The following is a 144179-nucleotide window of genomic DNA, read 5'->3' on the forward strand; positions in this document are numbered from 1 at the left end:
GACCATTAGCTTGTGCATAATAGGGTGTGGAATTAACAAGGCTAATTCCAAATTCTGCCACAAAAGCCTTCACCATTTTCCCATCAAACACAGTTCCATTATCAACTGTTATGGTTTGCGGGATGCCAAATCTATGGATCAAGTCTTTAATAAAACCAATAACTTCTGTTTGGTCTACAGCCTTGTATGGCTTAGCTTCGACCCATTTAGTGAAGTAGTCAGTGGCCACTAGAATGAAACAATGATGCTTCGAAGAAGGTGGGTGTATTTTTCCCATCATATCCATGGCCCACCCTCTAAATGGCCAAGGCTTCACTATTGCATGTAGGTCAGTTATGGGCACGTGCCTTATTGTGCCATGCTTTTGACATGCCTGACACCCCTTTGCATATTCTATGCAGTCTTTAAGGATAGTTGGCCAATAATAGGAATGCCTTCGAAGCAACCATCTCATTTTTACACCAGGCTGATGAGCACCGCAGATGCCTTCATGAACCTCAGCCATGGCTGTTAATGCTTCTTTCGGGCCTAGACATTCTAATAATAAGCCATCTCCCCCCCTTTTGTAGAGAGCATTACCATATATCATATATTGCATAGACTGCAATTTAACTTTTCTACTGGCCTTCGAAGATGGACCAGCCAAGTACTGCATTATTAGATGCCTCCAATCTTGTTCTTGTAAATCATTATGATTGACTTCCAAGATCACATTCCTTTTACTCAAAGGTTGAATTAATTTCTGATATGTTGTTTGGCTTATGTCCCGTTGGGTATTATCCCTTCTCTTGAAGTTCGAAGCCTTTTGAGCCACATCATTGGCTCTATTGTTCAAGAATCTTGGAACATGGGTTACATTTGCTATTTGAAACTGAGAAAGCAAATGTAATGCAACAACATAATATGGTAGGATACTTATGCTTTGACACTTGAAAATTCCTTTCACTTGGTTAACCACCAATTGAGAATCTCCAAATATGTCAACTGCATGTACTTGTAATCCAATAAGAATCTCTAGTCCCACAATTAAGGCTTCATATTCAGCCTGGTTATTGGAACAGGTAGCTTCATCCACTCTAAAACCATGGGTAGTTTCTGTCCCCTGTGGAGACTTGATTACAATACCAATTCCAATTAACCCATTTGCTTTCGACCCATCGAACCACATTTGCCATGGCTCAACACTGGTCATACCAAGTTCCATTATCTCCTGGCTCTCTGTTTGAGATGGATGATCTGCCAAGAAGTTGGCTAAAACCTGCCCTTTTACTGCCCTTTGAGGGACATATTCTAGATGAAATTCTGATAAGGCAAGTATCCATTTGCCAATTCTTCCCCTCAACATTGGTCTAGATAACATATATTTAACCAAATCTGTGGTTGCAATTACCAAGACAGTTGTAGGCAAAAGATAATATCTTAATTTTATTGCAGCAAAATACAAAGCAAGACACAGCTTTTCAACAGCTGAATATTTACATTCACAAGAATTTAAAAACCTACTAAGGTAATAAATAGCTTGCTCCTTTCCTTCTTCATTGTCTTGGGCTAAGAAAGCTCCCAATGAATCCTCTGCTGCAGCTATGTACAACTTCAAGGGCTTGTTCCCCTTTGGTGGCATCAGCACTGGAGGATTAGCCAAGTAGGCCTTGATACCTTCGAAAGCAATTTGATGCTCTGCTGTCCACACAAATTCCTCTTCATCTTTCAGCCTTAACAAGGAAGAAAATACTTTAGTTTTCCCTGCAGTGTTAGAAATGAACCTTCGAAGAAAGTTAACCTGCCCAAGGAACCTTTGTAATTCTTTCTTACTTGATGGGGGTTTGGCTTCAATGATTGCTTTGGCTTTATTCTGATCAATCTGTATTCCTTTCTTGTGAACAACATAGCCCAAGAAATTTCCAGATGATACACCAAAAGCACATTTAAGAGGATTAAGTTTTAACTTGAACTTCCTCATCCTTTCAAAAGCTGCTTCTAAGTGAAACAGGTGCTCTTCCATGGATTGGGATTTAACCACAATGTCATCAATATAACATTCCAGATATCCTCCAATAAGATCATGAAAGATAGTGTTCATGGCTCTTTGATATGTAGCTCCAGCATTCTTTAGACCAAATGGCATTTTAACCCATTCAAAGGTGCCAATATTCCCAGGACATCTGAATGCTGTCTTGTGGATATCTTCCTCTGCAATGCAGATTTGGTTATAGCCGGAATGCCCATCCATCATTGACAAGACTTGGTGACCCGCTGAACTGTCCACCAGCAAATCCACTATAGGCATAGGGTACTCATCTTTGGGAGTTGCCAGATTTAAATTTCTGAAATCGACACATACCCTCATTTTGCCATTCTTCTTGACTACAGGCACAATATTAGATAGCCACTCGACATACCTGGCTGTTCTAATAAAACCTGCCTTGAGGAGTCTAAGGATCTCTTCCTTGACCTTCTGAATTACTTCTGGACTCATCCTTCTTGGTTTCTGCTTATATGGCCTGAAATTAGGCTTCATAGGAAGCCTATGTTCCACTAATGACCTGTCCAATCCTGGTAGTTCATTATAAGACCATGCAAAGCAATCTTTGTATTTCTTCAGAACAACCAAAAGCTGGTTTCTGTCCAGAGCATTCAAACAAGCACTTACATAAGTGGGCTGTTGTACAGAACCTTCCCCTAGATTTACTTCTTCTAAAGGGTCTTGTGCATGAGAACTCCCTCTGGTTTCTGCTACCTTTGAAGTGATCTTCAAGCTTGGTTCTGCCCCCAGGTTCTTCAATTCAATATCTCTGTCCTCCTCCTCATAGACAAAGTCTGTCCACAAGGCTTCCTCTTCCTGTATCTCCTGGACTTTTGTTTCAATGTCCAATGCACAGTACTTACCAAGAGTCAAGACTCCAGCCTGTTGCTTCTGCTGTTTGCAGCCAATTATCATGGCCTCTCTCTCTTGCTCCTGAACTTTCTGGACTATTGCTTTTATGTCCAATGCTGAAAATTTAATCAAAGCCAAGGACTTGGCTTCTTGCGGTTCCTCTCTTTGCCTATAACCAGGCATCATTGTCATCTCTAAGGACAACCTCTTCATCAGCACCTTTTTGGACTAAGTGCTTCAGGTGTGTCACCTCCTCATCAGCCGTCACTTCGGCTGAGCTGTCATCTTTCATCAGTATACTGAGAGGTGTCACTCCCTCAATATACAATTTAGCCTCCGCAAAGTCTGCACAGGCTATGAAGGGTTGAGGATCTGCATCGATTTCCTCTGTCTCTCCATTGCCTAAAGCCATCATGATTTTCTGATGTAAAGAAGAAGGCACACATTTGTTAGTGTGGATCCAATCCCTTCCAAGCAAAGCATTGTATTTAGCATTACTGTCGATTACGACGAATGCTGCCATACAATCCCTGGTTCCCACACTTAAATTAATGGGTAGAATCCCCTGAGCCATTTGCTTATCTCCAGCAAAACCAGCAATGGTTGTGCTGGTTGGTATCAACCTGGGATTCTTTTTCCCTAGTTTCTTCAAAGAAGATTTCGGGAGTAGGTTTACTGCTGCCCCATTATCTATCAGGACTCGGTTCAGCTGTATTCCATCAAAGAAAGCCTTGATGTACAAAGGCCTGACGTGCTGCGTCATCGAATCTGAGGGGTACTCGAATGGATACGATAGATTGATGCTAACCACTTCCTCGCTTTCATATTCATCTTCCATCGGGGTACCCATTTCGAAATTATCGTGCACCATACTTGCTTGTGAGTCCTCACTAGAGATCTGGACTGGATCAGCTTCCTGCCCCTCTTGATTTTCATCTCCAGCTTGGAATTCCTGTGGTAGTATGTGTACCATGTTCACTGAGACTGGGGGAAACGAGCCAAATTGGATGGCTGGCTGTACTTGTTCCCCCTCTTGGTTACTTTGGTTGACTCCCTCAGAAACATCTTGCATGATGCATTCTGGTATTTCATTGCTAATTGATCCATTCGAAGGATCTTTCTCAACTGGTTCTTTAGTCAGAAACGTTTGCTCAGCCATGAAGGCTTCGAACATCTCTTCCTCCACGACCTCTTTCTTCTGGCTTACGCTACTCTCTTCTTCGGTCTCGCTATCTGTCTCCATCAGAGTCTTCTCCAATCCAACAAGACTAGACTTCTCTCTGGCTATTAGTTCGGCATGAACCTTAGCCAATTGTTCTCGGCTGCAGACCACTTTGCTCTGTGGAACCAGCTTTGGAGCATGGTCTGACTTTGGGTTCTTCCTTCCTTTCGTTTTGACTGGTGAAGAATTTTCTTCACTTTCCTTCAAATCTTTCTGGTACTGGGTGTACCTGCGCTGAATTTTTCTCCTCTGTGATCTTGAGATGACTGGGACCATGTCTGGCTCCCTTGTCTTTGGGTGTTTAAGCAGCACCCAGTTATTCGGAGCCACCATAGGAGGCCTGATCATCCTGCCTTGGTTTACAACATCTCCTCGAACAGGCAATTCTCTAGGTTTGTTTTGCATTACAAACCAGTCTGGGACTCCAGGTACCCATGAACTTGCTGATTCAGACGCTGAACTGCCCTTTTCCACCTTCGAAGCCATCTTCGAAACTGGCCGTGAAGGTAAGTGCTTGGTTTTGTCCTCATGTTTTGAATCTGATTCAGACCTTCGATAGGGGTAACCATTTTCTGTCCTGCGTGAAACTGGCCTAGGGGGCCAATCTCTGGCTCTGATGCCATGAACTGAACCTCTCTCCAGTTTTCTTTCGGAATGGCTACTCTCCATTCTATAATAGTTATGTGGCCTGGATTCATGCAAGAGCTTCTTGCCTTTGTCATGCATTCTGTTCACCACAGGCTCAACCACTGGTGGTCTCTGCCTATCACTAGCCGGATACGGCCTTTTGTTGTAAGCATTGGTTGACTTAGGACGTCTCTGAACATCCCTGTAGTATTGCTTCCCATCAGTTGGGAGCCCCTTCAACCACTTGTAACTGAGTCTGCACCTGGGGCACATTCTCTGCATCACCGCTGCTTCTAAAGAATCATCATCCAGTGATTCTTCATCAGAGTGTTCCTTCTGGTGCGAGAAACCTTGTTCAATAACTGGTGGACCTCTAGCATTCTTCTTGATGTTGGTTTGATTAGCAACATGCATCTGCACATTGACTTCCTCCAATTCTGTCAAGGACAAGTTCTGAAAGTCTGATGTGATGACATTGGCTGCTGCCTCTCCAACTTCTGGAAAGGGATCACTGTCAATTCCCATGGCTTTTTCTGTTTTAGCTGAGAACTTCAAACTTCCCTTTCGAATCTGTTCTTGGATCCTGTCTCGAAAAACAATGCAGTTTTTAGTCGAGTGAGACCAAGAATTATGCCATTTACAGTATACTTTTCCTTTCAGTTCATCTGGAGATGGTAGTTTTACTCCTTTAGGTAACTTAAGGAAATTAGCCGCGAGCAAATGATCAAAGATGTCATCTGCTTTTGTTAAATCGAAAGAGTATTTTCTGTGAAAGTCTTTCTTTTTAAACTGCTGGTCTATAATTGTATCCTTATGAATTAATGCTTCACAGATTACAGGTTCTTTGCCTACAATCTCTGCTGCATCTATTTCATAATTAGGATCTCTATAATATGTCTTATATAATGCATTATTTCGATCTTGTTCCTCTTCTAATAATACTTCATATCGAGACACCTTATAGGTCAGTTCGACCAAATCTCTGAATTCAGTTGAATCAAACTTCTTTCAAAGCCTGAATTCCAAACCATTTTGAGCCAATCTGACGAATTCTGGCTCTGGCAGGATAAATCTACATTTATTTCGAGCCCTTTTAAATCTGGCAATAAACTGAGTAGCCTTTTCTTCAGGCCTTTGACTCAATTTAGCCAAATCTGCCATAGATACTTCTGGCTCTGATTGGAAGAATTGGGCATGAAATGCCTCTTCCATTTGTTGCCAATTTTGAATGGAGCCAGGTGTAAGGTTGATGTACCATACAAATGCTCCCCCTGTTAGGGAATTTGGAAATAATCTCAGTTTCATATAGTCATGGTTAGTAAACTCACCGCATTGAGCAGCAAACCTAGCAATATGTTCTATCGTTGATTGATTTCCAATCCCGTAAAAAAGGGTAAAATCTGGTATCCTGAATCCCCTCGGGTATTCATGTACCCTATCCACCCATTCTGGGTATGGTTTTCTGTATATAGGAGTCTGGACCCCCCGAGCCATTGGTCCACATATCTCCCTAACAATATCAGCAATCTGGTCTCTAGGGACCATATTTTGTGCCTGCTGAACCACTACTGGAGGGGCAAACACAGGATTTGGTGGACAAACTTGTGCTTGTGGTCCTCTTGGTCCATAAGGCGGTAAATTTGGGGCTGGTTGTCCTTGCAGTGCAGGTTGCTGTTGAGGGTATGGGTAACCTCTTTGAGCATGACCCACGAAAGGACCTGCAAAAGGTGCTGGAACAGGTGTTGTGTCTCTGCCATTTGTGGGAAAACCCTCCAACCCCCCGGGTGTAAATTCGAATAAGGGATTAGTGTACCCCCTCGTGCCAGGTATGGCTTCGAACATGGGATTTGTAACCACTCTTATGCCAGTTTCTTGTGCTTGGCCAGATCCACCAACTTGTGTGGCTTCATTATTAAGTACTGAGGCATTTTGGCCTGCTATAGGCCTTGAAATGGGTTCATACCAAGACTGAGGCGATGGTCTTTCAAAGTTTTGGGTACTAGTTTGACCATTAGCATGTCCATTAACTTGCATAGGCTGTTTTTCTCTAGCCAATCTTTGTTGGGGGACATTTACGACTTCCTCCGTGTGTCTTGTGTTTGTTGGTTGGTGGTTATTCATTCGATCCAAAAAGGATGTTGCTCACCTTTCCATTGTGTTCATTAATTGTTGTCTCATGGCATTTACTAAACCATCCCATGGATTTGTTGGTTGAATAAATGGCACAGTGGACGGTCCAATTCCTTGGTTTTGTCCAATAATATGAACATATGGTTCTTGTCCAGAAGTACTGGTCTGTTCGACCATAGGTTCTGACAATATAGGAGTTTCCACAGGATGTGTTACCACATTATCCTCTGGATTTGGTATTTCTACCTCTCCTTCCACGCCTTCTTCGAAGCGTTCATTTTCTCCTTGTTGTCTTCTTCTAGCCATTTTTAATTAGGTCCCACTGGGCGTGCCAAAAATATATGTTGGCTTTTTGGCTTTTCGAATGGTATTTTTGTGAATGTGAGCGTGCCAGCAAGGATCAATCAGTCCTTACAGAAGTTGTGAATGCCAACCAATTATCAGACGATTGTGTTTTAGTTCTTTTCAGCCTCAATGAAGAGGACTTTTACTGGTGGCTTGATTTAGGAGAAGTTAATAGAAAATAACAGTAATATGAAGAACAATTGAAGTATTTCATAAAAATGAACACTTACAATGGTCCGAACTCAGCCTCAGAGAGGTTTACAACAGCAATCTACTTGAATCTACTTGAAGCTACTCCCATGAATCGAAGTGCAGTGCTGGTATTTAAAATGCAGGTATTTAAAGAACAGGTATTTAAAGACTGGAAATGTAAATGACTGGAAAAGAAAATATATGAAGTAAATGACTAGTTTGTATGATCTGAGTCCGTCCTTCTTTCTGGGGGCTGCCCTGCTATTTATACTCGTCAGTGATGACCTTCGAACTGCACTTCGAACCGTCGAACTGCTCCTCCATGATCGCTGATCATGCTTCCTTACAAGTAGCTCCATTACGCCATTACTGGCAGTTGAGCTTCCCTCTTGTACTTGGATTTGAATATGAGTAACCGTTGAAGACACGTCATCTTGCATCCCGTTATTTGATCTAGTGTTACTCAGATCATGTGAGGACGAATATTTATTGCCACGTGTACGATCAGGATTAAAGGCTTGAATAACCTTCCCTTATTACCCTTACTATGCCACGTGTCGGACTGCAACTGGCTTTTACAAAATATGTAGCCAACAGGTACGCAAAAATATACTTTAATTAGGAATGATATACCCCTTCTGCACTGGGTTGATTAGTGCTCATTCCCCAAGATACAGTGACTTTCAAGTTCACTCGTGTGCAGCGAAGTAGAACTCACGAATCATGAATTGCCCAACACTCAAATATGTAAAATAACAAGAACGTATATATTATGTATATATTGAATATAAAAGTGGGTTATGTTTCTCTCATATTCACATCTCAACATTAGAAAACTTGAGGGACTTGTGCAGCCCAGCATAAGTCTCATTTCGATGATTTGAACCATTCAATTTTTAGGATTCATTGAATAGAATATTCATGCAAAAAATCAAGATGATCGAATATCGAGAATTATGTATTTGAATAAACTTTTTATGGATGGTTATTCTTGAAATTATATTTGTCATATTTTTCTTTAAAATTAATATAGTGTTTCTGGTTTAGACCTTACCCATTGTACGTTTCGGATCCGGTTTCATTGTCTTATACAGTTGTTCATGTCTTGTTCTTCATTTTATCTCTTTGAGTTTGGCTTTTGAGTTGTGTTGGTTCTGTTTGGAATAGGTTGGTGGCTTGTATTTCAAACAGTTGTTGCCCAGAATTTTGTTCCTTCGCTCGAGCGACACTTTTTGTGCTCGAGCTTACTTTGTGAACCTCCAATACTTTTGCAAGTCTGCAAAAATATTGGGAGTTTGTTTTCTTCACTTGAGCGAAGCTTCTTACGCTTGAGAGATGGTCTTTAATCTGTAAAACTACTAAGAGTTCATATTATGTGCTCAAGCTAGGTTTCTTGTGCTGGAACAATGCAACTTATTGTATCTAGTCGCTCAAGCAGCACATCTTGCGCTCAAGTGAACTATGCGTATATCAGTTTGTAAAATCACTTTTCTAAGTCACTTTTTCATCTCTCTCTCTCTCTAAACATTTCAAAACGCTATTTTCTCTCACACTCTCTCTAAAACTCACATATTTCCCTCAAAATACATCTAGAACCATTGATCTTTTCGCCAGTGTGCCTTTGTTAAAAAAATAGAGCTCGATGAGGGTTTTGTTCTAATCGGAGCAAAGTTGGTTTTGGCATCTTTGGGTTTTCCTCACTCTCTCTCTCTCTAGTGCTCTAGCTTGAAGTAGGGATACTTTCCACACTTTTTATGAGTTTTAACTTAATTATTTGTTATTTCTAAACAATATTAAGATTTTGGAAGATTTGGAACAATTTGGGGGTTTGGTAAAAATCAAAAAGAGGAGTTTTTCAAATGGATCCTTGAAAATGATTTTGGTAGGGAAGAAAATGTTGAGTTGGGAACAAATAGTTGATTTTGGTATTTAGGATGGATTTTGGAAAGGAAATGGATTTTGCCCTAAATGTCTCAAATGTTGATTTAATATATAAATTATGAGATTGATGTCGAAATTGTGAAATTGGATTGATGTTGATAAGGAAGGTGGAGTTAGATATGCATTATCACTCAACTCTTGAAATTTGGAGAATTTATCTTTTTTGATAATTGTTTATTTGTTTAGAAATATCTGTTTTGAGCTATCGGTGGAGGATAGCTATGAGTATTATATAAATTGCATGTGAATTAGGAAAATTGAAACTATTTTTCTTATTCATTTACATTGAGCATTCCCTTATGATTTTACATTGGAAGTGTTACCGTTTTGAGAAAATGGGTGAACCTAGGAAGGAGTTGTTATTACATCAAATAAGTTGGCATGTGTGTCTAGGGTGAAAGTCCTGAACACCGTGTGTATACATGGGTGCCGATCTCGTGGCCGAAATTTTCGTGAAATGGCAATAGTAGTGCTTGTATAGCCTACGCTTACATAAGTTTCAATTTACGTTTTCTTCCAGACTAAATTTCTGGGAAAGATTATATTGTTTTGAAATTCCCAGAGTGTAATTCACTACACTATTTTCTATTGTAAAGGAAATGTGTTATGAACTATGAAATTAACGTGGCTTTGTATGGTTTTGAAAAGAGACATAAAATGTTTTAGCACCAGCATGTTGGAACAATTCATCTTGAATTCTTCAGTTGGTGGTCTTTGGGTCTTCAAAACTTGGCGATGATCTTGTCTATGTAGAATAGAAATTTGGTGCTTCAAGTTACGTTACTTAGTCGCTTTCCTAAAGACAATATTTGCACCTACCAAAAGGTGTGTAGGGGGTTACAACAAATTCGCCTCTAGGATACAACAAAGCCTGATCTAAAGATCAAGTTTACCAGCGTCTGCATAGACGATAGTAGATCAGAATACTCTTGATATAATCAAGAAAATCAAGACACTAATAATCAAGTCTATAGAATCTGATTACCAATAAGAAAAGTAGAAACTTACTTAAGAAACTCTTGACCAAAAACTCTAAATCAAGAGGGAGAGAGAGAGTGAGAGAGAGAATTGCAGGAATGCTTTCTAAATTTTTGAATGGATTAAAATTGCTGATTTCGTGGCCTATTTATAGGCCATGATGCATCTGATCAAATGGTCATGTCCTTTGATCTCATCTAATTAGCTCTAACCGTTGGATCAACGATCTATGGTATAGATCATTCTCACACCAAATAGATGCCTTGACTAATCATACTTGATCACGATAAAGTGTCATCTCATCCGTACGATCGCGTGTATCTCCAATCAACAGATATGATCAAATTGATCCAGATCAAGCACGTAACCCTTCGATCGGTTGGTTGACTCATCGCCAACGAACGCCACATCACTGCCATGCGGAGCTAACTGTATTCCACGTCACCCATGCCACCTTTGATCCATGTCATTGCTCCAACTTGCCCGATGCAAATAGGAAAGCACCATTGTGGTGCCTTGCGCCGATGCATCTGTGCTAAGTGCAAAGTGCGTCATCAAACGCCACACAACCCACTGCCCACGCCAAGCGCACACGCGCGCGTGCGTGTATACACATGTACGGATGGTGCGAAACACCATCTTTACAGTGTAAGTGCATGCACACTAGCTTGAACCTCATAATTCCATATTCAAAGGAATATTTCATGTAACACTTTATTAAGTACTTTATATTTTGCTCTCTTTCCAATGTGGGACGAAGTCCCCAAAGCTTATTTCAAGCTTTCCAAAGAAAAACAAGGAAGGTTTTTAAAACTCCCAAAAACTAAACAATAACTTTTGAAAACCTATTTTGAAATTCCCTAACATTCCCCCACCATTTTCAAAATATCAGATGATGATTCTTGGTTCACTTGGCAGCCTTATGCATAGGTGAAAATATCTTATGATTTGAATCATTCATTTAATGAAAACACCTCACAGTTTGTCAAGATGGCGTAGTAGACTTGTCTTTGAACTAGCGATCTTATACGACTAACCGGATATGTCTCACACACAGTACATGTTACCTCAAGTATTCAAACAAATCGACACGTGAATTGGCCTTGTGTCTATATCCTATTTCATGAGCGCTATAGAGTCAAGCCTTTGGTCTCATAGCAAGTGGCACCACCTCCTACACTCACGTAGGTAAGCTTACTGAGAGTACCCCTATAAATTATAGTACCCTAACAACCTAATTGTGAGCTTATTAAGAGTTTGCTAACTCGTCCTCTTCTTTTCACATTACAGGTACCAAGCACTTCAACCTTGGGATGAAAATGAAATAAAACTAAGTGCTTGCAGTCACACCATATGGTGTACTTAGGCTTATTGAACACAAGACTTGATGTTTCTTCAAGCATTTAGTCGAGTTTCCACCAGGAGTGATTATGTTAAGTGGACTTAAGACCCATCTCCTTTGATGTTTTCCACACCAAATCACTTGCAAGTCCCTTTGTTAAGGGGTCAGCCAAGTTTTTACTTGACTTTACATAACTAATGGTAATCACGCCTTCTGTGATTAACTGCCTGACACAACTATGTCTTAGTCCTATATGCCTGGACTTTCCATCATAGACATGGCTATAGATTTATGATAGAGTTGTTTTACTATCACAATGCAAAGATATTGGTGGCATAGGTTTTAGCCTATCTTAATCTCTAATAAGAGATTCCTTAGCCATTCTGTCTCTTTGCTACAAGAAGCCAATGCTACAAACTCTGACGTCATGGTTGAGTCTGTTATGCATGTTCACTTCTTAGAACCCCAAGAGATAGCTCCTCCTCCAAGAGTAAAAATACAACCATTCGTGGATGAGTGATCTTCACAATCAGTTATCTAACTTGCATTCGTGAAAATATTGGATAGCTATTATGACTATTCCATAGTCTATTGTTTTCCTCAAGTACCTAAGTATTCAGTTAACAGCATGCCAATGCACACTAGTGGGATTACTAGTGTATCTACTAAGTTTTCCCACTGCAAATGCAATATCAGGTCTAGTACAAGTCATGGCATACATCAAGTTACCTATCACTCTTGAGTATTCTAGCTGATCAAAGCTCTTCTAGTATTAGGACACAATTTCAAATTTGAATCAAAAGGTATAGACATGGGTTTACAATTATATTGATTAAATTTCTTAATAATTTTCTCAATATAGTGCGACTGGGTAAGAATTAAATTATTGTGCTCTCGTTTGATCTTAACACCTAGAATTATATCAGCCAAGCCCATGTCTTTCATGCTAAATCTAGACGACAAGAAAATTTTAATACTTTCAATGACATCACTATCAGTACCAAAAATAAGCATGTCCTCTACATATAGACATATGATTACACCTCTATTGTCAGTAAACTTACTGTACATACACTTATCAGAATCATGTATCCTAAAACCATTTGACACTATTACTTTGTCAAATTTCTCATGCCACTGATTTGGAGCTTGTTTTAGTCCATATAGTGACTTCACGAGTTTACACACTTTGTGTTCTTGACCCTATACAGCAAATCCTTCCAGTTGTTGCATGTAGATTTCCTCATCTAACTCTCCATTTAGGAAAGTGATCTTAATATCCATTTGATGGATTTCAAACTTGTAGATTGAGGCTAAGGCGACCAACACTCGAATGGTGGCAATTTTGGCCACCGGAGCATATGTATCAAAATAATCAATACTCTCTTTTTGAGTAAAACCCTTAGCAACTAATCTTGCTTTGAACTTGTCAATTGTGCCATCAACTTTAATTTTTCTTTTGAAAATCCATTTACAACCAATTGGTTTAGGTCCAGGTGGCAAATCAACAAGTATCCAAGTATTGTTACCCATGATAGAATTCATCTACCATTATACGTATTACACTTTGGTTAGCAGATCCGCAATATTACTCCGCTAGCACAAGTTTTGATCAACAAGGAATATTCTCAAGAAAATGGCAAAGCCATTCAATTACTTTAGTAGCTTTTTCTGAAGCACTGAACTCTGACTCCATCGTTGATCTCGTGATACACATCTGTTTGGAAGATTTCCAAGACACAATTGCACCTCCAATAGTGAAAACAAATCCACTAATGGATTTGTAGTCTATATATCAGATATCCAGGTGATGTCACTGTACCCTTCTAGTACAACCAAATATCTGGGATAATGCAACCCAATCCTAGCGTCATTGTAAGTACCTTAGTCCTCCACAATCACCTTCTAAAAATAGGCATTGGGATTACTCGTGTATCTACTTAGCTTGCAAACTGAGTAGGCTATTATTGGCCTTATACAACTCATCAGATACTTTAAAATTCCAACGACTCGAGAATATTCTATTTGAATTACACTCTCACTATTATTCTCTGCCAAATGTGGACTCAAGTCTACCGGTATCCTTAACACACTTGTATCTGATTTACTAAATTTCTCAAGTATTTTATCAACACAATGAGACTAAGAAAGTATAATAATGCCAGATGTTCTAGTAATCTTAATACCCAGAATCACATCTGCAAGGCTCATATCTTTCATGTCAAATATAGAGTTTTAGCAATTTCTTGGTAGTTCTAAACATCTCATCATTACTACCAACAATGAGTATGCCATCAACGTATACATACAAAATGACATAACCTTCGTCATTGTCTTTGACATATACAAACATGATGTCTGCTTGGTATTTTTGTTGAAAAAATGCTTCAAAAAAGTAGAGGACTTGAACTGCAATTATTTTTTCATGGCCTTAAACTAGCATAAACTTGTAATTAAGGAGCTTCCGCCAAATCTTCCTAAAGTTTTTTTTTTCTCTCCAAAATATCGGAATCGTACTCTCTTTTTTTTTTAAATAAAATGAGTAACATATTTAAAAAACACACACACACACACAAATAAAATAAAATAGTAACCGTTAAATAAGTGAATGGCTCGAGGTAAATTTTAACCCCAAACAACCCCTAAAATTTTTAAAAATTAAAAATTAAAAATATCCAAAACATACTAGTGTTTTCCATTTTATATTTTAGCAAAAAAACTAAAGTCACTTTTTGGAAAGTGCTAAAAAAGTCCATTTATTGAGTTATTAGGTTATTTGAGCCACCTCACCGGAAAATTATTCAATATTTTTAGAGTATTGCACATCTTTTCATATGGCTTCTCTCAAGTTCATAATCGGACTAAAGAGATGATGTTCAGCCTAATGAGCCCACTTTTGAGTCTTGTTTCGATAATCTGAATCGTTCATATTTTAAAATTTATCAAATACTTCATTCTTGAAAAATATAAAGTTGATCAGATAATGGTAACATGTTCAAATCAATTTCATATGAACTGTTTATTTTCTCATTGTTCATTTTTTTTTTCCATACAAAACTAATCTAAGTGCTTGGTTTTCGTCATCCGATCGACTTGATTTTTTTGCAGGAATGACATACTCGATGAATCCTAAAATATGAACGATTTGAATCATCAAAACGGGGTCAAAGTAAAAATTGTAATTTTTTTAATAATTCTCAAAAAGAACTTTAAAAAATTATTAAAATAACATATTTTGAAAACAATCTTAAAACATTTAAGATTTTTCTAATCAATTCCTATATTTTAATTTTAAGAATTAGGCCTCATTTGGTAATATCATTTTCTAATTTAAAAATTAAAAAGTTACTAAAAACACAAAAGAGCCAACAACTACTTTTTCTCTTCACTTTTTATACATATTTTCAACAAAAATCATAAAGTCATCTTAGCCTCCGTTTGGGAAGTGGGTTGGCTTTTTGGCTTTTTGGCTTTTTTGGCTATTTTAGCCTGGGCTTAAAAGTTTGGTTTGGGAAGGACTTTTTGGCTTTTTGACTTTTTTGAGTTTTTTTGTGAGAAAAGAATGTAATGATTATGGGTTGGATGTAATGTTTTGTTTGTTATGGCTAAAATAGCCTATTTTGTTTTTTGTGGCTAAAATAGCCAAAAAAACCTGCAAACTCACTTGCCAAACACAGGCTATACACATTAGTTTTTTTTTTTTTTTTAACTAAAAAACTAAAAAGACTATTCCTAAACGAGGCCTTAGACCTCGTTTGGGAACATGCTATTTTATTAATTTTTTGACTTTTGATTAAAATATGAAATAAAAAATTATATATTTGGAATGATTTTTTGATTTTTTATAAAAAGATTTGTAAAAAGTAAACAGAAAAAGAAATATTTAATTTTTTAATATAAATTATAAATTATTTGATTTTTTTTAATAAATTTTTAATTTTTAAACTAAAATTATTACTTTCTAAATGAGGCCTTAATTGCTCTTTAATCTTAGGGGTTGTTTGAGGTGTCCTATATAAGTGCACTTTTTATCTTTTTGGACTAAAAAGTTGAGAAAAAAATGATGTTTGGATTAACTTTTTGACTTTTTATGGAAAAATATGTATTAAAAAATTGTATAAAGAAGTGTGTAGGAGAAGATTGGAGAGGTGTGGGCCACAGCCGTACAATCTGCACAAGTGAAATGGGAGTAAGAAATTATTGGTTACTTTTCAGGCATTGCACTGGACGGTTTTGTTCGGCCCGTGACGGTCATCACAGGTCCCATTTTGACAATCTGAATCGTTCAATGTGTAGAACTCGTCGAGTACTATATGTCTATAAAAAATCACGTTGATCGGATATCGATAGTTATCTGATCAGATTTGTTTTTTTTCAATCGTTAATTATAACACCATCCATTTGTTGTACATAACTGATTTGATCATGCAGTTATCGATATCCAATCAATATGATTTTTTACAGACATATAATACTCGACGAGTTCTACACATTAAACGGTTCAAATTATCAAAACGGGACCTATAATGGCCCCCACGGGCCAAACAACAACCATCTAAAATTACACCCAATCATTTCATTTTTGTCAACAAACATAGCACAGCTTCTGCACATAGATGATATAAAAGTTGTACTTTTATTTAGAAATTTTGTTTTTCATTTTTTTTTGATAAATAATAATAACTTTTTAATTTTTTACCTCTTTAAAATTATGCCAAACCAGCCCTTAGTTTGGCAATTTAAGAAGAGAATATATTAGCATTACCCTTTTTTTGTGTAGTACCAGTATATGTTACAGTGCTCCACTGGGCTACTGCTGCGCTGCGAAGTAGAGTACAGCTAATGCAATCGATACTGACTTCACACCAACCTCCTATTAATCCCCTACTCCACCGCCCCATATATACTCCTCTACTTGTCCACTCTCTTCCATCTCTTCATTTCCACCCCCCCCCCTCTCTCTCTCTCTCTCTCTCTCTCTCTATAAACACACAGTCACAGTACTACTACCACTACTCTCTCTCTCTCTCTCTCTCTCTCTGAACACACAGTCACAGTACTACTACCACTACTCTCTCTCTCTCTCCCCGTTTGTATTTCATAATAACAAACAATGGACTACGGCAGGCTCGGAAAGACCGAGCCTGGATCCGAACCACTTCCGAAGCAACAGTCTGACCCCACGTCGAATCCCCCACTGACGAAAAGCCTAAGGCCGAAGCTCCTTTTGGTCTTCGCAGCCGCCTTTCTTGTCGCCTCGGGCGTGTCGGTAGCAATCATCATCGGGATCCGGGCCCGAGCCTCAAGCGGGTCCGGAGCCACAGTCCACAGCAGGAAGCCAAGCCTGGCCATATCACGAACCTGCAGCAAAACTCGGTACCCGGATCTCTGTGTCAACTCGCTCCTCGACTTCCCGGGCGCCGTCTCGGCCAGCGAGCGCGACCTCGTCCACATTTCGGTCAACCTGACGCTCCAGCGATTCGGCCGAGCCCTCTACGCCTCCTCCGAGATCAACAACCTCGCCATGGACACTCACGTACGGTCCGCCTACGTGGACTGCCTCGAGCTCCTCGACGACTCGGTCGATCAACTCACTCGCTCACTCACCTCTGTTTCTATTTCTCCCGACGGCAATGTACGGCCGGTGGAGTCCACTCCCGACGTGCTGACTTGGCTGAGCGCCGCTTTAACCAATCAGGACACGTGTACGGAGGGATTGGGGGATGTGAGTGGATACGTGAAGGATCAGATGGATGAGAAGCTTAAGGACTTGTCGGAGTTGGTGAGTAATTGTCTGGCAATTTACTCGGCGGCGAACGGGAACGATGATTTCGTCGGAATTCCGATTCAGAATCGCCGGAGACTGATGGAATCCGATGATCGCCGGGATGAATTGCCGGAGTGGTTGAGCAGGAGGGAGAGATTGCTGCTGGAATTGCCTGTGGCGGCGATGCAGGCAGATATGGTGGTGTCAAAAGACGGTAGTAACGGAACTTATAAGACCATTTGGGAAGCGATCAAGAATGCGCCGGAGAAGAGTAATCGGCGAATCATAATCTACATCAGGGCAGGAAGGTAACTTCCTTTGTCAATTATAGCGAAAAAGTGAAACTTTTCTTTCTTTTTTTTTAAAAAGATATATTTTTAGTACGTGAAATGACGAAAATAGGATGGATCATTTTCTATTCTCGTAATTCAGTCATATTCGTATTCATATCCATATCCATATCATATCCTTTTTTCAATTGAATTGATATCCATATCCATATCATATCCTTTTTTCAATTGAATTGATTTAGTTGTTGACTTCAACGTCCATCATCATCATGCAAACTCGATTTTTATTCACGTTAATTAACAATATTTTTACTTTCTTTTTGGAAACAATAAAATAAAGGCTGAGGATTCCTTCTAATTCCTTGATCATTTTATTCATAATTATTTGTTTAAAAATCTTTTATAGTTATGTGATTGTGAGAGACTAAGACAATAACATATAAAACTTTTAGGATAGAGAATTGATGACTTAAAATGGAATACTATATCATATTTTTGGTATTGATTTTCTTGATATTTTTTTACCACATTAAACGGTTTTTTTGGGAATATTTTTGTATCACCTTTACCTAAAATATTTGTTTTTAATTCTTTTTTTTTTAAATAATTATAGAGATTAATAATCTGTCATGTACCCGGTAATATATTACAATACTTAGAAATATCAGAACAAGTTGTAAGGTAATTTTGTAATAACGACAGCAATCAAATGGAAAAAAAGCAAAAAAGAAAAAAAAGAAAAAAGAAGAAGATGGAACTAAGAACCAAATTCATTAGATGTGTTTTTGTTTGGTTGGTTTGTTTGTTTGTTTGTTTGTTTGTTAAATAAGGTACGAAGAAGACAATTTGAAAGTGGGGAGGAAGAAGACGAATCTGATGTTTATAGGGGATGGTAAGGGCAATACCATAATTTCTGGTGGTAAAAGCGTGGCCGATAAGTTAACGACATTCCACACTGCATCGTTCGGTAAAAATTCGTTTTCTCACTTTCTCTTGTTTATTCATTTTTAAAGTTTCTCCTTTTGTGTGATCTCCTTTTTGTTTCCTTTATTTTTACATTGATTAGAATTGTTAAAAGAATATAAAAATGCCCTCATAAAAAATGATGTGACGTGGCACTAATATTTTTATCTTATAATTATTAGAAAATCCTTGATTTTAAGAAAGGTTAGAAAAGACTTGTTTATAATATTTTTCCTCCTCTCTCTTTCTTTGTCTCTCTCAAGCACATAAATCCTCTGCCTTATCTTCAATCATGTAGGTCCCAAATAGTTTGGTAAACAAATTTATATAAAGAGAATCAACAGAGCATTATTGCAACTGGGTCCTCCTGGGTATCTCATAGTTATTCCCATTAACTAACAGCATGCTTCATTACATAATTGAAAGTAATCGATCATTTTCTTTTTAATCCAATTGACTGATTGGTTTTGATTATGTGCTCACACTCAACACTGTATCTTCCTCTTTCTTAACAGAGGAAATCTAGCATATGAGATAAAAATGAGACTATCTGTGTTTTATTTTGTTAAAATTGTATGTGTTCTTAATATAACCGTTCATAATAATTATCTAACTTTATTTTTTTTGTTTAGCGGCCACTGGCAGTGGTTTCATTGCCCGGGACATGACATTCGAGAACTGGGCCGGACCCAGCAAGCACCAAGCTGTGGCTCTCCGCGTTGGAGCCGACCACGCGGTGGTCTACCGGTGCAGCATCCTTGGCTACCAAGACACACTCTACGTTCATTCGCAACGCCAATTCTACCGCGAATGCGACGTCTATGGAACGGTTGACTTCATATTTGGCAACGCAGCAGTAGTTTTGCAAAATTGCAGCATTTACGCAAGAAAGCCCATGGCTCAACAAAAAAACACCATCACCGCCCAAAACCGCAAAGACCCAAACCAAAACACTGGTATTTCAATCCACGCCTGCAAAATCCTTGCCACGTCAGAACTTGAGGCGTCGAAAGGAAGCTTTCCAACCTACTTAGGCCGGCCTTGGAAAATGTACTCGCGGACTGTGTACATGTTATCGTACATGGGTGATCATCTACACCCTAATGGTTGGCTGGAATGGAATGGAAATTTCGCACTTGACACCTTGTTTTATGGAGAGTACATGAACTATGGGCCTGGGGCCGCCGTAGGCCAACGTGTCAAGTGGCCAGGGTACCACGTAATCACATCAACGGCTGAGGCTAGTAAGTTCACGGTGGCTCAGTTTATTTATGGATCGTCCTGGTTGCCCTCAACCGGAGTGGCATTCTTGGCCGGGCTATCAATATAAATCAGTGGTACAGTCATACTATCGGTTCCAATAGCAAATCAATATTCCAGCGAATATCAGTATAAATCGTTTCGACACGATTAATATTGAAAACCCTGATTACAATGTGGTATATAGACGTATACTGATACTCCAAAGTCCAAGTCGAATCTAGATATGTATGGTACACTCTTATGGTACACTCTTTCTTCTTCTTCTTCTTTTTTTTTTTTTTTTTTTTTCCTTTTTTATTTATTTGTTATTATCTAAATTTATATGATGTAATAATTAGTATGGGCATTGGGGCCTTCCGTTGGTAGATTTAATTGGAAATACTTATAGATAGTGAAGTCGAATAATGTCGATGGTTAATTTATTTATAGAAAATATTTGAGATTCTTAATAAATCTTTTCATAATTTTATTTATAATAAATGTTAATTTTTGATTTGTTATATATTTAATTATGAATAATGTTAGGAATTATGAAAAAAAATATTATGAAATGTATTATGAAGATTTTTCATCATTTGATTAATATGTAGTGTTTTATTGTATGTATAATTTAAAAATAGAGAATCTTTTATGATTATTTTTATAATATTTTTTTTATAATCCCTAATATTACTCTTTAATTATATAAGATTTTATTTTCTTATCATAATATTGTAAGTGTATTTACAAATATTAAATGTGAGTGTCTGGCATTATTCTTTATTTATTTAGTTTCCTAAATGTAAATGTAAATGTATATAGAACACTATCTCTCTCCCTCTGATAGTGAATAGCGCGCGCGCGCGAGAGAGAGAGAGGATAGCTTAATGATAATTTGACTTCTATCCATGATGTCCCTAGTGGAGATTGTTACGTATGTGCTGCTTCTTTTTGTTTATTTTTAAAAGTGAGGTTTAGGTTAATCTTTATGTATTTGTGTCGGTGGCTTAAAATAAGTCACTTTTTAATTATTTTAGTTTTAAAAAAAAAAAACAATTAATGTGTTTGGTTTGAATTTTTTGGATTAAGTTTTTTAAAAACTCAGTTTTTTAGTTTTCGTTTTTTTTTTTTGTTTTCAATGAATATTTTTAAAATTTTAAACATTTTTTTTACCTCTTTAGATGCACTTTACTTAGATGTATCTAAAAAATAAAAAAATTGTAAAAAAATATTTTAAAATTTTAATAAATATATAAAAATACAAAGAATGTACTGAATTCTCGTATTTTTTTTGTATTTTTGGTATTTAGTGAATTTTTAAAAGTTTTTTTTACAAATTTTTTACTTTTTAAGTATATTTATGTTAGGTATGTCTAAAAAGTAAAAAAAAATGCTTAAAATATTTAAAAAATTCAATAAAAACAAAAAAATACAAAAAATAAAAAAATAGAATTTTCTAAAAAATGTTTTTAGAAAAACACAACCAAGCAATAGTACTTAGCAATGACTTATTTTGATGGAAAAAAAGAAAAAGTAAAAGTAAACTTTAACTAAATTTTATTACTAAAGAAAAAAAAACTTTTTTTAATATTTATTCATTAAATTTTCTAATTATTAGTTTTCCCTAAAGAACTTGAAAAGTTATTTTATTTATTTATTTTTCCTTCCAAAACCCAATAACCACGGCAGAATTGTGCTAGGAGCCCGGACGGCCCCTTCAGAATTTTTTTTTTCTTTTTTAATTTATTATTATTATTATTAATTTTATATTTATAAATATTTATAAAATATATAACGAGATGATTGTTAATTTTATAAAAGTACTTCACTAACTTTTTATTTCATTAATATTTCACAATGTATAATAAAAATGATCTCTAATTAGTTAATGTTTTAAATAATAGCATCAATTAGTTAACTTTTTATAGATATACACTGATACTCGGAAGTCCAAGTCGAATCTAGATATGTATGTACACTCTTTCCTCCTCTTCTTTTTTTTTTTTTTTTTCTCTTTTTTTATTTATTTGTTATTATCTAAATTTATATGATGTAATAATTAGTGTGTGAGTGATTCTCTGATCACGCTGCCCGTTTAGTAATCAGCTAGAGAGCACCGACAGAATAAATGGCTTCAGCTAATCTGTAACAGAAAGAGAAGCCTCCGGCGGTGGTTCTTCCACCCGGAGGCACTCCGACGATCAAGTCAATATATCTCTCAAAGATAATCAAGTGCTAAACTTACTACTCAAAGCATAAATTGCGTACCTTAAACCCACGGGGTGCCTCTTTTTTATAGTTACCTCCATCCAAATCCCATTTAGAAGCCTGACTTCTATGGATTCCTATTCAGTACTTACTTTGGACTCCTCAAGAGATAAAGATAAACTCTCTAAGAGTTTTATCCTCATCTTGACTAAGTCTTCTCTTCATTCTAGGACTCTTGTCCCTTATCCGTTTATCTCGGATTCTGATATCTTCGTAGATAACCTCGGCATAATGACCAGGACACGTGGCACCTCGACTGACACATCGGCGTCACCTTGCCACATATTGGTACTCAGAAAATATATCCCCACAACTGCCCCCTAGGTTCTATTATCTCGGTATTCTGAGGTGATGGAACCTATGTCATTTCGTTTTCTCAGTACGTCGGTCTTCAGTATCTCAGCCGAGATCATTATTTCAGCCGACATGTCTTTGCTGAAGAACAAGAGCTTCATGAATCCTTTCACGCGTATGAGCTGTCATACACCATAATTCAACCCTTTTTAGCCACGCGTTTCTTTTTTACTAGTTCGTACCTATGACGCGCCTGTAAGCCGTCTCTCTCACATGTGCCGTCTGACGCATACGTTCTTCTAGGCGTATTGATTACTTTTTGCCGCCGTTTTCATTTTTAACAAAACATTTTCTTCGATTTCTCCCTTTCACCTTATTCTTGTTTCTGGAAAACTTTTTCTCTCTCTAACTTTCTCTTCTCGAGTCCGTCATTGTTCAAGCCTCCTTACTCTGAAACTTATTCCGTTCACCCTTTCCGATATGTTTTGCACCATTTCGTTGCTTCCACGACCGTTGTCTGACTTCGGCGATCTTTACACCGGCTTCATATTTTCTGGTAAGCAACTATTTTCTTTTTATTTCAGTTCTTGATCTTTTCTGGAATTTCTTGTTATTACTGTCTTGCTCAAACATTTAATTTGTGAATCATACATCTGAATGCGTTGATTTTACTTTTTGCTTATGCCTTAAATACATGTATTGTTCATAGTTTTCTTGCACGTCTTGCCACTGTTCTTGGCCTTCAACCATTTGTATTCTTCATGTTCTTGATAGTCCATCTCTGTTCTTGATTCTGAAACTCCGCTTTTGTTTTCTGTTTTTTGTGTCTTTTCCAGATCTGTGCCTTTGATCTTCATCTCCATAGTTTTAGGTTTGGGATTTGTTTGTAGAACCCATATTTTAGGAAAAATTGAAACATCCCTTACAAATTTCTGTACCAGTTCAAACTTAGGTTTTTTGCCGAGGCCTTATTAATCCTCTTAAAACATTTTTTCTCTAAAATCCAACCCCTCTAATTCAGGCCGATATCATGGGTATGTAGAGACATAGGGTAGATACCCCAACCAAACTCGAGTACTTTAGACAAGAGTTCCCTGCCGATGTCTATCTGAGGCTGGCTGGAGATAACGACTCTATCATGCCCACAGATGATTCAATGCCCTTTCCCATTGTAGCTTTCACTGAGTGTGGACTCCGGCTCCCACTCAACATCCTTTTTCGTGAGATTCTTCACTATTATAAGTTGAACCCCATGCAACTGGTAATCAATTCCTTCCGAGTGATCAATGGCATCATAGCCTTAGCTAAATAGGAAAATGCTAGGATCACCCTAGCCGATATCCAGTACTGATATACCATGTGTGCCCTTAATTTGAAAGAAAAAGGCTACATTTATTACCTTAAGTTGAGGTCTACAGAATTTAAAATCGTAGCTGACCTCCAAAACTCCAACAAGGGGGCTGGAGATGACTATTTCATTACCTCGGGAAATTGAGAGTTTGCTCCAGACGAGGACATCCATCTTTACCCTCTTCCTCGATCAGTTTTAGAAGGCAAGGGTGAGAGCCCAGTATTCAGCTTTGCCTACTTTCTTTCAAAGTCTTAAATACTTTGTCTGTTTTTGACGTCTGTTCTTCTTGCAGCTGTTCGTAAGCCACTGAAAAATTTTCGCCAATCCTTTGTTCCCAACAAAGATTTGAAGAAACTTCTGGACTTGCCAGTCCATAAAAGGAAAGCGCCTGTACTTCTCAATTTTATTCCAACATATAAGTCAACTTTGCCTGACGTTCCCAAAAGGAAGAAGAAAAGCCTTTCTCCACCCTCTGCTGCAACTCTATTGACTGCATCCACATCACGAACAGATCAAGGATCAACATCCGATCCAGCTGATCAGCCATCAACTTCGGCTCCATACCTGGTCCCAATATCAGAACGAAAACGTCGGCGACGACTTGTCCTTACTGCCGAGATGGGCCGCCCAAAACCAGTTGCAAAAGACCTCTTAGCCAGCATTTCATCATCTGTTGATGATCAACCAGCACAAACTCAACCTCCACCGAAGCCGAAAAGAATAAAGAAAGCTCAACCAAAGGCTAAGATAGCTCAGGTTGAATCTGAAGACACCTTGCCGATCTCAAAGTTGGTTGAGAGTGATAAATCTCAACCTTCTGCTGGGAAGAGGCACTCTGAGTCTCAACCACCAGAATCCCAAAACCCAAAAAAGCCGAGGTCTTCTTCTGCAACAACCTTGGGATCAAAAAAACCTGATGCCCCCTGGGCCCCCTCAATTACTCTAGAAGACAAGCCTGTTATGGCAAGTGACAGTGTCGAGGATATTAATGTCGGTGTTGCGCTCAGTACTGCTCTGTTGTTACCAGGCGATTTGGAGCGAAACGCCCAGTACAGTGAGTATGAGAATTACGCTCTAATGCTTTAGCACTCCGTTCAGGTAGATGTCTTCTATTTGGTAATTTTTTTTTCTTTTTATTTCATACTTTGAATATTCGCTAATACTTCTGTTTTCTTTCAGGCCATCCAGCATGACCACTCTTTTTCAATGCAGTCTTTTGAGAATCGAGAGAGGCTTGTCGAGATGAAGAAGGAGTTCTCTTCCCTCCAAAAGACCAACAGAGGTCTTCAATCAAAGATGAAAAAACTAGAGGACCAAGCCGAGGCTACAATCAAGGCTCAGACCAATGCCGAAGAGAAAGCTGAGGCTGCTGAGGCTATCAGGAAAGTGGCTGAGTCTCAGAAGAGAGAAGCCGAGAAAAAATGGTCCAAGCCGAAAAGGAGCTTTAGAAGGCACTGGCCACCAAAGAAGCCGAAATAAAAGACGCCGACGAGAAGGCGTATGCCCAAGGCATGGCCGACGTTACAGATGCCTACGAACAACAAGTGAATGAGGCATGCAACAAGGGTTTCACCCTTGGTTGGATGTCCCTTCTAAAGAAACTTAATGTCCCAGAGGACTCACCACTGAGGAAAGCTGATGCCATTTCTCTTTCATTCCCTCCAGCTCAACCTCCAAGTCAAGATGTCGGCGAATCGGAGTCTGAGGATGGTGATGAGGAAGAGGATGAGGCTTTGGTAAGAAAATCCAAAGATGTTGGTGGGGCCAAGTCCCCTCTTCAGAATGAGCAAGTCCTAGACTTGACTCAGGATGAAGAAGGCGATGAGGTTAACAAAGATGCTGCTTATGTGAAGGAATCAGCCGATGCCTCCCTTGCTGATCAGAACCTTGATGACACTCTTGCAGAAATTGACGCTGAGATCGCGGCGGATAAGGCTGCTAAGATGTCTTCTCAACAAACATCTGATCTTCAAATTCAACCAACTAGTGGAGAGGAGTCTTAGCTTCATGTTTTTCTTTTGCTTACTTGTATTTTGTTTCTTATTTATCTTTTTGGAACAATGTAAGCCTTTGTATGGCCGATGTGCCCTTTTCTTGGTGAATGCTAATGCAACTTTTCTTTTTCTAAGTGCTTGCACTTTTGTCTTCTCTTCATTGCTTCTGCATGATTCTATACTTAGAATATTCTGCATGTCTTTCACACACTTTTCCTTCTTTGTACAATCTTCTCGGGGTGACACACCTCGGATAGACAAACTTCTTATAAACTTTTAACAAGTGTTGAACATCATACTGGTTTAACTTAACTTGTAAATTGTCCACAAATTTCAACAAGTATTGAATAATGACTTCAGCTTGACTTTAACTTGTAAATTGTCCACAAATTTCAACAAGTGTTAAGCAATAATTTCGGCTTAGCTTCAACTTGTAAATTGCTACAAATTTCAACAAGCGTTAAGCATTACTTCGGTTTAACTTCAACTTGTAAATTGCTACAAACTTCAACAAGATAAACAATAACCTCGGCTTAACTTCAACTTGTAAATTGCTACAAATTTCAATAAGCGTTAAGCATTACTTCGGTTTAACTTCAACTTGTAAATTGCTATAAATTTCAACAAGTGAAGATAAATAATAATCTCGGCTTAACTTTAACTTGTAAATTGCTACAAATTTCAACAAGCGTTAAGCATTACATCGGTTTAACATCAACTTGTAAATTGCTACAAATTTCAATAAGTGAAGATAAACAATAATCTCGACTTAACTTCAACTTGTAAATTGCTACAAATTTCAACAAGCGTTAAGCATTACTTCGATTTAACTTTAACTTATAAATTGCTACAAATTTCAACAAGTGAAGATAAACAATTTTGTCTTCTCTCTGCCCCCAATGTGAACCTGAGTTCTACTTGGGTTCTCATTATTTAGAAACAACATTATGCATCTTTTGTCAATTCACAAGTCTTGAAGAATTCTGTTAAGATTTTATTGATGACGTCGGCAAAAAATAACAAGGAACATCTAATGTTAGAAAAATTTCAAATTATAAATGTTTCAGGGTCTTGGCAATGCTTTGCCCTCATTATCTTCAAGCCGGTATGCTCCACTGCCCAATACCTGATGTAATTCTGTAGGGTCCTTCCCAGTTTGGGTCAAGCTTGCCCTCTCTGGGATCCTTCTTGTTGCCAATAACTTTTCTTAGGACTAGGTCGCCGACCTAAAAATCCCTTGGATTGACCTTCTTATTGTAAGCTCTAGCAAGCTGCTGCTGGTATGCTGCGAGCTGAATTGCAGCTTTGTCTCTTCTTTCTTCTAAGAGATCTAGATCTCGGGCTAGAAGTATGCCATTAGTCCCATTCTCTACTCTCTGGGTTCTGACCCCTGGGATTCCGATCTCCAGTGGGATGACTGCTTCTGTGTCGTAAGCCATGACAAAGGGGGTTTCCCCTGTTGATTTTCTCGGTGTAGCCCGATATGCCCAGAGTACATTGGGCAACTCGTTTATCCACTTTCCTTTTGCTGTCTGCAGCCTCTTCTTTATCCCATCCAAAATTACTTTGTTGGATGCTTCTGCTTGCCCATTGCTTTGGGAAAAACTTGGTGTTGAAAAGTAATTTTTTATCTTGAATTTCGCACAAAAGTTCTTGATGAGTTTGCTGTCAAACTGCGTTCCGTTGTCGGCAACTATTGCTCTTGGAATGCCAAATCTGGTGATAATGTTTCTCTATATGAAGTTCTTGACGTCCACATCTTAGATTTTGGCAAGAGGTTCTGCTTCTATCCACTTCATAAAGTAATCTGTTGCTACCAGCAAGTACTTCCTTTGCCCAGTTGCTTGGGGCAACTACCCAATGAGATCCATGCCTCATTGGGCAAATGGCCATGGACTGGATACAAGATTCAGGTCAGCAGCTGGCTGGTGTATCAAAGGTGCGAACCTTTGGCATTGTTCACACTTCTTCACGTAGGCTTCTACATCTTTTTGCATGTAGGGCCACCAATACCCTTGAGTAATGGCCCTGTGAGCTAGTGATCTGCTCCCAGCGTGGCTTCCACAAATCCCTTCATGAATTTCATATAAAAAATCTTCAACCTGCAAAGGGTGTACGCACCTTAAAAGGGGTCCAGTGAAGGACCTTCTGTAGAGATGTCCGTCCGCTGTCAAATTGAATCTTGCCGACTTCAATCTGACCTTGTGTGTTTCCTTATGGTCTTCTGGCAACTTTTCCTCTTTTAGGAATGCAACAATTGCATCAATCCAGCTTAGTCCCAAGTCCACACACATTGCTTCTTGTTCTGTGATCGGTGGTTCTATGCTCGGGCCTGACAAATAGTCAATCATTATTGTCCTTGTTTTTCCAGTTTGTATTGAACTTGCCAAGTTGGCCAATGCGTCGGTGTGACTGTTATCATCTCGGCTAACTTGAAGAAGTCGGTAGTTGCGAAACAAGGCTGCCAGCCTGATGACTTCCTTTGCGTATGCCGACATTCTCTCATCTCGGGTTGCAAACTCTCCTATTGTCTGATTCACTATAAGTTGTGAATCACAAAAAATTATTATCTCATCTGCTTCTACTGCCATTGCCAGCTTTAGTCCTGCAATCAATGCTTCGTATTCTGCCTCATTGTTCGAGGCCTTGAACCCTAATCGAATGGACTGTTCCAATATCTCCCCATCAGGAGATATTAACACTACTCCTGTCCCTGCTCCTTGCTGGTTTGAGCTCCCATCGACAAACAGGTGAAAGTAGTCACCGATGTAAATGCTGCAGGGTCTGAGTTTTTCCTTTCTTTGTTCTTTTGCTTTTGGCCGGGCTTCTCCTTGTTTGCTTGGACATCGTTCATCTTGGCTCAACGGAGCCCGATGTTCGATGGATTCTAACGTGAATTCGGCCACAAAGTTGGCCAAAACTTGGCCCTTAATTGCTGTTCTCGGCCTGAACTCCAGGTCGTACTGGCCCAAGGCCACTGCCCATCTTCCTATTCTTCCAGTTAAGTCTCCTTGTTGTAACAAGGACTTCAGTGGGTGCTCTGTTAGCACTATAATCTTGTGCGCATGAAAGTAATGGTTTAGCTTCTTTGAAGCCATTACTAAGGCCAGCATTAATTTCTCTAGTGGTAGGTACCTTGTTTCTGCATCGGCCAAGCTTTTGCTTACATAATAAACAGCCTTTTGCTCCCCTTTTTCCTCTCGGATCAGCACTGCACTTACTGCGTGTTCTGAAACTACTAAATACAAAAACAGTTCTTTCCCAGGTTCAGGTGTTGGGAGGACTGGAGCCGTGGTCAGATATTTCTTTAGGTCGGCCAAAGCGGCCACACATTCCTCAATCCATAGGAAGTCCGTGGCCTTCTTCACCAGGTTGAAGAAAGGTTTACATTTGTCTGAGTTTTGGCTTATGAACCTGTTTAGGGCTGCGGCCCTTCCAGTAAGCATCTGAACCTGTTTTGCCGATGTCGGGCTTTTTAGCTCTAGGATGGCCTTGATTTGATCTGGGCTAGCCTTAATGCCCTTTCTTGTTACCAGGTACCCCAAAAACTTACCTGATCCAACTCCAAACGCGCACTTCGATGCGTTGAGTCGGAGCCGGTATGTTTTGAGTATATCAAAGATCTCTTTTAGGTCGGCAAGATGACCCTTAGGTTCCCTGGTCTTCACGACCATGTCATCGATGTAGACCTCCACTGTTTGGCCAATCAGGCGTTTGAACATCTTGGTTACCAACCTTTGGTAAGTTGCTCCTGAGTTTTTCAACCTAAAAGGCATTACCTTGTAACAATACAGCCCTTTCGGGGTGATAAACGTTGTCTTCTCCTCATCTGGGGGATACATGGCTATCTGGTAGTATCCCCTGTAAGCATCTAGGAAGCTCATCCTTCCATGTCCAGATGTGGCGTCTACCAACTGGTCAATCTTGGGTAGAGGAAATCTGTCTTTGGGACAAGCTCTGTTCAGGCTTGTAAAATCTACGCAGACCCTCTATTTACCATTCTTTTTCTTTACTACCACAGTGTTTGATAGCCATGTCGGATAATTGACTTCTCTGATGGCCCTGGCCTCCAGAAGTCTGTCTACTTCCTCATCCACTGCTTCGACGTGTATCAACGTCGGTCTTCTGGCTCGTTGTATTACTGGTTTGGCTGTCCTGTCAACGTTCAATTTGTGGCATGTGACCTCGGGATCAATGCCAGGCATTTCATAAGGCGTCCAAGCGAACACCTCTATGTTTACTTTCAGAAAAGTTTCCAGTTCTCTTTCTTCTTCTTCGGCTAAGCCCGAGCCGACAAGAAAGAAACGTTCTTCATCATCCTCCTGGACGAGGACTTTCTTCAGTGCTTCTTCAATCTTCGTGGCTGGCTCCTTGCCGACATCCTCTAGGACCTTCATGTCCTCATCTTCAATCTCTGCCTTCTCCGGTTCTCGAATGTTACAGGTGGATTTCATTGCTGCCATGGAGCAATTCTTTGCCTACAGTTGATCTCCTCTGACTTCTTCAATCCCATGCTCTGTTGGGAACCGTAGTAGTTGATGCAACGTTGAGGGAACTGCCCCTATTGCATGCAACCATGGCCTTCCCAAGATGATGTTGTATGGCGAGGGCGTGTCAATCACCATGAATTCTGTCTTGATCTTCTTAGTGCCGGCTTGTACTTCCAAGCTTGTTGCGCCCAGTGGCCAGGTCGGCGTTCCATTGAAGCCGACCATCGGGCCATTAGATTGCTCCAAGTCATCAGGATGAAGGCCCAGGTCCTTGTAACATCTAACATACATGATGTCGTAAGAGCTGCCTTGATCAATCAGGATGCGTTTCACTTGGCACTTCCCAACCTGGAGGGATACTACCAAGGCATCATTATGTGGATGTTGGACCATCTCTAGGTCGGCTTCAGTAAAGACTATCGTCGGTCCCTAGCATACTTCAGGCCGAGGTCTTTTATGTCCGACCTGGCTCACGTGCTGTAGGTGTTTTACCTTCTGGGTCTCCCCTCGTATGTCGTTTTCGTTCACCTTTGAGTGAATTACATTAACCACCCGTGGTCCTCCTGCCTGTGGTTGTTGTGCTGAGGAAGGAGGAGCTACTGGTGCTTGAGGCAATCTTGCCTGTTCTTCCCTTGTCCTGGCCTCATCGACAAGGTCCCTCAGATGGCCTTGCCTCACCAAGTCTTCTAAGTGTGCTTTTAGGGCTTTGCAACCTTGAGTTGGGTGCCCTTCTTCATTGTGGTAAGCACAACGCCTACCGATGTTTCTTCCCATAAATTTCCCTAGTATTCTTGTTGGTGCTCTGAAATAGGGTTGGTTTCGTATTTAATCCAGGACTTTGTGGACCGGGATTCGAAACATAGTCGTCACTGCCTGTTTAGCCCTCAATTTCGTTTCTTGTTTGATCGATCCATTGTTTCCTCAGCTTCGCTTCGGCGAGCCGTTTCTTTTCTCCTGCTTTGTCTCTTTGTTTCCCGACGTATCCTCCTCGGCTCTGGCACATTTTTCGATTCTCCCCATGAGTTCTTCCATGCTATTTGGCAATGTCTTTGCCAAAGACTTCCGTAGTGGGCAGTCATCTTTCAGGCCGTTCTTGAAAGACACGACCGCCACCTCTTGGTTACATTCGGGTATTCGATTGAACACCTCGTAGTACCTTTTTACGTAGGCCCTAAGGCCTTCATCCTTTGTGATTTTTAAAGCCATCAGTGTGTCGACCCTCAAGGGCTGTAGTTTGTTCGTCACAAACCTGGCGACAAACATCTCGGCCAGGCCTTCCCAAGTCTTTACGCTTTCCTTCGGTAGTTTATGGAACCAATATGATGCAATCTCCCCGAAGGATGAGGGGAATACTTTGCAGAACAACGGCTCGTTCCCATTATATAATGCCATTGAATTCAGGTATAGTCCAACGTGAAAATTGGGATCTGACTTACCATCATATATTTGGAACCTCGGCATACTGAATCTCTTTGGTGTTTCAAATTTGTCCAGTTCCACCGAGAATGGTGTCCTCGGCTTCAGCATTCTGTTGCTTCCTTTTGAGGTAATCTCTCAAGTCTTCTTTACACCTCCCTGGAGCTCGGTTATCTTTGGACTTCAATCTTTTCGGCACACTACTTTCGGCCCCGTGGTGGGCCCGTTTTGATCTTTCACCATGGGTTGTGTCAAAGCAGAACGCCTGCCCTTGAACATGCTGATGTTCTTTGGGCTCTAGGTCCTTCGTGTGATACGTCCTTCGGGGCTCCTCTCATCTTGGCTCCTCTCGTCCGACTTCCCTGGAAGGTCGGAGAGAGTGCCTTCTGCTTCTGGTGTGCTGAGGGGCTTCGAGGATTGTTTTCCTTCCTCCTTTCTGGGTATTAGTTGCTGGAATCGACGTGTCGTGCAGCGGGTACGGTGGCTGCATGACATTGTTTTGCATCATGAAGTTGACAACCGACTGCAAGTCTGCCAACTTGTTTGCCAATTCTTTTACTTCTTCATCCCTCCGCAGGCACCTATCCCTCCATACCTGGAGGTTATCTTCGTTATAGTACTTGCTTTGGTCTGTCTTCTTTGAAGTGTCACCCTCTTGGACGGCGTCTTTCTCTCCGTGGCCCTGGTCACGGGTTTCTGCATTGTGGTTGTCTCCTTCAATATCAAGGTCGATTGGTCTGCCACTCCCAGCAGGAGTGTCATCCCCAATCTTTTCCTTCTGTCCATTACTGGTCATCTATTCTTCTAAGTTCTCTTAGACGACGCCAAATTGTGTGAGTGATTTTTTGATCACACTGCCCGTTTAGTAATCAGTTAGAGAGCACCTGCAGAATAGATGGCTTCAACTAACTTGTAACAGAAAAAGAAGGCTCCGGCGGTAGTTCTTCCACCCGGGGGCACTCCGACGATCAAGTCAGTATATCTTTCAAAGATAATCAAGTGCTAAACTTACTACTCAAAGCATAAATTGCGTACTTTAGACCCACGGGGGTGCCTTTTTTTTATAGTTACCTCCATCCAAATCCCATTTAGAAGCCTGACTTCTATGGATTCCTATTCAGTACTTACTTTGGACTCCTCAAGAGATAAAGATAAACTCTCTAACAGTTTTATCTTCATCTTGACTAAGTCTCCTCTTCATTCTAGGACTCTTGTCCCTTATCCATTTATCTCGGATTTCGATATCTTCGGAGATAACCTCGGCATAATGACCAGGATACGTGACACCTCGACTGACACATCGGCGTCACCTTGCCACGTATTGGTACTCAGAAAATATATCCTCACAATTAGTATAGGCATTGGGGCCTTGCTTTGGCAGATTTAATTGGAAATACTTATAGATAGTGAAGTCGAATAATGTCGATGGTTAATTTATTTATAGAAAATCTTTGAGATTCTTAATAAATCTTTTCTTAATTTTATTTATAATAAGGTCAAGTTTGGCAACATCAAAATAATCTATCTTTTTATTTTTTTTCCATCACATCATCTCCCTACTTTTCTGCACATCTTTTCGTAAAAAGATAAAAAGTGCACTTATTTAGGTCATCCCAAACAACCCCTAAATGTTAACTCTTGATTTGTCATATATTTAATTATGAATAATGGTAGAGATTATGAAAAAAATATTATGAAATATATTATGAAGATTTTTCATCTTTTAATTAGTATGTAGTGTTTTATTATAGGTATAATTTAAAGATAAAGAATCTTTATAATATTTTTTTTATAATCTCTAATATTATTATTTAATTATATAAGATTTCACTTTTTTACCGCATCATTGTAAGTGTATTTACAAATATTAAATGTGAGTGTGCCATTATTCTTTATTTATTTAGTTCCCTAAATGTAAATGTATATAGAATACTCTCTCTCTCTCTCTCTCTCTATATATATATATATATATATATATATATATATATATATATATATATATATAGAATAGCTTAATGATAATTTGACTCTCTATCAATGATGTGATGTCCCTAGTGGAGATTTACGTATGTGCTGCTTCCTTTTGTTTTTATTTTTTTTTAAAGTGAGGTTTAGGTTAATCTTTATGTATTTGTGTCGGTGGCTTAAAATAAGTCACTTTTTAATTATTTTAGTTTTAAAAAAAAAAAGAATAGTACTAAGCAATGACTTATTTTGCTGGAAAAAAGAAAAAGACAAAGGAAACTTTAACTAAATTTTATTACTAAAGAAAAAACTACTTTTTTTAATATTTATTCATTAAACATATAAGATTTTCTAATTATTAGTTTTCCCTAAAGAACTTGTAAAGTTAATTTTTTTTTTTTTCTCCTAAACCTCAATAACCACGGCAGAATTGTGTAGGAGCCCGGACGGCCCCTTCAGATTTTTTTCTTTTAATTTATTATTATTATTATTAATTTTATATTTATAAATATTTATAAAATATATAATGAGCTGATTTGTTAATTTTATAAAAATTACTTCACTAATTTTTTATTTCATTAATATTTCGCAATGTGTAATAAAAATGATCTCTAATTACTTAATGTTTTAAATAATAGCATCAATTTTGTCAAGCTAATTTTATTAATATAAGAGGTATATATCACTAATTTTTTTAATCTTACAAATAAAATAGTATGTACACTTTTTTTTATGACTAATGTTAGAAAACTTAAAATTTCAAACTAAATTTATTTACAATGATATAGCAGTAGTTGTGTTTTAATTGATTAATTTCTAAACAAATCAATTAACATGTAAAAGCATCTTCAATATATATGTCAAATTAAATTAAAGGTAAGAAATTGACATATGCTAATTTGATATTAAGCTCTCCAGTCAAATTTTATTATTTTATTATTAAAAGATGAATTAAAAATTATTTTATTTCTAAAAAAGTGTTATAATTATTTTTTATATGAGCTAAAATGCTTTCAACTTTTGCCCAATCCATGTCGTATTTGACAAATGGGGTGGAGTAAAAATTTGGAATCAAATTTGATTGCTTATGTGCCATGTATGATTTGACATATAGGTTGAAGATGCCATTAATGAGTGTAAAGAGTCATGTTTTAGGAGTCTTGAACATATTTTACTTTTTATTTATTAGATTATTTAAATTAATATAATATCTTAAAATAATAGTTTAACCGACTCACATCTAATAGGTCAAAACTTTCAAAATTAAAAAAATTTATTTGTTAGATTATTTAAATACTTCTTTTACAATGCTTATATAAGAAATTATGTTTTAATAATATATCAAACCTAACTTAGTATTTTTTATGCATGTGTATTCGTCTTCCAGACACAATTCCTAGTTCAACCCCGTGAATAAACATTATGTTGGGATTCAATTAACTCTCTATACCATATATTTTCCAATTTTTAAATTAATAACGAAAGATAGCCTTTTATAGCTATAGGTGGAGATAGTGCACTACATCATGGATCAAGATAGGAGTGATAAACCAATGGAACGAGTCGAACAGTTAACTATTTAAGTTTTGATTTGATAATTTTAATAAGTCTTTAAAACTTACTTAAGTTTGATTCGTTAAACTTTCAAACCGATCTCAAACGAATTTTTATCGAGCCAAGTTTAAGTAATTTGATATTTTATATTATTTTAGGCTTATTGAATTGAGGCAAACAAACAATTGACTGTTCAAGTTTGATTTCAAAATCTTAACGAGTTTTAAATTTGTTTAAATTTGACTTGTTTATTTAACGAACCTATCTTGAACAAATTTTCAACAAACCAAACACGAGTCACTGGAGCTATTAAATTCATTTATCACCCCTAATCAATATTGTTGGGCAAAGCCCGATCTGTTAGGATCAAACACACCCAGAATAATATCTCACACACATAGAGAACACAATATTTACGTGGTTCGGCCCAATGCCTACATCCACGGACAGAAATGAGAATTTTCACTAAAATGGAGCAAAATACAAAATACAGAGGAGGAGATGAAACTCACTCAACTCACAGCTCTTTACTCTCTAATTTCTGATATCTCTCATCCTCTCCCTCCCATCTCTATTTATACACAAAAGGAGTAGGTGGGAGAGCCTTCATTCTTGACTTGGGTAGCCTCCATTCTTGACCTTTGCTATGGTTGGTGGCTGCCAAGCTTGACTTGGTTGGTTGCCTTCCCATGTTTTTCATGCATGTGGGTTGGAACAACAATTCTCCCCCTCCATACCCAGATGCATGACTGACTTCTCACTTGAAGTCCATCCCGGCAATGTCTCTGCAAATTTCGAGTTTGTCTCTCGAGACCACCTTTGTAAGCATGTCAGCTGGATTCTTATCTGTGTGAATCTTGGTCAGTTCCAATAACTGCTTGTCCATCACTTCGCGTATCCAATGATACCGAACATCAATGTGCTTTGTGCGAGAATGGTACATTGAATTCTTGCTCAGGTCTATGGCACTCTGACTATCACAATGTACCGTGAACTTTTCTTGCTTTAATCCCAATTCTTGGAGAAACCGTTTCAACCACAACATTTCTTTCCCGGCTTCCGCTGCGGCAATATACTCTGCCTCAGTTGTGGATAAAGCAACACACTTTTGCAGCTTGGACTGCCAAGACACAGCTCCCCCTGCGAAAGTGAACAGCAATCCTGATGTAGATTTCCTACCATCAAGATCGCCTGCCATATCTGAATCAGTATAGCCTTCCAAGACTGGTTTAGCATCTCTAAAGCACAAACACATTTTTGCTGTACCCTTGAGGTACCTCAGAATCCACTTGACTGCTTCCCAATGCTCTTTTCCTGGATTGGAAAGGAATCTGCTTACAACTCCAACCGCATGAGCAATATCTGGTCGAGTGGACACCATTGCATACATCAAACTCCCTATAGCGGATGAGTAGGGAATCGCCTCCATCTCTTGTCTTTCCTTCGTAGATGAGGGACAAGAATTCTTGCTCAGCTTGAAATGATTAGCCAGCGGAGTACTGACTGGCTTGGCATCTTTCATGTTGAACTTCTCAATTACTCGTTCAATGTACTTCTCCTGTGACAGCCACAACTTCTTGGCTTTCCTGTCACGCACAATATTCATGCCCAAAATTTGCTGTGCAGGGCCTAGGTCCTTCATGTCAAAGGACTGTAATAACTCCTTCTTCAGTGATCTGATTGTTGTGGCATCTTGTCCAACGATCAACATGTCATCAACATAGAGTAGAAGTATGATAAAGTTTCCACCGGGAAATGTCCTGACATAAACACACTGGTCTGCAACAGTTCTCTTGTACTCATGACCTACCATGAATGAGTCAAACTTCTTGTACCACTGTCTCGGCGCTTGTTTGAGGCCGTAGAGACTCTTCTTCAATCTGCAGACTAAGTTTTCTTTCCCTTTGACTTCAAAACCTTCTGGTTGCTCCATGTAAATTTCTTCCTTCAGATCACCATGGAGAAATGCTGTCTTCACATCCATTTGTTCAAGTTCCAAATTCAAACTAGCTGCTAGTCCCAAAACTACTCGAATGGATGTCATTTTCACAACTGGCGAGAAGATTTCATCAAAATCAATACCTTTCTTCTGCCCAAAACCTTTGACAACCAATCGAGCCTTATACTTGACTAGCTTTCCGCTGCCATCTTTCTTCAACTTGAACACCCATTTGTTCTGCAATGCTTTTCGACCCTGGGGAAGTTTCACCAAATCATAAGTCTGATTCTTCTGCAAGGATTGCATCTCTTCTTGCATAGATTGCTGCCAGCTACTCTTCTCCTTATGATTTTGAGCTTCTTGAAAACTTTCTGGCTCCCCCTCATCGGTAAGCAAAATATACTCAGAAGCAGGGTATTTGGTTGACGGCTTAAATTCTCTTGTTGATCTTCGTAACTGTGGACCAACAGTCTCTGGTAGAGGGGGTTGTGGCTCTCCCTGCTCAACACCCTCTGCTTCTGGATCTTCTTCTTCTAGAAATCCATCCTGCAACTCTACATTATTGACTGCATGCTGCGGTAACTCTTCTTCATCAGTGGCATGCTGTGATGGTGCAGGGTTTGGAATAATTTCTGAAACATCATCAACTTTGGGTTTGGCTGGTTGCCCAAAGTCTTCAAAGGTCTGGCCTTCTTGAAACACCACATCTCGGCTTCGAATGACCTTTTTGTGTTTCGGATCCCACAATCTGTATCCAAATTCTTCATCTCCATAGCCAATAAAGATGCATGGAGTGGCTTTGTCATCCAGCTTCTGTCTGTGCTCCTTGGATACATGTGCAAATGCTTTGCACCCAAACACTCTCAAGTGAGAGTAAAAGATCTCCCTTCCAGACCATACTTCTTCTGGAATCTGAAAATTCAGTGGAACTGATGGCGATCTGTTGATCAAATAGCAAGCAACACGAACAGCTTCTCCCCAAAATGGCTTTGGTAGCTTTGCCATTTTGAGCATACATCTGACCTTCTCCACAATGGTTCGGTTCATTCTCTCGGCTATACCATTGTGTTGTGGGGTTCCAGGAACAGTCTTCTCATGCCGGATGCCGTGAGTAGCACAGTAGGCTTTAAATTCCTTTGATGTGTACTCGCCTCCATTGTCTGTTCGGAGACATTTCAGCTTCTTTTCAGTCTCCCTTTCCACCATAGCATGGAATGACTGAAAATGCTGGAACACCTCAGCTTTGGTCTTTAAGACATAAACCCATACCTTCCGTGATGCATCATCAATGAACGTCAGAAAGTATTTTCTACCACCCAACGATTCCACTTCAATGGGACCGCAAACATCAGAGTATACTCTGCTCAACAACTCTGATTGTCTTCTGGATGATGAATGGAAAGCTACTCTATGATGCTTCCCAAACAAGCAGTTGTCACAAGGATTTAATTTTGCATCTTTGGCAAAGGGAATAAGTGACCTCTTTGCCAAAATCTGTAACCCTTTCTCACTCATGTGACCCAGCCTTTTGTGCCACAAATTTGGTGACGTCTCATCTTCTGCTGCGTTGAGACTATTTGAATTCACCTCCACATGAGTCTTGTATAGTGTGCCAATTGCCTGTCCTTTGGCTACCACGAGAGATCCCTTTTTCAACTTCCATATGCCTTTGCCAAAGTAGTTCTCATAGCCTTGTCGATCTAAGGCTATCCCTGAAATAAGATTCAGGCGTAAATCGGGAACATGCCTGACATCTTTCAACACCATCGTGCACCCAACTTTGGTTTGGATATGAACATCACCAATTCCCACAATTTTTGAAAAACTGGAGTTACCCATTTTCACTGTACCAAAATCTCCAGCTTGGTACGTACTGAAGAACTCCTTCTGGGATGTAGCGTGGTAGGAAGCTGCTGTATCTACCACCCACTCGGTGTCGTTGTCTGACATATGGAGGCATTCTTCTTCTTCAACAGAGAATAATGCAATATCCTCTGAGACAGAAACTGCAGTGGTCCCATCTTCGGTCTTTGGCTGTCTATTGCCTTGTTGTTGTTCTCCCTTCAAGGCATAGCAATACTTCTTTATGTGACCCTCCTGGCCACAATGGTAACATTTGAACCTTGGCCGGCTCGTTCCTTCTTTGAATTTCCCTCTGTCTTGAGATCTTCCTCTGCTGCGTCCTCTACTTTTGCTTCTTCCCCTGCCTCTGCCTCTGCTTTTATTTTCTGTGACGAGGGCATGGGATTGATCTCCACCCATTTCTTTCTTTCTTGCCTCTTCACTAAATAAGGCATCTGTAACCATGCTCATGGTCAGTTTCCCTTCTGGGGCAGAGTTGCTGAGAGACACCACCAATGTCTCCCAACTGTCTGGCAAAGAACTGAGCAGCAATAGGGCCTGCATCTCATCATCTAACTCCATTTTGACAGTTGTTAGTTGGTTCACCAAATTTTGAAACTCACTGGTATGTTCAGCAACAGAGATACCGCCTTTCAACTTCAAATTCACAAGTCTCCTCATCAGGAGGGCTTTGTTCCGAGCAGTCTTTGACTGGTACATGCCTTCTAACTTTATCCAGAGAGCATAGGCATCAGTCTCCTGGGCGACATGGTGGAAGACGACTGAGGGAACAGCGCGTGCCCTACACGCGCCATCAGCACGCGCGCGCCAAGCCGAGCCGAAGCCGAGTTGACCAAGCCGCTGACCAAGCCGCTGACCAAGCCGCTGACTGAGCCGCTGACGTCAGCAGAACCGGAGGAATAATCTGGTGCTTCGCAGGCGCACCAGATTCTGCCCATCTGAACCATTCAATCTGTTTTGGCTTGATCTAAGCCATTCAATCTGCTCTGATACCACTTGTTGGGATCTGGGATCCCGCCCAAGACCTTATAGAAATCATTGCAAGCAGAAAAACACACCCACACACAAGGAGACACAATATTTTACGTGGTTCGGCCCAATGCCTACGTCCACGGGAGAGTAACCGGTTATCACTATACCAATGAGGAGATTACAGAAAGATTACAATAGAGGAGGAGCTCACACTCTCCTCACTCAGCCACTCACCCGTCTCCCTCGCTCACACCGAGGGAGACGGTCTCTCCGCCTCACATCTCTCGCACTCTTTGGTTCACGGTTTTCTTCCTCACTTACTCCACTTTGGCCTCTCCTCTCAACCTCCATTTATAGGTGAGGGAGTAGGTGGGAGAGCCTTTGGGCAGCCTCCATCCTTGACTCTTCAAGATGGTTGGTGGCCTTCCATTGTTGACCAAGGTGTGTTCCCATGGAAGAGCATCACCTTCTTCACATGGGGTGAATTCAACACGATCCAGGACGCGGGAAGCTTAACAACGAGGTAATCACGAGATCCTTTATTTGTGTTGATAAATATATATATATATATATAATTCAGTGTGTGTTTTTTAAAAAAAGAATCAGAAGAATATTAAACTTTAAATTTTTAATAAATCTATAATTATTTCTCAAAATAAATAAATAATTAATTAACTAAAAAAATGATACAATTTGCAGACATCCAATCTAGTAATTCCAACTATTTTTTTGAACTGTAAAATATCAAAAAAAATTATTGAACTATTGCTAAGGTAGCTTTTGATTTTTTATTTATTTTTTTTTTTTCCCAAGAAAAGAGTCTCAATTTATAACTGGACAATTTGACAAAGACAACATGTGTTTTTGGTGGACCGTCGTTAGCTTTTGATTTTTGCCAAGAAAAAAAAGTCTCATATATATTTTTTTAAACGCCCTCAAAATCAAACATACAATTGAATTTAAGGGGTAATTTTGTCTTTTCACAATGCGGTGGTAGTTTGTTGCGGCTATAAATGAGAATTTGGCAGGAATCGCCATGTTCTGAAAGGGTAGAACAAGGAACATGCCAGCTGTGGGGATGGGTGGTCCTTGTTCACAAAAGTCTCCTTGTTCTCTGTGTCCACCAACATGTCTGAAAAATTATTTAGTGCACTTGAGGCGAACGGAAGTAGTGTCTTAATTTAATTCTTATTACTTAACATAGTAATAAATTTTTATTTTTTATCTAATTTTAAAACACAATTGAACAAGTGTCCCACTATAAATGGAGTGGACCAAATGGCCTGTATTTTCGTTCATTTGCCATGCAAAAATTGGTCCACTTGACTCGAGTTTGATTCTTTCTTCTTTTTTTTTACAATTTTTGGTTTTGTTTTTATTCTTTTTTATATTGAAAGTGAAGAGAGGAGTCGAATTTATAAGAGCATCTCCAATCCATCCTCTATATCTTCAAATATGGAGGATCCTCTCCTAAAAATAACTCCAACCCATCTTCTATATCCTGATGAATTGATCCTCCAAATATAGAGGGAGGATGAAAAAATAGAGGAGACTCTAAAATACTATTCATTCTATATTTCTTAATTATATTCGAAATAACTTTTAATGCGTAAATTTAATTTTTATAAAAATGACATCAATAAAAAGTATAAAATTATACCTTTAAAATGAGTATAATATTAAATATGTTTTACAAAAATTTTAAAATTAAATATTTATTAATGAACAAAAATTACTTTTTAATTGGAGTTTGAATGAAGAAAATGAAGGTTTGTGGTTGGAGTTTAAATGAATAGTGACCTCCTCTATATTTACTTTTTGAATAAAAAATATTATTTTCATCCTCTTAAGAAGAGGATGTGATTGGAGATGCTCTAACTTATTAATTAGTTTCACGATTTTTGGTTACTGAACTAACTCTATTGGAAGTTTTGTTGACCATTAATTTAAGAGTTGGTTTTGCAATTACTTTTTTAATAATTTTTTAAAAATAATATGCATGTTTGACAAATATTAAAATAATTACTTTATTTTTAATCCTTAACTTTTTAACCAAAAGCAAAAACACCTTTATTTTAGAAATACCATTTAGGAATAAAAAGAATTATTTTCAAATGACTGTTTGAAGAATCTTTTTTTATTTTTTATTTTTAAAGTGAGTGAATAAAATTATTGTTAACTGAGACAATTCAATTATAATGAAATCATGAACAACTTTGCATATTTCGAAAAATGGTACTTTTAACACCACTATGCGGTTAACTAACGAGTCAGCAATTGCTCTCACCAACCCAACTCAGTGTGGGGTACAAAATTTAAAGAAAAAAAAGTATAGAAAACTTTTAAAGTTGGTAAGTATGATTGCAAACTGAATTTTTTATTTTTTATTTTTTTTTCAAATGTTTTTTGATATCAGGGTGTATGGTATGGAAATTAAGAAAAGCACTTTCCTAAATTCCACTGCACAATAATTAATATTTTCTGTCTGAAGCAAACACGCTAATTTTAGTTAGTTGTTGGGTAGGAGCCAACACACTCTCACTCTCTCACCTACAAATCAATTGGCTTTCCAATCTAATTTGCTTTAAACCTACAAAAGCAAAAGCAATAACAATCCTTAATTTCAGTAGGCTTTTAGGGCATCCCCTTTCTTTTAAGGGTAACTTCAAAGTTGCCTCTTTTTGGCGGTATAATGGATCAACCCTTAAACAACTAATTAACATCATGTAACTTAAGGACCAGTTTTATGTATTTATTTATTTATTATAAAAATAAAAATAAAAATAAAAATTGATGTGTAGGCTGATTGTAAAACCGAAGCCCACATATGTAAATGCTCAACGACAATGTATGGACCCATGCGATCAACTATTAATGTCCAATTGACAAAACCGTCGATTTAGTGTTTGTATCCACCTGAGAAGTATTACTGTTGTTTTTTTATTTTTTTTATTTTATAGGAAGATAATTTATACGGTGGTGGTATACGTATTAATTGGTATACTAATTAATGTATCAATATATGTTATGATATTGCTATTTCAACACTATAATCTCACCCATTATACAAATCACAAATACCCAAAACCTCTAAAATTATATCATATCATTCATTAATACACTAATTAATAATAATTAGTGCACATAGTATTATTTTAATTTATTAGTAAATAATGGCCTCAAGGCCTACAATCAAGCAGGGCTCCCCTCATAATCCAATCTGGCAAGTCATTTGGGTCAAAATTTAGAACTTAGAAATTATCTACCTCATGAGTGGGATTTGATATTTGGTCCAATAATTGATATTTTATAGAGATAAGAATATGATTAATGAAATTGTTTGATAAGAATGATAAATTATTATTTTTATCTCATTGCCACTAAATCACCCCACTACAATATATAAGACTATTCGCGACCAATTATTTTGGTTTCTAAAACCATTATTTTGGTTTCTAAATGTTATTGTGACGAAAATAAATTTGGCACCAAAAACGTTACTAAAAGTACGTTCAGAAAAGTCAAAATTGACTTTTAGTGACGAATTTTCAAAAGTATCACTAAAAATAGCAATTAGCGACGAAATTTGTATGGTCACAAAATGTTTGATTTGTAGAACTAAACATTTGGTTGCTGATACTTCGTTACAAAATGTCCTAATTAGGTCACAAAAAACAAAATAATGACAATTTTAACAACAATTATATTTGGTAGCTAAAAGTCAAATTACTTTCTCTACTATATATTATCAACACTATAAGTCAATTTGAAAAAAATAAAATAAAAAAAATTGACATCCACGCATCAAACAATTCCCAAACCATAATGAGTATAGAAAGCAAACTTTTACAAAAAGTAAATAAATAAATAAATAAAACTCAAAGATGGCAAATAAGATAAATAGCCTCTAATGTGATCAAAGCAAAAATTAGAAAAAAACAAAAAACCAAGGATGGCACTGAGAAGAATTGTTCAAGAGATTGGTTACACTGCAACAAACTGTACATTAGGCGACTAAAATTGACGACCAAAACAATTTTAGTCGACAAAAACATCGTATTGGGCGACTAAAAACCTGATTTAGTCGACATTTGTTTAATCTTTTTAGCTACTAAATTATTTTAGTCGCCATATAGTCTTATTGGCGACTAAACTGAGTTTAAGTCGCTGTTTACAACCATTTTAAGCGACCAAAATTTCATTTAGTCGCCGTATAATAACATTTCTGCAACAAAAAAATTTTGTCGCCAAAAAATGGGTGTATTTTGATGAATTTTTGGTGACCAAAGCTAAATTAGTCGTTGTATATTAACCATTGCTGACAAAAATTTGAAATTAGTAGCCAAATAGGATTCTTTTGGCAACCAATTTTTAGTCGCTATTAAGGATATTTGGCGACAAATAATGATTTAGTTGCTAAAGCTTCGAAATTTTTTTAGAGGGAAACTCATTAATATTGGCGCGCAGTATATATTACACAGACACACATTTTTGTTCTGTTTTGACTCACACACCAACATACAGAGCAGTCGATACCTAACCTTACCATCGCTCACCACCGCTGATCATCACCATCGCTGGCCACTGGCAGTCGCCACCACGACCACTGCAAATCGGCCCCACCGCTGATTACAGGTATTTGTCTCGCGCCTCTCTCCCTCTCTGTTGATCTGGGTCTATGTGTTTGTATCTCTTTCTCGCCGTCTCTCCCATGCCCGTGTCTAACGATTTCTGTAGGGTTTGTATATGTTTTTTTTTTTCTTTCATTTTCTGTTGATGTCGTAAACAATTTGTTAGGGCTTTTTCTGATTTCGTGAATGGGTTTGGTTGAAATTTCGGATTGTGGATTTCTGATTCTCAATTTTGGATTGTTGAACTATATGACCATATTGAATTTTGTATTGGTATTAGATGTATGGGAGTGAAAAATGGTTTGAGGCTTTCAAAATATTGGGAGGTTAACAACTATGTTTCAACTAATTAGCACCATAACTACCCTGTAAAACCATAAAAAACATACTTTAGTACAAGTATCCATCAATCAAAAAAGATATATATATATATATATATATATAATGCTTCTAAACCATTCAATTACAATAAAAACTTAATCCACATATTGCAGTGAGTGTTTGATGTCCATACAGTTAAAATTAACTTCAAAATGATATATATTTTTTATTTTTTTAATTACCTCTTTTCAAACATAATAGCCACATAAACATAATTTAATCTATCACCAAAATTACCTTTAAAGAATATGTAAAGCATAAATATTTTAAATAACTACAATTAAATAATACCTGTGTAAGGATGACGTTGAGGAGTTTGTTCCTGCTTTTTATTCATACAGCTTTGATTGATGACTGTTTATGAAACAACTACGACTAATACAAATTGTGTTTCTAATCAAAGTACCAAGATGACAAACAAATACATGGGATTAATATATATATATATATATATATATATATGCTAAGAAAAGGGGGCATTAACTTCATTCTCTACCTGATTACACTCATCTGCATTCATCATTTACTGGATCTTACCAGTCAACTGCCAAAAAAAAAAAAAATCCTAATTGAATGTAAAGAATATGAAAGAATGAAAGGATACCACAATCTAATCACTGCTGGAAATTAGGCTTTTAGCGGCGTTTAAAAAACGCCGCTATAAGTACCAAAAACGTCTCTAATTCTTTTTGTGACGTTTTGTACCAAACGTCGACGACGCGGCCGTCGCTATAACTTTATGGCGTTTGGAAAACGTCGCTGTATTAGTATAGGCGGCGTTTTTAAAAACGCCGCCAAATGTCCTGCCCTAACAGTACTGTGACGTCACGATGATTTTAGCGACGTTTTTAAAACGCCTTTATAGATTTTTTTTTTAATTTTAAAAATTCCAACCGTTATAATGACATTTTAAAAACGCCATCTTATCTTTCTTTTTTTTTTTTGGTTTTGAAATTGTGCTAATTTTATGTGATTAAACTAAAAGAACACCAATAATAAAACTAAATAACACTAATATGAAATAATAACTCCCATTCAAATAACAAATATAGCATTAATTCACTTTCCCATTCAATTTAATATAACATTAATTTTCCCACAAAATAACAAATATAGCATTAATTTTCCCACAAAATAACATATTCAAAAATTGAATTCACAATTCTTAATCAAAAAATTACTACCTTATATACAAAGCCACAAAATAACATTACCCTCCTCTCTCTCTCACCACTCCCCCATTTAATACAAAAAATAAGAAATGAACCAAAACACCCACTGTCAGATCCGAGGAAAAAAAAGAAAAAATAAGATAAATAAAAAACCGAAGGATTTTAACACAAAAAATCCTGAAAAAATTGCTGGCCCTTTGGCAACTAATTCAGAAGTTGTGGTTGGATCCGATGACAATTTGGTAAACAACTTCTTCACTTGCTCAACAAGGTCCTCATGCTTCACAGCTACAGAAGCAACAATTACCTAGAATAGTAGCTCCAGGTAGAACACCCAATGTTCAGGACTTCAAGAAAGTAAATTGACGGCATTGAATAATTGATAGATGAATGAAGGTGAAGCCAACATGTTAACAACTAAATAGAACTAGCAATAAATTATGAACAGACAAGATGCTCATAACTTTATGACACCACCTACCATTCTGGATGTGTGTGTCGATATATACTTTTGAAGATGATCTTTGGTGATTGTCCTGACATTTAAAGTCAGTCATGTCAAGGTGCTATAAACTGTACCAAGTGAACTCACTATTATCTATTAAATTAACATCATCTCTGGAATACTATTTTTTTTTCCTTCAAAACAAGAGATTGGTGATCTGGAGGCTGGAACCTCTGATCTTCTGAAGATTCATATGAAATCATTAATCAAGGAAAATAAGAAGCTTAATTCGCCTTGTGAGCTCCACAATCATGTCATACATATTTGAATGAAAGCAGTGTAAACACATGTAGGGAAGAGAAGTACCCAGCCAACAATGTTGAAGCCCTTCTCAATAAATGCTGCATCAGTGGGTCGCTTTCCACTCACTACTTCAAGAACCAGAACCTCAAAACTATAAACATCAGTCTTTTCTGTTGCTCTACCGCTTTGCATTCATTCTGCCAGTGAAGTAATACACTCAATTCAGAATAGACTACTTTGAATGCTTATACCAAAATCATAGTAGCTATACTACAACGTTACAAAATAGAAAAAACTTGGGCCAGTGCTCCACATGCCTGCTGCTTCTCAAGTTCAATTGAAAGTCAAAAACTGAAACAATAGATTTTATCATACGGGGTAACATTGTTCAATATCTTAAACCCAGAAGGCACCCACATTATTCTTTTCTTTCTCAAAATCGTAACTAATGCATCTTCCTGACAACTTTGATGCAGACCATTAAAAAAAAAAAAGTGAATTTAAAGAAGCAGCAAAATTTGAAAATTTATTGATATCAAGTCAGGATATCCAGTTAGGACCTCGTATGGTTGAATTTTGGTTTTATTTGAGTCCTATTTTATCCTCATGTCATCTAGTTTGCTTTCCCAATTTTATTATGTAATTAGGCAGGGTAACCTCAAACCCACCTATCAGACTGCCCCACATCAGTCTTAGTGAAACCAACATCAAGAGTAGTATTCCCCACTAACAATCTCAATAATAAAGTTTTGAGCATTTGAGTGTCAGCTATAATTTAAATTGCCTTACCTGGAGCCAGATACCCAAATGTTCCAGCTACAATAGTTGTAATGTGAGATTCCTCATCTTCTAATAATTTGGCTAATCCAAAGTCAGATACTCAAGCCTCAAAATTCCCATCAAGCAAAATGTTACTTGACTTTATGTCACGATATATAATTCGTGGGGAACAATCATGGTGCAAGTATGCCAGCCCTTTTGCAGCTCCCATGATGATATTTAGCCGTGTATCCCAGTCCAGCTGCTCAGATCTCTCTGCACATACCAGTAGAACAAAACAATGTTTTCCATATATTCAAGCAGCACATTTACAGACTACAGTGGGCAATATTGTGAAGAGAAAGGCCATAGGTGGTGAAAGTTGCGCATCTCAAAATCAAAATATATCATGCATTCCACTAGGCATCACATGAATTAAACAACATCAAATGAATCCATAACAATTTTTTGGCCAATCTGGTATCCAAATAAAACTGAGAGCTTCGGATTTTTGCAATATCATTTCTTGGCATATCTGGAATATTGTAAGATATCTGCTGATACATCATGATAACTTGTTAAAGGTGTCAAATAATTGCACATCTTCATTCAAAGCTACAGAAAATGAATTATAATATAATTGTTAACACGGAATAAAGAAGTTCCATTCAAATCCATCTAGAGAACCACCTGATGAGATGAGCACAAAAGATTTTTACCACACCTTTCTTATGATGAGATGGGTAGGATTTCCAGCCCAACATAGTCAAAGCAAGTCAAGCTGTCAAAAGGAGTCTACTCAATTTTTAGTCAAAGAGAGGCATTAGAAGCAGGCTTCAGAGAATTTAATTTGATCTTTTATAGAAAAGTAACAGTGTAACACCAAATTAGCTTGGCTTCCACCATGTTTTATTTACGGTATCAGCAATATTTTTGCTTTTCTATTTCATCGTTAGACTAGGTAGTTGTTCTAGACATATCTATTGACACAAGTAATCCATTAGGCAAGCAACTCAAGCCAAACTTTGTTTTCTGTTATCTAAAGAAAAGTACAAAGTCAATCACATTGAGCATCTCCAACGCTATTTAGTCCTGTAAGAAACACAATTTTGTATATTCTGCAAGGTGCGCCATCCTGATTAATTGTTAGCTCAAGATAAACAAGGCACCAAAACCTTTGGTTGCTAACAAGGATATGGAACAAATAAGAACAAGCCACAAAGGGCATAATTTTCACTAGTTAACTAGGTAAACATAAATCACAAGTGAACTGCAAAGACAAGTTGACATATTCTTCAGTCATGCACAGAGCAGTATGAATGAAGAGAAGATATAGATGATCGTGACAGATTAGTGTTACCTGCATCCAGGCTTGCCAGTTTCCCATTATTAGTAAATTTAAAAGTGTCACCATTCCATTTGGGTAGTCATTGAAATTGAAAAGTAGGTAGCTTCCTTTGTCAAGAAAACTGAGTCACAAAACTAAAATTTAACTCATACACAACACCTTAGAAAGTGCAATGAACAGGAAAATAACAATGTCAGCTCTTGGAGATGTAGGTCTTTGGTAAATGTAGGTAAATCATTAATATTCTATCAAAAACAACTATGGATTGAATAACACATGTCCCAGAAGGTGTATTAAAATACTCTTAACTTAATGGCATAGGATACTCATTATCAGAAAGATCTATTCCTTCTAATTTTGGGTTCCCAGCATTGACTAGACCACCAAATATCTGCAAGCAAAAGAAGACACATGAAAGACAAATTATGTTAAATTTTATACTGCAGACAAAGACAATCAGTCAACTAAAAAGAAATAAAATTGAAGACCACATGAAAGCTTTTGACATGACTTGGAATTCAAATTAGGTGAATAAGGAGTTCCATGTTTTGTTCTGAAAGTGAAAGATGTCAGAAATGTTAAGCATAACTAAGCAGAAATGATTGTGAGGCTAATCACTCTATGCGACAGCTAGTACTAAACAAACTATTTTCCAGACATGAGTATGAATCAAGAAATAGAACTATATGATATGCCGTGGCTATTTTTCATGACATACCTCGGGTTTTCAATAAGGTTCATGCAAGTGGCTCATGATCCATTTTATTTATTTATTTATATTGGGTATGTGTCTAGGGTCATTAAATTGTATGAGATGTTCTGCATAAAAGTGATGAGCACAATTTTTATGCATCTGGAGATGCAGGTTAACCAGCCTTGGATGTTTATCTATTATTTTCTTATGCAATACAACTGTACAAGTATAGAGGTGAAATTCAAACTACAAAAGCAAAATGTAGATGTGGATTCTATCTCTCACTAACTTCCTCTTGATTGCAAACGGACACACTTGAACTAATAAACTCATGTAAATTAAATTACCGAAAGTAAACCGGAGTTAGCATGGAAAAGTGGATACTTGTAAACTGAGTATAGCATCCAGAACAGATTCATCGGACATATTTGCAGGTCAAGATCACCAAGCTTATAGTTCCCCACCATCTAAATTCTTCAGGGGGTTATGTTAGAAGAAAACTTGTATCCTTGAGATTCCAACTCAAAGTATTAATATACAAATAAAGTATACATAAAACATGAGTTATTTGCTGCAACAATGGTGCTATCAAGGATGTCAATATTTTTTCATTCCAATGAGCTGCTTCAAAAGCGCATATAGTGTTTGGAGAGGCAATCTTATCAGTATTTTAAATAAATGGTCATTCTATTAGTAAAGGTTGGCATAGCGGAGGTTACAAAGAAAATTTCGGCCTTAACTTGCACAAAGTGTCTGTCCTCATGCTTTATTTAAACCTGTGTTTTAACCACTTAAGAACCAAAGCTTTGATCACTGTACCCTCTTTAATGGTTACATACTGGTATATCTTGTACGCTGCAAAAGTATGACAGTAGTTAATTTATTTGTGTACTTCAGATATAGTATACATACTTGGGCCTTGCCCATATTAATGTATTACATTTTGACCTCAAAAACATTATTATGTTTTTTTAAACAAATGGGAAAATTTTAAAGGTATTTTGCAAGCAAGCAATAACTTACATTAGATTTGGACCATGCCAGATCCAAGACATCACTAGTGTGGCCATGAAATTCTTGCAGTGGCAACTCCTCAATCTGATGAATTTTTTCCACCAACTCCTCAATGACAGGAAGTGAAAAACCAAACATTTTTAAATATAAACATAATTAATTAACGGTTTTTAAAAGTAAGTTTCTTACATTCATTCAGAATATAAACATACATAAAAATAAAAAAAATAAAAAATTTTATTCAAGGAAACAGAGTTTAAAGCAAGTGTAAATAAAAACCACCTTACCGATTCTACTTTGCTAATCATAAGTTGGCACGTTAGACTATTCGGATTATAATAGATAGAATACAGACACTAATGACATTAAGGAGTCACAAAAATTGGATGCCCCTCTATTTGAGCCAAAATAGGAATTTGAGTTCACCAAAATACGAATACCTGTGAAATACAAGCAAAAAACACAATTAAACACCTGTTTTAACAAGATTTTAACTTCCAAAAAGTAAATTTTATTTCTTCTCTCCCACACACCTGGAGAGGGGTTTTGGGGAAGGAAGAAAGAGAAGAAAAGAAAAGGACAGTAGAATAATTACCTAGATAGATAGAATAGACAATAGAATAATTGATTAGTGTGTGTACACCTAGCATTCATATATTGCTTTTCTATTTTGTGCACGAGACTTCAAGCAGTTATATTGTCTAGCCCCTGAAACCACCCAAACATAAAGTTTAATAAAAATAAATTTATCATATAATATTGATTAGTGTGTGTTTATCAAGTGTATGCAAATTTAAAATATGGTCTTACAAAGTCTATGTTAACTGCGCATGCTTGTAAGAAATTATATCTTAACACTTAGATTATCAGCATTGAAAAAACTATTGTATGGGGAACAATTTCATATTTCACTGCTTGATAAAGAACCGGCCAACCTCATTACACATTGTTTTGATTGTGGGTTAAAAGGAACAGAAGCAGGCTCATAATTTCTCTTATTCTCTACACTAAATCATTTACCTTGTTAGTAGGCTAAATCATTTAACATGAAGCAGAATCTATCACTCTTGGACCAATAATTCAAAATTTGTTCAATTGCACAAGCTTCATGAAAGAGGATTTTGAAGTCACATACAAAACCATGGTAATATAAAGGCACGTCAATATTAAAAAAAGAAAAAAAAATTATATATGCATATATAGGTTTGATTCTCAAGTTGATTAGGTTTAAATAAGGTCTAAATTAAGAAACAACTCAATCCTATCGGTTTGACAAATTGAAGATCCGGAACCAAACCAATGGACTAAAAGAACCAAATCAAGCTAACCCAAAGAGACCGGTTTAATTCGATTCTTCGATTCTTCAGTTCTCAGGCTATTTTGAATACCCCTAATAGAAATTAAACAAACAACCCTTTATAATGTCAATAGAGAAGGCCCAAGCAAAACCAACAAGAAACAACATAGCCAATATCTAACAACAATCCTAACCACAAGTCTAATAACATGACCAAATATGCTGCAAGTTATATAGAAAATCATTGACAGAATACAAAACTCCCTTGAGGTTAAGCTTCACCCTGTTGGCAATTTTTATTTATTTATTTTTGAGCAGCAAAATTGCCATGGGGATTACTTTCCAAATTTGTTTTTCTATCTTTCTGAAAGAAACCCCATCCCACCAATGCAACAACTCTATCACCGAACCCGGCATGACCCATTGGATTCGCCACCAATTAAAATATTCGACCAAACACACCAACTCAACGGGTAGAGCAACAGAACATGGTCCATTTTTCCTCAACCCAATTGTTACAGAACACACAAAAGGTACTAATACTTCCATTAAGGATGCCAATTCGCTTCAAAATCTGAACCCAAGTATAAATAGAACTGCTGCAAAATCAGAGACAGACAAATTTCTGGACTCATAATCGAGAAAATGAGCACTCGATCTTTGCTATATTTATAAATCATAAAAATGAAAGAATCATGGACATACCACAACTTTTTAATTCCAAAATAAATTTCTTCACAAAAGACTCCAATAAAAGCCTCCCCAAGGATCTGAAAATATTTGGTAGATGACCTAGAGAAATAATCTTTATGTCAATGATCTGTAGTAGCAGCAAAAGCTCCTTCTTCCGGTCACTTTCACACAAGGCCAGCAAATCCTGATTAAACTTGTTTGTAATTTCAAAAACCAAATCGAGAGAGACGGGAAGGAAGAGCATGAGAGAAAGAGAGACAGAAATCAATACCTAGCTGGTGCAGATGGTGGTTATGGTGGAGCCTCGAAATCGAGAGAGAGAACTTCAAAATCGAAATCGCTCAGAGATGAAATCTCTGAGACCGATCTGAATCTCTGAGAAATCAAGCACTGCCTCTCTCTTCGCAAGCTCCCAGTCCCTGTCCTCCCTCTTCTCTCATAAAACTATGATTACCGGCCAGATCTAGAGAGAGAGAGAGAGGCGGTGGAGCTTTGAAATCGAGAGAGAGATCTTCAAAATCGAAATCGCTCTGAATCTCAAAATGAACCTGCATGAATCTGAATCTCAAAGAAAATCGCTCTTGAGGGTTTAGAAGCAATTGGGGGTGAGCAGGAGAGAGGCGAGATTTGAAGGTGTGAGAATGAGAGGGTTGAGAGAAAGAGAGAGAGATGCGTGCGTATTACATCTCAGATTCAAAATAAGGGTTTCAACAAAGAGGAAGAGAGGAGGCGCGTGAGGCCAACGGATTTGGAGGCGTTTAAAAGCGACTCCTATTATAAAACAGTGTAGTTTTATTTTAAAGAATAGGTGGCGTTTATAAAACGCTGTTAAAAATTAATAAAAGTGACGTTCAAAAAAACGTCGTTAAAAAAATGCCACCATATCTCATTTTTCCTGTAGTGAATCATGGTTGCCAGTAAAAGAATTGAAAAATCATTCAGTTGGATGATGGATATAAGGCAGTACATCAAATAAGACCTCCGTGAAGACCTTGATGGCAATGAAATGAGAAGAATTCAAACTTGAAGTTGATAAAATATTGGAAAAAGAAAAAACTGAGTAATATATCGCACAAGGAACCACTACTACTAGACATTAAATCAAACAAACATATATTTTTTTGGGGTGCTATATAAAGCTAGAAATTATAAGCAAAACTAAACATTCACGCAGAACACAACATGTAGATTATTCCGATGATTAAATTGAATATCAATAATAATGGTTAAAAGGCAAGCACAGAAAGTCATGTAGATATATGAATATATGTATATGTAAGATGTGAAGGAGTAGAGGTTTGATTGTACCAGCCGTGCAAGCGCTTGTGGTGCATAGGTTGATGGTGTAATTTTACGGGCAAGAGTTCAACAATAAGCATTTTATGAAACTTTATTTTCTTCAACGGGGATCTCCTCTACACTTTACAAGTACCTCCATCTCAATCTGCAATCCACAAGAAATGAAACTTGATGAAAATCTAAATACATATCTGACAAAGAAGAACTTATCTCTCAAAATTATTACAAGGATAATAAAAAATTAGAAGCCATGCAACTTCAAAGACTTTTTTCAATTTGTGACTAAAGGAAACAAAGAAATTACTCTGAAACAATAATTTGTTTGGTTTGTGGTCGAGGTAAAGTGGTGGTAAATTGGAAAACACAATGGAGATCAATGGTCCTTGCTTTTGAAACATACACATAAATTTAATTGGATTTATTAAGCAATTTTCACTCTGCTAAGATGTAATGAAAGGTTGAAGTTACTAAATTTATACTAAATTAAACTTATATCAACTGAAAGAGTCCATAATTACCTTGGTCTTGGTGAAGAGATTGCTTTTCTTCTTCAAGAAAGTAGCATGATCAAAGCCTTCCAGCTTCAATTTTGTCTGTTCAAATAGAATGCCATGATTTACTATACATCCTAGGATTCGTTTGGAAATTGACTTTTTTTTTCCTAATTTTTTATGGAAAGATGTGCAAAAAAATTAGAGAGAGTGGATTATCTTTTTGGCTAATTTAGCCTGTTCCCAAACATATAGCCTTAATGTTCTAGTTTAGTTGCCGAGGAAAGAAAAAAAAAGAAGTGATGCTTAAATTTTTTAGATAAGCTTCACAATTGTGATCCAATAAAACAGAAGGACTCCACTGAAGTAAAGCTAATACAAGCGTAAATTCATAGAATTCTTTTTTTATACTTCATTTTTAGCATCTAACATAGGAAAAATGAAAAGAAAACCGTACAAAATTGAAATTTTTTAAAAATTAACCAGTGGATTGATGTTAATGGTACCTTGCGATTATCTTGCTGAAGTTGAGGTAGATATAGAGGCAAGAGAGCATCGTCGAAGCCATCTGAATCAGACAAGACGATGAAACGATAAGATCAATTTGAAATGAGAGCGACTTAAAATTAGTAGAAAGATCAAGCAGTGATCTTTGAGAGAAGTAGAACTTTGTTAAGTCTAAATTCGAATCGGTAATCGATGTAAAAAAACAAGAGTAAGAACACAAAACAAACCTTAGAAAAGTAATGAAGTCGTGTTCAGATCTAGAACCAAAACTACCAAAAACAGAAAACCAACCCTGCTTTTCAAAGAAAATTGAGAACTAATCATTATTTTCTTCATAGATCTATAGATACACATACATATGAGGTAGAGAGAGGGAGAGATGCACCATATCTACAAAATAATAATAATAATAATAATAATAATAATAATAATAATAATAATAATAATAATAATAATAATAAATAAAATAAAATTGAAGGAAATTATGAGTGTTGATTTTTGACCACACAACCAAATGGAGAACTCAGTTGGAGAGCATGAGCATATTAGATTAAGCCCAACAACCTGTAATAAGAAGATGAGAATTCTGCAGTGTTTCGTCCACCTGCGGGCACTCCGACGATCAAGTCAGTAAAACTTTATCTCTCACAGACAACAAATAGTACTTAAACTCACCAAAAAGAACTTACCTCAAACCCGTGAGGGTGCCTTGCTTTTATAACCAGCAGTGATCTCATCCTGTTAAAAGCCTCACTTCAGTAGAGTCAGACTCAATACTCATCATAGACTCTCAGTTAGATAGGGATAAACTTTCATAAGCCTTATCTTTATCCGGACTGAAATTTTCCCTTGTTCTAGGACTCTTGTCCCTTATCCGGATGCCTCGGGATTCCGATATTACCGTAGAACATCTCAGCAACACCGTGATCGTCTCGGCAACATGACTGCTCCACATGGCACCTTAGCCGACATCTTGGGCTACCTTGGCCACGTGGCATCACTCGCAAAATACTTCCTCACATAAATGATAAATCTGTTGTGAACGAAGCTTCAAATCTCAAATCGGCAAAAAAAATAAAAAAATATGAAGAAGATGAAGAATCAAACCCATAGACTTCATGATATCTGTGTGATTGTGTGTGAAAAATGATAGATCTACTTGATTGAAGCTTAACATCTCATATGTTCGATAGATCTCCATTAACGAGTAATGATAAATCGATTTTCATAATCCATTTTCTCACATCGAGCTTCAAATGAGAGACAAAGAGAGTGAGAACTACAAAATTAGGGCAAATGAGTGTTTGGTCCCGTGGATTGGAATAGTTTCAACAATAAAGATGGTGGCTTTTTAATTGTCCATTTTTTAAGAATCAAAACATTTGGTCTCTAAAACCTTAGTTATGATCAGATTAATTTGTCTCTAAATATTCCCAAAGAATTTCACCACAGACAATGAAGCATTTATGCAAGAATATCACAAGTTATGTTTTCATCTATAAAAGATTGTTTTTAGGCACCAAATTGAATTGGTCTCTAAAATTTAGTCAGTAAATAACTAATTTCTTGTAGTGCTTGAATCACCACTGGCATTGAAAAAGTCGCCAGTGGTGGCTAGCGGAGCCAACTGGTGTGGTGGTGATACAAACAAATAGACAAATTGGATGAATAAATAGGTGATACATGGACAAATAGGGGACCAGAGTCGGACAAATAAGTGTCCAAATAGGTGAATAGTGGACAAAAAGATAAATAAATAGAGGTAATATGGTCTTTTCAAATTATTTTCTCTATTTAGGAAAAAAAAAAAAAGATCTTGGGACTTGTGTCTCAAAAATTTCAAAATTAAACTTATGGGCCTAGTGTCCCATATAAATTATGTCTTTTAATTTAATATTAGTTATGCACAAAATCGTGTTGGTTATGAATTGAAATGTTTGATAGATCAATCAAGAGTGCCAGTTTCATTACAATTTAAAATTGTATCGGGTTATATATGAAAATTGCATCGAGGTAATAGAATTGGATTTCATTTGAATGAAAGGGTGAAACCTTTCATAGTATCTATTCATATGAAAATGTGTGAACCCAAGAATCATGACATTTCTAATGATCGCAAATACTTTTATAAATATCATTCTCATGGCATTTATAAGTGAAGCAAATGCTAGGATTCATACAGATGTCATAGTCAAGTATAAAAGAGAGTGCATAACACAAATTAGTTCGTTGTATACACAGAAAGTTGTGCAATTTCTGTGTGGGGTGATCGTTGTATCTTGAAGGCAATATGTCCATCAATCGCAAGCACCAGAGGCTAGGGTGAAATTATGTTTTAAAGACACAGTGTTCAAATACTGACCTCGGTCACAATCTATATTAAATTTACAGAATTTTCTGTATGAAATTTCTTGTGTTTTATTTTATTATTTATTTGCATTAAATTAATTTTTTCAAAAATATTTTCCTACAGTTATTACTTCAAATGTGGTCTTTGAAAGTTTATGTGCTAAAATGATAATAGAATACTTTTTTTTTTTTTGGTGAATAATGATAATAGAATACAAACATCACTACTAAAAAGCAGGGCTTTTGAGTCGGCAGCTTGCCGTCGCAAATAGCGGATTTGCCGACGCAAAAACATTTTGCGACGGCGTTTCGACGGCAACTCAAGGGACGAAAATGGTGGAGTCGCAAAAAGTTTTTGAGTCGGCAATCTGCCGACGCAAAAAGTTTTAATTTTTTGAGACGGTAGATTGCCGACTCAAAAAGTGGTTAAATGTTTTAAAAAATTTAACTCATAATTTTCTCACTGAGGCTCCCAAGGTTCAAACACACACCCATTTGGACAAGTTGACCTATGGTCAACGCACTACACCCACTTCACCACCACACCTCTTTCAGATATTAAACGAGATATATATTATTTATAGTATATACACTCAATATTAATATAAAAGTATATGTATAAATAAATATATTTATTAAATATAATCAAGTAAATAAATATATATCTTGGTTATAAAATTTTTTTTTTGCTACGGCATCAGTTGCCGACACAAAAAGGTTTAATTTTTTGCGTCGGCACAAATTTGCCGACGCAAAAGGTCTATGCCGACTCAAAAGGTCTAATTTTTTGCGTCGGCACAAATTTACCGACGCAAAAGGTCTATGCCGACTCAAAAGATCTATCTTTTGCGTCGGTAAATTCAACCGACTCAAATAATACTATCAAATATTAATTTTTTGTGTCGGCAAACGGTGCCGACACTAAAGGTTTGGTATTTGAGTCGGTAACTCTGTGCCGTCTCAAAAAGGCTACCTTTTGCGACGGTAAAATTTGCCGACTCAAAAAACCGACTCAAAAGACCCTTTCTTTAGTAGTGCATGCAGTGAAGATGATCAAAATCTGTAAATATAATATACCTTAAAAAAAAATGTGTATGTAACACAACCCTATTTTTTAAGCAGAAATTGAACGTTAGCGCAAGTTTTAAAAAAATAATAAAAAAAAAAATTACAAATCAGTAAAAAAAATTATCAATTTTAATAATTAAAGTTATAGATTTTTTTCATAAATTTATAAATATTTTGTTGAAATAGCGCTGGTTTGCAATTTTGCAATTTTTATTTATTTTTTTACTGTTGTAACCAATCAATCATATCAACTTTGGGTTAGTCCCTTTCTAATGTTACATTCACTCAGGCATGCTCACATTCATTGCAATAGGATAGGGATCAATCATATCAAATTTGGGTTAGTCCCTTTCTAATGTTACATTCACTCAGGCATGCTCAAATTCATTGCAATGGGATAGGGTAAGCCACATTAAATAGGCATGCATTAGGTAAGCTACTTGAGTAGCCGAATTTATAGTTGTTATATGCCTGCAAATGTACTAGAAGAAGCAAACAAGATTTGTATGTGGCATTATGAAAAAAGATCACAAAAAGGCAAATAAAATTTAAAAAAAAAAAAAAACTTTTTAAAAATTAAACCAAATAAAATGAGGAATAAGGGTGCTGTGAGAAAGTGCAAACAATTTCTAGAAAATTTTTTTTTTTTAAAAAATATAAAAAATAAAAATAAAATTAAAATTAAAATTAAAATTAAAAAAAAAAAATAAATAAATAAAAACAAACAAACAAACAATTATTTAACATATTGGTTCCTTATTGTAATCCGATGACGGTAAGGAGTTTCATTGGATAATGTTGGTCAATCTTTAACAATATCTATTATTTTCATATTTCAAGACTAAATTTAATTATTCAGTAATTGTGGTGATAAGAGGGTGAGAGTTCAACTCTTCATATACTAATCTAATAAATAACTATTAACTTTCGCCGATTAAAATGATTTATTATTCCATAGATTTGACATTGAGATTGAGATCGGAAATTAGATTGTCTTCCTCCTTGTCTTCCTCTGCGACTTCCTCCTCTATCACCTCTGTCTTCTCTAGAGAAATTGTTTCCCCCCTCGAAAAGAACCTTGATTCGCCATAGTAGGGGTGAGCAGCGGATATACCGATCTGCCAAAACCGACCGAACCGAACCGATCTGCCGCATTTTGGACGGATGCGTAATGACGAGCGGACGGTTACGGATTGATTTTCTCAAATCCGCCAATTTGGCAGACGGATGGCGGATTTGAGTTTCCTTTGGCCGCAACCGAACCGCCAAACCGCGAGCACCGTTAGTAATTTATAAGACTTTGTGTTTTCAATTTGTTTAAATATTTTGTTTGTGTTTTCAATTGAAAAAGAGTTTAAATATTCTATTAAAAAAAAAATTTCAACTTAAATATATTTTTTGAATTGAAAAAAATAAACGTATTATTTATCTATATATTTTTGTTTTTAAATCTATCTCTAAAAGTAATAAATAGAATATATTTTGTTTGTGTTTTCAATTGAAAAATAGTTTAAATATTCTATTGAAAAAAAGTTTTCAACTTAAATATATTTTTTGAATTGAAAAAAATAAACGTATTATTTATCTATATTTTTTTATTTTTAAATCTATCTCTAAAAGTAATAAATAGAAAATATGATATATGTTGGTTGGTTTTTGTTTTCAAAAACATATATAAATGTAACAATATAGAGACATACAATCTCTACTACTGCTCTGTTCATAATTTTGGTGGTTTGAATTGTTTTTATATTTTAAGAACCACATATTCTAATACTTTATGTGGATGAGGCTTGCTGTGATTGCAATATATGGATGAGGCATGCAGTGATTGTAATATTCTAAAGTTTCAAACTTTCTTTCTTTGGATGAGGCATGCAGTAATTGTAATACTTTTTTAAGTCATTGACTGTAATACTTTCTTCTTCTTTTTTTTTTTTTTTTTTTTTTTTGAGGAAGTGCATAAGTTGAACTATGTTGAAAATTTATAAAATTTCAAACCGCCAAACCGATTCGCATCCATCCGCCAAACTGCCAAACCGCTCAATCCACATCTGTCGGATTTGGCGGACGGATGCGGATTGATTTTCTCCAATCTGCCAATCTAACGAACGGATGGCAGATTGGAAATTCCGTGGCCGCAACCGATCCGTGCCCACCCCTACTCCATAGATCGAGAATGAAATGACTGATTATTGTTCTCCGTAGATCGAGAATGAAATGATTGATTATTGAAAGAATTAGAATGTGAAGCACCTCTGGTAATGGCATAGGCAAAAGGCAGATCTGAAGCATGAGACTGCTTTATAATAGATTCAACTTGAATAAGTTCAGAACATAATAAAAAACAAAGAGATTCTATGGAGATTGACTCAGATGGGGCTCTTATAGTGGTGTTGAAGGCATCAACTAGGAAAGAGACTAACCAATTAGACCTATCTTAATTGGCAACCATGCCTTACTTAGGGTTTAGTTCTAAGGAGGTCATGGGTTCAATTCCCTTTAGGTGGTTGAATTAAGGGAGTGCAAGTACTTAGATGTTTTGTCGAGGGTGGCGAGATTTTTTTCCATAGGTGCTAATCTAACAACTAACAACTAACATTTGCCGATCCAAAAAAAAAAAAAAAAAAAAAACCTGGGAAAGAGACTAAGGCTAACTGATCTGCAACCATTTTTGCTTGATTCAAGTACTCTCTTCCATGGTCAAACATTTCTTAACCAGATGATTGAGTTTGTTAATGTGAGAATTTAACATATTTAAGAGAGAAATATTTTCTACCAATATTAATTGAAGGTTTCTCATAACAAATATGTGTATGTTATTTAGTTTTTGCATTTTATTATTTTTGTGAATATTACGATTTTGGATTACGAAAATTATTGTATGTATAACACTATAAAATATATTTATATGTGATATAAGAGCTCTTGTTCAAAAATTATCATGATTTTCCATCAAATATTATTAATTGCCAAATATTTTTTAGAATTCAATTACGTCTTTAATTACGAGGCAATTACTTATGAATTCTACATAGATAATAATGTTCATACCTTCTCTGTTATGGATCTCGGCCGAAATATGCATGTTTTGATTTTTAATATTTTGTTATAATTTGGCATCATATTTGTATATATGGTTAAGATAATATCCAATTAGCCTTTTATTATGATCCAACCAAATTTTGTTGTTTACTTGATGTATACAAATGCTACCATCTACTTATGTTTATGAGTTTTGATCAGTGTGAAAAAAATAATAATAGTAATTATTATTACGTTAATGGCCATTATGGTAAGGTTCATATATTTTACATGAACTTCAACATGATCTAATGTTTATGAATAAATTTATAATGTTTATTTAATAAATCAATATGATTAACTTGATGCTATTTTTATGACGGACGGTATATTATGTTGATTATGATGATGAATATTTATGAATAAATTAGTATTTATTTAATAATATATATGCAAAGTTTTTATTTTGATTTGAAATTTAAATTATGATACGATTGGTAATTGCCAAAGTGACCCAATCAGAATGATACATAGATATCAAATCAAATAATTAAAATTTAACACTCTTCCCAAGTATTAAAAACAATAATTTTGCAAATCAAAATTATTTAATTACAAATATATTAGGTTGGTTCAAAGGTGCACCACTTCTAAGTAATTATTGAATTGGAATATGATAATTGATGGGTATTCATAATTGAGATTGGAATGAGTACCTAAAAGTAATAGATCTACTTATTTTATCAACTAGTCTTATTGGTAAAAGGGAATCACAATAATTATTAATAGTATGCCATTAGATTATCCCAAAGGTGGATCATGGTAATACTATTTATAATTGTTTAAATATGTGTTTATTTTGACTAATTATCAATTATGGATAACTCTAGACACTAATGTAGTGAGTATGAATTATTAAGTAGAGTTTTTATTCGCTACATTTGTATGTTTTATTTATTTCGATTCTGAGTTAAATAGATTTATCAAATTGGATATAATAAATTCAATTCCATCTCGATGTTCTAGATTTTGACTTAGTGTTACTATTGGATAAATTTGCTACTATTATTGAATCAAATAGTGTCAAAGAAAAAAAAAATCATAAAGTATGAAAGGATCGAACAAATGAAAATTTTGTATTTTTATGCAAATGATTATAGTGAACATTAAGTTTGAGTTATCGCAAATTGATAATATTAAATAATGTGAAAGAACTTTTTCGAACTAGTAATAAGTTATTTGCTAAAACACTTGTGGTTAAAGTTTATTGTCATAAAGTTCGATGGTATATATAAGATATACAAGCATGCCATTGAATTGTCTAACTTGACTATTCAATTAAATAATTTAAAGATATACATGAAAGAGTTTGTTCTTGCACAATTTATTTTGGATTCATTGTCTCACTACAAGAATTTAAACATTTGCCGACCACTTTTGCTGACTAAAAAAATTTTGGTCTCAAAAAAATTACATTTGCCGACCAAAATATAATTTCGTAACTAAAAATTGATACTATTACCGACTAAAAATATTTTGTTGCAAATAAGTGATTTTTTATGACCAAATTAAAATTTTTGTCGCCAAAAATATAGGCGGGAGCAGTATGATCTTTTAGCGACTAATATCATTTGGTCACAGCTACCAAAACGACGTCGTTTTGGTATCTAAATGCACATTCAGACATTAGCCGACCAACATGTTTGTAGGGGATAACTTTACTAATTCAAACACTTCTATAAAAATACATATGCACCTCTTTCACACCACAGTCGAATTCGATCACACATCAGTCGCGCCAATCCCCTCACCTTACCATCAAGCTTGCCGTTCGTCGTCCTCACCTCTCCACCGTCTGCGCCGCCGTCCATCTTCGCCATTTCTGATTCATCTAGGTATTTTTTTCAACTTATAATAGTCTCACTCTATTTATATCTATGTGTCTCATTTTTTTCTCTTTAATTTCTCTTACTCCTCTTTCTCATACTCGTCTTGTTCTACAATGTCTAATCCACCAAGGCCCTCACCATCGCGATTTTTCAGAGCATCTTCAACTCTCCCTAAAAACAATTTCAGGTATAAATCCTCCGTATCACTCTCACTCACTTAGTCTCTGCCTATGTCTCCCTTTCGCTATCAATGTTTGTGTTGATGTTTGCTAATGGGATATGTCGATAAGAGGATTTCAATCTGTTGTTTGTGAAGTCCCCCAATCTGTGATGTTCCCTTGTAGTGTTTTATTTCTTCTCTTTCTTTAAGTATCCCTTTTTATATTGGGAAATATACTTAATGAGAATCAAATTTTTTTTAAAGCTTTTGTAAGTTATTTGTGAAATAGAAGCATCTTTGGGGAAAATTTTGAAAAAAATTTCTTCGTTGGTTGACAACAGTCAACACACAACACAAATTTTGCTTCGTAGTAAACTTTTGTTGCCAATAGTCAACACACAACACGGATTTTGCCAACTTTTATCGCTAATTTCTTGGTAGTCCGAGGCAATAAGGGTTTCGATAGAAAATCTTCCATCTGAGAGGGGACATTGGCTAGGCAAAGTTTTTAATTTACTTTTCGCTCCTCGGTAAGACTGGTATGTTTAGCTAAAATATCCTAAAAGTGATTCTTCCTATTGGTTTTTGAATCCTATCTCCTAGTCCACGGAGATATTGAGAAATCTAGATATGTGACCATCTACTCGCCTCATTACTCCTGTTCTGTGAATATCTACTTACGTTACTACCATCAGTCGACGCCATTTGCCTATTTTTGGCCACTCAATACCAAGGCTTCAACTTTGAAATGCCTCCCTGACATTATATAACCTGCCTTAGTAGTACTATTTTACATGTTCCCACACTGTTGAATGAAGTTAAGCGAAAAGTTATATACCAACTACATATTGCCAAGGCATTTGCTAGAGCACACCTTGCCTTAAAGGTTTTGTTGCCCTTGGTTCTTGACTACACTACTCATTTGAAGAATTGGCTATCCACCAACTCAAGGCTCAAGGCTGAGCTTGAGTCAAATAGACATTGTATAGTTAAAAGCTTAAGAAACAGTCTTGCTCTGGTTGGTTAAGAAGATAGGCTAAAAATGGATAAATCAAAGGATCTTGTGACTAGGGCTGGAAGAATGGTTGTTTGATCATAATGGTTCTTTTCCTCTATGTTGTCTGTAACTGGTTGGCACATTTTTGAGAATTCTCAGTATAAATGAGATTCTATGGCCTTTAAGATTAATTGATCTTTCAAACCAACTCACATGGACAAGGTCAGATCAATAAGAAATGAATGAGAATTTAAGTGTTAATTTGATTTCTTTAGGCTTCATTTGTTGGATACTCTCTCTTGTAAGGTCAGCCCTCAGTTTTTTATGTCTACCACTTTTTGATTCTTGATTGGTCAATGTGACCATCTTTTGTACTTTGAAGTATGTGTCTGCATTTATGTTTTATTTTACTTTCTCCTTGTTAATGAAAAAAGTCTATTAACTGTGAATCATGAATTCAAAGTTTATTTTACTAGCTTCGCTACAACAAATTTGGAATTTAAAGATGAAACAAATTTATCTCAAAATATATATATTTCGTCACTCAAACTAATTACGACGAAAATTTTTTGTCACTTGTTTTGTTGCCAAAGCGTCGTCGCTAAAGGGTCTTAGAGACGAAAAAACAAATTCGTCATTGAAAATGATAAATTTGTGATGAATTTTTTTGTCTCCAATACACTCTGTTGGGAACATACTTGTAAGTAATTAGCGACAAAATATTTTGTCATTAAAGAAAGAAATTAGAGACAAAAGTATTTTGTCATAAATATAAGAAATAGAGATGAAATAATTTTGTCACGTTTAATATAAACGAGGACGGAAATTTTTTGTCAAAAGAAACTACCAATAGAAACAAAAACAAATTCATCATTAAAAATGATAAATTTGTGATGAATTTTTTTGTCTCTAATACACTCTGTTGGAAACATACTTGCAAGTAATTAGTGACAAAATAGTTTATCATTAAAGAATAAAATTAGAGATGAAAGTATTTTGTCATAAATATAAGAAATAGAGACGAAATAATTTTGTCACGTTTAATATAAACGAAGACGAAAATTTTGTCAAAGAAGCTACCAATAGAGACAGAAACAAATTCATCATCAAAAATGATGAAATAATGTCAAAAAAAAATCGTCACACATTGAGGGTAATACTGACAAAATATGACAATATTTTTCATCATGACAAATTCATTTAGCGACGAAATAAAGAATTCATGACAAAATTAATCTTCTACCTAAGCAAAATAAGAAACGAAAAAACCTTCTTTGGGGATGGAAAATTTTGTCACTAATTCCATAATACTTTTTTCCACATTATATAGCTATGTTATCAAAATTTGAATTTTAGTTCAACACATATAACCCTGTTCATGTTGAAACCTGTTGAATATAACAATTCCATTCACAATTTAACCTAACCCGTCATCAACGCATTTATGAATTAACAAAATGAAAATATTCATTCATCATTACAAATAATTTCATCCCAATACAATAAAATAGTGCAATATCCACAAAATATCCAAAAGTTATAACTTATACAATTCTACCAAACATCCAACAATAACTAGTGCAACTCCACAAAGTATGTGTATCCTTATCAAACAAAATAAACATTCAAGCAAATTACATCATTGTTGCACGTCAAAAATGCCACCCCAATCCAATCTGCAAAAAGATAAATTAAAAGCTTTAGTAATTAATTAATTATACAAAAGATTAAAAACATTAGTAACTTATCAATTTACAATTAGATCAATTATATAATTTATCCCTCTAACATACTTTTTTTCGAGATTATGAGAACAAAAAATTAATTTTAAGGCTAATTCACAAATGGTGCATCCCATTAATGTACCGTAAGTTCATACAACTTATATTGGTCCCTCCTAAGGTATTTCTGTTGGTTCCTGTACAAATAATTTAGCCTTTCGATGGCCTTTTTTGAAGCTTTAAATATAGAGAAAAAGAAATATTGTTTAGACTAATTCACAATTTATACATCTCATGCACCTGTACAAATTGGATGTCCTATGCATGTTTCCATTACTTTCTAATTCTTCAAACATATATTCTTTTATAAAATTTGTTATATTAAAGTTAACATACTTTACCAAGAAGAATGTCCACTTGTGGATGAGTCCCCTCCACTTCCAAAGTGTCCAGTGAATCCTTTGGTCCTAAAAAAGTTGACAACATCAGTCATTATCTCCCCTTGCTTCTTCCTACACTTTGGTACTAAAAACTAGTTTGTCTAGAATGAAATCCGGCTCTAACTCCCAAATCAGGAACCCGATTCGAGTCCCGACTTCTCCCACAAGTCTCTCGTGCCTAGGCGGTCGTGTGTGCCAAGTTTCGTGCTAATCCGACACCATTTGGTGATTTTGGGGCATCAACACCTCGAATTCTAAGTTTCTTAAAGAATTAATTCGCCTAGAGTGAAATTTGGCTCAACTCCCAAATCGGGAACCCGATTCGAGTCCCGTCTTCTCTCACAAGTCTCTCGTGCCTAGGCGGTCGTGTGTGCCAGGTTTCATGCTAATCTGACACCGTTTGGTGATTTTGGGACGTCAACACCTCAAATTCTAAGTTTCTTAAGGAACTAGTTTGCCTAGCATGAAATCCGGCTCTAACTCACAAACCAGGAACCCGATTCGAGTCCCGACTTCTCCCACAAGTCTCTCGTGCCTAGGTGGTCGTGTGCCAAGTTTCGTGCTACTCTGACATCGTTTGGTGATTTTGGGGCGTCAACACCTTGAATTCTAAGTTTTTTAAGGAACTAGTTTGCCTAGCGTGAAATTCGGCTCTAACTCCCAAATCGGGAACCCGATTCGAGTCCCGTTTTCTCCCACAAGTCTCTCTTGCCTAGACGGTCGTGTGTGCCAAGTTTTGTGCAACTCCGACGCTGTTTGGTGATTTTTGGGAGTTAACACCTCGAATTCGAAGTTTCTAGGAATAATTGATCAACTCTCCCTCTTAATCCACACTTGTTAAGCCATATTTTCACCTATGTAGCAAGCTTCATTTGAGGAAGAAACATGTAGGGCCATTTCAGAACCTTATCCAACAACAAAGTATTCTTCGGTTTTCTATACAACTTCTAAAACAGCTTTTCCAAATATTAGAAGTGAAAACTGGTACCTGTTATTGCATGCATCATCAATTTAGCATTATGTAAATCAAAAGCACTGAAGTGAACATATGCATTAACAGATAGATAAATAAATATATGCATAAATGCATTCTTGTGGAAGAAAATAGAAAGGAATCTAACATTTTCTATTGCAGCTTGTTCAATCAATGCACAGCCCAGTACCCGATTTAAAAAACTACTCGAATCACTCTTAAATTTTTGCTAAATTGAAAGATATACTTTGAAGACTGGAGCTTAACTTCATTGAACTAATTGCTTGTAAAAGATTATAATCATTTCAGGATTCTACCATAATAAAAAAAGGAAGACCAGACCAAATTATCTATTATATGACTGTCAGGTGCATTGACATTTATGAATTATGAACTCTGTTGACATACCCAGATATATGTGTGTGGAGAATATATTGACACAACAAACTTAGTGTATGTAGGCAGTAGGTGTAATGAAATTTTGTTAGCAAGGTAAAGTTATTTAAGCAAAAAAATTACATGATTAATAGTTTGAACACAAAGAAGTTTATGATACCTTTAACTTCTTGTACCTATAGACCACACCCAGAATATTTAGCAACTGTCTTTTATATTCATGGATCCGCTTGAACTGTAAGTCAAAGAGGCTATTTGGGTCAATGCTTACACCTGTCACTTGAAATATGAACTGAGCTAATCGCTGCTTGTCAGCCATCTTGGCTGATTCTCACTCAGCTTTGAAGTCTGCATCGTCAGCAAACAATTGGAGAAGAAGGTTCAGTAGTGACATTTATAACCATACAGAAAAATTCACTGACAGATGATTTTTAATATGATCTAAAAATCATCTCTAGTACATACTTTCTGAAGATCTACAAGTAGGTCAAGGTTGGTCACCCATTGATCATTTTTTAACCGTTTGGTGATGATATGGCTGAGTTCAGGGCTACAAAATCAAAGCCATCTGCGAGGAGTTATCCCATTGGTTTTATTCTGGAACTTCTTACGCCATATAGAGACATCGTCTGCAAATAACTCAGACTTTAAAACGTCACTATGCAACTAGACAACACCATTCACCTGCAGGCAGATGGCCAACGAGAGAAGTCACTTTTTCATTTCCAAATGAAATTGATCAACAGATTATCAGAGGTAGTAAAGGATTAGTGGATCAAGGGCTTAAAAAACGAGCAGGACTACGGGCATATGACTAAATAAAGGCAAGGAAGCAATATAACAATAATAGTAGGTCAAGGGGACAACATGATTCAATCAGCATGATTTTTCAGCTTTTGATAGTATGGTCTATATCTAGTTGGAAATAAAAATTACTGTAGCTCCCAAATCAACATAAAAATTGTAGTTTAACAATAAGAAAAGAAAAAAAAAATCAATATTCAGTACGGAGATGTTCTCAAGAAAACTTATTAATTGTTTAATACAATTTTCTGCTTTCAGCTTTTCAACAACTATCACTCGGTAATTCTCATAAGAGCTTTAGATTATGGGTGTACACAATATAATCTGTTTGTTAATCGACAAAGAAGGGAGCTCATACCGTATGTGAAGGCACCACGCATAAATTTGCCATCCGCACAACTGGTTTTTGGGGATTGTTATCCATAATGCGCATGCTGGAAAGCTTACTTTCAAGTTCTGGTTTTGTTGAACGTATCATTGCTATAAACTGCAAGAATTTCATCTTCTTTTTTCAAAAATTGTAAAACAATATACACATAATAAAGAGAGAAAACAAGACAGGATGGACAAACCCTCTTGTCGATTTCTTCAATGATTTCCATATAGTGAGGAAGAAGTTTCCACATAACAGCTTGCGAACATTTCTCTAGTGCCTCAGGAAGGACAGTATGATTTGTATAAGCAATTGTCCTGGTTTAAAATTTCCCTTTTTGTTATTCATTCGCACCAATCATAATTTTGTACTATGAACACATTAAAGCGGCAACAGAAAAAATAGGTGCTGAGAAAGAGTAAATGAAGCAAAACAATTAAGAGAAAACGATAACTGCACCTTGTTGTCACATCCCAAGCTTCATCCCATCCAAGTCCATCATCATCCATTAGTAATCGCATTAGCTCTGGAATTGCAAGAGTAGGATGCGTATCATTCAACTGTACCGCAACCTTATTGGGAAATTCAGACCACTGCCACGAGCTCTTTCCATCTTTCTCTCCTTAAATCTGACAATCATGTCCTGAGATTGATCCCATGATTAGAAAACAACATGGAAAAGTAGCAACTGAGATTGATATCAAAAAAATTAAATAAGAAAAAGGAATCACGAACTTAGTACTAAAGAAGGATAGGGGACCTAAACAAATACAGAATTGAAAAGGCAGCCAACCTGAACTGATGCACTGCACAGGAAAAATTGTTTCTTCAATCGCAAAAGCTTTCCACTTTCTGTGGCATCCCCAGGATAAACAACAACACAAATTTGCAAAGGCACATTTCCAGATCACTATACCACGCAAAAATAATTGAAACACAAATGAGAATAGAAGCAACTTTCCAATAGTTACAGTTACATTTAGTCTGAGAATTTATTATGAGAAAGAAAAACGTAGCAGTTTTAATTCAGGACATATTGCTTTTTCCTTCAATGATTTTGTATTTCAAAATTACAGCTCAGAACGAAGACCAAAACCAAAGTTTCCCTGGACAATTATTCACAGCCCTAGAGTAGAAAGATAGCAGAGGTTTTGAAAGAAGTGAATGACATTTTGGACAACAAGAATGTAAGGGACCATGGTAGTATGTCATGAATTGTGTTCTTTGGCCAAAAAGGGAGGCTCGCTCTCCTTTATATAGTAAGGAAAAACCAACCTGCTGAGCTCTAAAATGGAGCTATGCAGCCGATTCATACTGTCCATCATTAAATTGAAAGAGGTTGAAGTTTTCAGCACCAGCTTTGGCTTCCCACAGATGAAGATTAATAGTGTTCTTGGTTTTGTATCCTGGAATAGGAACATCATATGCTAGAGCTTGTACAACCTCCCTACCAACCCATTTCCGCCTGTAATGCATTCAGAAAGAACCATCACATGGAGAACGTGCAGAAAATCCAAGCAACCACGCAACTACAAATTTAAATTCAGAATCAAACTATGACTTATAATCGCTTTCGTGAACCTAAACATATGAGCAACAATCCAGTTATACGCAAAGAATCCTATAAGTCACACTTACGATCCAGAGGGATGTACTTCAACTTAACCAAAAAATCTGACAGGGAACACAATGTCATGTCTGACAACTTCCCAATGGCTAAACTTCTGCACAATTCCCACCAAATTTAGGCTTAGTACCCTTCCATAATATAATCAATATTTAAAAGGACTATCATGTAAAATCAAACCTCAAGTCAGTCTTTGACAATTTCTTCTTGGCCCTCTTTGCCAAACCGCTGCTTGAACAGCCCATATCTGTACCTCAAACCATACCCCCATGCAGGCAAATTTAATGTTGCCATAGAATCTAGAAAGCAAGAAGCAAGCCTTCCCAGACTCCCATTTCCAAGAGCTGCATCTTTCTCCAGCCAAAAAAAATATTTCTGAAATAATCAATAACTTGATACAGTTACAAACTAAAGTTAAAGAATGAATATAGCCCAAAAACACACTAAATATTTCTGTTTTGCAAATGGTGAAAGGCTGATATGTCTACCTAAGGTCCATAAGAATGTAGAACCTTACCAAGTTACTAACAAAATTGAACCAATAAAATTGTGTCAAATATTATAGATTCATCTTTTACAACAAAGCACAAATAATAATAGATTTTCTCAGCTTCTTTGAGCCAAAATCAGAAGCCAATATGAAATCAAATGAGATGGGTAGTTATAAATGGTAAATCTAAATGCAAAGACCTCCATGGTAAAATGCTTAGTACCTAAGTATTGATGCTTATTTAACAAAACTAGAAGCCAAGTGCTATGATATCTAATCAGCACATCTTTATTACCATGCAATTTGTTATTGAAGCATAGTTCCATGGAAAAAAAGTAACACAAAGTCCTAAACATAGAATTAAAAGGTAAACAGGAAAGGAATGAAGAATGGAAAGAAGAAAAGTACTGAAATAAGTCTAAAATAGACTACAATACTAAGAAAACATTAACTACAAGAAGTGTGAGCTTATAATAATCATTGAACAAAATGAAACTATCATTAGCAATCATTTCAAACTTCAAAGGGCAAAGGCAAACTCAACTACTATGCCAAAAAACCTAGAGAAAACTGAACACAAAACAATGCCAAAAAGCAAGATTTTCTTCTGTATTGAACATGAGAAATGTTGGAAGAACTATAATTAACAAAACCCAATTGTGCTGTTATTGACAAAACATTAAAGCTAATTACAACATGCATTTAATTCAAAGGAATCTATCTAATCTCTTGACTACAAAAGATGAATCATGAATTTAATTCCTTTGAAAAAGGCTACATAAATCCTATTTTTTTCATTCCACTCAATCAAGGGTGTAAAATTAATCTAAGTTATGCACTCAAAAAGTGGCTAATTGCTCTGTTACTAGTCAAATTTTGTCCTCGTCTTTTGTTCGCATAAAATTTCTAATTTAAAGCTCAAAAGGAAAAAAAATAAAAAGAGACACCTCCTATTTGGATTTATAAAACTTTTGAATTTTTTTTTATTTAACTATCTTGTACCTGGTGGTGTCACTAATTTTAGTAGATTACAAGAAATTTGCTATAAATCCCAAAAATGAGATTTGAGAAATAGTCAAGTTCTGACAATCTTTATACATCTTAAAACATTATTTTGACCATTTTCCTATTTATTTAGGATCAGCCAATGCTTTGAGGGCAGATAAGGATGACAATTTGTTATGGAAAGCCAAGAGCTCTAGTTAGTTTATACTTCAGTCCAAATTCCAATGATATAAGAGGAGTTGATAAGATGATTTGGCAGAATGTAACCCCACCCGTAGTCAGATGTTTTGCTTGGTTAGCTTGGAGACAAAGATTGAAGACTACTACATACTTGCAAAGAGTTTGTGTTATCAATGGCAATGCCAATATGGATTGTGTATTATGTAATGCTGAACCAGATTGAACCATGTGCTACTATGGTGCCCACATATCTGGAGAATTTGGTCTGATGTGCTACTATGGTGGGGGATCCATTGGGTGATGCCAAAATCTGTGGAAGGAGTATTGCTTTGGTGGTCTGGGTTCACATTCAACAAATTTGAATAGAAAATTTTGGAAAGCCTTACCTCTGGTAGTATTGTGGTCCATCTGGAAGCTGAGGAATGTTGTTTTCCTGGGTAAGCAACTAGATTTCCTGGCACAATGCGACTGCATTAAAACTAAAGTGGCTATGTGGGTGGGTTAGAGCTTCATCTCCAGGTGTGCGTTTCTATGTGGGTTAGATGACTAGACACTTGGACCCATACCTATCCCCAGGTCCATGTAATATAGCTTTAAAGGATACATTGAAATACTACTCAAGTACATTAAGGCACAAAAACAAATTGAAGATGCTTGCATACTAACAGAACATTACATGTCATTGATTTTAGAGTTACAAACCTAGCATTGATTATGTAGTCCTGTATTCACCTTAAAGGTCAAACAATTGAAAAATGCTAGTCTTAGAGCATGATGACAAGATTAAAAATATTATAGAACTTTGCTTAAGAAACTTTCCCTTTATTGTTGGCATTACTAACTGATCTTTGATTAAATAGACTGAGTTAGAAAGGATTGACCAAAACTTCATTCTTGCATCACTTCTACTTCATAAGTATCGTATCTATTTTGTTGGCAATGATTTAATATTCCAATGAAGTAGGCAAAACTGCAAATGAGGTGGGGGTCATTGATGAGAGCAACTAGTACATCCTCTTATACACACATGGTTAATAAGTTGTTTTAAATTTACTTCACAGATCTTTGACTTCTAGTTTCATTTGTATTTTTTATAAATCAATTAATATATAAGAAGTCACTTCATTCTTATTTTACATACCCAGATAACTTATTTGGGAATGAATATATCTTACAAGAGAAAAAAAGTAGTTACACTTCTTATAGATCATATTTAAGGAACATACATCTGCTCAAATTCCTTTGTTGCTCTATTTAAGCCAAAAAAAAAAAAAATGAATTTACAGCAGTTACACTTCTAGATCAAATTTTATTTCAAGATATTCTTGAGCATTTTAAGCTTCAATATACATTTTTATTTACAAATACATATACATATTCAACCTCCGTTTTAAGCAACCAAGAAAAACCAAGAAAGACAGACCTAGAAATGGAATGGAGAACGCAGAGAAATTCAAAAATCATAATAATAATAATAATAATTGATATCTTATCAGTGAATCAATGAATCAATGAATTTCAATTTGTGAATCAATGAAATCAAAAAAAAAAAAAATACAATCCTAGATCTTATCAGTGCATCAATGCAGAAACAAAGCAACAAAACACAACAATTTCAGACAAATCTAAGGGTTTCGATTTCCTCCAAACCAATGTTCGATCAAATATGAAATTGCTATCTCATTTCTCTCTCTAGAAGTACAAATTGGTTACCTGGTGAACGGGAGAGGACAGATCAGAATGGACGAGAAGGAGGCGATCGATGGCGTCGTTTTCGATTGATCTTCGCTCACAGGTTCATAGATGCCGATAGAGAGAGAGAGAGAGAGAGAGAGAGAGCGAATTGAACTGGGGTTAGCAAAGCAAAAACAGTGTGAAGTAGAAAATTAATAAGCAAAAACAATATTAATAAAAAAAAAATTGGAAGGTAAAGATTGTGTAACTTTAACAATATTAATAAGTAAATAAAAATTGAAGTAAAAAATTTTAAATAAAAAGATTTTAGGTAAGTTTATAAATTATGTTTATATTACAAAATTGTATATTATAAATAGAATATCTACTAGATTTTATAAATAAAAAAAATTGTCATATCTACTAGAAATTTATAAATATCTAAGAACATCTAGAATTTTTTTTTATTAATATTTATAATTAAAATATAATTTGGTAAAAAAAATTTAAAAAAACACTTACTGATTTAAAAAAACACTTATTAATGCAATCTTTAGAATCACATGGAGTAATTTTTAGAAAGAATTTTCACTACATAATAATGCATGCCGTGTAAAATTATGATATATTATAACGTAAAATGCATGTTATCTTAAGTATAAATATTTCACGGCATATTTTTGCAAGCCGTGAAAGTATATAAATTATTTTTGTATTAAAAAAAATCTAGATTGTAACTAGAATATCTAGTTTATTGGGAAAAAAAAATAAAAATTTCTCATATCTACTAGAAATTTATAAATATTTAAGAACATCTAAATTTTTTATTATTATTTATAATTAAAATATAATTTTTCTAGAGAATGAGAGGGTTTAGGACAAAAATAGGTATAGATCTAGAATGAGAGGGAGTGTGGCGTAAGTTTTTAAATATTTTTTTTTTTACTTTTTAAATTTAAATAATTTACATATACTTAGAAGGAAAATATTTTTTAATTTTCTAAAAAAATCACTAAATTCAAAAAAAAATATAAAATTTAATATTCTACGACATGAAATGTATGTTATCTTAAGTGAAATATTTTATAATATATTTTTATATGCCATGAAAATATACATTTTTTACGGTATACTTTTGTATGTCAAAAGAAAATCGGATTGAATTTTTTATTTTTTTTGTAGAAGTTTTCATAACATTCATTAGCTTGTCGTGTAAAGTTATAATATTTTACAACGTGAAATGTATGTCGTGTAAATATTTTACGACATATTTTTGTAAGTCGTAAAAACATACATTTTGTACGACATACTTTTGTATGCTATAAATATATGAATTAACAACTTACACGGTATGTATGTTGTTATTGGCAAAACATTAACGGCTTGCAAAAAAAAATGTTGTAGAATGTACTAACTACGACATGCATTTAATGCATTTCGTAAACATGATGCCGTAAATAGTTATTTTTGTTATAGTATGGAGTGGTGGCGATGATGATGATAACGTTAGTTGTAGAGGTGGAGTGGCAACAGTGGTAGTAGTGATGGTAGTGGAATGACATTTGCAGTAGTGGTGAATGTGGTAGAGGAGATGGGTGGTGAGAGAGAGGGATAAGTGTGAGACAAATAGAGAAAAGAGAGACAGAGTGATGAGTGAGTGAGTGAGAGAGAGAGAGAGAGAGAGACAAAGTGGCGCTAAAAATGCATTTTCTTGTAGTGGATCGATAAATTGAAATTTAATTATTTAAAATCAAAAAATTAGAAATTTTAGTTTGAGCTATTGAAGCACCCACAAGACTTGTGGTTAGAAACCCCATTTTACTTATATAATATATATATATATAGATAGATAGATAGATAGATAGATAGATTTAATAAGAATTTATATTCGTTTTAGATATTTTTTAATATACAAATTATTTTTTAAATTTTTTTTATAAAAATAATTTAACAATCCTATCAATAACCATAATGTATGGGAGAAGTTGAAAAGGGTGCAGGAGTAGGTATAAGAGAAGTCAAAAAGGCTTGTGGGTTGGGAGAAGTCAATAAATGCTGAGGTTTTTTTTTTAAATAAAAAATTAAAAAAAATTAAGATTGGGATATTGGAACTCCCACCAGGCATGTGAGTTAGAAGCTCTTTTTCCCTTATATAATAGATAGATAGACAGATAGATAGATTTAATAAGAATTTATGTTTGTTTTAGACATTTTTTTAATACACAAATTATTTTTTTAAGATTTTTTTTATAAAAATAATTTAACAATCTCATCACTAGCCTTGGTGTATGGGAGAAGTTGAAAAGGGTGTAGGAGTAGATATAGGAGAAGTCAAAAAGTGGGTTGAGAGAAGTCAATAAATGCTGAGTTTTGTTTTTGTTTTTAAATCAAAAATTTAGAAAATTAAGATTGGGATATTGGAGCTCCCACAAGGCTTGTAAGTTAAAAACCCCCCATTTTCCTTATATAATATATAGATATAGATAGATAGATAGATATAGATATGGCCCATACCATTTATATCACACAAGGACCAAAGTACTGGGACAACTGCTGTAATTTTCCATCATCTAAATTAAAGGGATTTAAAAAGTAAAAAAAAAAAGAAAAAAATTATAATATTAAAAAAATTTCACTAAAAAAATATTGATTAAAAATTACAAATTAATTATTGAAAACTCCATACTAAACAAAGTAATGTTTTCTATTAATTTTGAAAATTAAAAAATTATTATTAATTTTTCCTCTGTTTTTTTTTCACAAAAAAATAGCTACATTAATTATCTTCTTTTTTTTTTTTGTGTGTGAAGAGGGGTTTTGACCTGTGATTTTTCTAAAATGGGTGTTCTAAACGAAAAGGGTAGAGCTGGTTCAGACAATAAGAAAAAGTGCTCATGCAAGAGGCGCCTTCACTATGAGAAAGAATAGTCGGTTTTGCATAAGGTGCCTTCTTGGATAATAGCTTCAATATTGGCATGCATGAAGGGCTTAAGTGTGAGACATATGAGAGGGGCTTTAGTGCGAAAATAGAAGAAATGGTTTACAGAGTGTCTTCTTGCTTCACGACTTCAATACTTGTGAGAGAGAAGTAGGCTCAAGTGCGAGAGAGAAATGACGGTTTGTAGGAAGTGTCTTCTTGGGTCACGACTTGAGTGTCTGTGCACATGAAAATAAGTGATAAGGGTCAGAGTGTGTCTCTTGGGGTTACGGTTTTAGTGCTCCGAAACACAAAACCATAGCATATTAATAAAGAGAATTAATTAGTGATAAAATATTTTTGTCTCCTTAAATACAAGAATAGAGAATTTATTATTGGTGACGAAATATTTTTATCTTCCACAACATAACCTTATGAGACGAAAAATATATTCGTCGCGCAATCAATCAGAATTTATTAGTGACGAAATATTTTCATCTCCCATAGCTTATTCTTCCAAGACAAAAATGTATTTGTCGCCCATTTAATAGAAAGATGAAACAACATTGTTCGCATGAAGGAGTGTTTATTGGTGACGAAAATGTTCGTCTCCAAAGAGCTAAAATAATTCCTGCCAATGCAAATGAAATTGGCAGCTGAATTTTGCAAACGAAATTTTTTTTCGTTTTCTATACGTTTGAGAAAAATTAAAAATGACAAAATTAATATTTTGTCATCTTTGGGTTAAATTTTAAGACAAAAAAAAAAATTTCATCACCAAATTTTGTCACAATAGCATAGATTTCTTGTATTTTGTTTCCTTGTTTAATTATTATTATTATTATTTTTCTTTTTGTGGAGAGGGGTTTATTGTGAGAAAGAATAGTAGCTTTGCACAAAATGTCTTCTTGGATAATAATGTTTGCATGCACAAACGGCTTAAATGTGAGAGAGAATAGAGGAGCTTCAGTGCAAAATAGAAGAGATGGTTTATAGAGATTGTTTTCTCGAGTCACAGCTTCAATACTTGTGAGAAAGGGACTCCAGTATGAGAGAGAATTGAGGGTTTGTAGAGGGTATCTTTTCGGGTCATGACTTTAGTATTTGTGTGTGTGTGTGACAGTAAGTGATTAAGGTGAGAGTGTCTCTTAGTTTCTGACGACATTTTAATAAGGAGAAATAATTAGTGATAAAATATTTTCGTCTCAAACTCATATGTTCGTTCCCTAATCAACAAAATTACAAAAACAACGTTGTGTGGGGATGGAGAATTTATTGGTGATGAAATATTTTCGTCTCCTTCAACTTAACCTTATGAGACGAAAATATATTCGTCGCGTAATCAATCAAAATGTAATACGACACATGGAGAATTTATTAGTGATGAAATATTTTCGCCTCCCAAAACATATCCTTCTGAGACAAAAATATATTTGTCGCCTAATTAACAGAAAGATAAAACGAGCATGAAGAGTTTATTGGTGATAAAATATTTTTGTCTCCCATAACTTATCCTTCCCAGACAAAAAATATATTTGTCACCAAATAAATAAGAAAATGAAACGACATCGTCTAATAAGTTTAGAATTTATTGGTGACGAATTCCTTTTGTCGCAAAAAACTTTAAATTTTGTGACAAAAATGTTTGTCTCCAATGAGCTAAAATAATTGGCGCCAACAAGAAAAAAAATTGGTGCCTCTTTTTTTCTGATGAATTTATTTTTTCGTCTCCTATAGTTTTGAGAAGAATTAAAAGAAATGACAAAAGTAATATTTGGTCATGTTTGGGTTACGTTCTAAAACGAAAATAAATTTTATCACCAAAATTTAAAAATTAATTATTGAAAACTCCATACTAAACAAGGTAATGCTTTCTATTAATTTTGAAAATTACAAATTTTTTATTATTTGTTTCTTTGTGTTTTTTCTCACAAAAAAAAAATAGATACATTAATTATCTTTTTTTTTTTTTTTTTTTTGGTGGATAGAGGTTTTGACCATCGATTTTTCTGTAATGGGTGTTCTAGACAGAAAGGGTAGAGTTGGTTCAGACAATGAGAAAAAATGCTTTCGTGCAAGAGGGGCTTTCACTGTGAGAAAGAATAGTGAGTTTGCATAAGGTGCCTTCTTGGATAATAGCTTCAATGCTAGCATGCACGAAGGGCTTAAGTGTGAGACAGAAGAGGGGGGCTTTAGCGCGAAATAGAAGAAATGGTTTACAGAGTGTCTTCTTGAGTCACGACTTCAATACTTGTGAGAGATGAGTAGACTCAAGTGCGAGAGAGAAATGAGGGTTTGTAGAAAGTGTCTTCTTGGGTCACAACTTCAAGGTCCGTGTACATAAAAATGAGTGATAAGCGTCAGAGTGTATCTCTTGGGATCACAGTTTCAATGCTTCGAAACACAAAACCACAACATTTTAATAAAGAGAAATGATCAGTGATAAAATATTTTTGTATTCTTAAATACCATAACAAAGAATTTATTATTGGTGATGAAATATTTTTGTCTTCCACAACTTAACCTTATGAGACGAAAAATATATTTGTCACGCAATCACTTAGAATTTATTAGTGACGAAATATTTTCGTCTCCCATAACTTATTCTTCAGAAACAAAAATATATTCGTCGCCTATTTAATAGAAAGATGAAATGACATTGTCTGCATGATGGAGTGTTTATTGGTGACAAAATATTTTCGTCTTCCATAACTTATCATTCCCAAACAAAAATATATTTGTCGCCTAATAAATAGAAATATGCAACGACATCGTTTAATAGGTATGGAATTTATTGGCGACGAATTACGTTCGTCACAAAAAAAATTATATTTTGTGACAAAAATGTTCGTCTCCAATGAGCTAAAATAATTCGCGCCAATGCAAATAAAATTGGCGCCTCATTTTTGTAGACGAAATTTTGTTTTCGTCTCCTATACTTTTGAGAAAAATTAAAACAAACGACAAAATTAATATTTTGTCATCTTTGGGTTAAATTTTAAGACCAAAAAAAAATTTCGTCACCAAATTTTGTCACAATAGCCTAGATTTCTTGTTATGAATCATGAATTCTCTTAAAGGAGCTACACTTTTGGGATAAACATGAATAATAAATAAGAATGAAAACTTAATGTGACTATCTTAAATTTGTGACACAATGACTTGTAGTAAGATTGCTTGAATTTTTATATTGATTGATATAAATAGATGTATGCAAGTTTGAATAATACTCATTCTTCTCATGAGATAAAGTTCATTCACCATATATTTGTTGAGTTAATGCAATTTAAAGTGCAGCAACTTCTAAAATGATTAATTTCCTCTAGATCAGATCAAAGAATGACGATGTCAAATCAAATAGTGCAACCATATGAAGATCATTTATCTATTTAATGATTGTTATGATATCTATCATCGGACTCTAGGGGTGAGCACAGATTGGTTTTGTGAGGTTTAGAGGGTACCAATCACTACCAACTGTTCCTAGAAATTTGGGTAACAATATATATATATATATATATATATATTGGTTAACAAAGATTAAAGAAGCAAAAATAGACAGACCCATAAATCAAAACAAAGTTTTCAGAGAGATTTTTGTGGGTTCATGGATTAAAAACACTGAAATTGGGAATTTTTGCATGTACAGGCAGGCTCTCTCTCCTTCAAGAGAGCCTCCTCTCTCACTCATCAATTTGGATCTCTCTTTCATTGAAGAAATTTTAGAGAGTTTTGAGCAAAACCCAAGTTGAGAGAGACCTTCATTTCACTAAATGTTATTTTTGTTGATCAAAAAAATGCGAAAAACTCATATTATTAATTATTGAAATTCAGATTTATTCTGCTCTTGTATGTTCAAATTTTGAATTTTAGTGGCACTCACCACTTGTTTGATGAAATGTCTATTATGTCTTGTATTTGTTAAACCTGTAATATGAGTAGAAGGGTAATGGTTTGTTTGGGCTAATGGGTACATATTTTGTCATTAACATGTATTTTTTTCTAAATTTTGAGCAACATCTTGATTAATTTCTTTCCTTAATTTTAATCATGTCTTTGTAGAAATTTTAAAATTTAGATACGTATAGCTTAAGATTTGGGTGGCATTATCGAGATCTCTATATGACATGGAAGAGTAAAATTGTAGTGATTATTCACTTAGTTTAGTACATACTTCATATTCTTCATTGGACTCTTGCAATAGAGAATCTTGAATGGTGTTGTAAAAATCTTAGAATTTGTCACTAATGTTTTCACTTGTTTGTCAAATGATTTTGCTTCATGTGGTTTCTGTCCATGATTGGGGGTAAAAATATGTTGCAAATGTCATTAAAATAAAAAGGGGAAAAAAATTATACATAAATAAATTTCTTGTCCGACTTTTCTCTACACAAAAAATGAATCCCACTACTACTACTTCTAGTAATAAATTTGTTTTATCTATAGCATTACTCAATGAAAAATAGGAGAATCAATATTGATATGAATTCTTGGGCATATTATTGCAAATATGTTATGTATCTAAAAATAACATATTCAAAATTTAAATGTATAGTGTAAATTTAAACCTAGTGTATGTATATAACCACATATCCATACTCCTTTACTAATCATCATTCACCATGTCCTCTCATTACATATACTCACCTAATACAAAATCATAAATCTCGCCTTCTCCACCAATCATAACACTTGAAACACTACATGACCGTACTCTAGCAATACCCAATAACTTTCCATGTATACCATACCATAAATAAATTTAATCCACATAATTAAAATTCTAATTTTTTTTTTCCTCAATATATAGCAATGGCTGGTAGATAGCAGTGGACTTGAGAAGAATATGATGGTTCACAAAAAGAGGCAATCAATTTTAGCTAATTATAACACAAAAACAGAGAACAACTAATGACCATTTTAAGCATAGAAAACTTCTATTTGAGAACAAGAAATAAACATAAGCCAATAATCTGTGAGAATGACAACATAAAGTAAAGAACAGCAGCAGCAAACCCACTAGAGACCGGGATCCAACATTGAAAAACAAAGCAATCCCATAATACTAGAACACATTACACAACAAAATCACATATTCCACTGACCAAAATGGTACTCCAATAGACATTACCAGCAGCATCCTGGTTGTAGTAGTATAAGCAATATATCAACATGGTAGTTAACATATCCTATGTACAACCCATATGGGTAGGTCCTAAAATAACCATAGTTAAAAGATTCTTACAAAACCCAAATAAAAACAAGCATAGGTAGCTATATATAGCTTCACTTAAGTTATATATGACAAGCTGAAGCATAAGCCAGAGCCAGCCACTACAGCCAAGGCTGCACTCCCAGTCGCAGCAACCCCAGCTGTAGCAAGACCAGGCCAAGCCAGCACAAGCAAGGCTGCAGTCCTAGCCGCAACCAAAGTAGCTAAAGTCAGAATAGATAGGGCTGCAGCTTCAGCCATGCTCACGTGTTATAAAGATAACTAGCATAACTGTTTCAAGTAGTTAGGCTGTTAGACCTAAACCATGGTTTGGTTAGTTTGTTATAGTTAGATTAGTTTGTTAAGGTTAGTTTGTTATGATTATATTCAATATAAAAACACTTCAACAAGTACAAAACTAATGAAGAATGCTTAGCAAATTGTCCCGATAAGGTGGATCCTAGTCAGTGGAAGATTCTCATTCAATTTTGGAACAGTCTAAAGGCACAGGTATTAATTGTTGCATTCTATAATTTTTGTACCCTAGAATGTTGTTTTTTATGACGTGATAATGACTTATTGTGGTTGTTATTTCGGTTATGATCAATGAAGTTTTTCGCTATGCTTCAAGTGATGTTTAATTATGACTGATTTTAGTGTTAGTTAAGACTTGATTATGACTCGTTACGGTATTCATGTCTTAGTTATATATTTGTTAATTATTACTCAACAATGTATATGTACATTTTCACATTAAAAATTTGTACTTATCCATGTGCTCACTGTGCACTTTGTGTCCATTATGTTAAAATGTAACAGAATGGCTCCTGTAAGAAAGATGCACCGTGTACCACCATTGAAGAGGGCACTAATTGAACCCTACTCACCCCCGACCGATACATGTACACCTTCTCCTGAAGGTCTTGCAGCAAATGGATTTTAGATTATTGGACCATCTCCGTCTCAAATTAATGTGCTGTTAGGATTTGAGACTATTGCACCATCTCCATCTCAAACTAATGCACCACATGGATCTGAGACTTGTGAAGCATCTCTGTCTGAAACGAGTGCACCATCTCCTCAAAGTCAAACGAGTGGTGCAGGTAATTAAATATGTTTTATCTACCTTCAATTTATCTATTGTTTATATTTTTAAATTTGTAAATACACTAATAATATTATCAAATATGTAGGTGCATCTTCATCAAGGCAAGTACAGGGACCAACAGTTGGAAAAACAACAGAAAAAGAGTTGCCACCAATAATGGAAACAAGCTCCACATTCCAATCACTGAGACATTCAATGCATTCGAAGGTGTGCTAGCGACCCCAGGAGCTAATAAGATCAGCATTCAGATTAGGAGGATGTGCCCCATTCAAGGCATTAAGAGTTGGACAGTTGCTGATCCTGCGACAAAAAGGGCTGTTGTACAAGCTGTCCGTGTATGATTTAATTCCTTTCATAGTATGTGTGGATTATGGAAAAAGTTCCCTTTTCATGTGCATATAGGATGGGAATTTGTTTTCTTTGTTGGTTATGAAAGCTTCAACAAGTGTTTTACAACTTTAGGATAATGGAAAGTAAATAAAAGAGAGGACAAAAAAAATCTGTATGTTCTTTGACTTTCTTGGGAAAGTACCAAATGGATTACCACATGATTAGGGGTTTGTTAAGTCAATATATTCCTCAGCAATCTATTCATTGGTTACATAAGCTACCCTAAACATGTACAACAAAGTCGCAAGCTACCCATTAAACTGACAGCAATCAAAACACTAGAGTGTAATTAGATTTCAATTATAGTTCTGTGTATTTGAAACTTGTAGTGATATATTCATTAACTTTTGCGAACTAATGTATGCTTTCTATTTTTTTAAAATTGAAATATACATTTTACGTTGTTTATTCATGTTTCTTCTCACCACACATTAGTTCTGGCCACTTTAGGGAAATCAATATAATTATGTCGAAATTATAGGATTGATTGTAATTTCATGAACCTTAGGAATGGTTAGTGAATTCAGCAACTAGCTAGCTAGCGAATGCATGTTGTTGTGGAATCTGAGATTTTTGATTAAGATATATATAACTACTCTCTGGACAAATAAACAAAAGAAAATAACAAAAAGGTCACAGGTACAGTTAGAATCTTAAGTTTTTTAATTGATTATTTGGTATTTTGAGAAATAAAATAACTAAAATTAGTTATGGATGTCTAATTTTTGTATCAGTAAAGAGGAAGGTATTATTAATGAAAGGAGAGGAAATGATACAAAAGGCAGAGTAAAAAGTTGTATATTGTCAAAATACCATATCTCAACAATGTTGGCAATTGAAGCAAGACTAATCATATGCAAACCCAAGCCAAACATGAGTTGGAGAAGATCCAACTCAAAAAGCAACAATCAAATGAAGTTACAAATAAAAAAAAGAAAGAAAAGACACTCCATCTCACATTGAGATGATCCCCTTAAGACGAGCAGATATGCCTACAATTGAAAAGAGAGTCACACAAGTCTTCAACTCTTGGTTGAGCACTGAATAAGGGATATCATTGGAAGAGTTCTTCACCCAAAGGGCAATCCTGGTCTTGATGATATCACACAAGTCTTCAACTCTTGGTTGAGCACCATTAAAGATATAGTTGTTCCTTAAATTCCAAATGGACCATAGGACGACAAATGGTGTGGCATTCTAGATTTGTAATAACCTTTTGTTGTATTTGTAGCCAGTCCACCAGTGAAGCTACCCATTAAAGGGAAATCAATCAAAACACTAATGTAATTATATTTCAATTACATTACATAATTGCAAGTTTCTTATTTGATTTGCATTGATTGTAGGATAAATTTGAAATAAGGGATAATTATGAGGACAATGCACTATCCCAGCAAGTTATGGAAAAGAAGTGTAATGTATTACATAAAGATTGGAAGTGCAGAATGAAGAAGAAATGGGAGAAGCTTGTGGATGCGGGAACTGATCCCTATGCTCATCCATACAAAGGAGTCAGATTAGATGATTGGAAGTATTTGATTAACCAAGTATGGTTAGATCCTAAAAACAAGGTATGTTATGATTTAGTTATAAAATAATAATGTATTATTAACAAGCTCCGTGAAATCGTATAGAATGAAGGATCAAATTATCTACCTACAAATGCAAAGTATCTGACCACTTTCAATATTACTTAGTACTGTTATCATTGTTTAACTATATATGCAACAAACCCTTACAGTGTGGATTTTTGTATCTAACCACCTTCAATATGACTTAGTAATGTTATCATTGTTTAACTATATATGTAACAAACCCTTACAATGTGGATTTTTGTAGCGTCGCTATGACGCCGACAAAAATAATAGGAGCAAGCTACCCTACAATCACACTAGTGGGTCGCGATCTTTTCCGACAGCGATGAGTATTGCGGTGAGATATATTTCATTGATTTTATTAACTTTATCCACACTTATTTAATATGTTACCATATTAATGAAGGAGTGTTCTTTTTGGTGTTTGGCATATCATAGGTGTAGGAAAATGGTGGATTGTTGCCAGATATCTGTGATTTCTACAAGGACACTCATAAGAACAAGAAGACAAAATAGTGGATTGATCCTATATGCGGTGATTTACATGCAAGTATTCCAATCATTTGGGCACTTATATATGCAACTATTGTGTTTGATTTATAGTAACAATATTTATATTTTAAAATTATAGGAGCAAATGACAATGGTGCGAGATGAGTCTATCGAGTCTGGAACGCCGATGAGGCAAGAGGATATATCAAGAGTGGTTCTTGGTAAGAATAAGGGATACTTGAGAGGATTTGGGGTTGGACCAAAGCCTTCTTATTGTGATTCTGGGTTCTCTGCTGCATCACAAGCACGTGACGAGCAATTGAAAATGCTTACATCCAAGTTGGAGATACTGCATGCGGAGCAGCAAAAAAAAAAAAAGAGGGGCAACAAATAAAAGAGGCAGAGAATGCAAGACAATGTAAGGAGATGCAGCAGCAGCTTTTTGGCCTTCAGAGCATGTTGGTGCAAGTTTTGAAAAATTGCAATCCACCAAATTCCCTACGATAGCTAGTCATGGTAATGGGTAAGTGTGTTAAACCATGTTTCATTATATTTATGTTCAAAGTAAAGGCAAATAAACGTTTGATGAGAATATTATAGAGAAATGGTCGCCTTTAAACTAATTGTCACCAAAATTTAAAAGATGGCATTTATAGTTTACTTTTTGTTGACTACAAAAGAAACTTCAAACATTGTAATGTTCCAGGGACCAATAGTTATTGGCTGTTCCATGGACGAATACTTAAACCAGTATTGTTGATTGTTCCATGGAAACCAAAATGTGATTAATAAAAAAAATAAAAAAAAAAGGCAAAACAAGCCGGTTGAGGCCAAAAATTGGAAACAACCTGAAAACAACCCGAGATCGTAACGGTCACCTCGGCCTTGATCAAACAAACTTGTGAGAGCAAGCGGCGCATCGACAGGATGCACGGTTAGATATTTAGAACATAAAAGTGTGACAAAATAGGCAAAACTAGGCCGTTTGGGATCCAAAATTGAAAACAGCCTCAAAACCAATGCTTGCATGCCCTAAGACCAATGCTGCTGCCTAAAAAATTCCTATTTAAGTTGAACCCACAAGAGGCTTTGAGCTAATTTGCAGCCTTTTTTTCAACATTATAAAATCACACAAAACACTCATTCAATTCAATATTAGTTAAAAATACTTGCACACAACCAAGCAATTATTTGAAGCCTAATTTCTTAACTTATGTATTTGAATTAAAGAATCATAGAAATGCCAGACTGACCATTTAACTGATATTTGATGAATCACTGAATCATGGAGCTTGAAAATAAACGAGAACATAAATATTCAAAGAATACATACCACGTGCAACTTCCAAGTTCAAACAATGAAGACATCGGAATAATGAATTTCACCATCAAGAGATGAGAAATTATCAGTCTTCAAGTGTGAGTATTGTCAAGTCCCTTCAAAACAGTTAGATACTTCTAGATTATGCAAGTATGATTGATTTATTTACTTCTAAAAATGCAAGAAGAGCGAGGATTAAGCTACACTTATTAGTTGTTATAATATAATACTAAGTATGTTTTGTGATTTTGACACAAATCTTTTGTCTTTTGCCTTCATTTTTTTTTTCCATTTTTTTTTCATTCAATGGAGAAAAAAAAATGTGAAGGGCCCCAAAAATTTATTAGCTGATTATTGGCTTTGAGCCCCGAAAATCTCAAGTCCGGGCCTGAGTTGTGCAAACATTCCTTTTGGCGACAAACATGTTGGGCGTGGAAGCTGACAATTGGCAACCAAACTAAGAGGTCGTAGAATGTCACATTTGGCGACCAAAATTTTTGGTCATGGAATGTCACAATTGGCGACCAAACTTTTTGGTCGTGCAATGTGACAATTGGCGACTAACATGTTTGGTCGGGAATATGTCACTTTTCGCGACTAAAGTGTTTTGGCGACTAAATGGATTAGTCGCAGTAATGATATATTTAGTGACCAAAAATTTAGTTGGCAAATCCAACTTTTTCCCGACTAACAAAAGTTTTGATCGCTAATTACTTTTGCCGACCCTCAATTGGCGACCAAAGTGCGACCAAAAAAATTGGTCAAGAATAACTTTTGCCGACTAAAAATGGACTTTTGCCAACCAAATTTTTAGTCGGCGAAAGTGCGATTTCCTGTAGTGTCTCTTTAGTATCAATCATTCATATTAACTATAATTCCATGAATAATAAATGAAAACTTAATAAATTGACTAGTATGTTTATTTGAGAAGGGGTAAAACTTAAATAATTAAGATATCATTTATTGATCTCCTAATTCAATGAGCAAAAATGAAAGGATGAGAGCTTTAAAATAAATAAATATGCTCAAAATTCCTAGTCTCATAAGAAAGAAAATACTATTTATGTTTATAATATGATATAAGATTATTTTCAAATTAATTATGTTAAAACCCCAATTGTAGTTTTTGTATCTTATCGTTTATTTTTGGACACTGGTCATTAAAAATTTATGTTCCTTCTAATTTTGAAATTTTTTTGTTTTTTTTTTTGTCTAAATTAACCTTGATAGTTATTTTCAAATTTTGGAATAAATGTTTAGTTTATTTAAGAATACCTCTTTTTTTAATTCTAATATTATTTATGATGATTTGTATAAATTAAAGTATAATGATGTATTTTCTCAAAAATTTATTTACTTTTAAATCATAATGTTGGTTCTAAATGTAGCCTAAGAAATGAAAACTGCTCAAACTAGTGGCATAAAAGGTTATAATATATTTTCTAAAAAAAGTTCTAGAGACTAGTAAAAGATAAGATTCTTTTGAATTTAAATTTTATTGATTTTAGTGTGTATGGGTTGTATTAAGAAATGTTGCACTCGTGCCCTTTAAACTACTATAGAGGGTATTTTATTAATTTATTTTCGTTTTGGGAGTCGTTGGAGTTGTTGTATCTTGGTTTTGAAGGAGTACAATTCGATATGGACTTGTTGAAATTGTTCATTTACGCTTATTTTCGTTGAAAAGTTCTTTGGGAACTTGGAAAATTTGTTCTAGTGTCGACACTAGTCTTCCTGGAGGTCGACACCACCTTTCTTCCTTGCTCATAGTGTTGTTAGCACCATAAATCTGCAATTTTTATTATTATTTATTATTTATATAATTGCAGGACACTTGGCATCCTTTTATTCATTTGGAAGTTAAAAGAAGTTATAGAGATAATGGAGAATGTGAAGGACAAAGTGGATGAGTGGGAGGACAAAGTGGATGAGTGGAAGGACACATGGCAAGACAAGAATGAAGATGGAAGAAATGGGTAGTTACTAAGTAGTTATTGCTGTATTTTTTCTTCTATAAATAGCCATTAATGGCTACATTGTAAGGATCCAGAACTTAAATCAAAGACAATTGATTTCAATATTTCTTGTTATCTTCCTTATCTTAGGAGTAGTTTAACATAGATTTATATTTCGAAGCATTTATTTTCAGCATTTCCATTTCGAAGCATTTTATGCACTTTCTTTTCGAAGCATAGGAGTAGCGGTAAGTAATTATTACTTTGATTGTTCACTCAATCATCTTTCTCCGTCCCTTTTTCTTCTTTTACTTTTTCTTTTCGCTACACTTGGCAAATTTAAAGTCCTCTTCGTTGAGGCAAAAGAACCGTCAACACAATCGCTTGATAATTGGCTTGAATTTAATCTGTAAGGATTTTTCAATCCTTGCTGGCACGCTCGCATTTATGATATTTTCCTTCGTAGGAAAAATAAGCCAACATTTTTTGGCACGCTCAGTGGGACAGCCAAGTGTAAGAAATGACAAACGATTTGGATTTCGCCATTCGAACTTGTCAATATGAAATATATTGGCGTGAAAGAGAAATTTTGGATCTTCAAGAAGAGATCCATTTTCTTGATGAAATAAACTTTCATCCCTTACAATATTATTTGGTGGAAGAAAAAAGACACCATTTAATTGGAGAAATTCATCAACTTGATATGGAAATTCGTTAATGGAATGATGAGTTATCAACTCTCACTACCAAGTCTTTAACTGAGGCTTTAATGGCCGGAATTAGTGAATTTTTTCAGAATTTTTCCATGGTTGAAAATAGCAAAAGCAAAGAGTTGATTTCATCAATGGCTCGGGGGGTTCAAGAGTCCGTTTTTAAAAAGCCGAATTATGAAATTAACACAACGAAAGAGCATGTTCTTGAGCCAAATTTGGCTAAGAATGATGTTCCATGTATGACTCGAGGGGTCCAAAAACCAAATTTTAGAGAGTCAAGTCATGAAAATAATATATCTATGGGTGATTTTCATAAGCCATTAATGGCTAACATGGAAAAACAACCCACTTTGCCAAATAATTATGAAAACCTATTCGGCAAAAATCATGTTTTTAAAACAAACATGGTCAAGAATAATGAACAAGCCACTGTTCATGAATTCAAAATTTTTGACATTTTTCAAAATGTCAAAAAGTATAAATTTTCATGGTCACACTATACCATGACTTTTGGTGTTCAAAATCCTTTTTGGATTTGTGGTTCACATCAAAATATAATTATGATGATGTGGCTAATAAAATTAACAAATTGTTCTTATGAGTTCGAAGCACTAAGAACAAGGGATGACCATTTAAAATGCATGAACTTGGCTAGAAAAAGCCTGTGCATTTAAATAAATGGCTGAGAATGGCTTATCTTTTCAAATTGATGGCCAATTGTTTGTATGTACACAATCAAAGCATCGAAGATACATTCGAAGCATCAAGAGTTGTTTCGAAGGTTGATTACTTCACATTCGAAGCTGTATAAAACTTTGAAGATACATTCGAAACATCAAGAGTTGTTTCGAAGGTTGATTACTTCACCTTTGAAACTGTATAAAACTTTGAAAACTTTCGAAATGTGTACATCTCTTCAAATATATGTAAAATGACAATTAATTAGTTGTCAAATAATGCTTGTTTTTGGCATCATAAATTGGCTCGAAGAACAACAGTTTTGGTGTCTTCGAAGAATTAATAATTGGTTCGAAGCACAAAATTAATATTTTCATTAATTATGTGTGAACCAAAACATATAAGTTTTGAATATCCACAATGTTGGCCAAAAACAGCTTCGAAAGCCGTTTTGCCATAAGTTGCTTCGAAAGCCGTTTTGCCATAAATTTTGTAAGCTTCGAAGCACTCTATCTTGCATCAATAACAGCTTCGAAGAAATAATAATGGTGGTTGTGAACCTTCGAAGCTTTGTCGAGTATTTTTGAGGATGTAATTCGTCTTTTGTCGGTTCCATCGACCTTCGAAGAATGATTTTGGTCCTTTATATCACTTTTGAAGCTTGTTACTAGTAATAATTCGAGTCATCTAGTCATAATTTCATACTCATTCGAAGCACTTTATTGGTGTTGTTACATCATTCGAAGCACTTTGCTGCTTAGGTTAGTCATGTGCTTGGTTCGGCCCTTCAAAAATTCAAATAAACATAATTTTTAAGGGCCGCGGGGGGTAATGTTAGCACCATAAATCTGTAATTTTTATTATTATTTATTATTTATATAATTGCAGGACACTTGGCATCCTTTTATTCATTTGGAAGTTAAAAGAAGTTATAGAGATAATGGAGAATGTGAAGGACAAAGTGGATGAGTGGGAGGACAAAGTGGATGAGTGGAAGGACACATGGCAAGACAAGAATGAAGATGGAAGAAATGGGTAGTTACTAAGTAGTTATTGCTGTATTTTTTCTTCTATAAATAGCCATTAATGGCTACATTGTAAGGATCCAGAACTTAAATCAAAGACAATTGATTTCAATATTTCTTGTTATCTTCCTTATCTTAGGAGTAGTTTAACATAGATTTATATTTCGAAGCATTTATTTTCAGCATTTCCATTTCGAAGCATTTTATGCACTTTCTTTTCGAAGCATAGGAGTAGCGGTAAGTAATTATTACTTTGATTGTTCACTCAATCATCTTTCTCCGTCCCTTTTTCTTCTTTTACTTTTTCTTTTCGCTACACTTGGCAAATTTAAAGTCCTCTTCGTTGAGGCAAAAGAACCGTCAACACAATCGCTTGATAATTGGCTTGAATTTAATCTGTAAGGATTTTTCAATCCTTGCTGGCACGCTCGCATTTATGATATTTTCCTTCGTAGGAAAAATAAGCCAACAAGTGTCTCTGCTGGGTTAAAAGGTCGACACCAATAGTTCCAAGGGTCGACCGTTGTTTGTTACTATGTTCTAGGTGTTGCTACTGAAATAAAGGGTCAACACTATTAGTTCCAAGGGTCGTTGTGTTAGAAAATAGAGTTTTAAGTTTTGAGTTGTATTTTGAAAGATAAGTTGTTGAAAAGAGTTTTGAAAATTGAAAATTTACTTGATTATGAGTTTTGAAAATAATTTTGGAATGATTTGTAGTTTTTAATTTTTAATTTTTTAATTTTTTAATTTTTTTTTTGTTGTTGTTGTTTTGTAGTTGAATAGATGAGTGTGGGAGAAAATTTAATTGATCGATGTGTAGAATATGAGAAAATGAGAGAGGAGAGAAAAAAAAAGTAATTGATTGATTTATCAATATAAAAAAAATAGAGAAAAAATAATTTTGAAAATTAGTAGATCAAACATGTTTTTTGATTTTTTAATCCAAATATTAATTTAAAAACTAAACAAAACGATATCATAATTTTTTGATTAACAAAAAAATATCATGTGTAACAAATCATTACTAAATTAATTTTGACTGATAAAAGTATGATACCAATTAAATTTATCACTAGTAACAAATCTCTAAAATTACTAAAAACTTTTTAATCTAACCATAATGCTTCCAAGACCTAGCCTATTTCACCAAGAGAATCAAAGAGTTTGATACTAAAATAACCAAGAATAGAGTAGAGGCCATTTCCCAAATGCATGTCCTAAATCAAGAATTGATCTCCAGTGAAATAAAAGGAATAGTTATTGATAATGAGCCCAATCAAGAACGTGAGAGAGAATTTAGAGAGATAGTTTTAGAGAGAGAAATATCTCAATCAATCAATTTCATTATCTCAAAGTTTGTTACAAAGTGGTTATGCCCCTTCCAGATATAGACTACAATTTTACCTCCACTAACTATCACATGCTATTCACATGATACCCTACATTATACTCTCACACTCAAAAGAACTTGTCCTCAAGTGAAGACAAACAAAATACAATCAATGCAGTAGAAATGAAACATAAAACTAAAAAGTACAATACAAACAAATTCCACAAAGGATAATAATCTTCAATAAAGGAAATGGCGTCGGTGCAAGAAAAACCTGGCAACAAGGGAAGTGACTGAGTAGTTCCAAGTCCTTATTCAAGATCACCCTGGCAAATATCTTTCCATGAAGACGAGTTTTCGTTTATGCACATCAACCAAAGCCATGTTGAGGTGTCAATAGGCCACCCATGTAGCATGCCGTTTTGGAAGCAAGATGTCATCAAAATAATGCTTTTTACATGGGCCCAAAATAAACGCATCCTTCCTCCACAAAGTTAGGTTGGGTACCAAGTTAACACAAAGTGGAACAAATGGCTTTGAAGATAGCATAAAAGGCATTTCTCGAAAGCAAAACCCGTTCAACATCCACGAAACTTCAATGTCATGACTCTTCACCATAATTTTCTTGGAATCTAGAAAAGGAATAAAAGGTAGAATTGCAACCACTTCCTTCATGGGAAGCAATGTGAGAGAAAAACTTGCTTCATCTACAAAACTTTCTTCATCTTCAAGTGCACATGCACTCTCCACAAGAAGGTTGTCTTCATCATCATAGTTGTCAAAAATTGGAACACCTTTGTACTCACAAACATCAACTTCTTCTTCATATTCATAATCTTCAGCTTCCTCATAAGCCAATGCTTCACTGTTATCATCAAAGATGGCAAAATCTTCATATTCACAAACGGCAACTTCCTTATAAGCCAATGCCTCACTATCGTCATTGAAGATGGCAACATCTTGATCATAGTCTTGTCCCTTATCTTGATCAAAGATGGGAAAATCGTCATCACAAACAGAAAAAACTTGCCCACGATCTAGTTCTAGGCCCTAATTTTCCTCCATGTCTTCTTCACCAAAGTTAGAAGCTTCTTCCTTATCATCATATTGTGGTTTAACCACTCTACCACTAAAGAGCATTTTATGAGGATATCCCCCATTAGGAGTTTCTTGCAATCCAACACTAGTTAAGGAATCGACATGGACATTGCCATAGCCATAGCCGTAGGATGGTTGTCCAATTGCAAAGTCGCTTTGGCATCGATGTCCGGAACTTGAATTGCTTTTCTTTTGTTGAACCAACAAAGGTGGCATGAGATTAGAAAGCAAAAAGTTTGCCTTGAGCTTTTTCCTCATCTTCCTCCACTCCCTAACTTTTTCTTGGCTGTTTCTTTGACTACTAACTTGTAATTGCTTCCACCAATTGAAGGCATGGCTTTTGAGGCTTTGAGAGATCAATTTCACTTTCTTTGCTTCTGGCACATCATAATACTCCAAATGACTCTCAATTGTCTTCAACCATTCTTTGAACACATCCGGATTATAACTTCCTTGGAATTTGGAAAACTCTAAATTCTTTACATTGTCATTCCATTTAGAATCAAACCCATGTGATTGTGCTCTACGCCTATGCGGAGCATCAAAGGAATCATCAAGTTGATGATCCTTGGAACCATTACTACCTTTGGCACTGTCTTGGTTAAAGTGGCAATTTGCCGTCTCATCTCAACCATTTCATCTCTTTGATATGGAAACCCTTTGGCATCATCGCCTAACTCTAGGACATAAGCCCTACTACAACCACCCCTACGACCTTGACCCTAATTAGCCATAACAATAACCCAATATGGTCCAAACAGCCTAGAAATGCACACAGTACCAAACCCAATTTCACAAGTTCACAAAACAACCCAACTCAATGTACTATAATTCACAGTATGAATAATTGAAACAAGATTCAAGAACAGGTAGGCCAATTGTTTCAATAACAGTTGCAATTTAGAAGTAATTGAATCAAACATACCAGACCCAAGGATATGTTAGTTGAATAGCAACAGTGAAGCCAGATTGAGAAGCCCAGGTTTGAAATTCAGAATCTGAATGAAAGCCCAGATTCTTGGATCGAAGTTGACTCAAGAAACCTTAAGAATGAGACCCAGGTGCCATGACTATACTAGAAGAAGCAGCAAAGAAAAGTTGCGATTGTATTTGAAGGATTCCAGGTCAATCGCGAAGGAGTTCAAATCTCAAAATGAAGGCTTTGACTTAGAAGCAGATCAAATAGTTGCACCAATTGTTCCCAGATCAGAACCAAACGTTGACTTGACCCAAGGATTAAATTGATGACTTTGCAACTTCAACTTTGACTTCGTCTTCACAATAGGTCATTAATCTTCGAGGTTTGACTTGATTTGAAGGGCATTACGAACCAAATTGTCTTCTAGGGCTTTGAGTTTGTTTATGACATTGATAGACTAGGGTTTCAAATGTACTACAAGGTCGATCTCCATCGAGGAATTCAGATGTCGACTCACGAGCAAGATGTTGATGCTGAGGTCAGTGTTTAGGTGATAAAGTGTGATAATTTCGAAAAATAGGCTCTAAGTCTTGAAGCTCTGATACCAAATGATGATGAGTCCAATCAAGAACATAAGAGGGAATTTAGAGAGAGAAATATCTCAATCAATCAATTTCATTATCTCAAAGTTCATTACAAAGTGGTTATGCCCCTTCTAGATAGCCTACAATTTTCCCTGCACTAACTATCACATGTTATGCACATGATATCCTACATCAGTTATTCGCTTGACACAAATGATGTACAAATTTGTTGATAAATTTTTCCATTCTATTGGATTTGTATGGATATGTTATTTATCAGATTTGATATATGATATTTTATTTACCAGTTTGATATTTGATATTTTATTTACCATATTTGGTTAAAAATGAAAACAACTATGTATTGACAAATATGAAAGGGTGAGAATTATTATAATAAATTTTAGACATTAAAATTAACTTTTGGAAATTCAATATTTATAATAAATTATGTATAAAAATGTAGAGCAACTCTCTTTAACCATAACAATTACTATCTTAATTTGCATATTGCAATTCAAAACTATAAAAGTGCTTTTATAATATATTCTTATGAAAATGAGACGATGGTAATAATCATTACATAAATAATAATAAAAAACTAGCCATAATGTGAAGGTTGTGACAAGCATGGATAACTTTCAATAATTAAACTATATTCAGCTTCTCATTACACTTGATAATTACAAAGTAAAAGTTGAAGAAACAAATACTATTCGATTGTTAACAAAGAAAAGTATTTTGGTTTTTCTATCAATGCCAATCATCGATATTTTTGTGTACATATATGTAGATATATATACATATATATGTATGCATATATATATATATATATTTCATTAAAAAAAAGGATACAAAAGTCAAAACAATACGTGTAGGTCTCAATAGGTAGATTTATTATACAATAAGTTTTTTAATATTAATGACTATTTTTTATATATAAAAAAAAAATCACTAATTGTCAATGTTTAGTGACAAATTTAGAAAATTGTCGCAGAAAATGTCACTAATTGTCAGTTTTAAGCAACAAGTTCAAAAAATGTGTCACAAAAAGCTTTTTTTAAAGACTATTCTTGATGATACAGTTACTACACAACGGGTCCCAGATGGAATGGGTCGGACTAATCCACGCTTCTTCAACCGGTAACTGAGTGTTCAAGCCCACTAGAGAACCTGCACACAAGTTCAACAGGGGAACGGGGAGTCCCCCAGCGAACCCTCCGACGAGCAAGTTAGAGAGAGAGAAGTGTAATGTAGAGATATGAATTGGAGATAGAAACACTTAACCTTCTTCTTGTCTTCAACGTCTGCTTATATCCTCTGGTAATCATTTCGTCATCCCTTCCAATCTGTCACCTTGGCCGAAAGTCTATGCTGTAGCTTACCTTGTTCAGGGTGAGGGGGTGTTGTTCCGACGGAGAGGTGTTGTCGTAATAAATGTTATGATGGACTGCATTAATGGCGATGTGCAGTGGCAATAACTTTGCAGATCTTTGTCTACTGATGTGGCTTGTCCTTTACCTGCCACATGTCTGAATATCATTGGTTCTTCATGCCATGTTAGCTTCCAGCTGTTCAGGATCTTATCAGTTGGGTTATGTGTTGGGCTCTAAGTGATGGGCTTGGGTTGTTCATAGTGGGCTATGACCTTTGTGGGCCTAACCACGTCAGTAGTCCCCCATTCCCAAGTGCAGCTTTAGCCCAACAAAGGGAATACTAATGGAGAAGATGAGGAGGACCGACCGCGAAGGGTGGCCAAGTGGAAGGGCCGACCATGAGGAGGACCGACCGCGAAGGGTGGCCAAGTGGATGGGCCGATAATGAGGAGAACCGATCGCGAAGGATGGCCGAGTGGGAGGGCCGACCTTGAGGAGGACCGACCATGAAGGTTGAGGTGGGAGGCGCAGGACTCAAGAGGCGGCGTGTCACGTGATGACTTGAAGTGGAAAAGACAGGGTAAGGGGGGGTGGCAGTGAATCGTGATCGTACACATGGCAGCATCTCATGGGGGGGAGATTAGGCATTGGGCCAGAAATGAAACGATAGGTCATGATGGGTGTTGAAAATACAGTTTTGGTGGATGTTTTGAAAAGTTTTCAAACTGGCGAAAATTAATTGTGACCCTTGGAATACGGGCAAGCCTTGGGCTTTTGGTATTATTTGATTTACCTACTTCTTTGCAAAAAATCAAAACATTCCAAGTGTTAACTCCTTTGTTGCTGACGATACACCTCTGCGACATTTTTTGAATTTCCTTGCGCCCGCATCCGAAGCTATTCGCAGACACACCACGAAGATGGCCCAAGAAGAAGCTAGAATCGCCAGGGTTGATCCACTTAGGGATGACGATGCGGTGGAGTTGGTGGAGCAGTACAGGGCGGAGAGGCAAATGGAAAGGGTAGGGGAGTTGGCGGTACAATCTCATTCTTCCACCATGATGGCGGCCCCAACACCGATAAGCCAGGTGGAGCCAGATCATTGGCATACAAAGGCTGATAAGTCAATCATTACCGCGAAAGAGCTGGAGGGAATGCGAGAGAAGTACCAGATTCCCACAGAGGTAGAGTTAAAGCTGCCGGAATCAAAGGAGAGGGCGTCTGATGCTCGACCGGGGAAGTTCGCCCTGTACGAGGAGGCACTGAAAGGAGGGTTAAGACTGCCCCTCCCCTGGATAGTGGTGGATGTACTGAGCTGGTTGGAGGTAGCCCCAGGCCAGCTAATGCCTAACGCGTGGAAGATCTTGCTGGCTTGTGCGAGTGCGTGGCCTAAGGCAAACGGGGGGCTGAAATGACAGTGGATGAGTTTTTTGCGTGCTACAAGGCGTCAGGGCAGCAGGAGACTTGGGTTACCCTGCAGGCAGCAGCAGGGAAGGGGTTGGTGGCGGGGCTGCCGTCGTCGATCAAAGGGTAGAGGTCGCGGTGGTTCTATGTGTTCGCCAATGGAGGGGTTGGGGTGCGTACAGTTTGGAAAGTGCCCACCAAATCGATGGAGCCAAGACTAGGGGCAGCAGCGGAGGTGAGGGTGAAGAGGGTGAAGGAATGGCGGGAGAAGGAGGGGGCCAAGTGGGATGAGCTTGTTCAGCCGTCAGCCTTATTTACGGCAGGGTTGGGTCCTTAACCAAATAGTGGAGACCTCGACTGAGCGAAATTAGAGGCAAGAAGGAAGGCACAAGAGGTGGAGGATAGGACCATCCTCGCCCAAGCCAGTAAGTTCAAGGAGGCGCAGGAAGACTGACCGTATAAGCCGATCGCGTGGGAGAGGATCCGACCGCGCCCAAAATAGCTGGAGGAAAAAGACTTGGGTGAATCTGAGCCACGGCCGCCCCCGATTGATCCTTTGAAACAAAGGGCCAAGGAGATGGGCAGTGTGGGAAAGAAGAAAAGAAAGGTGAGGAGGAGTGAGGGGGATCCTGCCTTGAAGAGGAGGAAGGAGATGACGGTAGAGGAGACCCCCATGGCCCAAGAGGCAGAGAAGGAGGGAGTGGGGGAGGCCCCAGGAGGGGTGGTTGCCTCAAGAATGGTGAAGGTCGCCTCAGAGGTCGTGGAGGTCGTCCCCGTAGTGGCGTCGATCGCCCAAGAAGTTCAAGTAGAGGGTGGGGCAACTGGCCCTGAGCCAAGGGTAGAGGAACAGCCCCAGAGGGGTCCTGCGCCCCAAGGAGGAGGGGCCAGGCTGACGACTGCTATCTACCATGCCCGCGCGGTGTTTGAGCTGCTGGAGGGAGAAGAAGGCCCAGCCAGGGCACTGCAGATCGCCTTGTAGGGATAGTGGATGATACAACCGCTCGCTCGGTGGCTAGGTTCAATGAGGCTGAGCTGCTAAGGGGGTTATGCTCTGCCCAAATGGAGGTAACCACCTTAGCTGGGGCTCTGCTGAGAAAGGCGGTGGCTGCAAAGGTCAAGTCGGATGAGGCCAAGGCTTAATTTGCAAACTTCATAAGGGAGAGTGCAGGGTGGAAGAAGGCTGCGCTAAGTGCGTGCTCCAGAGGTTGGCAGGAAGCTGAAAGAGCTAAAAAGATGCAAGTTTTGGCCATTGTTCACCGCAATGTTGCCGACCGAGCCCAAGCTGAGCTGATCACGGTCAAGTTGGAGCTAGAAGACGAACGCCGCCAGGTTGTGTCGCTCAAGTTCCAGCTGGCTGGCGAGCAGAAGAAGCTGGGGGAGGCTCAAAGGGCCTGTGCGGTCGCCATTGAGCGGCATGAAGAGGCTATGACCAGCAATGAAGAACTGCGCCCCCAGCAAATCAAAGAAAAGGATGAAGCAGACATGAAGATTCCTAGGCTGCAGAAGGAGCTGGAAGACGAGCGTGCTAAGGCAACGGAGGAGAGGGCGAGCCTGCAGAAGGAGTTGGAGAAAAAGAGGGTCAAGGCGGCCTCTGAAAAGGCGAGCCTGCAGAAAGAGTTGGAGGAAGAGAGGACCAAGGCAACCTTTGAAAGGGCAGCATACCCTGATCTGTATATCGCAGCAATAGAACAATTCAAGGGGTCTATTGAATTTCAGATGGCGATCGATGCCGCGGTCGCCAACAGCGTGGCGAGGGAGGTGTTTGGGGGGGCGGGCTCGTCTGGAACGACCGTTGAAGGCAGGATTGAGGCGGAGGTTATTGAAAGCTTCCAGCGGTCAGGCTTCTATAAGCACGAAATGGCTGAGTTCTGAGACAGTGGCTGGAAAATGTTCAAGCGTAAAGCTGAAGAGTTGTTCCCAGGCTTAGACCTCAGTAGTGTAAAAATTGACGAAGATGATATGGCCCAGACCCCCCTGGATGAGGGGATTGAAGAAGAGGGCCTCGTTTCCAGTGAGGAGGAATAATTGAAGAAGAAAGAGAAGACCTTGTACTTAGAGTTGTTTTTGTGTGTTTGTTTTTGTTTTTTGTTTTTGAAATGCTGTAATGAACTTATGTGCCAGTTGGTGAATAAATAAAATTTGAGTTGTGTTTTCAGTCCATTATGTTTGCTTGTACATCTGGAATGTATAAATTATTGTGAAGTGTAAAAATGTAAGGAAAACTCAATGTAAAGTGAATTTTGACTTGAGAGAGTGAGAGTGAGAAAACTTAATGCAGAGTGAATTTTAACTTGAAAGAAAAATTCAATGCAGAGTGAAAGTGAGAGAACTCAATGCAGAGTGAATTTTAACTTGTAAGAAAAATTCAATGCAGAGTGAAAATGAGAGAACTCAATGCAGAGTGAATTTTAACTTGTAAGAAAAAATTCAATGCAGAGTGAATGTGAGAGAACTCAATGCAGAGTGAATTTTAACTTGTAAGAAAAAATTCAATGCAATGCAGTCTGGCTGAGCTCTACATGTTCGGTCTGGCTGAGGCTTTTTATGACTCGGTCTGGCTGAGGCTTTTTGTGACTCAGTCTGGCCGAGCTCTTCATGCTCAGTCTGGCTGAGGCTTTTTATGCTCAGTCTGGCTAAGGCTTTTTATGACTCGGTCTGGCTGAGGCTTTTTGTGACTCGGTCTGGCCGAGCTCTTCATGCTCAGTCTGGCTGAGGCTTTTTGTGACACGGTCTGGCCGAGCTCTTCATGCTCAGTCTGGCTGAGGCTGCAATCAAAGCGTTATTGGAATACCACAGATAGTTAAGATATAAGCTTGCTGTTATACAAAGTGTAGCCCGTGGATCATAAATTTACACCATATGTGGAGAAAATGAGAACATTCACGTGTGCAGATTGTCAGAAAGAACATACATCAATTGGACAATACAAAAAATACAAGTTTTATTGAAAATAGCACTTCAAATGCTCAGCATTCCAAGGATGGGAGAGGTCTCGACCTTCCATGTCCTGAAGTTGGTAAGTGCCTGGGCGAGGTCTGGCTTTAACAACGTAAGGTCCCTCTTGCCCTCAGCCGAATTCTTGGTGGCGAGGGTTGCTTCGCGTAAGATAAGGTCCCCTACGGTGAACTCCCTTGGTCGGACTCTGCGGTTGTAGTGTGTTCTCATTTTCTGTTGGTAGGAGGCCAACCTGACAGTAGTGGTTTCTCTGAGCTCTTCAATTAGGTTAAGGTCTGCCCGACGGAGCTCTTCGGCCAGTTCAGGGTTTGGGTGTAAAACCCTTGGGGTGGGTAGACCGACTTCCACTGGGATGACCGCCTCAGCACCATACGTTAAGCAAAAGGGGGTCTCCCCAGTGGGAGTCCGAGCGGTAGTACAGTAAGCCCAAAGTACATTCGGTAATTCCTCAGCCCAAAGTCCTTTAGCAGCTTCTAGCTTAGTTTTGATGATCTTCAGAAGAGAACGGTTGGTGACCTCGACTTGGCCATTGTCTTAGGGATGACCTGGGGAGGAGAAACAGGGTTGGATCTAGAGGTCTGCACAGAACTTCCTATACTTGGCATTGTCGAATTGTTTGCCGTTGTCAAAGACGATGGCTTGAGGAATGCCAAACCTGCATACGATCGACTGCCAGATGAATTTGGTTGTGTTCCGTTCGGTAATGGTGGCAAGGGGTTCTGCTTCTACCCACATGGTGAAGTAATCAATGGCGACAATCGCGAACTTGGTCTGGCCTCGGCCGGTGGGAAGTGGACCAACTAAATCGATCCCCCATGTGGCGAACGGATAAGGACTGTAAAGTGTGATCAACTCGGTGGGAGGAGCATGGGAGATGTTGGCGAAGCGTTGACATTTATCACATTTGAGCACGAAGTCGGTCGCATCTTGGTTGAGGGTAGGCCAGAAATATCCAGTGCAAAGTATTTTGTGGGCTAGGGACCGGCAGCCTGAATGATTACCGCAGATACCCTCATGGATTTCTTGCATCACATAGGTTGCTTGGGCTAGACTGAGGCATCGCAGATCCGGGCGTGAAAAAACACGTTTGTACAAGACACCACTAACGAGGATATAATTGGATGACCGGGCCTTAAGTTTGGCGGATTGCTGTTGGTCATCTGGAAGTTCCCCCGTTGTCAAAAATAGAAAGATGTTCGACGCCCAAGGGATGGGCTCATTTTGGAAGAACTGCACTTCTTACTGATCAGGAGAAATGGCAGGGTGGGCTAGGTATTCGAGACGGACACCATTGCTGAGGTCGGACTGGTCTGCAGAAGCCAACTGAGCCATCTCGTCTGCCTTTGAGTTTTCCGCCCGAGGAATGTGCTGGATGTGGAAGGTATTCAAGAGGCGAACGAGGGGAAGGGCAATATCCCTGTAAGCCCGCATTGTGTCCTTCTTTGCATCGAATTCCCCCGTAATTTGTCCGACAATGAGCTGGGAGACGTTGAACACCCAGATGTGGCTGACACCAATGTCCCTGGCTAGGCGGAGCCTTGCTATCAATGCCTCATATTCAGCCTCATTGTTACTGGCATCGAACAAGAAACGGAGAGCACATTTGAAATAACCACCCTCGGGGACGGTGAGGATGAGGCCAGCCCCACTGCCTTCTCTGTGGGATGATCCGTCAACATTGAGAGTCCAAGAATGAGGGTCCTCTAGCTCGATAGGGGTTGGTGGGGGCGGAGTGGCCGTGGTTGGGGTAGGATTAGTGAACTCCAGGATGAAATCGGCGACAGCCTGCCCTTTAATTATTGTTCGAGGTCGGTAGGAGATGTCAAACTGGCTGAGTTCCACTGACCATTGCATGAGTCTGCCAGAGAGCTCTGGTTGCTGCATTACCTTCTTCAAAGGTTGGTCGGTCAGGACCACTATGGAATAGGCTTGGAAGTAAGGACAGAGTCGTCTGGAGATGATGACCAGGGCCAAGGACAATTTTTCTAACAGTGGGTAATTCTGCTCAGCGCCCCTGAGGGCCCAACTAATGTAATAGCCCAACCGTTAAACAGAGTCGTCTTCCCTAATAAGAGCTGCACTGACTGCGGTGCTTCAAATGGCTAAGTAGAGGAAGAGGGGTTCGCCAGTGACTTAAGGGTTCATTCCTCTCCAAGAGGTATACTTTCTCTTGCTTTTGTACCATCTCTATACCACTTCTTTTCTATCTTTTCTTGCATATTTTGAAGTGTTTTTCAACTATTTTTATGGGCTGAAGCTTGTGGTTTAACTCTAATCACCCTTCTTTGAACCTTGTTCTCTAAGCCTTTCCACTTGTGTTTCCTATTCTTCCATCAAATTGTTTTGAGCTTTTTACCACTGATTTTCAGAGATTTTCAGAGGCTAAAAAAGTGGTTTTGAAGTCCCAAAAATGAAGGGGTTAGCCACCCCTCCTTTGACTTGTTCTTGAATTGCTCCCTATTTTTGTCTTCAGTCTAGCACATTTTTGTACTATTTTTCGGCTATTTTTGGACTGCAAAAACTTTGCATTTTTGGGCTCAAACTTGGGTTTTAAGGCCATTAAAGGTTGAGGCGTGGTTCATCCTTCTTTGTACCTTGTTTTAGAGGCCTTTACCCTTGTGTTTCCCATCCTTTTACTATCTATTTTACAGCTTTTAAACATTGAATTTAAGAGTTATTTCAGTGGCTGAAAACACTTTTTGAAGTCCAAAATTAGAGGGGTTAGCCTCCCCTCCTTGTACCTTGCTTACTAGTCTAGTTGGTGCCATGTGTTAGCTTATTTTTCTAGCTTGTTTGAGCTTAATTCCAGTATGTTTTAGCCTCTGATTTAGACTATTTTACCTCTGTTTTGGGCTGGTTGTTGCATTTGAGTCTTGTTTTGCATGCTTTTAGTGTAATAGTCCTCATAAGATTGATGTTTTAAGTCTTAGACATCACTTATTTGAGTTGATAACACTTATTTTGGGCTTTTCACACTTAATTTCATCACTAATCATCTCTGCAGCCTCCATCCTTTCTTGGCTTTTGATTTTTCTTTGAAAGTGGTTTCAAGTCACTTGTTTGCCTAAGTGTGAAATTGAGGTTTAATACTTAATGGTTTAATCCCTTAGGGGGTTCATTACCAACGGTATGATACTTTTTTCATACCCAAAGAAACTTGTGTTTTGAGATCTCTTTCCATTAGAGGACTTTAATTCACCTTTGGACTTAATTGGAATAAAGAATGGTTGGTAAAGTAAAAAGAGTAAGTAAAACTTGGGATTAAAAGATGAGCAAGATAATAACTTGATGTGTTTAACCGAACGTTAATTGAACACATGAAACTTAGACCATTTCATACTTGCTAGTGATGAAATGATCCAAGTCTCTAAGGTCAACTTCTTCCCTCGATTTTTCATAAAAGAGAGGAGGTTTGTGTCTCATTTTGCATTTATTGAACTTGCACATCTTGAATCACAAGCCATCATGCAATGAAATTGCTTGAGTTGGTGGTTTGTGGCTTAAGTTCACTACTCCTTGGATTTGTTCATGAAAATGAGGGGTGAGTTGTGAAAACAACTTGTGGGAATACCCTCTTCTTACTTTGTTTGTTCTCTGTTACAGCAAAATGGGAATACCCTCTTCTGGCTTAAGTTCACTACTCCTTGGATTTGTTCTCTGTTGCAACAAGTTGAACCAATGCATCAGTGGTCGGCAGGCCACTATCCATGGCCAGCAGGTGGCCGGCAGTGCACCATTGATGGCCGGCAGGCCACTTTCATGGCCGATAGGTGGCCGACAAGCTTCACCAGGCCACTGATGCAAACCTCAGCAGAATATTGGTAAGGTGCGTCAAAATTGTTTTGGAAGTGTTCTGTAGGGAAGTGGTTTGGAAATACTCTTCAGATCCTGGGAGACGCTAGTGATCCTCAACTAGTCACCTGAAAAGATACAAACACTCCGGTCGGGGGTGCCAGAATTAGCACTCCGACAGACAAGTCAGTTCAGACACTCAGGATAGCTTCTTTACTAAGTTAAGTGAAGTGATTCTTACATACCTTTCTCAATCCATTGTTCCTGTATTTATACCTGTTCCTTTTGATCCTCGGGGCCAGGGCCTACTTTTTAATCATTGTCCTTTCTCTTATTCCGCTCTAAGGATCTACACTTATTCGGCACATGTATTGTATTCGGCTTCCCATTCTCATAGGATACAACCGATTAATATCAGTCTTCTAAGGTACGCACCTTCTGATTTTACCATTATTCGGCTCCCACAATTGCCCCCCGAACTCTCCATTGACGATAGTTAATCGGCGTGTTTGGTCTTGAATTGGAAAAGTCAAAATAGGTCAGGCGGCTTCGCGTGCCCCAATGCGGATGTTAGAACGCGCACACCTTTTTGGTCATCATTACACTTTCCCGCCTCATTCGTGCATCTCGCATTTATTGCAATTTGCAATTTCAGTCCTTTCGAGTGCACATTTTGTCGAGTATTTGAGACTCTTGGACCGCCAGCAGGCAACCCTTCTCTGATACGCGTTTTCTGCAATTCTTCTCCGTCTATCTTTGCCCCGTCTACTCGTAAGTCTTCTTCTCTCTTCTTTGCAACCCTATTTTCTGTTTGTCATTTTGATTTCGGCGGAACCTTGAATCCCCACGAAAATGGCTAAACATTTGAAAGACCTCATTTCTGAGGGTCGTATTTCCGGATTCTGGTGACACTTTTCCATTCCCGACGATGTCCACTTATCTCTTGTAATGGACAGTACTCTCGATATGGAGAGGGAGGGTCAAAATACGATCGTCTTCCCTCTCTTATCCATAGCGGAGGGCGGAGTCCGTTTTCCGCTACATCGATTGCTTAGGGCCGTCCTTCGCTATTGGAGTCTGATTCCTTCTCAACCCAACGTAAATTTCTTTCGAATCATCATGGGGGTGATAGAGTTGAACCGACGCCTTAGGATCAACCTTAGCATTCCGGCGATTCGGCACTGCTATGCTTTGGCCAAATCTTCCAGTCTGCTGGGGCGATATTTTCTCTGGGCCAAGGACACTGACCATCACTTGATAACCATGCTTGCCAGTTCTGGTAAGAGATTTGATGACGTAATGGTCAATGTCCGAGGTAATTGGGAGTTCGGTGAAGGCGAAGACCGCCTAGACCCTATTCCCAGATGGAAGGGTGATCCAGGTTGCCATGTAACGCCTTGTGTTTGTTGGTCTGCCTTTTATTCGGCTTTTTTTCCTTTAATCACCCCTTGTTCTTTGCAGGTAACAGATTGAAGAAGATTCTTCCCTCAACCAACGACGTAGTCCTTGAGGAAATTAAGTCTGCACTCAGATATTTCGGCCGTCCAAACGTACAAAAGCAAGGGAGAGCTGCTCACATACTCCTCCGATACGAACCTACTTATACTACATTCTCGGCCGCGGACGGCATTCCAATTCCATCCGGCAATCAATACCTTTCGGCTCTTCTCTTTCCCAGCTTCAAGAGCCTTAGGCAAATTGGCCTCGAAGATTCGGATTCGGGGGAAGACGCGGAGCCGGTGGTAGAGGTCGTTGCCGAACCAACCAGAGAGGTCGCTGAGGAGGCCGAAGAGGTCGACGAGGCGATACGCTTGGCGTTCGAGGCTGCCAGACTTAACTAGCCTTCACCGTCCACTTCGGGTCGGGCAGAGTTTTCTTCTAGAGATATTTTTGCGAATTTGGGAGACCTACCCGGTGATTTTTCCGAAGGTATGGCTGGGGAAAGCCTTACGCAGATGGCGCGAAAGAAAAATGCCAAGCGAATGGCTGCTCGAAAGAAGGCCGAGGCCGCCCATTCTAAGACCACCTTGATTAAAATTTCCGTACCTGTTATTGAAGAGACGGCTCAGATTGCTACCGCCGAAGCGGGGAAAGGGGTTGAACAGGTCATTGACGAACGTCTGATTTCGGAGGAGCGGGGCAAAAAGCGTAGTGGCGGGGGAGAGGCTGGGTCGGAGATTAGCCCTGCTTCCAAACGGCCTCGTTTAGAAGAGTCGGACGTGGTTGCTCCTTTTATTGTTCGGCCAAAGATCAAAGATACGCCGATCTCTTCTGACGCTTCAGCCATCGAGGATCCAGCCGTGGCGTTGAGCCTGGCAGCTTCAATTTCCTTGCCGGCTGACACCGCAGCCTTTCGCGCCATGCCGAATGTTATGGCCGTAGCCCTATCTGCGCAGTCGGCGCTCCTGGTAAGTGACCATCTCAAATTCTCTTGAATTTGTTTTCATTGAGGTATCTGACGATCCCAACTTGTTTTGCAAACGATTGGCAGGATCGCGGACCTAGGCCGCCGCCTACATGATGCCCTTGGCAGGATTGATCGTTTGCAAATGGAGGCGGACGGTCAAACGAGTAGGGCCGAGTTCGAAGTGATGAGAGCCGCAATAGAGAGTGCGCGAGCTAAAGTAAAGAAGGAGAGGGCTCGCTCAGCTGAACAGCTCTGCTCTGACGCTGAGAGTAGGGCAAATGCGAGCGAAGAATCGCTCAAGTTAGCCAATGAGGCCCTTACCGAGGTGAAGGTTCAGTTAGAGGAGCTCAAGGCAGCCAAGGAAAAAGCCGATTCTGAGGCTTCTGCGGCATTTGAGGTAGGAAAAAGTGCCGCCTACACGGAATATGTAGATGAAGTCCCCAAATTCGAGAATCGGGTTTCAAACATAGGTGGCTCAAAGCCCTTGCTGCCGCTGGAGTTACATTGGCCTTGCCAATTCTCTACGAGCAAGTGGACGTTGAGCCACTCGAATCTGACCCCGAGGATTGATCTGGGAGACTTTTCAATTTTATTAAGTATTTTTAATTCCGATGTAAGTTTTTGTTCAGTAGACTTATACTTTTGTTGGTTCAGGGTAATTTCATGTATAAATTGGTTACTATTTGCACTCAATTTATTAATGAAAATTTCCTTGTTATTTCACCACCACTTGTACACAGTTTGTGACGTTATGTTAATGAAGAATGTTTTACCTTTAACTACTTTGGATAAAATCAGTGCTGTGTTTGAGCTTTCAGAGATTGAATATCTTATGATAATATTGATTTATCACTCATATGCCGAGTATTGTGGGTATTCAAGCCGAATAGATTGATGAATCTTAAGTATTTTGAATAATCGATTCGTGAGCCGTCTGGGGCATTTAAGCCGAATAGATTGTTCGGTCTGTCCTTGCCCCAGGCGGTGCATGATCATTCGGGAGCCGAATGAGACGACCTTGAGAATTTCAAAGTTGATTCATGAGCCGTCTGGGGCATTTAAGCCGAATATATTGATGAATTTACCCTTGCCCCAGGGGGTGCATGATCATTCGGGAGCCGGATGAAACGACCTTAAGAATTTTGAAGAGTCGATTCATGAGCCGTCTGGGGCACTTGAGCCGAATATATTGTTGAATCTGCCCTTGCCCCAGGGGGTGCATGATCATTCGGGAGCCGGATGAGACGACCTTGAGAATTTCAAAGAGTCGATTCATGAGCCGTCTGGGGCACTTGAGCCGAATATATTGTTGAATCTGCCCTTACCCCAGGGGGTGCATGATCATTCGGGAGCCGGATGAGACGACCTTGAGAATTTCAAAGAGTCGATTCATGAGCCGTCTGGGGCATTTAAGCCGAATATATTGATGAATCTGCCCTTGCCCCAGGGGGTGCATGATCATTCGGGAGCCGGATGAGACGACCTTGAGAATTTCGAAGAGTCGATTCATGAGCCGTCTGGGGCATTTAAGCCGAATATATTGTTGAATCTGCCCTTGCCCCAGGGGGTGCATGATCATTCGGGAGCCGGATGAAACGACCTTAAGAATTTTGAAGAGTCGATTCATGAGCCGTCTGGGGCACTTGAGCCGAATAAATTGATGAATCTGCTCTTGTCCCAGGCGGTGCCTGATCATTCGGGCGTCAGACGATTGAGGTTTTTTCAATTAATGAGATTGCCTCGAGGGCGCTGCCTCTGTAAAGGATAAATGAACAAAGGTACAACCTTTATGAGCTTAGTAAACAGCTGACTCCAGCTCTTGGAGGAAGCTTTGTCGTGTGAATGTCGAACAGACTCTTCTTTAACAGCGAAGGGGAAGCGAGAACGCTAGCTGAGCTGGACGGAGACATGAATCGAGGTGGTGAACCTTCGCGCATAGGAAGTAGGAGTTCTGGGCATCGAGAGAGGCGTCAGTCTCCTAGACGTCGAAGCAGGTCACCCAGGTGGGACAAGCAGTCGCAGGGAAGATCTCCGCAACTCCGAGTCGAGAGGGGATCTGACGCGAATCCGTGCCCATTAAGCTTTGCGGTATTTGTGGGGAATAGACCCATGACAGAGGCGGACTCGATCTTTTGAGACCCAAATGTAGCGGTCGAGTTTGCTCGACAAATTTTGCCTCCTGAGGTGCAACAGCCAATGGTAGGTCGCCAGGACTATGACGTATTTCGCGAAGGCATTCACAGGGCGGTGAAGGGGCTTTACACTGCCTATGAAATTGGCATGCGGCTGCGCACTGCCCGACGAGAATTAGAGAAGAAGAAGGAACGTATTCGAAGTTTGGAGGCTCGCGCGGAGGCGGCTGAGTGTGAGTTAAGGAAGGCCAGGGCGGCTCAGGCACAACCCGCCGAGTAGGGAAACCCAATTATGGAGGAAAGGGTTACTAGTCGGCTCATCAGTACCACGCTCGCCGATCGTGAGATGGCGAATATGTTTGCAATGGAGTCTGCGAAGGGGAGGGCCTATGAAAAAGGTTTTCATGAAGGCCAAAAAGTTGGAATCGAAAAGACCAAGGAGAAGCTTGCCGAAGAGGTTTGCCGGTGTGAGAATCGTGGATTTAGGCACGGTTAGATTAAGTCATCTCAAGCCGTGGAAGCTCTTCGAGCGTCGGGCATTGATTCGGCATCGCCACTCTACCACAGTAAACATTTTTCGTTTTCTGCTTTTGAAGTCCAGAAAAGTGAGGATGAGGGTGACGCCGTATAAGAATACGCATTGTAAGGTTGAAACGCAATAAAAACTATGTAATTTATTGTTGGATTGAATAAAAGCGTTCTATTATAAATATTTTGTCGTAGTTCGTATTCGGCATATGCGTGTTTCGTTTTATTATATGGATGTTTGAATGAATGTACAAACGTTGATCGTATAGTGATACGCCAGCTTATAGGCAGGGTCGACCCAATCGTAATGGCCGTTTATTCTTGAATGTGGCCATTAATTTCAAGAGACCAAAAGCCAGTATGTGGAGTGACTGTGGCAAATTCCAGTCGCCGCGGGGTCTAAATGCTTGGCCGGTTGGATTGATAGCGCTGCCCTTGTCCCAGTCAGTGCATGTGTTCCAAAAAGCCGTTCGGATACCTAGGCCATGGTGAATGTCAACTGACATTCGTCTCTTGGGGTTTTGGCGTTAATGAAATTGCCTCGGGGTCACTGCCAGCATTTAAAAATAAATGGAATGGACTCTTCGTGCCAGTGACCTCATTAATATAACGCCATTTGTTGCGTGGGGTTATATAATATTGTGGATGTAAAACAGAGTTTCTTTAATCAGCCAAACTCGAACTTTGCCGAGCTTGATGCCGCAATGGATCGCAGCGGAGAATTCTCTGGTGTGGGAGGTAGGTCGTTAAAAAAGAAACGGGAGGCGCGTCAGCCTCCAAGTCGTCGAAGCAGATCACCCCGAAAGGAGACACAACGACCGTTGCCCTTAACCTTCCTTGTCTTGGATCTTGGCCTTGACATTGTCGATGGTGTCAGAGGGAGGTCCAGAGATAAGCTAATTCGGGCACGGTTGGATCAAGGCATTTTGAGCCGCGGAGGCCTTCCAAACGACATGCATTGATTCGGGGCCTCCGCTATATCAACGTGATTAATTCCCCTTTTCTCCTTAGAAGTTAAAGATAGATATTGTAATGTTCGAACACGGATTACGTCTATGTAACAACTGTTTGATCAAATAAAAAGTTTTATTTCAAACATTTGCATCTTAGTCTGGACTTTTTTTTTTTTTTATATACGCACAACTAAGCACCTTATTTCGAATGTTGGCATGTTTTGTTTCGTTTTGTTCGTGCCGAAGGGCCCTCCGAATCCGGAGACTTAATCGGCCCTAAGGTGTCATGCACCAAAGGGGGGGGCTCCGAATCCGGAGACTTAGTTTGGCCAATCGTGATATCCACGAAGGGCGCTCCGAATCTGGAGACTTAGTCGGCCCTAAGGTGTCATGCACCAAAAGGGGGCTCTGAATCCGGAGACTTAGTTTGGCCAATCGTGATATCCACGATGGGCGCTTCGAATCTGGAGGTTTAATCGGCCCTAAGGTGTCATGCACCAAAGGGAGGGGCTCCAAATCCGGAGACTTAGTTTGGCCAATCGTGATATCCACGAAGGGCGCTCCGAATCCGGAGACTTAGTCGGCCCTAAGGTGTCATGCACGAAAGGGGGCTCTGAATCCAAAGACTTAGTTTGGCCAATCGTGATATCCACGAAGGGCGCTCCGAATCCGGAGGCTTAATCGGCCCTAAGGTGTCATGCACCAAAGGGGGCTCCGAATCCGGAGACTTAGTCGACCCTAAGATGTCATGCACCAAAGGGGGCTCCGAATCCAGAGACTTAGTCGGCCCTAAGGTGTCATGTACCAAAGGGCGCTCCGAATCCGGATGCTTAATCGGCCCTAAGGTGTCATGCACCAAAGGGGGCTCCGAATCCAGAGACTTAGTCGGCCCTAAGGTGTCATGCACCAAAGGGGGCTCCGAATCCGGAGACTTAGTCGGCCCTAAGGTGTCATGCACCAAAGGCGACTCCGAATCCGGAGATTTTAATCGACCCTAAGGTGTCTTGCACCAAAGGGGGCTCCGAATCCGAAGACTTAGTTTGGCCAATCGTGATATCCACGAAGGGCGCTTCGAATCCGGAGGCTTAATCGGCCCTAAGGTGTCATGCACCAAAGGGGGCTCCGAATCTGGAGACTTAGTCGGCCCAAAGGTGTCATGCACCAAAGGGGGCTCCGAATCCGAAGACTTTAATCGGCCCTAAGGTGTCATGCACCAAAGGGGGCTCCGAATCCGGAGACTTAGTTTGGCCAATCGTGATATCCACGAAGGGCGCTCCGAATCCGGAGGCTTAATCAGCCCTAAGGTGTTATGCACCAAAGGGGGCTCCGAATCCGGAGACTTTAATCGGCCCTAAGATGTCATGCACCAAAGGGGGCTCCGAATCCAGAGACTTAGTTTGGCCAATCGTGATATCCACGAAGGGCGTTCCGAATCCGGCTGCTTAATCGGCCCTAAGGTGTCATGCACCAAAGGGGGGCTCCGAGAAATGAATTGAGCAACGAAAAAAAATGGTTTGCATTGTAAAAGTGATATATATACAAGTATCAAAGCCCACATGTCGGGTCAGTGATAGGGCTCTAATAAAATCTCTGCTTGTGCCGATTGCGGGGAACCACAGATTTCTTCAATGCCATGGGCTGTCGGGAAGCGTACAAGCTGATGAAAGTGCTTGGAACGGCCTTCATAATATGTAACCAGGTCCGCCCCATGATGACATTATACGGCGAAGGCAGCTTCATGACCAGGAATTCTACTTCAACCGTTCTGGAGCCCGCTCGGACAGGTAGTTTGATCTTCTCTAACGGGTACTCGGGATTCGTATTAAAGCCGAACAATGGGTGAGGTGCCGGAGACAGACCTGACTCGTTGAAGCCAAGTTTGATGAAAGTTTTGTAATACATAACCTCTGAAATACTCCCTGGGTCTATGAGAATGCGCTCAATGGTGAACCGATTTACGCGTAATTTGATGACCAACGGATCAATGTGGGAGGCTGTTGTGCCGCTAAGATCGGAGTCATTGAAAGTAATTGTCGGAACTTCTCTCGGCCATTCGATCGGAATACATTGCTTTTGGGGGATTGGATGCGATTGAATTGTGTGCACGGTTGGGGACACAGGCAGGCTATAGATTATATGGATCACTCCAAGTGAAGGTGAGTCCTGCCTCAAGGCTAATGCCTGGATTGGCTTTCCCTTTCTCACGTACTGTTGCAATCGGTCGTGTTGCACCAGTTTTTCCAGGTGATCCTTTAATGCATAACAGCTCTCGGTTTCGTGGCCGTGATCTTTGTGATACTCGCACCGCCTATCCCTTCTTCGCGTATCGAGTGGCCCCACCATCTTTGACCGCCATTTGAAGAATGGAAGGTGTTGGACTTTGGTCATTATTGCAGTGATTGGTTCTGACAACTCTGTGTACTTCTTGTCGGCACGCCTCGAGCGCCTGTTGTCGACTTGCAGTTGTTCATTCGTTCGGTGGGAGCATTGATCGCTTGATCGGCGAGAGTCTTGTATTTTGTCTCGTTTAGCGCGTTGCCGTGGTTCAGGGCTCGGAGGTGGCACGGAACTTATTGGCTGAGCAATTTCAAGGGGGGCCATTTTGTTGGACATTTGTCCGGCTTTTATTCTCAAGGCATCATCTTCCACTTTGCAATACTCTTCAACTTTCTTCATCAACGCCCAGACTGTTTTGGGGGGTCTTCTGGTCAAAGAACTGCGAAGAGCACTGTCGGGATGTAGTTCCATTTTGAAGGCGGTGATGGCCATGGAGTCGTTGCAAGCGACGAGGTTGAAGCACTTCCAATAGCACGCCGAATACGCTCTGAGCGTTTCTCCTGACTAGATCTGCATAGCCCAAAGAGAGTCGGCCTATTTCGGCTGTACCTCATTGGTGGTGAACCTGGCCTTGAAGGATTTCTATAATTGATGGAAGCTTTTGATTGAAGCCGACTCCAGCTTATAATACCACCTGACAGCTAATGGCCCCAGGCTGCTGGGGAATATTCGGCTCATGAGGGTTTCATTGTCTGCATGCAATGTCATGGCCTACTTGTAGTGACGGATATGATCAGTGGGGTCTGATTTTCTGTCGTAAAGAGTGAATGACGAAGCTTTGAACTTCTTAGGCAGGGCCGCCCTTATGATCCATCGGACAAAAGGATCGTGCTGGTCTTCTTCATCTGAACTGCTTCTTCTGCACTTGTTCCTTGTATGTAGACTCTTTTCGGAGGAGCTGGAAGTTTCGGATCGTCCCTTCTTGTTGAGCTTCGTGGGTAATGAGTTGGAGTTGCTATCGTTCTCCTTTGGTCGGGCTCGAGGTCGTTGTCCATCTGCCCTCGGAGGTCGTTCGGGATCTTGGCGCACGGCTTCTCTAGATTTTGCTACTTCCAGGGCCAAATCTTGACGGAGACGTTCATTTTCAGCAATCATGTTCTCCAGCCTTTGTTCATTCTGCTTTGCTTGTTCCATGATCGCTCTCATTGTCTCTTGCGCTGAAGTCGTTGGTGAGTCGAAGTTCATGGCGCGTCTTGCAGCAGTGGTTTCCTTTCCGAGCATATTTGCTGGAGTGAGGTCATCTCCCTGTGTGGTCTCGTCAGTGGCTATCGGGGGATCTTCAGTCACGCCTGCCATGGATGTATTTGAGTATTCCCACAGACAGCGCCAATTATGGGGAAGCGGTTTGGAAATACTCTTCAGATCCTGGGAGACGCTAGTGATCCTCAGCTAGTCACCTGAAAAGATACAAACACTCCGGTCGGGAGTGCCGGAATTAGCACTCCGACGGACAAGTCAGTTTAGACACTCAGGATAGCTTCTTTACTAAGTTAAGTGAAGTGATTCTTACATACCTTTCTTAATCCATTGTTCCTGTATTTATACCTGTTCCTTTTTGATTCCCGGGGCCAGGGCCTACTTTTTAATCATTGTCCTTTCTCTTATTCGGCTCTAAGGATCTACACTTATTCGGCACATGTATTGTATTCGGCTTCCCATTCTCGTAGGATACAGCCGATTAATATCAGGCTTCTAAGGTACGCACCTTCTAATTTTGCCATTATTCGGCTCCCACATGTTCAATTATGCAAACAGAGGCTTTTAAGAGCAAAACGGAGGTCTTTTTGGGTGGAAACCAAGCATGCGCATGTATATCTTTCATTTCCTGAGGCAGAGCAGCAAATTAGCTTAGTTTAGTTACTTAGTTTAATTATTAGATTCAATTGTTTTGTAATTATTTAATTAGTTACTTAGTTAATTAGTTCATTTGTTATTGAAATAATTAGTTAATAAGTTTAACTAGTTATTTATTTTGGTTTGTAATAATTAGCTTAGCTTAGCTATTCATTCGAACTCTCCTTCGTGAGAGCAACAGTGTAATAATGTGTATGTCTTCCAATCCCATGTCTTTCTCCCTTTTATTTAACTGCTTTTGATGGTTAGATTAGGAGCATCACGTTTCAATTAGCATACCTTATGCTTGCATCCATTTATCTTGTATTGCATGCACCAAGGCTTGGTGCATCATTCGAACCGCATTGTCATTTCAATACTTCTTTGAATACGTGCTTAGATCGCATGTTATTTCATTGTTTCATATGCCATAGTAGTAGCTGAGCCTATTAATTGCATTCTTTGTATGTGTTGCATTAGTCATCTTGTATAGTTAGGAACATGCATTTTTCTAACTCTTTTGTTTTATCTTAGCTTAGAGTACTAGGTGAGTTTTCAGTGCTTTAGCATACTTGCATGAGTGTGAATGTTGCCATGACTAGCATGCTTGCCATGAGGCTAAATGCTTATGTGTTAAACTGTTTGAATGCCTGTGGATGAAGGCTTGTTGCTTCAATTGAAATGATTCAACAAATGTACGTTTAAGCCCACTATGTCTAGTGGCAAATTCACAGTTTTAAGCTCACTTTGTTGAGTGGGAAATTCGCAAACTTTAAGCCCACTTAAAGTGGCAAAATCAAACCCTTTTCGCAAAACAAACATGAAATTGAGCTATTCCAATTCGGGCAAACTAGTCTATACTTGCTTGTGCATCACATAGTAATGTTAGCCTAATAACCGGAACAAGAGCACATAATGTTGATAAAAATCATAGCATGATTAGTAGAGGCTGATCTTTGATCGGGCGAGCGGGGGTGCTCAATTCATGACCTTCCCCTCTCGTACCTGAGTTCCCAAGCCGAGGAAACTTTAGTGATGACGAACACGTGGCCTTTGGCACGAGTTATGGGTTTCCTAAATTTTTCCAAAAAAATAAAATATTTAGGTGGTGACTCTGTATCTGGCAAAGCAGCCCATTTTTGGCATTTTTTTATCCTAAAATCAATTTTCCAAAAGATTTACCAGATTTGGACTCTTTGGTGTTTATCGATTTCACATTACACTTGTGAGATTAGATTCAAAACCACTAGAGTCTGAACTGTAGGGCTTTCTTTCGAACCTTCCGAGAAGGGGCTCAAAAAAGTCGAGCTACACTGTGTCATTCATTTTGGAACATTTGGACCTCATATATTTTGAAAGAGTTTTGAAATATGTATAATTCAAATGAAACTGAGCCTACAGACATAAGAATCAATATTATTCTCCATCCACTAGCAACCATAGAGATATATCAACTAAGCAAATGCCATGGTAAGATGATTTTGACATAGTAAGAAAAATCATTCACAACCGGGATGCTAATAGCTATAAACGCTCACCTAGTATTTACTTACATCTGATTATGAAGATGAAACAAAAATTAGTAAAATATGCATGATCCTATATGCAAACTAATGCAATACATGCACAAAAATGCAACTATAGATCCGGCTACCAACATTTTATATATGAATCATCTTAAGACAATAATCAGCGCACAAAGGCACATAAGAATTGATAAATCCACATATGCGAATTAGCCAAATCTTAATCCATGAAAAATGTATGCAAGTCATAAGTATGAAGAATAAAACATGATGCTCGATGATGTAAATAAAACGGATAGAAAGACGTGGGGTTGAAAGAATTATTACAACAATTCAAATGAAAATAAAGAAAGACGAAGGGGGGGAATTATTACAACAATTGAATGAGATAATAAAAGAAAAAAAAAGACATGGGGTTGGAGGAATTATTACAACAATGAATTCATTCAGCTCAATTACTGCTAAATCTAACAAATCATATTCTATAAAAATAAAAAATAAAAAAAATTTAACTAGCAGTTCCAGAACCACCCACGAGAACACTCCCCAGAAATTGTCTTGTTCTACTCTTAAAAATTCATCCAGCCATACATGAATTTGTTCGACCGACTGAAAAAGATGTCCGGCCGAACATAACTTCTAAGAGAAACTTTGTTTGGTGTAGAAGGTCCAGAACAAAAGCAAAATACATCTTCTAAGAGGTGCTAATCATTTCCACATCTTTCTCTCACACAAACATTCAAAAAAGAGGTAGATAGGCCTCATCCCACAATTGACAATACAAGAGGCTAAATACAATAGGATATTTACAACAGTTTATCAAATTAAATAAATTAAAGAAAGAACAAATTCAAGTCTAAGAAATAGATGGGAACCTACACCATCTCTTTGTGAATAAGGGCAAGTTAATACCCAAATCCATGCTATTAATTAAAGAGAGTAGATTAATGCACATTATTTCTTAGTGGAAGCTTTGCTTTTAAAGCAAGGGATTCATCAAAAAATATTGAGAACTTTTCTTTTATCCATGGAATAAGGATGTCTTCAGCCCTTTCCATGTTCACAAATGATTGAAAAGAGAGATTTCAACATTCTTGACATGGGATCTCTTGTTTTGTTTCCAAAGAAAAGTAATAAAAATGAAAATTGATCACTTTCTCAACATCAAATCCCAAAAATCATCCAACTAAACCCATGAAACAACCTCCACTCCTCATTAAGATTGAGCACGGGTTGAAGCATATGGGCCAATATGCTAAGATGATGAGATATGTGATGAAAAAGTGTACAAAATGAAAGAAACAACTCTACATAATCAAACTATTGGATGGGTGGCTACTTTCTACTCTCTTCACATCCACAAGGTTCCAATTAACACTTGTATACCTAGCAACAATGAATTATAGCACTAGAAAGCAAGAAGAGTGTGCAAAAGCACAAGAAAATAAAGAGATCAATCAACTCAATGGATGGATGGCTATATCGTAGTTCCCTCTACATCCATGAGGACCCATTACATGATTACAACAAGCTAATAGTAAAATAGAGAGCTTAGAGATGATGAAAAGAGAGAGAGAGAAGGTGAAAAAAATTGCAAAAGTTCACCTCTTGAAGAGAGGATAAGTTTATTTGTTAACAAACTCTCTCCTAGTATCCTCAAAGTTCTTGATTAAGTCCAAGAATCCTTAGCAATGAACTCCAAGTCAAGGTTTAATGGTGTTTAGGTGGTGGGTGTATGAAAAATAGAGGTGGAGAAGTTGTAAGCAAAGTTCAAGGTCTAAGCCTTTGAAAAATGATCTTTCAACCCTTTAGAATGAAATAGAGAGGTGTATTTATAGACTTTTGAGGCAAATAAAATATCTGAGAAACTTGTAAAGGAAGCCCAAAGGACAAATATCTTAGATATTTGTGTAAAATTAGAAGAAAATGCCGAATTTTCCGAAATTGTTCTATTACCCGAACAAATCATCCAACCAAATAAAAATGTCCAGCTAGATAACAAAATTGTTTGGCAAGACAGTTTTTTTTTTAAAGGGGAAAACGGAAAAAAATTCTCATTCCTTCCACTCATTTCCACGTTGTCCTTGCTCAATTTACTAAGAAAATATAACACTTGAATTTTCAAAATGCAAGCCTCAAAACTTTGTAGAAGTGTTTGAAAAGGGATTTAGGAGGGTCTAAAATATTTTGGCCAAAATGGGTGTAAGGTTGGGATTAAAGCTTAAACCTGGCTCTCTTGCTGAGAAATCCATAAGATAGCATATTCCAACTTTCATCATCGGATGTTCGGAAAAAAGTGCCCAAGTCTTAGGGTCGGTCAAAATGGGGTGTCTAAAGTCACCCAATCAAAAGGTAAAAAAATACCTAGCCCTGCCCGTGCCACCCAGTGAGCATCACTATTTGCTTCCCTAGGACACCATTTGAAAGACAAACAACGCCACTAAGCCAACACCTTAATATATGTAAAAATTGAATGACACTCCCATAGGGGTGCGTCTTTAGATACACGCAGCTTGATGACTCCATTGTTATCCCCTTCAACTTCAACATGAGATAAAATTCAACGAATCTAGCATTGAACAAGCCAACCTTATCGCATAAACTTCTCCTTGAAATATTGATGAAACCACAACTTCCCGAGTCTTCTCCTTCACAATCAAGCCATTCGCATTATGCATGAGGACTACCAACACTCCTTTCTTAGATTGCTGATAGAAAACCTAATTACAATTTACTTTCAACATACCTAGAGCAGGGGGAACCTATCTGAACTGACCCACATTATTTGGACCATCTTTGTCATCCCCAACAGTTCAATCATAGATCAGAACTGCCTCAAATTTTGCTATATACCTCAGAGCCTTCTCAATCATTGATGTCAGCTCAACAGGAGAGTGGTTGACAATAAATGCATTCCTTGCCTTCCAAATGTTCCAACAAAGCCAAGTTGCTTTACACACAAGATCTTTCCTCACACAAGGTTCACCCCCTGATCCATAAGCTCGCTTAACCATTTCTGAAAGGAGTGACAATGATGAACATATATCCTTATGCCCATATCACATCCAAACCAAACTACTTTCGTCCATACACACCTAAAGAACATACGCTCGAAAGTTTCCACCTTTGAATGGTAGACCTGACAAGTATCAATCCTAGAACACTTCCTCCTATAAAGATTCTATCAGGTAGCTAAAAAATATTGCACCCGTGCCACAAGAAATGCATCAGCTTTGCTAGAACATTCAAACTCCAAATAAATTTCCACTCTTTTTCAGTCCACTTGAACGATGAGGATGGTGCGTGCTCTTGTCTCATATGGGATTGACTCATAACATTATGGTACCCAGATTTGATAGTTTGAGAACCCTGTGGATCATGATGCCATATCAAAGAATCAACCTTGTCTTCCACAAAAATGGGAATACCTTCAATTGTTTCACAAACATCCTTTGGAACTAAAGTCTTGATCTGCACAACATCCCATATTTTCAAAGCAAGTATAATTGCATCACTAACCTTTTGGACCACAGTGCTACTCGGCCTACCCACTCTAACATTGAAATCCTTAACTCTCGGTATCCATCGATCATGCCAAAAATTGATTAATGCTCCATTATTAACTTACCACCTTAGATCATTATGCAACACTTCTCGCCCTTTGATCAAACTGGCCCTAGCCCATAAAGCTCGAGACCTCCTAGAAGCGTGAAAAAAATCAGTATGGGGGTAGTAGATCCCTTTCATGACTTGGGCAAAGAAAGAATTAGGAAACTTTTAAAAGTTTCCACCCATATTAAGCTAGTAAACCTTTGTTAAAGCTTGAAAATCCTAAAAGCCCAAACCACCACCTCACTTTGAAACAACCATTTTCTCCAATGAGGACCAGTGAAGACCTCTACCTTCCGAATCCCCCTTCCACTAAAAATTACGGATGAAAAAATTCAGCTTGTTGCACAACTTGTATGGGAATAAAAAAAAAACATGCCATAGCATAAGATGGAGTTGTATGAGCAACGAATTTAATAAGAACTTTCCTACCTGCAAGTAGGAGTGTAAAAATGGCTCGCAGCCCGTGGGTAGCCCATAGCTCGCCCGCGGCCTGGGATGTGCCCGACCCGTTTGGGCTTGGAGCCCGAGGCCTTAGGCCAAGGCCTGGGCCATCATTTTCAAGCCCAGCCCGGCCCAACCCATGGGCCCCGACCCATCGACCCGCTCAAGGCCTAGCCCGAGGCTCGACCTGCCCGAGGCCAATGTTTTTTTAGTGGAAAATAATAAAATTTTGATAGAAAAAATTTAAAAAAAAAAAAAATTGTTCAGGCCCGCCTAAGCTCGGGCCCAAGTGCACCGGCCCATCCAAGGCCCGAATACCCCTTGGGCCTATTTTTTTGGCCCGTGGGCCAACTAACCCTGCTCTAATTTTGGCGAGAGCTCACAAGGCCCAATATGGACCCGGCCAAATTTACATCCCCACCTGCAAGAGAGAGCAAATATGTCTTCCACCCTTGTAATTTAGCCAAGACCCTCTCAATCAGAAAATTCTATGCCGCAGATTTTGACCTTCCCCAAGATGAAGGTAATCCCAAGTATTTAGCAATTGCTCTAACTAGAAGAACACCCAACACATCACAAACACATTGTTGCTTACCCAAACTCACACCAGTGGCAATTGTAGACTGGACTTATTAAGATTAGTAGACTATCCCAATGCGTCCTCATAAAGCTTTAGAACTCTAAGGACTTCCGGACACGGTGTCTCATTTGCTCTAAAGAATAGCAGCACATTATCCACAAATAGTAGATGTGACACCATAGGGAATTCACTTCTAATTCGAAAGCCTGTTAAAAGCTGTTGTTGAACGCTTCCCTCAATTAGCTTGGAAAGAACATCAATTACAAGAAGAAATAGATAACAAAATAATGGATCGCCCTGACGCAAACCTCGCATTGGCTTAACACTTGCTTTCTTGGTTCCATTCACAAAAATTAAAAAGTCACAGTCGAAACACACTCCATGACCCATTTAATCCATCTAGATTCAAAAACCTAGCTTTCCCAAAACAATACGAATGAAGTCCCACTGAACTTATCATACGCCTTGTTGAAATCCAACTTAAGGGCCAACTTTGAATTCTTACCCTTCTTCAATTTCAAAGCGTGAAAGGCTTCATCAGCAACAATAATATTATCTTGGATTAATCACCCGGGAACAAAAACTGATTATCTGGGAGAAACAATGAGCCCAAGAACTTTTTTCAAACGATTTCCAACACCTTCGTAATGACTTTCATGTTGAAATTACACAAACTGATGGTCAAAATTGTGACAATTTCTCCGGAGCCATAACCTTAGGAATCAAGACCAGGTTAGCATGGTTCATTTTTTTTTAGCATAAAACCACTCCGAAAGAAACTCCTCATAGCTTTGCACAAATCTAGTCCCACAATCCGCCAATATTGCTGATAGAAAAAGCCTAGAAAGCCATCCGGACCTGGCGCTTTCAAGGAGCCCAGTTGAAAAACTACCCCTCTATTTCCATATTAGAAACCTCACGCAAAAAAGATCGTTTGTTTCACTAGATATGATAGGGCTAACCACCTCTAAGGCCTCACTCACACGAGTAAGAGTATCACCAGTATACAAATTTGAAAAATAGTCAAATAAATGACCATTAATCTTTGCATCAGTCGAAAACCACCCTTCTTCCTCAGATTTCAATCTAAGCATTTGATTTCTTTGCCTTCTTTGGTTTATGGTTGCATGAAGAAAAAAAAAAACAGAATTTTTATCCCCATAATTCAACCAACAAATTCTAGACCTCTAATGCAAATACATCTATTCCCTCATCATAACCTCTGCCAACTCTGCTTTGACGTGATCCTAGTTATGTGAATTTTCAAGAGAAGGGGGCTGACCATGAAGGAAAGATAATTGAGATCTCAGAGCCTCCAAATACACCTTTCCATTGCCAAACTCAACTCTACTCCAATTTCAAAGCCCCCTCTTATAACTCTTAGTTTGTTGGACTAATTGGTACATGATCGAACCAATTACATCTTTTCCCAAACTAATTTGACTGTGAGAGCACATCCCATACGTGTTTCCCACATTTAATCGAATTTGAAAACACAAGGAACCCGCTTAGGGTGTATACAACAATTTAAAATTATTGGACAATGGTCCAAACCAAAGCAAAGGTCATGAATCACTTGGGCATACTAAAAAATGTTCCTCCATTCAACGTTAACCAATGAATGATCAAGCCTTTCATGGACAGTATCTCTCCCCACCTGATTATTAGACCACGTATAAGCATTCCCTTTGAATTCGAGATCCAGCAACCCACAATCTGACATCATATTTTGAAACTCAATTAACTATGTTCGGCAACATTCATTGCCCCATTGCTTTTCCCACATCGAACCCACTTGATTCAGATCATCCAAGCATAACCATAGGTTTTGTACCTCAATAGCCATGACTACTAGAGCCTGCCATAGATCCGTTCTAGCCTTCCATTGTGGCGGATGATAAATAAAAGAAACCGCCCAGTGATGACTCCCAAAACCTGAAACCACACATGGTAGTATATTCTTTGACTTGGACCGAACATCCAAATCAATGCCATCTCTCCATCACAGAGCTAAACCACTAGACAAACCTTCTAGCTCAACATAACAATAATTTGGGAATTCGAGGCTACACCTGATACGCTCTAACTTCCCAGCCTTATTGTTTGTTTCCATTAAAATGACCACTTCGGGACGATGGGTTTTACACAACCCTTATAAGATTTGGACTGTCTGGGGAAGCCCCAACCCCTGATAATTCCAACTAATAATCAACATGGCACATGTGGCTGCTTGGGGCTAGCCACCACCGCATATTCTCTGTTGCTCTTAAAATCATTATGGAGATAAGTGCTTGACACTTGGGAGCAACACTCAGTACTTTCACCCAACAACAGACCCACTTGCAAAGGACTAGTTGAAACACCATCTTCTTCCAGACCCACCAGCTTTACTGGAACCTTTACCAAAGAATCTCTCCTCGGTTTGTCCACCTTTCTTCCCCCTTTCAAAACCTTTGTTTGCTGTCCTTCATAGTTTTGGGGAGATCCAATAGCAAACCTGAGATCTATAAGTTTTGAAGGACGCACCGATTCCACCCCCTTCAGAAGCTTGGTAATATGACACTTGGGTTTTTTGGACTACTTGAGTGACGCTTTTGTCGTTCAAATGTAGATCTTCAGCTCGCAGTAGTTGGTAATTTTGCAGGCGGATTACTTGAGCAAAGAAGTTGTCATTCGAGCGTAGAATGTTTGCTCCCTGTATTTTCACTGTAGCTCTGCAAAACTTCTAGGACCTTTCATTTTTTTGCTCGAGCGTAGGATGTATCGCTTGAGCGACCCTTCCAAATTTGTGCTGTTCGCTTGAGCGAAGGAAGTTGTGCTCGAGCGGTTAGTCGGGAATGCAGATTTTAAAAGTTGATCCTCACTTATCTTAGTACCACTTTTCACACTCTTTTTCTCTCTAATGCTATTTTTCTGAAAACCCTAGCCCACAAACCCTAGATTTCTCTAACTTCAACCCAAGATTCCCTCAAAATCATCCAAGAAAAGTTGAAAGGAAGTCTAGATCAACACTTCTACCGATTATTTCGTTGGATCATCGAAGTTTCGAGTGTGATTCACAACCCTAGCTTCCACATTCAAGGTAGGGGCGTCTTTAACTCACTATATCTTCAATTTGAACTGCTTATGTGGTAATTTTCATTAGCTATTCATATGTATGTATATGTGTGTGTGTGTGTGTGTGTGTGTGTGTGTGTGTGTGTGGATTGCATTGCTAGTAAGTGATTTGGGAAAATGTGAGTAATACTCTATAGTTATGGATGGAATTATGTTTATTATTGAAGATTATTGTAAGTGATGATGAGAGTTGATCTCCAATTTATATTTTAGAGAGAAACCCCAAATTTTCCATAACCCTAATTTTGAGACGTATTCAACAAAGAGGGGTTTTGCTCAATTGGTTTCAAAAACATGAAATTGAATGTATTTACTTACCTTTAAGGGTGAAACGCAAGATTTGAAGCTCTTTCTTTATATGACCCTTGATGATCATGAGAACTGCTTATGACGTACTCTTCATTATTGATGTAAGAAATGTTGAATGGTTATGCTTCAGAATTCTTTTAGGGAAAATCAAAGGTTTTCCAAATTCATGCATCATATGCATCTTACATTCTCTCTTGACATCATAATGAAATGAAGGTTAAAAGTTTTAAGGGGGTAAATTGTCTATGAGTTCGGGTAGTGAGTTCGGTTGAGTTGAGTTGAGTTGTGTATTATAATTGGTACCCACGCGGGGAGTCAAGGTGCCTAATTGCCCTGTCTGCGCATATTGCCAGACAAATGTGGGAAAAAAATTTGGGTATCCACAAGCCCACTATTTCTGGAGCCAGAAAATGTGGAAAAACATGGTTTTGGGTGTCCACGTCCCCACCGTTTATGGAGCCGACAGATGTGGAGGGAAAAACGTTTTTGGGTACCCATCACCCCGCCGTTTTTACAGCCAGCAAACGTAGTACTATTTTCAATATATAAAACTATAATTATATGTATGTGCTTTGATTTTCGACTCTTACTTTGGATGTCATAGTAAGTTTACCGCCCAAAGTGAATGTGGAATGATAGAACTAAGTTCATGCATCGCATCTTTCTCTTACATATCTATAGATTTGTACCCATCTACATTTCAATAATTTCAAATGTTACATTGCATCATCATAAGTTTTTTAATTGGCTATATAACTGGTTAAAGTCATCACCTACTGAGTTTGTACTCACCCCAAAACTAACAATTTTCAGGAAATGAAGATAAACTACCCACCAAGTGATTGTTCTGATATAAAGGAACCTTTCGGGGAGTTTGATGGCTTGTTTTATTATATTTTGTTGAATCTGGTTTTGCAAGGGTTGTAATTATACGTGTTGTTACATTTTGGAGATGTACTTTTGTAAGGAGTTCATTGGGACGCAATTGTTGTAGAAGTTTCTTGCCTTCTGAACTATTCTGATTTATCTGGATTATAATAGAACAATATTGTAAATGTTGACGAATAGTTCAGAGGGACAGAAATATAATGAATGTTATCTTCTTATTACTATTTCCCCTTTTATTTGTATGGGTTGTATGGTAGTAATGCCTAATGGACATGGTTGGGAACAAGGTTGTTAAGATCGCGATCCAGATCGTAGGATCGTACGATCCTGTGATCCAATATATACTATTCGATCCGACTCGTATTCTGGATCGAGCCGATGACAGGATCGTGGCAGGATCGTTGAAGGATCATTAGGATCGACAGGATCGTATCAAGATCGCGATTCCATGCGATCCTGATTAATAGGGTTTTTTTTTGGTAACTTCAAGTCAAACAAGCCTTTGTCGGGATAAAAGAAGAAAAAAAATTGATCCTCTAAGCTGCAATTAGGGCAAGAGAAATAGAGGAAAGAGAAATTGGACATCAAAGCTTTAGATTTTATGTATCCAGGTATGCATCTTCTTCAAATCTTTCTTTTCTGTTTTTTTTTTTTTTGTTGTTGTTTCTTTTTTCTGTCTTCTTCTACGTTTCTTCTTCTTCATTGCTACTAGTCTTCTTCTTCGCTGCTCTTCCTTTTCTTTTTCTTCATTACTCTACTTCGAATCTTGCTTGTATGTGTTCGATTCTTTGAATCTTCCTCGTATGTAGTTCGAATCACCATTTTTTCTTCTCCCAACTTCTTTTTCCCTCCTCTTCTCTCATCCCTGTAGTTGGATTGTCTGTTTTTGAGTATTATATATATATATATATATGCTTGAATGATTGGGTTGTTCTGATCAAACGAGAGACTGAAAACCAGAACTTAAGTTTAAAATATTAAAAAAAAATAAAATAAAATATTTAAAATAAAATAAAAATTCAAAAAATTTTAATATTCATAACCAAACAATTTTTCTTTTTTCAAAACTCAACTTACAACTCCACACTTCAATCACAACTCTACATTTTAAAACTAAATTAAACGGAGTCTTATTTTTTTTGGTCTGTTTCTTCATTTTTCTTACTTCTTTTTTCTTTTTCATTTTTTTTGGTTCTTCTTTGTTGTTGCTGCTGTTCTTCTTTGGTTCTTTTTCCCTGAACATTGTTGAAAAAATTTCTTTTAATTTTCACAATTTGCAGCATACAACTAGCATAGTAGCATCACAACACAATGTCAACCTCTGGTTCAGGAAAAGGGAGGCAGAGGAAAAATGCTGCTAGAGAAAAAATTTCTTTTATAATGTTTTTGACTTCTTTTATTGAGAAAAAATGCTTGAACGCTACTTAAATTGTTGTATTTCTTTTTTTGGAGGGTCATTCTATATACATTTTGATAGTTTTACTTGGCCATATAAAAATTATTGCCTTTTTTTATCATTTTGGTAGGATCTTACGATTCTCGATCCAATTTTACGATCCAATCCGACAGACCCTCAAAACGATCCTGTATAAGATCCCGATCTTAACAACCTTGGTTGGAAAAGGTTTTTCCAAGGCGTTACAGGTAACTCATTGCTAATCAATTCCAACCTCATCCACTTTTCTCTTGATATACAGCCCTTTGAAAACTTTTGCAACACTAAAGTCCATCACACAAGCTTTGTGGTCCACACAAACTTGGTCTGCCCACAGACCTAACCTCTTCAATACCCACTGATTCAATTGACGACTCCTCGGCTCTCAAGTTCATAGCCTCCAAGGAAGGGGCACTTTCGCTAGGTTCAGTGACAAAATAACCCAGTCCAAATTTACCACACCACTTTAGGCCCAAAGAACTAGGCCCAATAGCACCATACCCCAAAACTGAGGGATCACTCTGCCTCCGTTTGGGAATTGGGTTGGCTTTTTGACTTTTTGACGTTTTGATTTTTTTGATTATTTTAGTCTGGGACTAAAAAGTCTGATTTGGAAAGAACTTTTGACTTTTTTAACTTTTTTGTGAAAGGAAGAATATAATAATTATGAATTAGATGTGATGTTTTATTTTATTAGGCTAAAATAACCTATTTTATCTTATATAAATATTTTAATCCAAAATTTGCTTCTCAACGGAGGCTCTGTCACTCACCTGGCTCCGCTAGTACCAGAGGCCCACTATTTCTAAAGAGATGAATTTCCTTAATATTAGCCCCGTCCATTCTTGAATCTTTAGCAGTGCTACGTGGCACCTCTTTCCTAGCTGTTCCTATCTCATCATACAGTTGGCCCACTACCTCCACACGACCTAAATGTACACCCACGTCTCTAGGTACGTTATTAGGATTTTGCAAGTTCTGGACACTCGCTCCGGGCTCACACACTGGATTAGCTTAGATTAATATTCACATCACTAATAATTTTAAAATTATAAATCTCTTTGAATTGTATATCATATCCTATGTTTGGATTGAGTTAATAATATTATAAGAAATGATTAATAATTTAGACTTTGACTTAGTCTTCTAATTTATACCTCACCCCCTCTGTGGGATTGAATAATCTATCATATGTGAGATACTATATCTGGATGAATTGTTAATCTGTACTTCAATTATTTAACCAAACGTCGGATTAATAATTTTATTAGACTATTAATTCAATCCCAAACTCTTGTCTATCCAAACAAACATGGCCTTAAGGTATTAACTCTAGCTTCTACCTTACCCACCTCCCTCCGATAATGTTCAATCGGAAGCCCAGTACACCTTGCCATTCCTGTTCTCATTGCTAGGTCATGTCTAGAGACCAAACCTTCTTCACGAATAACAAAAGTGTACGAAGCATCACTATGCCCTTGTTCTCTCATAGTCATAACAGAACTCAGACAGTTTCTCATACTTATATAATACTCAAATATTATCACCATCCATACTTGGTAACAATGGTTTCGTTATCCACTTTGACTCTAATACGCAGAAAATCTCTATGCAAAAGAAGCCCTTCAGTGTGGGCTTTAACTCGCTTTAGTCTATCAATTCTATTTCCAATAGTTTCACCATGTGATTTGGTCATTTTATCCAGTGGTATCCCATTGACTTGAACCTAAAAAGGGCACCGCTGGAAATCCACTCCGAAACGGCCCTCCCTGCCTAAAGTAGTTGGAGAATTTAGAGATTCCCTATGACTGACCATGGAGCTTCCTTTAACACCTTACTCTGGTCCTCCTCCTTCGCAAACTGAAGCAAGTATACATTATCACTCCATAGCAAGATAGATAAGCTCGCTCTGGGCTTCCGCGCTCCTTTAATGATTTTTATTAAAGCTTGCTTGTTGAGAATCTTGGGCCCCAGAATCTTGCCCACCAAACACAGCCCAGAGACATCCTCACATTCCCCTGAACCTTCAGCTGGCTCCAAGTCCTTGATAGGAAGTCAGAGAAAATGCCCAGGAACAAGACCCAAACTCTCCTAAAACAACACTGAGAAATGCACTGGAAAAACCAGGAATGCAAAGAAACCCACCCAATAAACCCTTCTATGAAAAGAATGAAAGAAAGGATAAATCCAGAACTACCTATATGCAAGGAAACTCTCAATTAGAGAGAGAAGCTCTCATTTAGAGAGAGAAAACTTAGCGTCGTCCCCACTTAGTCTGAGACTTTTTTTGTTCATTTGAGACTTTTTTGGTTTTTTGGTTTTGGCAAACTTGGTGTGGTTTGGCAAACTTGGCAAATTTGTCTTTTTGATTTTTTTTGACTTTTTTAGTCTGAAATTTTTTTGTTCGTTTGGTTTCTTGTTTGACTTTTTTGACTTTTTTGCATTGAAATGATAAAATTGCCCTCCACTAGGAAATGATGCTTTTTTGATTTTTTGTTTGTATATGGGTCAATTTGGTAATTTTGCATCAAAAGTTAAGTGTTTTGTCATTTTGTGATTTTGTGACTTTTTTTTGTCCTTATGTGCTTATTTAGTCCCAATATGTTTACCAAACGAAGGCTTACTACAATCGCTTTTTTGATGAGGAGGGTTAAATATTTCAATTTTCAATTGAGAAGCACAAAGCGATATGAGACAATAATTAAGGGGGTAAAGTGTAATTTACCCTAACCGGTAAAGAGCTACCTGGCCAAAACTTGTCACAAGTTTTTTTAATCATGCAACATTGAAAATTCCAATCATAAACTTTCAAGCCCTTAAATACGAAAGTCTCATTCACAAAGTTTTAGAAGTAAAAACAAAAGCAAAAAAAGGAAAGTCATGTTTGAAATCGAGTAGGGGATTAAAAGTCTGGGGGATTATGGAGTTTCCAGTTAGAATGAGAGTCGCCTGAAACAAAAATCCCTTAAAATCTATAATTACATATATAATTAAGAATAAATCTAGTCTTACAAAATTTGCTTACGTTTCTTACTCCGATGGTGTATTGAATATATAATTCATATGGGTCATCATAATAGCTAAATAATTAAAGAACAAATTATTCTAACATTTTCTATAGTTTGAGACTTATATCATTTTAGTTCTTGACTTTCCAATTGTGATACATCTCATCCTCAAAACAGTCTATTTCAAGAACAAAAGCCCTCATACAATTATTTTGTGTTAGTTAATTTGTACGTTGTTTAAAATGTAATAGCCTTTTTTTTAATAAATAATGCTGATACTTTATTGGTTATTCAGAATCTATTTTCAGAAGAAAAAAAATTAAGAAACTAAAAATTAAATTGGTGATTTTTTTTAAAAAATATATAATTTTTATAAAATCTTATCTTCTGAGAGGTTAGAAACAATTTTTTAAAATTATTGTTTTTTATATTTATTTTTGTTAAATTAGTTTATATTTTTTTCAAAAGTCAAATATGATGATAATTTTGATGTCATTATTAAACTAATCCATTAAATCAAAAAATTCAAAAACTGAAAATGTTTCATACATTAAATATATCAATTACACATTAAAATTTTAATAACCATCCATTATATGATAATCATCCAAAAATATCCATTAACAACAAAATTAACCATCTATTATATAGTAACCATCCAAAAACATTAACAAAAACCTATTATATGATCATCATCCAAACACATACTAAAAATTAATTTGGTAAAAAAATAAAAATGTAAAAGATTTATCATTTTTATATAATTTTATCCTTGGTGGGTAGAAACAATTTTTTAAAATTCAAAAATAACTTTTTGACATTTATTTTTGTCAAGCTATTTTAAATTTTATCAATTTGATGACTTTGTCATTGAAATGGAGCATTTTCCGTTTGCAAAATAAATGATATCTTCAATTGTTCTTATTTGGAACAAGATTTAAAATTTAGGGATAAGTATATCATAATTGAAAGGTTAGGGACCAAAATGATACAAACCCCAAACTACAGAGATTGTAACGCCCCAAAATAACAATATTAACAAATAACAACACCATGCGAAACTTAATAAACTTTTCCTTTCATATGATCTCATGGTACAAAAGATGACACATGCAATTATGCATTTATAAATCCTAACTCTAAATCTATAGCATGTGTTACATGTTAAATATATGAAATACTTAAGAAATACCCTAAAAGCTTACAGCTTTCCAAGACAATACTTGGTTACGACAAAATGGATTTAAATTCAACAAAATTTAAGCCATTGGCTTGTACAAAAATAAATACAACAATTAACACAAAAAGAAGCCTTCATCTCCAAGTTCCTCCCATATGTCCTTAGCGGAGGTATATCATCAACACCTGAAAATGGTTTTCTCATATAAGGTAAGCTAAAACCCAATAGAGATACTACAACACAGTTTATGAATCTTAACAAAGATATAAAGTGAATGCATGTACAATGCTCGTGCCAAAACATTGTCATTTCTCTTTCCAAAACCATGGAATGCCAAGATTATATCTCAAATCATGCTATCATTTCCTTTACAATAGAAAACAGGGTAATGAATACAACACTATGAATCTCTAAGACATGTTTACATGTAGGCTACAAACACTACCAATTTGTCATTTTTATCGGCATTAATCAGAAGGCTCGACACCTAACCACGCGGGTTTCTGGACTTTCACTAAGGACACACAGGCCAACTTAATACTACAACTACACTCCTACCTAGATTCACCAAGGTATTCACCATTTTTTTCTCAAAACGACAACATTTTCAATGTGTTAAGTATGCAATAATACTTAATGCAATGGATAAGAAAATAGTTTCAATTCTCCTAATTCTCATACAATTTCTACAACAATCATAGCTATCATTCACTGATAGCTCAAAACAGATATCTCTAAACAGATAATTAATTTTCATAAAGATAAACTTTTCAAATTCCAAGATGTGAGTGCTAATACATACCCAACTCCACCATCCTCATTAACATCAATCCAATTTCATATTTTTAACAGCAATTTCATTTATTTATACAAAATCAACATTTAAGATATTTAGGGCAAAACCTCATTTCATTCCAAAATCAATTCCAAGTATAAAGACTAACCATTTATCACAACTCAACCTTATTTCCAATCTCATAACCATTTTCAAGAATCCATTTGAAAACCCCTCTTTTGATTTTTAACCCAAAACCCTAGATTTGTCCAAAATTTTCCAAATCACAATATTGTTTCAAAACAAAAATAGCTAAATTAAAAATCATAAGAAAGTGCAAAGAAATCCCTACCTTAAGCTTAGAAAACGAGACAAAGAGTAGAGAAACTTCAAAAACACCGAAACCCAACCTTGTTCCGATTAGAACGAAGCTCTAGATAAGCTCTACCTTTTTAACAAAAAGAATAGGGTTGAGAAATCAATGGATCTAGGTGTATTTATAGAGAGAATGTGAGTTTTAGAGAGAGAATGAGAGAGAAAATAAGGTTTTGAGATGTTTAGAGATGAAAAAGTGACTCAAAAACGTGACTTTATGATCTGATATACGCGCAGACCGCTCGAGCGCAAGAAGTGTTGCTCGAGAGACCAGACACAATAAGTGAGACTACTCGAGCGAATAAGTTTACCGCTCGAGCGAAGATTACAAACTCCTAAAAGTTTTACAGATAGAGGACCATTGCTTGAGCTCAAAAACGACTGCTCAAGCGCAAGAATGACCGCTCGAGCGTAGAATGCCAACTTTCAGTAGTTTTGCAGGCTTGCAAAAGTACTGAGAGTTCTCAAAGATCGCTCAAGCGCAAGAAGTGTCGCTCGAGTGAAGAAGCCAAAATCTGGGCAGGAACTATTTTGAAAAACTAACTCTCGACCTGTTCCAAACGCAACCAAGACACTCCAATACTCAATCTCAATTAGGAATAAAGCTAAATAAAACATGAACAATCGTATAAGACAATAAAACTCAGATCCAGAATATCAAATGGGTCAAGTCTAAACCAGAATCGCTATAGGGATCGTTAGTGTAATTCACCCATAATTAAATTTAGTATTACATTCTTCCAGTTTGTTCATATGATAATTTAGTCAAAATTTAATAAGAAAAATATTAGGCGGCAATAACCATATCCAACCTTACTTTAATTTGGTAATCATCTTAATATTATAATTAAACAGTTCACTAATGCAAGTCATGACAGTTTTACACCAATAGTGCATCATTGACAGTTTTACACCAATAGTGTGTTTGACTTGATTTTCCTTGTCACACCCCACTTTTTGTTACTCGGATTCTATTACCAAACCATTATTACAGATTCAATGCCAGAGATAACATGTGGAAGCTCTTTACATCAACAAGAACACATTAATAAAGACTTTCTCATTCGAATACAATATGAATGCAACATGAGTTATAATTAAATAAATTGCATGTAGGCTTACATCTTTTAAATTAAAAGAAAGGGTTTAACCCTTTTACATCAATGGCATTCTGCCCACAAATAAAAGGCCCCGTGGCCAACAAAAAAAGAAGATCCTCGATCTTGAAACACTTCTCGACGATCACTTGAAAAAGGATTAGCAATGTGGGATGAACATAAAGTCCAATAGGGATCTCAACATGATCCTAAACAATAACAACATATAGATAGCTACGATCATGAATGCTTTAAATCATATCATATACATAATGTGACCGTTTACACTGAAAATATACTTATACAGGTACTTTTCTAAAAATCATTCAATTTGCCCAATAACACAAACAATTCACATTTCTTTCTCATTTCCCATTTATAAATAATGCATCACAACTGGTTGTTTTAAAAATACTTTCATAAAAACCCAATTACTTCTCATTATTTACACCCAATACAAAACATAAGTTCACTTTTGATACATTCATCACATTCCCTTGGCCCTAAATCAATGGTCAAGAAACACTTTCAACGACTCATTCAATACGCCTATGTAAATACATATATAATCTAACATGAATACGAAATTAATACATGTACAATGATTACTACACTATCACATAAAACAACCCGGCCTCACCCAACCACAACCATCACCTACTCATGATATATAAGGATACACCGAGACAATGAGAAGCAAAACAATGCTCTACCTGCCTTAAGCACGGTAGGCCAAGGATACCTTTCCATAACGAAATGTCAATTTGCCAGACACAAGCTAGAAGGTAATGGTATCTCTGCCAATTTACCAGACACCGGCTGGATGGTAATGGTACCTCTGCCAAGTTCTCCAAGCACTAGCTGGAAGGTACTGGTACCTCTCATTCTAAGCGTGGCCAATTCTCCAAGCACTAACAGGAAGGTAATGGTACCTTTTATTCTCAACGCGTGAACATTTTCAACCATCTTAACATACTAGAATGCATAATAACACAAGTATACTACATACACGATATTATTCAACGCAACCATGTCATCCTCCACCGATGACCAATGACAAAACCTCTAAGCATATGTATTAAATACACATAAGACAACAATCCAATTCCCACAAGACCTTTAGTCCAATAATAATAATAATAATAATAATAATAATAATAATAATAATAATAATAATAATAATATGTAAATGTCTCAAAATCCGACTCCAAGTTCATTATTAATTCACGAAGGGTTATGATTTCATTTTCTTTCCAAAAAAAAAAAACAAATTTCCTTATTTTCAAATCCACACTACTCCAATCATTTTCTAAAACTCCATTCTCTTCATTTAATTAAAAACCACATCCTTGATGCCAAAGCCATAACCCAACCCCACTCAACATGATTAATCCAAACAATTTCAATTCCATGGTTACTTCTCCCTTTTAGATATGAACACAATTACACAATCCATATTAACAAATTACAAAAGATTATTCAACTCTCTCCCTTTTAAATCCATTAAGTCAACAATATTAAATTAGTGTTTTCCTCCCTCTCAACATAAACATGTTAAACTACTCTCCAATTAACCCAAACAACAACCAACTAAACAACTTCAATCACAAATATCAAACCTAGATCCATTTTCATAACTTTCAAGGAAACCCATAATGAATATGATTTTTATGTAATAAAATCTACCACATGTCTATCTACAGATGAGGTATTGAAAAGGACCAAAGAAATCCCTACCACTTGAAGCGAAGAGGAGACAACCCAAAAATCCCTAGCGACGAAACCACGAATTACTTCGATCAAAAGGAAGCCCTTGACGAGATCTACAATCTTTCTCAAAGAAACAAAGTGAAAAGATAGCTCTAATGTGAGTAGATCTAAAGATCTAAGTAAAAAAGTTGAGTTTAGAGAGAAAGAGAGAGAGAATGGAGACTCACGGTGTAGAGATGAAAAAAGAGAGAGAGAGAAAAAAAAATAATGAAAAAAGTGTGTTTGGAACCTATTTATAGTAGTAGAATAATAGTCCCAGAGTCAATGAAAAGAATAAGTCAATACCTCCAAAAAATAGGGCCCAAACCGTACCCAAAAAACTGAAATTTACTCAAAGGGTTCGACCCTCAAGACAGTGGTATCGACACTCAAGAAGAAATGTTGAAACCCTAATGTGTGCAGCAAACAAGAGTCCTAGTTTGGTTTTCAAATTTTTGTTGTTTGTTGCATCTTTTACAAAACTCATCCTTAAATTACATGCTCATCAATGATACTCAAATTTTAAATGAATTAAAGATAGGAAATTATGCCATTCATACATTTTTCTATATAATATCACAATGGAAAATGTCTCGTAATTCAAATTTTATGGCTCAAAAGTGGCTCAAATGGCCAAAACGTTTATGTTGTTCTGTACTCAAAACGACGTCGTTTTGACCATTTGAGCCACTTTTGAATCACAAAATTTGAGCTACGTAACATTGTCGTATCACAATAAGGACTAAAGGTGGTTACTGAGTGGTACATAACATCCACCGTTGTTTGGCAAAATTTATTGTAACTTAAAAATAAAAATAAAAATAAAAGGCATAAAAAATAAATAAATAAAATTTAAACTCACTTTCACAGAAGTCAACTTTCTGAGCTTACTTTCAAGTTTTTTCAGCTGAAAAAACAAATAAAAGTGAAACCCTAAAAAATTCACCAAACAATTTATATGTCAGACTACTTTTCATCACAAAAAAATTCTGCTGCCAAAAATTCCCAAAAGCAGATATGGTGAACACATTGGACTCTCACTAACAAAATCAATTCATCTTGATTTTTGTACACTAGTTCAGTGTTGATACATAGGCACCAACTACATAATTCAATAAGTTTCAAGAGCGCACATCAAAAGGGGTCAACGTGTTACAAGGACAACCTTCCTGTTTTATCATAGAAAATGCAAAAACTTGAGATGGAAAGTTTAATACTCTCTGCTCAAAATAATGAGCCCTAATAAACTTTTCAGCCTCAACAACAACAAAGCGAAACAAACCAGAGTAGCAAAGATCATTCACAAATTCTTCTCTATGAAGTCCCAAACTCTCTCCTCCATGTAAATTCGGTCCTGGAGCCGGCGAGGCATGTGACGCTCATCGGGGAAAATTAACAATTCATAAGGCTTTCCAGTTGCCACAAGTGCATTCACAAGCCTTGCAGTGTGTCTAAAATGCACGTTTTCATCAATCATGCCATGCACGAGTAACAACTTGCCTTTGATCTTGTCCACATGGTGCATCACTGAGCTCAACTTGTAACCTTCTCTATTCTCAGAGGGCAAACCCATATACTTTTCTGTGTAAAATGTGTCATACCCGTCCCATGATGTAACAGGGGCCCCAGAAACAGCACAGCTGAAGATGTCAGGAAACCTGGCTAAACTCATGGCTGAGAGATATCCACCATAGCTCCATCCATACAAGCCAATATGGCCAACTTTTGCTAGCCCTTGCTTGATGAGCCATTCAGCTCCAATCACCTGATCCCCAGCATCAATGTGACCAAAGTTGTACTTGAGTGAGCCTTCAAACTTAAGCCCACGACGAGCAGTTCCTCTGTTATCTAACTGTAAAAAATGCAAAGCAGTTGGGATGAAGACCGAGTTGATTCTTTCTTTTCCTTTTCCAATTAACTTATAGGGAGTACACTGGAGAATTGATATCAAAGTGAACTATTCTACTGTGCCAGCAGCAATAAAGACATCAAATTATATTTATAAAATCGAAATGCCAAAATTGTTGGATTCACATTTCAATCAGACTACTAGTTGCTAAGACAGTACACAAAATGCATGGAGGCCCAAAAAGGACAGGCTTGCATAATTAGGGTGCCTGTGGAAGCAGCTTCAAGAAAGAAACATCCCAAGTAAATTTGTAAACTGAAGTTTTAGTGAAGATAGTAAGAATCTAAGATATTGGGTTCAGTAGATACCTTCCATACTAAGATGCCTTTGCTCCTGAGATACTGAGCTCTCATATCAACAGTGTTTGTCCAAGAATCACAAACAAGCTGCACACTTGGACCACCATATACATTAATCAAGGTTTTGTATGGTGGAGGTCCAAACTTTGTTACATTAGGTTTGTATAATGCCCCATATAAAATAGTCCCATCATTTGCTTGAATTTGAAAAATCTCTGGAGGCTCAAGTTGAAGCCTTTTGAATCTTGGAATTGTGAACGGTTGTTCGTACAGAGGCATTATTAAGCTTCCATCCTGCAAAGAGCAAATCAAAATTCTAGGTGGAGAATCCAAGGAATCATGAATATCCACAAATCTCTGCATTTGATGATCAAGAACAACTATGTGTCTTCCTTTCCCATTAGTCAATCTCTGCGGCGCCTGCAGGGGATCGCTCCCATCTGGGAACAATTCAGCACAATAAAGATGAGATTCCAAAGGCCCGTCTCGAGTGCCAGTGAAATATACAAATCCTGCAGCCTCATTTACACCAGTAATTTGCTCAACCATCCAATCACCTTCGGTTAAAGGTCCCAAGCGAGCTCCATTCGTATCATGCAGATAAAGGTGTCTGAATCCAGTTCTCTCACTGGCCCAAATAAACCCCCCAGATAATTTGGTGAGTCCTTTGTCTAAAGGAGTGAAACAATCATGCAGATTAATCCACGTGTCTAGTTCTTCGACCATTATAACTTTTCTTTGACCAGTTTTGATATCAAACCTGAGGATTGTAAGTTTAGAATGTGATCTGTTCAAAACCTGAGCAATAAGAATATTTCCATGCATCCAATTTACTCTTGCCAAATATTCCTCATCATTATTTGTTTGATCCTTTTCTCCACAGTGAAGATCCATCCAAGTTACAGGTCCTCCAGTGGAACAAATCACCCCAAGGCGGACCTTGACATTTGAAGCCCCTGCAAAGGGATAAGCATGGTCTTCCTGGGCCTCAGGACCAACTGTACTTTTACCCTGGTGCATGATTCTAAATAGTGGTATCTCAGATGAATCAACTTCTGTGAATGCTATAAATTTGCTGTCCAGAGACCACCAATATCCATTCTTTCGATCCATCTCTTCCTACAGTCAGTATAACACCAAAGCATGAAATATGAATTAGACATACAATGTATTGATTAAAGAATCATTTTATTAGTAATTTTACAATGCTTTGAGTAGAAAAAAATTGCTTTGATTCTTCTGATGATGATGAAATGCAAGATTAGTGCTTGCAATATGTTAAACAAAAGTTGTACGAACACTGCAAGAAAGAGAGACTCATAATCTCACCTGGGCTATGTATTCAGCAAGACCATGAACCTGAAATATAAAACAAGAAATTAATTCCATATTCCAGAAGGAATTCTTAAGTTCATCATAAGCTTAGAATCATAATTGTCTAATCTACCTCAGAATATATCAAACTCAACCAACACCACAAACATGCCATCACAAAAGTCATGAGTTACAAATATATTAAAGTGTTGTCAGTATCTTAGGATTCACGATGCGTAGCATCAATACGTATCTTAATTTAAATATATCTTACGATATATATACAATAATATGCATCGTGATACTTAAATTCATCTTATGATACATATACAATAATATGCAATACATCAATACATGACATGATACATACAATATATGAGTACTTAAATTTCTTTACCAAACCAAGCCTTAAGTCCCCTCAAATGGGGTCGGCTATATGAATCCTTCTTCTCCACGCGGCTTTACCAAAGGCCATTTCGTTAGTCAAATTAAATAGATCCATATCTCTATTTACAACGCTAGCCAATGTTAATCTAGGCTTACCCAGTCCCCTACCACTTTCATCTACCGTCACTGCATCGCATCTCTTCACTATTACCTTTGTTGGTCTCCGTTGAATATGACGGAACCATCTCAATTGATTCTCTCTCAACTTATCTTCTATCGGTGCTACTCCTACCCATTCTCGAATACACTCAATCCTAATTCTGTCTTGTCTAGTCTTGCCACACATCCACCTTAGCATCCTCATCTCAGCCACATTCATCTTATCTACATGTTGTTTCTTGGTTGCCCAACACTCCGTGTCCCATACAACATCGCTGGTTTAATAGTCATTCTATAGAACTTACCTTTTAGTCTAGTGAATATTCGTTTATCGCACTGTACCCCAGACACGCTTCTCTACTTATACCATCCCGCCTTAATCCTATGGGCCACATCCGCATCAATCTCTCCTGCTATTGTGATAATCAACCCTAAATAATGAAAATATTCACTTTTAGGCAGTTTTTGGTTCTCAATCTTCACTTCTCCTCTGCTTTCATTGTTACTGTTACTAAATTTACACTTCATATACTCTGTCTTAGTTCTACTTATCTGGAATCTTTTAGATTCAAGTACTTTTCTCCAAATCTCCAACTTTGTGTTAACTCCTTCTCTAGTCTCATCCACTAGCATGATATCGTCTGCAAAAAGCACACACTATGGCACGTCATCCTGAATATTTCTCGTCAACTCATCCATAACTAAAGCAAAAAGATAAGGACTTAAGGTAGATCCTTGGCGTAACCCTACAGTAATAGGAAATTCATTTGTCTCTCCAGCAAGCGATCTAATAGTGGTCACCCCCCTTCAAACATGTCCCTAATTACATCAATGTAACCTTTTGTCACCTCTTTCTTCTCTAGCACCCATCATATTATATCTCGAGGTACTCTATCATATGCTTTCTCAAGGTCGATAAACACCATATGAATGTCTCTTTTCTTTTCTATATACTTTTCTATCACTCTCCTCAAAAGATAGATCGCTTCCATTGTTGACCTGCCAAGCATAAACCCAAATTGATTCTTTGACACCTCTGTTATATCTCGCAATCAGCGTTCCATCATCCTCTCCCACACTTTCATTATATGACACATTAGCTTGATTCTTCTATAGTTATTGCAATTTAGGACATCTCCTTTATTCTTATAAATTGGCACTAAAATATTCTTCCTCCACTCATCTGGCATGTTCCTAGTCAACAAAATTTTGTTAAACAACCTAGTCAACTAAGCAATCCCCTTTTTATCCAAACACTTCCAAGCTTCAATGGGGATATCACCAAGTCCTAAAGCCTTATTTGATTTCATCTTCTTAAATACAATCTCCACTTCAAAGTTCCTAATCTTGCGATAGAACCTATAGTCTTGATTTATCGTATTATTAGCTATTTGCTTCTCTATTGACGTACCTCCATATTTCTCATTTAATAGTTTCTCAAAATAATTCTTCCATCTTTCCTTAATCTCTTCATCCTTCACCAATGCCTTAGAATACTCACTTTTGATGCACTTAACTAGATTAAAATCACTTATTTTCCTCTCCCATATGTTAGCAAGTTTGTGTACCCTCTTCTCTCCCTCCTTACTATCTAGTCTAGTGTATAGGTCATTATAAGTTTTCAACTTAGCTTCTCTCTCTACTTTCTTTACCTCCTTATTAGCCAATCTATAGCTCTTAAGATTTTCTTCAGTTCTATCATTCTCTCCCTTTTTAAAGCACTCTTCTTTTGCCTTAACTACCGCTTAAACCTTTTCCCTCCACCACCAAGTTTCCCTAGAGTTGGGTCCCGTTCCTTTCGACTCTCCAAGCACTTCCTTTGAGATTCTTCTCATACAATGGCTATCAAGTTCCACATAGTGTTAGCATCATCTTCCAAGTCCCAAGTACGTTCCTTATTCATTCTATTCTTAAATATTTATAGTTTATCCCCTTTTAAGTCCCACCATCTTATCCTACGACGTCCACCATCCTTCCTAACTTGGTATTGCCCTTTAAAACATAAATCTACTACCAAAATCCTATGTTGAGAGGCCCGGCTCTCTCCAGGAATCACCTTATAATCATTGCATTTTAGGCGGTCCACTTTTCTCACTAAGAAGTAATCTATTTGGCTCTTCACTGACCCAAGGTTATCAAATGCTTCTCCCTTTTCTTATACATAGTATTGGCCACCACCCACCACCAGGTCAGAAGCCAATGCGAAATCTAAGATATTCTCTCTAGCCTCATTCCTGTCAGCAAAACTGTACCCACCATGCACCCTTTCAAAGCCTAATTTATTTATGCCTACATGGCCATTAAAATCTCCACCTATAACTAGGTTCTCTCCTACGGATATCTCCTATAAGATCTCATCTATTTGCTCCCAAAAATCCCTCTTAGTCTGATCATCTAATCCTACTTGAGGGGTGTATGCACTAATAACGTTCACTATATTCCTTCCAATAACTAGTTTAACTAACATAATCATATCCCTTTTGCTAATGACCGCTACTACATTCTTTACCAGATCCTTGGCAATTAGGATTCCTACATCATTCCTGCGTCTATCCTTACCACTATAATACATTTTAAAGCCGGTATCCTCAATTTGCCTAACTTTCTCAGTTTCTTGTACGCAAGTTATACTAACTGTCCTCCTAATCATAACATCTACCAATTCCATCGTCTTACCAATTAAGGTTCCTATATTCCAAGTGGCTACCCTAAACCTATAGTCTTGAACTAACTTCTTTACCTGCACTCGTCCAGAAAATGCGGGAACCTTTGCCTATTTTTCACCGCACCCAGGTGTCGATGCGGCGCCCCTTGCTCACTTTTCAAAAATGGAGCTAACTCGCAAATCTTTGGATCTAATTAGCATGTCATTCATGCTAAAGAGAAGAACAACAATGTCAAAATGATTGAAGTCTTCTCACTCAGACCCTTAATCTTTTAAATATTCACAAAAAGGCTAGTGGTTGAAAAGAGAATAATTCCATCAATGAAACAGATCAGACAATAAATTACCAGGAACAAAAACAAATGGGCCTAATGGTTGAATTTTATGACCATCACAGAACCAGATATGCACATCACTTAAGAGAGTCTCATAGGCATCACCACTTTATAATGCTATAGATAGCATCTGATGTATGGAAAATAATCAATTCATGAAGCAAGGAAACCGGGAAACTAAAGCTTACCAAAACATTTCCGTCAGCGCCAAATGTCAACTGCTTTGACTCGTTGTACAACAGGTTTAACACATGCAACTCATAATTCTTCACATAAGCAAGCATGGTACCATCAGGTGAAAGATGTGGATCAACAATTGGAGAGCACGATGCACTTATAAGCTTAAGCTCTGGTTGTAAAGAAAGATCTTGAAAATAAATCTGTCCACATATACAAAAATAAGTTCATAAAACAATAACAGTAAAATAGTGTAGAACCTAAAATAGTTAATTTCTCAGCCAGCAAAAGATAGGGAAAAGGACCTAGGGGTATTCAGTGGCAAATAATAGTTAACCATTTTCAGTTAAAATCCCAATCATAGATAAGTTCTAGCCTTGTCTGTTGCAAGGCTTCCTCTTTCACTTGGAGAGGCTTACTAGTAAAGGGACTGGTTGGAAGGATTGACAGAAGAAATAAAAGTGGGACAGGCCCAGAGATCATAAAGGATGGGATGGGATGGGATGAAAATTATAGATACAAATGCAGGTAAGTCCGTGAAAATAATCAAAATATGTAACTACTAAGCAGTAACCGTACTTTATGTGGAACCCATATACATATTTGGGATGAAAAAACAGAATGTTAACAGATAGAAATGTTTGAACCTCCACCCTGCTCACGAGTTGACTATTCTAGTATTACAAATAAATAAATAAATAGTAGGAAGAAGAAGAAACCTTCTATCCTAAGAAAATGTCTGCGTTCAAAAGGGCATGACCAACTACTTGAGGTTGTCACTGGATTTATAAATTTGAAATGAATTGATTTCGATTTCATCAACCAGGATTACAACTTAAGTCTAAATTTCACAAGATCCATGTAGGATTTGAGAGCTGTCTATTGGTGGATTTGAAAGAAAGAGGTTATAATTCCATTATTACAACAGCAATCCTCATATACAATAATGAATTTTGAGTCCAATCCCCAAACCCAAATCTACTCCTTGTATGCAAACATGTTTTTGAGCTCAGTAGACAACAGTAGGATTCAAATGGAAAGTATACCAGCTCATCTTTTTACAAGGTAATCAAATTCAGACTTCAGATTAACATAATACAAATTGAGTAGTACGTTTTATTATTGATTCATTTCAATTTGAGTAAAAAGCTATCCTTTGACCAGGAATTCTTATTTAGACTCAAATCAATACAAATAGTAACCATTGAAATTTTAGAAACTTGACAGAAACTATCAACTTCGAAAAAATTCTGGTAGTTGTGACAGATTTGTGAAGATAAAGTTTTCCTTTGCAATGCAAGGCTTAGGCTCATATAGCATAGTAGTAAGAAAAAGGCTTGGCATTATAAAGGAATAAGATTTAAGTACAAAAATAGAATTGAATGGAATGAAAAAACATCCCAGAAAACCAATACTTGCTGCATGTAAAAGATGCACATGTACAAAATTTCCCAATGCACATGCATGACATATTTGACATGCACATAAACTTTTAAAATTAGCATTGAAGATAACATCTCAATGTCTCATAATCTTTTAAAAATGCAATTTCACATAAAAATGA

At 37.2% G+C, this 144179-nt stretch overlaps 4 protein-coding genes and 1 pseudogene across 10 annotated transcripts in view; 2 read left to right on the forward strand and 3 right to left on the reverse strand.

Moving 5' to 3' along the window:
* The first annotated feature begins 16391 nt into the window (after window positions 1-16391).
* LOC114262555 (putative pectinesterase/pectinesterase inhibitor 61) lies at window positions 16392-20388 on the forward strand. Its single transcript, XM_028202920.2, has 3 exons — window positions 16392-17727; window positions 18540-18676; window positions 19305-20388. Exons 1-3 carry the CDS (start codon window positions 16766-16768, stop codon window positions 20000-20002), a joined length of 1797 nt encoding a protein of 598 aa, XP_028058721.1. The 5' UTR covers window positions 16392-16765; the 3' UTR covers window positions 20003-20388.
* A 2970-nt stretch (window positions 20389-23358) lies between these two features.
* On the forward strand, window positions 23359-25955 carry LOC145797358 (uncharacterized). The gene is made up of 2 exons (XM_082884281.1): window positions 23359-24925; window positions 25007-25955. Exon 2 carries the CDS (start codon window positions 25339-25341, stop codon window positions 25828-25830), a length of 492 nt encoding a protein of 163 aa, XP_082740407.1. The 5' UTR covers window positions 23359-24925; window positions 25007-25338; the 3' UTR covers window positions 25831-25955.
* A 20210-nt stretch (window positions 25956-46165) lies between these two features.
* Window positions 46166-53492, reverse strand: LOC114285646 (two pore calcium channel protein 1B-like). 5 transcript variants are annotated; one of them, XM_082884306.1, is made up of 10 exons: window positions 53029-53492; window positions 52770-52941; window positions 51363-51475; window positions 50101-51207; window positions 49386-49450; window positions 49072-49162; window positions 47742-47987; window positions 47016-47149; window positions 46686-46740; window positions 46166-46511 (listed from the first exon to the last, which is right to left on the reverse strand). In XM_082884306.1, exons 4-7 carry the CDS (start codon window positions 50218-50220, stop codon window positions 47952-47954), a joined length of 312 nt encoding a protein of 103 aa, XP_082740432.1. In that variant the 5' UTR covers window positions 50221-51207; window positions 51363-51475; window positions 52770-52941; window positions 53029-53492; the 3' UTR covers window positions 46166-46511; window positions 46686-46740; window positions 47016-47149; window positions 47742-47951. The 5 variants fall into 5 exon arrangements, 4 of the variants coding, with proteins under 4 accessions (XP_082740432.1, XP_082740426.1, XP_082740439.1 ...); XR_014338814.1 differs by lacking the exon at window positions 46686-46740 and having other exon boundaries at window positions 53029-53491; XM_082884300.1 differs by having other exon boundaries at window positions 46166-46740.
* Window positions 53493-65991: 12499 nt separating this feature from the next.
* On the reverse strand, window positions 65992-82614 carry LOC114262572 (alpha-glucan phosphorylase, H isozyme-like; annotated as a pseudogene). The gene is made up of 12 exons (XR_014360797.1): window positions 82480-82614; window positions 82247-82330; window positions 71056-71250; window positions 70887-70972; window positions 70524-70713; window positions 70042-70158; window positions 69708-69891; window positions 69448-69565; window positions 69234-69362; window positions 68537-68755; window positions 68232-68419; window positions 65992-66217 (listed from the first exon to the last, which is right to left on the reverse strand). The product of XR_014360797.1 is annotated as an alpha-glucan phosphorylase, H isozyme-like (transcript).
* A 53785-nt stretch (window positions 82615-136399) lies between these two features.
* LOC114285931 (uncharacterized) overlaps window positions 136400-144179 on the reverse strand; it is a 10910-nt gene continuing 3130 nt past the window's right edge. For both annotated transcript variants that reach the window (XM_028229035.2, XM_082884328.1), the window contains exons 4-7: window positions 142627-142818; window positions 138908-138937; window positions 137588-138697; window positions 136400-137222 (exon numbers count right to left, since the gene is read on the reverse strand). In XM_028229035.2, the coding sequence (XP_028084836.2) occupies window positions 136671-137222; window positions 137588-138697; window positions 138908-138937; window positions 142627-142818 (1884 nt within the window). In that variant the 3' untranslated portion in view covers window positions 136400-136670. The remainder of the gene's footprint in view (window positions 137223-137587; window positions 138698-138907; window positions 138938-142626; window positions 142819-144179) is intronic.

This window comes from Camellia sinensis, chromosome 1 (genome assembly GCF_055761805.1).
Source record: "Camellia sinensis isolate YWXY chromosome 1, ASM5576180v1, whole genome shotgun sequence".
Lineage (NCBI taxonomy): Eukaryota > Viridiplantae > Streptophyta > Magnoliopsida > Ericales > Theaceae > Camellia > Camellia sinensis.

Coding starts and splice junctions, on each gene's coding strand:
- LOC114262555 (XM_028202920.2), top strand. CDS start 16,766: ATGGACTACGGCAGGCTCGGAAAGACCGAGCCTGGATCCGAACCACTT. Junction 17,728..18,539: donor ATCTACATCAGGGCAGGAAG/GTAACTTCCTTT, acceptor TTGTTAAATAAG/GTACGAAGAAGACAATTTGA. Junction 18,677..19,304: donor ATTCCACACTGCATCGTTCG/GTAAAAATTCGT, acceptor TTTTTTGTTTAG/CGGCCACTGGCAGTGGTTTC.
- LOC145797358 (XM_082884281.1), top strand. CDS start 25,339: ATGGCCGACGTTACAGATGCCTACGAACAACAAGTGAATGAGGCATGC.
- LOC114285646 (XM_082884306.1), bottom strand. CDS start 50,220: ATGGTGGGGAACTATAAGCTTGGTGATCTTGACCTGCAAATATGTCCG. Junction 49,451..50,100: donor CTAACTCCGGTTTACTTTCG/GTAATTTAATTT, acceptor TTTTGCTTGCAG/ATATTTGGTGGTCTAGTCAA. Junction 47,988..49,071: donor ACTGGCAAGCCTGGATGCAG/GTAACACTAATC, acceptor TGGTATGTGCAG/AGAGATCTGAGCAGCTGGAC.